The sequence below is a fragment of the Archocentrus centrarchus genome, chromosome 1, assembly GCF_007364275.1.
Source record: "Archocentrus centrarchus isolate MPI-CPG fArcCen1 chromosome 1, fArcCen1, whole genome shotgun sequence".
In the NCBI taxonomy this organism is placed as follows: Eukaryota; Metazoa; Chordata; class Actinopteri; order Cichliformes; family Cichlidae; genus Archocentrus; species Archocentrus centrarchus.
The window spans coordinates 1854790-1959774 of record NC_044346.1 but is presented as its reverse complement, the minus strand read 5'-3'; the positions used below and the strand labels follow the sequence as shown (position 1 = coordinate 1959774).

Sequence of the window (104985 nt, the reverse complement as noted above, 5' to 3'; positions counted from 1 at the left end):
TTTCCTTCTTTAATAATTACACACATCATACAGTGCGTTTGAATCACTGAGGAGGGAGTTTGGTGCATTCAGAATCAGACTATAAATGATCATCTTTCACTTTCACAACTGGAAATACTTAAAGAAATAAAGTTTGATTTTAAAACTATGACGGCATAGAGATCTGGATTAGGAATACTCGAGTACAAGCAGCCAAATGCAGTCTCTGAGTAGAAGTACTCTGATACTTTGCGTCTACCTGTTCCACCTGGAAGTTTGTGGAGCAGCAGGCAGCAGCGGTGCATGCTGGGTGATCGTGAGGCAGGGCAGCAGCAGCAGCAGCAGCCGCCGGCGGACTCCACCTTCAGCCCGGGCTTCAGTCTCAGCCGTCCCGTTCCGACCAACCCGGACAGCGCCGTGTGGATCCGAACCATGGACACCAGCGGGCAGCGTCTGACGGTGAGCCGGGCTGTTTGTGCCGCGGACGGGGCAGCCGCTGCTACACGGAGCCGGGATGCTAAGCTAAGCTAAGCGAAGTTAAGGCCATTTGTGGTGAAGCTAGCTACGCAGTTAGCCAGCTTCGCACCGACCGGGACCTGGAGCGGCACCGGTCACTGGTCCAGGTTTGTCTGTGTGCCGCCGCTGTTCAGCAGCAGGGCCGCTCAGGGTACCGCCAGCAGACAGATTAAACTGGCTTCAGCCTTCCACATAGGCTAAGCTAAGCTAGCCACCGTCCCGCCCAGTCCCAGCCGACCTCGGGGTTTCATTCGCCGCTTTTCCGCCCTACCGGCCGCGCTTTCGGACTCGGGCCGATCGCGGAGTCTCTTCTGGTCGGACAGACTCTCCGTTTCTTAGCCCGCTGAGCTACGACGGTGCGCACTGACTCTGCTACGCTAGCCCGTTAGCTGCACTAATAGCACGTCAGACAAGTGAGGTTGCAGGTGTACTGACAGTTTCAGGTGACGTTTGGGACTCGGACAGCTGTCTGGAGACTGACCTCCTACTCAAGGTGACGCGCTGTTTGCTGGCAAACTCACTTTAAACGTGTTTTTACTTCGGCTCACACGGCGTCACTGTTTCCGGGTGTTTAAGGGGTTAAACGGCTCGCTCTTGACCCACTGCATACCTGTAGCTCAGCTCTACCTGCTGCCAGGTGTTCTGGTAGATACAGCCAGCAAAGCAAACACAGGTAGGCTCCGCCCACCGCCGGGTCACAGTAAAAACACAGGTTCCTCACTCAGGGAGTTCGGGTGTCAAGAAGCTCCTGTTTCCTCCTCAGGTTCAGTTTTTCCAGAAGCTATCACGTAACCTCAGAGGGACTTCCCGTTTGTTAGAAACTCTGTCAGACTTTCAGGTGTCTCCCCAGGTGAGCAGCAGTCCAAAGCTCAGCTATGAAAGTGTGAAATGACTCTGAGGACGATGTTAGAGCTGTAATCTCAGGATTAAAAACTGATTTTCTCAAACTTTAAATGGAATTCAAACAAATAAACATGTAATAAAAAAATGGAGAGCACGGTCCTCCTGTTAGTCCGGATGAGCGTAATTTCTTTTTTTTTAACATGAAGTTCATCCTGTGGCCTAGCAGGAGGTCAAAGGTCACATACGAGAGCCCCACGGCCAGTGACTTCCTTTTATTTAGTAATTAACACACATTTTTCATAATTAAATTTTATTTATTATTACACTTTTTTTTCTTCTCCTTTGAGAGATGAAAGGAAAACAGCAGCTGCAAAATCCATGAATTATAATTTATATAATTATGTTTCTTTCCACGTTCTTTAGATTTTCGTTTTTCTTCTTCAGGACGTGTGTGTTTGGGCTGTAATGAAGCCGATGCTTTCAGTGAGTGGCGCCACCCCGAGAGCGAGGACAGCTCACTGATCATTACTGAAGCCTTCATCGCCAAACGAGGATATTCAATCATCAATAACAGGCACAGAATAAAGTACAGAGCTTCTTAGATGTGCTGATGTCAGCAGAATGAAATTCTATAGCATCTCATCAATAATTAATAAAACATAATTCATAATACAAATTATTCACATTAGATTATTAATGATAAGTCAGATTAGTAATATAATCTCATTATGTGCAAAATATTTAAAATGAACTAAAGTTTAATTATCAGCGAGCTCTGTTTACAGCTCGAGAGTGAACGTGAGCAGAGTGTGCTGGGAAATCGTGGCATACACCAGCTGTGCTTCTGTAACTATGGCAGGGGCGGTTTTGTGGGATGGGGACACAGATTTTTATTGAGGTGCATTATTTTGGGATTGTCAGTGAGCCATCTGATTGGGTCACGAACCTGTCAGGTGATTGATTTGGACGTCATACGTCACGTGATGGAAACGTCAGTGTGGCGCTGCCTTTGCGAGTCCCTGTAATAAACCCAAAGAGCTTTGATGAAGCTCAGAAGCCCACAGCTGATTACTCCCATCTCCAATCATAAAACATTGACTTCTTTCTTTAAAAAATGTATTTTAATATTCATGCAAACGATAAACAAACTACCAGGCACAAACACACAGAAGTCTTTTAGTGGACAAGCAGGAGCGCTGCAAGATCGTATTCACGTTTAGTTTTTTTAACATTGGAGTGCTGATCAGGTCTGAGTTTGCAGCTGTGACTTGTTTTAGGGTTTTTGTGATGCACAGTAAGTTTTAAGAGTTTGTTTTCCTAGCGTTGTTTCACTCGATGGTGTGATTGGATCACCGTGGTTTGTCCTCACTGCTCTTTATTTCCTGTCGCTTATTTTCATTATTGCTTTATTACTGTCAGTTTGACGCCTCTTTATCCTCTCAGTGCTCCACTAACTCAGTCTGCTTCGATTCGAGCCTCTCGTGGAGATAATTGGTGCCGGAGCGCTGCTGAGAGCCGTCTTCAGTTACTCTCTGCCCTGATGAAGCCAGACGCTTGTATTTTATTTTCTTAATGTGTCTGCTGTGATTAGTTTCTCATGGTATCCTCTCTCACCCTTTCAGGTATAGCCCGGAGGATTCTTCGATCACCAGAGTGTCATGGAGCCAGATGTGATCCGTATGTACTCCTCCTCTCCACCGCCCATGGAGGATGGCGCCGAGGAAGAGGATGATGAGTTCGGAGACTTCGGTACCTTCTCTGGAATCCCGAACAGCATCAGCTTGTCAGAGTTTGACACCCCAACCACTTTCAACCAGACCCAGGCTCTGACCGCCACCTCACCGCCTGAGCTGATCAACAACAGAGGAGTGGTGGGGTTCAGCTGCAGCTCCTCAAACGGTGCCCACGACCCTAATGATCAGCTCTCCAAGGCGAACGGCATCGTGCCAGCAAGCTCCTCAGAAAGAACTGAGATGAAAAAGGTCCTCTCCGGCTCCCTGGACCTCATTGCGAGTAACACAGCTGATTGCAACGGCGGCGGCACCGAGGTCCTCACGAACGGGTTTGACGTTCAGGGAAGTCCTTCCTTGCAGAATTCTGTCCACTCTCACATAAAAGGAACGTCCACTGAGGACACGGGCTGCGCCATTGTTGGCAGCCTGGAGGACGATTTTGCAGACTTTGCTGCTTTTTCCGATGCTGAAGGACGTCTCAGCCAGACGGCGAGCTCAGACTGTCCGGAGGGGGTCAGCTGGCTGGCTGAGCATTGTAACACGGAGCATGGAATGACTTCAGAGGATGATGTCAGGGACACAAACAGAACTAGAAACGACGCATCTGACTCTGAGTCCTTCTGCATTCCTGCTGAGACGCCGGACGGTCTAAGCGGCACAGACCGGGGCTCTCACACAGATGCTGACCCTCGACAAAGGGATGTGGCCTTCGCACAGGAGCACGGTGCCTCAGAGGCCGCTTGCACTAACAAACCGCCCCTTCTGAACGGGGTGGATGTAGCTGACAGGGATGGATCCAAAGAGGGTCGCAGTGAAAACAAACTCCTCCCGGATGCTGCCGCAGATGGCGAGGCAGGGCAGTCCGATGAGAAGGGCTCTGGGAATGAGACGGAGACAGAAACCGAGACGGAGACGTCGTTTGGCCGTCCGCTGTCCACTGACGCTCTGGAGGAGTACGGCGACATGAGCACCACGGGCTCCGTGCCCTCGCCGCCTCTCCAGGGGGAATCCGCCACCCCTGCTGATGGCAGCCAGATGGCCGAAGACGATGACGAGGACTTTGGGGACTTTGGAGATGCCAGCTCTTTCAGTGGTCAAGGCTTTGCAGACTTTGATCAGTTGGAGGTCCAGCAGGATCCAGTCAGGTCACAGAGTTCTGCTCCTGCACAGGAAGATGCGACTGCTGAGGAAGACGATGACTTTGGTGACTTCAACTCCCCCAAATTTCACTCTGGCAGAAATGAGGGGGAGGAGGGAAGAAAGTTTGCTGACTTCCCTGTGAGCGACAGTTTTGGGAATTTCAGCTCGGCTGACGGTGGCGAGGGGGGCGCCGGGTGGAGTGCCTTCGGGGAGCAGCAGCAGCACGAGGAGGAGGAGGGGGAATCATGGGCAGCATTCAGTGCGGAGCCGAGCGTTGCTGCTCCTGAAGACAGCAGAGGGCAGGAGGAAGAGGAGGAGGAGGAGGAATGGCAGGAGAGTACAGCAGCTACAGTCAGCGAAGAAACCAACAGGACGGACAGACAGCCGGTAAGAAAGTAGCTGGACTGAGAGGGACCGAAGCTGGTCTTCTCTGATTTTTATCCCAATGTGAGATTTCATTTTCCCACGTTTTAAAATGTACAGGAGAGATTTAAAATCACTGAAAAAAGTTTGAAATCATGTCCAGAACAAAGAGATATTTTAAAAGGAAGTGTTTTATCTGCTCCGCCTCCCTCATGTTGATCCCGTTTCCTGTCAGTCATAAAAGATAAGAAAAAGGTTTCTGCTGTCCTCAACCCAAAGAGGAAGTTATTATGAAAGATTTAAATCAGTTCCACTTCCTCTGCTGAGTCACATCTTTCACACCAACTTCCACTGTTTGTTTTTAACCGTGAGCGAGGCGTGAAGGTCAGAGGAGGCGGAGCAGCATCAGCTGGAACAGAATATGAGAGCTCCTGTTCCTCTGCCAGTGAAACCAGTAAAACCAGTGAGAGGTCAGGAGATGTGAGGGCCATCGGTCAGAACTATCCAAACTGTAATGACCGGGCTCCTGCACGCTGAGGCCAGTTCAACATATCTGGGATATCTTCATCCAGGATTTCTCTAACTGAGACGTTTCAGATTTGCCTGAAAAAATTCCTGGAGTTGTGTAAAATTTCCTTCAAAGAAAAATAAAATCCTTTAAGGGATGAAGGCCGGGCTCTTTTAGGTGTGTTTCTACCATCGTTCCACTCATTGAGCTCAGTCCTTAGGATGTGCTCTGTGAATACGGACTCAGACTGATGGGTGAGGATGGAGGTGTGATCTGTGACAGCAGCTTTGGAGCTCTGCAGAAACCCCAGTTTGCAGATGGGGGCTGAGATTTGACGTACGGGCTCAAAATGCTTTCACATGTGGCAGCTGTCTGTTGACCTCGCATCCAAAATTTGTGATGCTGTTGAATGATGACATTTTAAACCGGTCCCCCAAACAGCCCGACCTTTATCCCTCACACGATTGTTTTTCTAACGGCAGCAGGGAGCCGACATTTTGTGTAATTCCTGTTAAGAAGTGAATCTGTCTGCTGGAATCTTTCAGGTGAATCTGAGATGGTCAGGTGGGAACTTCTTTTCTTTCTTCCAACATCATCAATTACGTGAAAGTGACTCAATATGTTGATCCAGAGTCTGTCAGCCCGTCTGAGAGCGTGCAGCGTGTGACGTCAGAAAGCAGCAGCGCGACTCAGAGGAAGATAAAACTTTAATATTAATATGAAGACAGTGAGCAAAATACAGACTGAAAGCAGAGAGAATCTCTATGGTGTGCATGGGAGGCCCGGTTATTAGAGTTATATAACTGAGACAAATTCAGGTTCTAACAAAACACACTGAAATCAGTCAGTTTAGTTTTGCCGGCACAGGCAGGCCTGAGTGAGTGCTGTTCATTCACACTGTGTTCAGGGTTTTGTTTTATTGTCCATCTCTGAACTCCTTCAATCCACAGCACTCATTACATAACACACAAAACTACCAGCGAAAGAATAAAAATGTTAAAACCTACAAAACTAGAATGACTGATGGGAGTGCATTAGAGTAAAGCACTTGTCAGTAGCATGGCTGTGATATTTAAGACTGTAGAAGGTCGTTCTCTAATTACAGCTGTGTGTTCATCTAAATGAGCTCTCACTCATCCGACTTAGGCTGACATATAAAGTCAAAAACAGCATGTCACTGTTTTAGGATTCATACAACAATAAAAAGAAAGAAAATCAGGAATAAAGCTCCTATGAATCTGGTTTTCAGTGATTCCCATCAGAGAAAGGAGAACATTAAAACAACCATTCCCAAGCATTCCCTAAGTCTGCAGTTTTACTGTAGCAGAGTCACAGCGAGCATCAGTCAAAACAGACAGACCCCTCTGCAGCCTCGCCTGCTCTTTGGGTCGTGCACGGGAAAAAAAATCCTGGAAAAGCAGCACACGTGCAGTTAAACAGCTTGGAAAAGCCAGAGGAAAATATCTACATCTGAGGGTGAACTGCCACTTTAAATGCATCACAAATGCCCAAACTTTAGCTCATGTCAGCGATGCAGATCCACTCCTTCAGACTCAGGAGTCTGAAGGTGAACTCTTCTGCCGCAGCCTGTTTGTTTACGAGCCTGACAGGCCGTGCTAACCAATGAGCTGCCGTTCTCTCTGCAGGCGTCGCTGTTCAGCCGTCTGGAGAAGCTGTTCCAGATCAGCTTTCCTCAGACCGCCACACGGCCGCTGGAGGACGAGGTGTTGTCCCTGAAGGTCCTCCTGGAGCCTCCGGAGGACAAACAGCCAGGAGCTGAAGAGGAGAAGGAGGAAAAGAAGAGGTCACCATGCAACAGGTGAGTGAGCATTGTTCACCTGGTGATGGGTGACAGCAGGACTACAGCAGGAAGGGGAAAAAAAAATGCTCAGAGCCGTTTTCAGTTCAAATGTGTGAGAGTTTCCATCAGTCTGTCACAGGTAACAAATGCAGCTTTGTGTCTGTGAGCCTGACTGAGTTTGGGTTCTCTGCTTTCTTACAGCTCAAAGAAAACCCTTCAAAGTGATGTGTGTTCATGTATCCAGCATCTTACTTAGCAAATCAGTGTGTTCAGTGTGTATGAGTGTTGGACTGGTTTTATTGATAGTTTCTCTTACTGCTAAACCTCGTTTTTAACTCCACTGCATCTGATTGGCTGCTGCAGGTCCGTGCGTGGCGACGTGTGGCTGCAGCTTCAGGACATTCACGAGGCGTTCGGCCTCAGATACCAGTGGGGGGGCTCCCACTGCAACAAAGCACTTCTCTGCTGCCTCGGCATCGACACCAGAAACATTGTGAGTACCTGCTGCTCCCTTCTGTCCTCGCTGGAGATAGAAGCGACCACGTTTGGAGCAACATTGTAACGTTTTCTTTATTAAACTGAGCATAAAAGGTTTTTTTCCCTTGTTGACCTAAATAAAATTGGAAAATGAAAGATTTTTTTCCAGATAAGGTGAGAAAATGGTGTTAATGTTTAGACCTGGCTTGTGAATATCTCAGTGAATTTATGTTGTTAAGCTCTGCCTCCTGCCTTGAAATCGTCTCCACAGGTCGGGTTCTCCTGTGCCCGTGGTTCGTACCCGTCCCTGCGCCATAATAAATCTGATAGGTTTCATTTTTGTTTTCAGCTGTTCACAGGACAGAAGAAGCAGCCGGTCATCGTGCCCATGTACGCCGCCGGCCTGGTGAGTGGATAAAAACTTTATTTACAGAACAAACTACAAACCGCTTTGAAGGATGAAGCAGCACAAAAAATCCATTTCTTCATAAAGAACATTTAAGCAGAGCAGACAGTGACTAAAGTGCTGCACAGCAATCAGTAAAACAGGAAAAATGAAACCATAAGAGAAGATCGTTAAAAATGGAGCAAAATTCAAAGGAAAATTAAACCATAGTCATAGATAAAGATACAGTAACAGCCACAGAATGACGTTCATGATTAAAACTGAACTGAAAAGGTGACGAAGGCCAAAGCACTGACCTGTGGGTTAGATTAATGATGTTTTACTGAGATAGATATAATTATTTATTTATTTTGCATGGAGGACTCTGCAGCACCTCCATGTGGATAAGGATGGCATGAATCTACTAAGATTTGCTACTTTGTCAGGACACGCAGACTACACTATATACTACAAACTATACACTTCCACGGCCACGGGTGTATAAAATAAGCACCTCGGCATGCAGACTGCTGCTACAAACATCTGTGAAAGAATGGGTCGCTCTCAGGAGCTCAGTGAGTTCCAGCGTGGTATCCTGATAGGATGATACCTGTGCAACAAGTCCAGTCATGAAGTTTTCTCACTACTAAATATTCCACAGTCAGCTGTTAGTGGGATTATAACAAAGTGGAAGCGATTGGGAACCACAACAACGCAGCCATGAAATGGCATTAATCACAGAGTGGGTCAGCGGATGCTGAGGGTCATAGTGCACAGAGGTCACCAACTTTCTGCAGAGTCAGTCACTACAGAGCTCCAAACTTCATGTGGCCTTCAGATTAGTTCAAGAACAGTGTGTAGAGAGCTTCATGGAATGGGTTTTCCACGGCTGAGCAGCTGCATCCAAGCCTCACATCACCAAGTGCAATACAAAGTGTCGGATGGAAGAAAATTCCCATAAACACTCCTAAACCTTTTGGAAAACCTTCCACATGAGTTGAAGCTGTTATAGTTGCAAAGGTGGGCTGACATCATATTAAACCCTGTGGGTTAAGAATGTGATGTTACTAAGTTGATATGTGTGTGTGAAGAATACAGTGCATCAAGTGAATATTCATCTGTGAAGTTGGAACATAAACAACCATCCTACACTCTTCCTACATGTTGTTCTAGATATCTTCTGTTTCCCTGATCTGCAGTCACCTACAGCGTGTGTGTGTGTGTGTGTGTGTGTGTGTGTGTGTGTGTGTGTGTGTGTGTGTGTGTGTGTGTGTGTTTTCAGGGGATGCTGGAGCCGACCAAAGAGCCCGTGAAGCCTGTCTCTGCTGCAGAGATGATCGCCTCGATAGCCCAGGCACCTCCGCTGGCTCCTGAGAAAAGCTCCTGTCCCTCAGACTCTGTCCAGGTGAGAAGCCCAGAGGCAGGCCGGAGGTTCTCTGGACAGGATTCAAATGTAATTTGACTGGCTGATTGATAAGAAACAGCTGGTTGAAAGGAGAATGATGCCGCTTTGAGCTCTGATTCTGCAGTTTACTGCAACAGTTTGTACAGTTTCTTTCTTTCTTTTTTAACCTCAGTTTGAACAGCATTAAATACATGAATGCAGGAAATAATATTAATCTCCCAACATTCAGTAAGTGATCCTCTCTGCAGTTCGCCCCTTTCACATAAGCAGATGTACCATTTTTGTTGTAAAGGAAACTCGAGGTTTAAGCTTCAGCTTCTTTCTGCGTGCATCACTGACCTATTTTATAATTGATCAGTCAAAGATGTCAGGATAGGACAGTGATTATTGCTGATTTATTATCAGCTCACAAAGTATATAGTAATATGGTTCCCATCTTTCTAGCTCCGTGACTGCTGGCAGAGTCTGCTTCTGGTACATTACTGTAACAGTCACTGTTTAAACTGATCTGTATAAAGCAGAGACACGTAACGCACTGATCAGTGATCAGCCATTTATCATATTGTAGTTGGTCACGCTGATGGAAAATGTCTGAAATGTTTTGAAAGGTAAAGTCTGAGTTTAAACTCAACACATTTTTCACTGAAACACACCTAAATCCCTCACTGAGGTGTAAGAGGCTCCAGTCATCCGAGTCCACTTGTGCAGTGGGACGGATCCAAAGCAGATTTAGATCGGATCAGGCTCACATTCAATTGAAATTTCTTCATTTCCAGCTCACCCCGTCCGGATCTGTTTTGGATCTGTTCATAGTGGCTTAATTTGTGTATTCCTTCTTCAAAATGGCTCATCCCAAAAATTATACTCGGATGTCTAAAATCTACCTGACCAACACCATAAATACTGAGACATTTCTTCTAACTGTTGCCTTTACTGATTAAGCTTTACATTCTTCAAAGATTTGGAACGCTGCCCTGAAAACAGTTACTGTGACTGACCTCTGACCTTTAACTCAGTCAAACATCTGTGTCAGAGAGCCGTCATCCATCGGTGAAGCTGTGATTAAGAAAAGAAAGGTTGTTACAGCCCATCAGTACATTAAATATTTACTCAACAAATATCGAATGGGCGTCGGAGCTCCATTGAAGATGGCGACTCAGGTGCGAGAAAGAACGCCATCAGAGATGACTGAACTGATTCTGAGTTGCCGATCTCAGAGTTGATCAATTCAGATTTTATGCTTAATCTCAGTTTGTTGATCCTGCTTCCTGGAATAGGGTCCCTGTAGTTTAACTCAAGCTCACCTTAGATGTGAGGATGAATGATTCCGGCTCTGTGCTGACATCATTCGAGTCCCTAGTTTGTAACATTTTCCTGCAGTTTTTCTTATTTCAGTTTGATGTGTTTGTGAAAACATGTCAAAAATCCTGTTTTGTCCCCTCTGGCAGGGATAAAGTTTCCTCTCCGGAGCTTTTTGGGGTTAGGGTTTAGGGCAGAGGTTGGAGAGTGTCGTCTCCGGTAACGTACAGGTCTGAAAGTTTGGTGACTTCTCTTAAAAGTTGTTACGAGGATAAACGGATGCTGGTGGAATCGGCCTCGTTCCTACAGAGGATATTTAACTGAAAAACGACACAGGCGCCTCCATTTCCACATATGGGAGTGTGTTTGGCCTTAAATACACCTGATTCACACACACCTGCCACCTGTTACTGTTTTAGTGCGTGTGTGTCTCTGTCTGACCTCCTCTGTCTCCTCCAGCAGGAGGCACTCCCACCCATCCAGTTCGACTGGAGCAGCAGTGGCCTTACCAACCCCCTGGACGGTAGGTGACCCCATCCACTGCCGCTCTGACCCCCTGCCGTCCTCTCGCTGCTTTTCTTTCACTTTAACTCTCGTAGTGTTTCTTGTTAGCTGCTTCAGTCCAGACCGCACTTCCTCTGATTCACAGCCAATCACACGTTAGGAGGAGCTGCATGTATAAAACTGTCAGCCGCAGAAATATTCAGACTGTTTCATACGTCTCAGTCGCTGTGGCTCGATGGCCTCATTCCCCCTTCCACAGTCAGAAACGTCAGCAGATTTCTTTATTAGTGAACGATCCACTTGCTCTTATTTTGAAAGTTCAGTTGCTGCTCCATCTGTTTCCACACCATCAGCCCTCAGTGACACGCTCTAACTCCACCACAGTGGAGCTGATGTAGTTACAGGTGGTGTGTATGCTGAAGCATGAGGCCGGCTGATGTTTCCAGCTGTTTGTAGTGTGAGAGCTCCGGTTTTTACAAAACTCTAAAAACAGCAGCAGGCTGAAGAGTTGCTGTTCAGCTGAAATGCTGCCCTCCTCTTTCTGCTTTTAAGCCTAACCTTAAAAATAGAGAGGGTGTCTGTCTGCTGAATCCAAGCTGGGAGCTGCTTCCACAGAAGAGGGGCCTGAAAGCTGAAGGCTCTGCCTCCCATTCTACAGTCTGGCTGAAAACACTGTCAGACACATTATTCTGCTTTGTGTCCATTTCTGTGGAAGCAGTAAACCAGTGTTTGGTTCTGCTGTGATGGAGGAAGGGTGCAGCTGAGCGTGTGCAGACTGTGTGGGGAGTGAATGGGTGTAGACGTCAGTAGAAACTGTTTCTCTCTTCGGTCACTGACTCTGCTGCATGTCTCTCTGTCTCTCTGTCTGTCCGTTAACCTCGGCCGCCCGGCTCTGCAGCCAGCGGAGGCTCGTCTCTCTTAAACCTGGACTTCTTTGGTCCTGTGGAGGATTCAGGCTCCACCAGCTCACCCTCCATCCCAGGTCAGCTCCAACCTCCTCCTGCTCGTCGCCTTTAAATTAACCTCCATCTGCTCCTCTCAATCACCACTCTCTCATGCTTCCTGACTGGGTCACATGACCATCCTAAAGTTTGATCCTGGTGCTAATTTTAAAAAAAAAACACAGGCACATGATTTGATTTTTGCCAGCTCAACTTTTTTAAAACGATTAGTGATGTGCACCACAGGAAGCTTGGTATGAAGTCATGTGACTCTAAAATGACGCAGGTGTGTTTCCGGTCCTGCAGGCAGTCGGTCGCAGCATCGCCGCTGCCTGCAGGAAATGAGGCGCATCCACCGAAGCGTTTGCGTGCAGCTGCAAATGTCCAGCTGGGGGCGCTTTGGAATAAACACCGAGCGCCTCGTCAGTGTAAGAATTTAAAACCCACTCTGCTCTCGGGACAAATCACTTCAGTGGAAATGCCTCCAAACTCACACCTTCACACGAAGCTTCTGCTGCTTCAACTCCTGGTTTGTTTTTGATGTTGGTGCCGACCTCAGAGGAGGAAGCTCCGGAGTTTTTCACTGGAAGAGCCAAACTGCTGGATTGTTGTAGAAGTCTGAGAGTCCAGCGTTGCTCTGCCTCCGTGACATTTTGTCTTTGTTTCAGGCGTCGACCCCGAGCTGTTCGAGCTGACCACCGCCAAGCTGGACTCTGGCAGCTCCGGCAGTCGCATGGCAGACGCCTTCGCCCGCCTAATGTCCACTGTGGAGAAGACCAGCACCTCCACCAGGTCAGTGGTCGCAGAGCTGCTGGTTTTAGATGGTTCGTCTCTGCTCCTCATAAATGTATTTCCTGTAAAAAGTGTTAAAGGAGCGTCAGGAACTCCTGCAGGTTGAACTCGGCTTCTGTAAATGACACACGAGTCCTGTTAGCAGCTCTGACCCCACAGCCTACGCTCGACTTTGTCTGAACTGCTGAAGAATTCGTTTTCATCCTCATGCTGCCGTTTTCAGGGGCACAGATGCCGCGTTTCTACTCAGCCCGACTCAACTGGGCACAGTTTGTAGCGTTTTCAATCAGGTCCCGGTACCAGGTACTTTTTTTAGTACCCGCTCAGCCAGGGCTCCAAGCGATCTGAAAATGTGATGTTGAAGAACAGCATGTAGCTGATTGGCCGGGGAGTGTTGTCGCTAGCTGAGTCATGAGAGCAACTCCCTCACCAGGATCAAAGGCGCCATTTTTAAAACCCGACAGCGAGGGAAATGGAGACACGCAGACGAACACCGTGGTCGACGAGGTGCAGATGTTTCTGTGCTTGGTGGCAGACAAGAAATGAGTGTATCAGGAGGTCTCCGTGCTAATAGCCGTGTTTGAGTCGCATACAAATTACGTCAAGTGACTTCTGCCCATGTTGCTATATCAACTCCACCCACATTGAGGTGGTACGCAACTGTAATGGAAACAAAACCAAACCGAGTCGAGCTGAGTTAGGTACAAGTGGAAACGTGGCATAAGTGTAGGCGAAAAGCAGACCTTTCACCTGCTCTGACTCTTTTGGAGCGGCTAAATGTCCCACATGAAAGTTTACCCACAATGCACCTGGTGATCAATCAGCTGGTTCCTGCTGCTCAGTGTCATTACGCTGACACTCAACGGTGCTCAGAGAGCAGGGTAAGTCTTCACACTGTGACTCAGAGTGGGTGTAAAACTGATCTGGGTGCAGTTTCTGACAGAGCTTAAATGTGGACTCAAATATGTTGGAAATGTTCAAACCCCTTTAACTCAGAAACACAAAACTGTGTGTGTCCCGTTTATATCTAATGTTTCTTTAAACTCCTTCAGGTGTGTTTCTGAATGTGCGCGTATGAAAGTTTTCCTCGTCTGTTCCCGTTTGGCAGGAAGCCGAGGAAGGACGAGAATCTGAGCGAGGAGGCGGCCAAAGTGATCGCGGCGCTGCCCGATCTGACCTTCATGCAGGCTAAGGTGCTGATGTTTCCTGCCACGCTGACGCCGCTCGGCTCGCGGGCCACGCCAGACTGAAGCTCCGGCCACGCCTCCAGACATCACCCGCTCCCTCTGCTGGCCCCGCCCATTTTATCAAGCTCTTCTTTTTCTTTTTTTTTTTAAAATGAAATTAGCTTTTTGTTGATTTTCAGTTTATTTCTCAGACAAAAGCGAAGCATTTCTGATTGTTTTGGGGGGAGCGGGGGCGCAGCATGGGGAGGGACAGCGCACGGTAACCTGACAGGAAGTCACATTAATGAGTTGAGGGCATGTAGAAGTGTGTGTGCTGCTGTTGTGTGTGTAAATAATCAGGGATTCAATGTCTTTGTTTTTTAATGGACGCCATGATTTCTGATGATTTTATGAGTGTGGGTGCGGAGCCTGAAGGAAACGCTGGCTGAAGCTCTTTGAATCAAACTGAAGTGGAAATATATGTGAATTCATACATTTATATGCGTATATATATATAAAATCTAAATCTATTTATGGACTTGAAACCACACTGCCTGCAGAGTCCCGCCGAATGTTTCGTCCCCTCGTCTTCGGTTTTTCCTTCAGCGTCGATTTTAAAAAGTTTTCTTTCTCTTCTTCTTCGTGAGGCTTTTTAAAGAAATTCTGTCCATCGGTTGTTTTATTTCCTTTCTTCTCACCGAACAAACGCCGGCGCCTCTGCGAGCGGGAGCTCCAGCTGCGCTCTCCGTCTGTCGCTTTATTTTGGGGGGTAAAAAATGGGACGATCGGCTTCAAACCGCTGAGAGTTTGTGAGCCGTGAAGGTCGACTCGCATCAGAAGGGAACGAAGGGACCAAATTCCTGCATCCATGAGTTTGTTGTGTTCACTGTTCCTGTTTTGTTTTTTCTGTTTTTGCTCATACTACTGTCGGCCGTCTCCCGGAGGATTTTGCACATTGTAAAGATGAAATGGATGTAATCATAGTTCACTGTGGCTTTAGACTGTGTGCAGTTAAACTATGGACTGTAATATGTTGGGGGAAATTCCTATGGAAAAACTGAATCACTTGAAGAGCCTGTCGAAAGGTTATCGTGCATGCCCAGGTTCTTTTCAGACTGTGTAAATTTTACTTTTAGTGTACACAAGAAATTAAACTAATTTAAGAGAAAAGCCGCGGCCTCGTCTCGTTCCTGCTCTGCTCAGTTTCATACTTTTCATCAGTTTCTGTCTTTATTTGGTCTCTAGTCTCTGGTTTAAATAGAGTTTGGGGGCACAAACTACTTTGATTTTGCAGTCAAGTGGAAGCAGGCCGTTAACAAATGTGAGCAAACTACAATCATTTCCTCACTTCTTCTTTTACAAATGCTCAATTCAATTTTTTTTCCAGGAAGCAGGTTTAACTAAGAGTTTGTTAATCCTGAGTCCGACTTTTGTGTTCCAGAAACCTTAACTCTGAGGCAATCACCATGGTAACAGACTGAACTTAACCTGCTGGCTGACAGGTGTTCTCTCTGACTCCTCCCCTCTACCCCCACCTGAACCAGCTGACTGACACTTCGTTCATGAAGTCGCTGTGAGAGCGCAGAGAATCCATCTGAGCCCAAACGCTGAAATCCCAGTTAGACATGAGTTACATGAGAGCTTAAATAATCAGTCATCAATACATGAGGACAGCGAGCCCATCAGTGATCGATTATCAGGTCAGAATCAGATCTCTGAGACTCTGTGAGCAGTAATGCAGCTGATTGTAATCTGATTACATTTACTGTAGAATCACAGACAGATCAGCGGCCGATCGTCGGTCACACTGATGGAAATGTGTCACAGCTGAACTGTGGAGATGAGGTGACCTCAGAGCTCTGTTGCTGGTTTTTTTCTCTCAGGAGAACATCCTCAGTTTGTTGAAGGTTGTGTACTTGTGTCCTCCTTTTTGTTCCTCATGTTTTTCGTGCCTATTTTTGTGTAGTTTCTGTTTTTTATCTTCTGGACTTCTGCGCTTTACCGCCGAGGACATCCCAGAACAATCTGACAGGGAGCGGAAAAAACAGGAAGCAAAATTCAACAAATTATAAATAAAACCCCAGAAATATGACAAAAATATGTTTTTACACAGTTGAAGTCTTTGATGGAGTTTACCTTTATGTCATTTCAGTAGTTTCAGTCTTAATGATAGCTGAGGTATGGAGGTTTGAGAGTGCCACTGAAACCCAAAAGCTTTTATAGCTGCATTAAGCTTATATGGAAGCTTGTTTCCACGGCTGAAAAACATTTTCTTTTTGCTATCCATAACTCAAAATTTCAACTTATTAACTTGAAATTTCAAGAGAATAAGTCAAAATTTTGAGTTATGGATGCCATTTTTTTTTTTTTTTTTAGTGAGTGAAGCCTCATCCTGGTTTGAGAAAATGAGAAGAGCAGCTGAGTTTAGGAGGAACCTCTGACTGAGCTCACGTCTTTGTGCCGCCTCATCTCCTCTGACCCAGAAAGCAGACTGGAGGAGGATGCTGCGGCAGTCTTGTGATCCCTTCATGTTTGGGGAACATAGAAACACACAAATATTAATTACATACCAAAGTTTAGATGAATGACTTTTTATCATGATTAGATTTTACATTTGTGGGTCAGACATGCTGTCATGTTAACAGTCCCAGTGAACTGTGTGGACTGAAAGGCTGTACCACCAGAACCTGCAGGGACCGGGTTCAGGCCGCGGTCCCTGATGTCGGGGCGACACCTCCGCCCATCTCCTCCCGTGTGGAGCCCCTGCGGTGGTTATTGTGTCCATTTTCATGTCAAGCATTTTTAAACTGCTCCTGATGCGACTGTGAATGTAGGAAATGATCTTCTTGGTGCACAAAGCGGAGAGTCTGTGACACTTTATTTTGACAGGAATTTCTACAACTTCCTGGTTATAACCCATCAGCAATTCATCATGTGCATGTGGACCACCAGCAGCTGGCAGAGCTCTGTAACTGTAATCTCATTACTGCAGGTGGGAACAGGAGGAAGTGCTGGAATGGCAGGCTCATCTTCTGGTTGGGATTAATTCTGTGTCAAAATCAGATTTGGGGGGTTTTAGCTTCTATCCGTCGGTGCTTCCTCAGTGATCGTCACTGATGTCACAGTGAACATGAAGGCGTATAAAACAAATATCTTAACCTGCTCAATATTAACGCATTATCATGCTGTCTGGACACAGCAGATGTTCAGAGAACACTGAGGAGAGTGAACATTCAGAAAACAGCAGACCTCAACAACACACCAGGACGGTACTGAAGGAATGTGCTGATCAGCTGGCTGAGGTTCTCACGGGCATCTTTAACACCTCGCTGAAACAGGCTGTTGTACCATCATGTCTGGAGACGGCCACGATCATACCTGTGCCCAAAAAGCCCACAATCTCTTCCCTCAACCACTACCGGCCTGCAGCACTCAACCCAATCATAATGAAATGCTTTGAGAGGCTGGTAAAGGACCACATTACCTCCAAACTCCCTCCCACATTCGACCCACCCAAATCGCTCCACAGAGGATGCCACCTCCTCTGCAATCCACCTGAGCTTAGAACATCTGGAGAGAAAGAACACACATGTGAGAATGCTGCTATTCCTGGACTTCAGCCCAGCATTCAACGCCATCATCCCACAGTACCTGGTGAGCAACAGAACAGATTTAAAAACCGCTTCTTCTCAGATGCCATTAAGACTGTTGGACTCGAATTAAAATGCTGCTCCATCCTACCTGGTTGCTTCATTCCTCCAGTGCAACTTTTTTTTTTTTGTGCAATACATTTTATATATTTATTACTTACATACATATTTATACTATGTATATAAGAATATCTGTGCATATGTGTATACGTGTGTGTATATGTGTGTGTGTACATACACACTTTATTTTTATCTTATTTTCTTGTAGTCTTATTTGTACTCTGCACTTCACTGTATCACCACTGCTGTCCCTCTGAATCTACTCCGAGCCTATAGCAATGTAATTTTGTTCTAATGTGCGCTGTATGGTGTAATTTGATTGACAGTAAAGCCCGTCTCTATTACTGGACACTAAGCATCGAGAAATTCCACTGCTAGGTGGCTTCACTTCCATCCATCCATTCAAGGCCACAATCAATCAATCAATCAAGCTCGAGTTAATCAAAAATCTGTTTCATCGTTTCTTTAATATAGTTAATAAACTGTTCACTAAACATGAGCACAAAGAATTAAAAACTGATTTTAAATGATGTAATTTCCTTTCTAAAAACAGCTTTGAGCTTCACAGCTTCTTTTGGTGAAGACGTGGTTCCAAAAATTCCTCTACGCAAAGAAAACCCAGTTCTTCCTCTCAGACCTTTTTTGGTATCATCTCCATGTATCTGCACATCACCTGACCTTTTCCCGATTACAGCAGGTAATCTGGGCGTTACCTGCTGTATATGAGGGAAACCTGAGAGGTTTTTAACACTTCAGCGATCAATAAGCCCGATCAACACTCTGAACCATGAATGAACTCTGAGCTGCTGCGGAAACACTGCACTGCACCTTTGTCTCTTTTTAATGTAGCAACAAGTGGGGTCCACTTTATTAGGTACACCTGCAGTGTGCGGTTTCTTATGGACTTCAGAGCAGGACTGTCAGCCTCGCTCTGCTGATTTGGTCTCAGATGGACCGCAGCAGTAAAGCTGCTCTGTGGGCTCATCCTGAGAACTAAACGACTTCATTATCCTGGAATTAAAAATCAGAAATGATCTGTGAAACAATACAGCAGCATGTGGGTGCCATCTCTCAAACGGTATTAAAAAAAAAAAAAAGAGGTGAAATGTGGTTCTTTAACTCACATCTCCCAAAGACACCGAGTGGGTCAGCTGAGGCCCCCAGGCCACATGTTTCACACCTCTGCCTGCTCTGACAGGTCTTCAGGAATGATGTCATTTTTCAGACATCTGATTGGCCACAAGGTGGCAATGTCATACCTGCTGCCTCCTAACCAACTCCACAGCAGGTTAGGCGTGCAGCATCAGTTACCATGGTGATGTGGAAGCTGTTAAAGGTGATGTCTCAGTAAGGCCCTAATCCTCTTCCAGTTCCAGATTACACCTGCTTCTAATCATTGTTAGCCGTAATTTTATTGTTTTTAAACTCTGATGATGGTTTTTACTTTGTTTCTGATGGATTCTAACAGTTTAAACTTCCTCTGGTCTGTTGCGTTTATGACATCATGAGCTCATTGAGTCTCAGAGCTGTGCAGGCGTGCCTAATAAAGTGACCCAGGTCTGAGGTTCTGAACACTGAGAAGTAAAGAAAGACAGCAGGACAAGCAGTTATCAAAGATCTCCTTCATCGTTTAATATTTGAATTTGTGCCACAAAAATGTCACGTCCGCAGCCACAAATCACGTGCCGAGAATTCTACTTCCAGCTAGTCATCACTGCTGCTCTACACAATCTGCAAATCATACAGGTATGTATAAATATATACAGTTTGGAGCTTCTTCTTGAGCAGGGGTTCTTCTCCGGGCGTGGTTGTGCTGTTGGTGGAGAAACATGAGCGGAGAAATCAGTCTCCCAAATGCAGCACATGCTTACCGAACACAGGCGTGCACGGGAATGTTACAGCGAGGGAACGCCAACAACACGAGAGCGCCGAAGGCATGAATGTGACGGGGGGGGTCTGCTGCCTGAAGGCACGGCGTTTTCGGGGCGGCCCTGTGAAGTTGGAGCAGCGAGGGGCGGGGCATGCGCGATGCTGGTTTAAGCATGTGCTTCATTGGAAGGGCCGAATAACTCGTGCTGTGTGAGGAGATGGGGGGGGGGGCTCCAGAGGAAATGATTTCACTGTTAAAAATGGAACGCGTCGCTTTTCCAGGATGAGTTTTGGGAAATTAGAAGAAAGCCTGTTGTGTTCGGGGTTGGCGGGGGGGGGGGACTTTTGACAAGGGGGTGGGGCTTGGTGTTGTAGCTGCACACACAATTACAAACCACTCAGAGTCTTCCTTTCGCTCGCTCTCTCTCTCTCTCTTTCTGGTTGCCTTGGTTACATCGGAACTGGTTGTGGGCTCGGGGTGGGGGGAGGGGGAGGTTCAGCTTGTGGCGGTTTTCGGGTCTCAGCAGCAGCCCCCGGGTGAGGGGTTGACTGGCTTGCTCTGGATCTTGACGTTGGACTTCTCCGAGGCGCCGGCCGTGGCCCCGGGGCCCATCCTCTTCTTGATCTCTGCCGCCATGGTCATGAAGGCCTGCTCCACGTTGGTGGCGCTCTTGGCGCTGGTCTCCAAGAAGGGGATCCCCAAGTTGTCTGCAAACTCCTGGAGAGGGGAGGAGTTAAAAACAGAGGAAGACAGTGTGAGTGGACTGAAAGCTGCTGAAGACACCTCAAAGGTCAAGACCTTCAGTCCAACAAAAGAGTTAAAAATGTTCACAGACATTTTCTCACCTTCAGATTCAGGATTTCAAAAGTAGTAAAACTTCCTACAAGGCAACAATTAATATGTTCATGTTTAACCTGAAAATGGATAAACGCCTTCATCGATGGAGCCAGTGGCCTCTTTCTACCTGAACAAGGTGTACTGGCTTAAAGAGGAGCCCACACTGAAACTCCAAAAGCTGCAGTTCCTCTGACATCCAGCAGAGCGCAGCAGTGAGTCAGTCCCCATAAACTCCCATGTTAAAACTTTCCAGCAGAAATAAACATGTTTACAGCCTGAACAGCTGGAATAAAGGTTACAAATAACTTTTATGGGCCAAACTGATGTCGTCTTCTCAACTTTTTATATGTTTACATCCTTTTTAGGCTGGTACAAATTTGTCTTAGTGGTGCAAAATCACTACTGAAAGATTCAACCTTCATAAGTGGCCACACAACATCTGATTGACATCATTTTCATCCTCATCAAATCATTCAGCGAGCCGTCCGGAGGCTGGAGAAAGCACGCCCATCAGTGGTTAAATATTTCATGCCAGGGTAAAGCTGATCAGGGAGAATACTCGATGTCCGAGCGAGTGTAACCACATCAGCTCTGCGAGTGAGTCCCTGATCATCTGCTTCCTCTGCTGAGTCGGCGTCTGTTTCCAGTTACTCATCTGGATTTTTTTTCCTTTCATATTTTCTGCTTTCTCCGTGTTGGCCTGACACGTGGCGGCTGTGTAAACCTGCTGACAGGCTGATGACAGCTGACCCCAGAACAGTCACTTTTATCTGAAATGACCTATGGATGGGATTCCTTAGTGATGACTATTGAGCTGGTTTTGTCCCCCAGTGTTTGCCCATTCTTGGACGTGTTGGACTGTGACTGCTCTGTGCTCTTACTTTAGCTGTGGTGTAGTCCACGACCTTCTTCGTTGTGAGGTCACACTTGTTGCCTACTAGCAGCTTGTTGACATTCTCGCTGGCGTAGCGGTCGATCTCCTGCAGCCACTGTTTGACGTTGTTGAAAGACTCCTGAGGACAGGAAGAGAGACCATGAACACTGATAGATCACAGCAGAGGTTTTCATACTGAATCAGGAAAAACCACAAAGTCCTGAATCTTTACTCCAACACTGCATGCAGCCACATTTACCCTTAAACAACGAGCCATCGTCACCACCTGTTAACAGCCTTTCACACCGAGTGTACCAAAGCCGACAAGTTGCATTACCGTAACCACACGGCAGTTTGTCCTGTTGGAAAACTCCAAATGCTTTCTGAAAGCAGAGAGTGCACTTCCCAGCCAACATGTGGTTACTATGGCGGGACACTCGAAACACGTAGTGTCGATGTTAAACATGTGTGTGTGATCTCAATCAAATCAGAGCTGATCAACAAGCTTAAAGGTGAAGTATGTATTCGGTTGTTCCACCCAACATCCCCCTCCACAGAGACAGAGCAAACTGAAGCTCTCACAGCAGCAGAGCTACCTGCAGCCAGCAATATTTACTCCATTCACTTTACAGCTTTAGGCACCAATTACACCAAATATTTATCTAGCAGATTATGCCCCTCCCTTCCCTCCTTTGGTCTGTAGATCACGTTTTACATGACTATGAGGTCTTCTTTTATACATTAGACATGATTTCTCCCATTCGCTCATCGCTCCATTCACTGTGGGTCGTCTTGAGTGTAGAAGTTTATAAAGAGTAAATTAAGGAACACTTGATGTTGTATAAACTTTTAGAAGTTTGCACTGTGATCAACACATCCTCTTGGACTTTTACAGCACCAGTAAACAAACGCAGTTTTTAATTTCTGCTCACAGATCAGCTTCATACACACTCTTCATTAAACATTGTTATTTTCTGCACAGTGAACATATAATGTGTTAATATGAGACACACTTAATGCACAAAGGCCCTGCTTTATGGTTTCCTCTGGCATGTGTATGCAGTCTTAATGTTCCCATGTTGATGAAGCTGCAGTACAAACCCTACACACATCAACATCATCATCATCACTGCAGCAGACCTCTCTGAATCTGTGTGATATTAAACAGGAAGTTTAAGGTCTGTCCCTCCCACACTGTCCGAGACGTCCAACGGAACAATAACACGTCACATCTGCAGTTTTTTAGCCAAACTGCTGTTTGTTCTCATTAAAGCTGCTGCCAGGGCGTGTCCCTCTGCATGACCTGTACTGTGTGTCTAAACTTGTCTGTCTGGTTTCCTCACTGCTCTTCAGTCGCTGTGTTTGAACTGTGAGCCATCAGCAGAGAATCTGCTTCAGGCTAAATTCTGTCACTGTGATCAGATCAGGAAATTCAGCCTACAATTATTCACTCAGCCCATTCATTCATTTATTTTCTCATGGACTTAGCTTCCATTCGCTCCATTCCTCCGGGCAGACAAACACAAGACAGGAAGGGCCAAGACTGAACTTTCAAAATAAGAGTGAGCAGATTTCCCACTAGTGAAAAGATTAAAATAATAAAAATAATAAATGTTAAAATAGGTTAGACGGAAAAGAGATTTTGACCCAAAAAAAAAATCAGAGAAAATCAAGATCCAGGCAATCTGGGTTCGTTTCTGAACTAAAAGGCCTTTATTTTGGTGAGCCAGACCACTTGGCTCATAACTCCTTCAGAGACACAAAAGCCTCTTTCCCACCAACAGGGTTCCGGTGCATTTATTTGAACTGTTCAGCGGGTTTTCCACCGCGGAAGCACTCGGTGCTCGGCCGAAAAAACGGGTTCAACTCCGGCGCCGCAAACTAGCTGGTCTCGAACCAAGAACGCACGACGAAAGCGGCAGAAGGGCGTGACTCTGACTTCTCAACATCAAGTTTTCTACCATATTACATGTGTATTACATGAGAAAAGCGAAGCGATTTTCACGGCTGTGAATTAGGTTGGGCTCTAAGGCTGAACTTGCTGCTTTGTATCAGTTCATATCACAGATAAAAGGACACAAAGTGCGTACTTGTCGTCTTGCTCTAATCTCTGTGTTTCCCTCTGTGCTGCACACAGATGCTGCAGTAGTTTGGTTTGGACCATAAAACGTATTTGCAGCACAAGAAAGGGGAGCGTGTTCTTCCACGTTTGTGCACTTCAGCTTCCGTGTCCAAACGAGGACCCGCCCACACTCATACGTAAAGGAGCAGTTCACAGAAACACAGTGGAAACACGGGCCCATTCTTAAGTGGTTCGCTGGTTCATTGGCAACAGCACGAGCACTGGCACGTGAACCGGCTCCTCGGTGGTGGGAAAGCAGCAAAAGAGAGAAGACAGAGATGACCCCCCCCCCCAAAAAAAAAAAATCGTCATCACGTTCATCCTAAATGACTGTTTTCACCTGTTTGAGGAACTTTGTGTTCCCACAAGTATTTCTTTCTTTTTTAGGTTTGGAGCTGCTGTTGTTTATCATTTTTTCTGTGAATTTTAGCCTTCATTTTCTCCACTGCAAGGACAGTTAGTCCAATGGCTCACACACACACCGATTTATGATGTGATGGCGGGTGCTGTTGCTGTGGGAAAACTACAAACTATAGAAAGATCATCTTACATACTTCAGCACCTCGGTTCTTACTGCAGGCTGAAATGTTTTTTAACAAATACCTGTAAGGTGAAATGTTTCTCATACTATGTGCTGCACAGGTGATCCAGTGTAAGTCCTCCTTTATTCAGGCTGAAATCAGACTACTCATGATCATCCTGAAGGTCGCAACACAACAAACAGCTAATGCAAACAGAGTTATTATAATGAACCAGAAGTTAAACTTTAATTTTAAGTTTATACGTTAAACTCTAGATAATAATCAGATATGATCTGATAATGCTGAGCTGTGGATTTACGAACCGCTGAAGGTTCAAACACGGTGTGAAATGGAAAATGTGCTATTAATTTTTCCTGGATCTGAGTGACTGTCAGGCAGATTTTTACCTATTTTTTCTGCTCAGAATCTTTCTGTTTGACTTTTTCTTCCCCCCTTCATGAACACTACTGGTTAAGCACAAAACGTCCGACATAACATTTTCCCCACCAAGCCATTGGGCGTCTTCTGACCCCCCCGCAAAAAAGCTTATTACTACTAGCTTAATATATAAGAATATAGCATAATTATGAGCGCTGTCAGATGTCCGGAGCCTTCGGCACTGACCTGATCCGTCACATCATAAACCACTATGATGCCATGAGCTCCTCTGTAGTAACTGGACGTGATGGTGCGGAAGCGCTCCTGACCTGCCGTGTCCCACTGAGGAGGAAGAGCAGAGCGTCAGTCCAAACAGTGTAGTGACCGCATCACCGTGTGTGTGAGACCAATCGTATGCTTACAATCTGCAGCTTTATGGTCTTCCCGTCCAACTCGATGGTCCTGATCTTGAAGTCCACGCCGATGGTGCTGATGTAGCTCTCTGTGTATGTGTCATCCTGGGATCACACACACACACACACACACGCGCACACGCGCACACACACACACACACACACACACACACACACACACAGGTGAGTTAGTGTTACTGACACCTGCAGGTAACCACGACAGTGTCATGTAAGAAAAACTTACTGCAAACCGGAGCAGGAGACACGACTTCCCAACCCCAGAGTCCCCAATGAGGAGGAGTTTGAATAAATAGTCACTGTGAGGACAGAAAACATTATTATTATTATTACATCAGGACAGCCAATCAACACAGAGTTAGACCACCAACAGGAAAAAAACACAAGAAACTCTTTACAAGACAGGAGCCTCTGGACTGTTCAATAAACAACTAATAATGCTGCTAAACCTATCAATAACACAGATAATCAAAAGTTAGTATATTAGGTGCTTTATACGCATTTGTTTCTTCTGCACACTGCTTTAAAAAGAGAAGATGAAGGAGGAAAGGAAAAGAAGAAGACTAGCTGCACGGAGGAGAAAAAAGAAGTGAAAGGATGAGCAGCACAAGGGCTGAACAATAAGAAATAAAAGAAGGAGCACAAAGAACAAAAGATGAACAAACATCTGCTTCTGTTCTGGTCTTTCACTGTGGGCGGGGCTTCAGGCAGCCACGCACGCACGCACACACACACAGAGGGAAGCAGGTGCAACAAAGATAAGGCATTACTCAAAGCTAATAGGTCCCAACCTGGACACAGAATCATCACTGCCACAGATTCAAAGTTTGGTTCAAAGCCTTATAAACATGAATCTTTATGTACTCCTGTTGTTGTTATTGGTATTATTATTAGTATATTAGCTGCACTATTTCATATCTTTATTTGGGGATTTTAATATTGAATTGTTGTAAAACCCAAAGCAATAACTAATCTGCTTTAATTTATTTACATTTTTTTAATATTTCATGTTCTGACAAAAGAAGCCATCATAAGCCAGTATAAATACACATTTATGCATAAATAATAATGATAATAAAAATAATGATAATGTTGCAGTGATAAGATGCTGAAAGCTCACCTTATTGTTACAGGTTGTGTTTCATAAATAAATAATGAATAAAGTCTATCTTAGTGGGTGTTAAACACACTGTATGTGTGTGTGCGCACGTCCTGTACCTCACACACCACTTGAATGCAACAGTAACATTAAATCTCAAAAATATCAGCAAATGAAGTACTTTTTAAACTTTAAGTACTCCTGTGTACCAGTGTTTACTTTAGCAAGTAGCGTAGTACTCAGCAATACTTTTACATGAGTAAATAATCAGAGTATTGCAGTTTCTGGACTTAATGCCTGATCGGTTAATCAATATCTCCGATTGACCAGAGCTGTTCATTAGTCGCGGCGCTGCAGTGAAGTAACACGTATTACCCAATAATGCACCGACTTCCTGTTTGCGGCGGATACGTCACACCCAGCCCGGTTCGGTTCGGCTCGGCTCGGCTCAGGTTCACTCTCGGAGCTGCGATGCGAACCCCGGACCTGTCACTAGAGCCGAGCTTAACCGAACCGAGCCGAGCCCAGCCATGTATCAACAACAACACACCCTCAGAGTTAAGCTACGTAGCTGTTGTTAGCATGCTACCTGCTAGCTCCTACCCGGACAAACTGTTAGCAAAAAGCGAAACATCCGTCGGTTCAGCCGCACTGCGGCCAGAGAACCGTGCCAACAGACGGCAGCTTGGTGGCGAATGTGAGCGCTGTCACTCGGTCTACACTGAGCTCGCAGCTCACCAACGGAGAACGGAGACAAAGCAGCGTACAGTCATCCTCAGTCCGCCCGGCTAGCTACGTTTAGCTTAGCTTAGCTTCCCTGCTAATCTGCCAACTCCGCCAGAGCCGTCACAGCCCGCATCAAATTGCCACTTACTATTCGGGATTCATCGTCGACTACTGGTTCAGAACCGTCGCTGCTGTGGATTCAGCTGGAGGTCGTCACAGATTAATGTTTAGCTGGCCTCGTCGTTAAGAAAAAAGCCCCTTTCTTTTTTCTGGTGGAGTGGCTAAACTGCTCGTCTCAGCTACAACAGCATAACCGAATCAAATATGGCTGTCTCACTACCTACCCGGAAATGCCGCCGATTGGACTCATGGGTAGTGTAGTCTTGATGGGCGTTTACATGTCGTCAGGCACACAAACAAGCTGTTTACAGAAGTTTTTGACTTAAAAGTTGTAAATATATATATATATATATATATATATATATATATATATATATATATATATATATATATATATATATATATATATATATATATATATATATATATAAAAAATGCATGTTAATAGTGACAGATCTTTGGGGGGCCGTTATCAGCAGGTGGTTGCACTGAAGCTTTATGAAGCTTATATTGAAGTTTGACACCAAAATGGCAGTACTTTAGGATCTTCACATACACTGTAGGTATTAGAAATGCGTACCTTTCATGCACATTTCACCTGATTTCTTTGTACTTATCTGTATTTCTCACACATAAAGCCCGGTAGAGGACACTGTGGTCAGCCCATCCAAGGGGCATGTCAAACCATGACTGCCAGCTTCCTCCTTCCAAGAGAAAGATGGTCACTGGGGTCACTTGTACTTGAAAAAAATCTTCCTCCAATAGTGGAGTTTTGAATGGGCTGGTGACATGATAGCAGGAGTCTTTTCTGTGGCTAATTCCACTGCAATCCCCAGTGCAACTATTTGCTTGTGAAGATGGAAGATGGAGGACTTGCCCGGGGAAAACAAGTGAGATCTGTGATGGGAAGTGGAACAGGAGACCAGAGCAGACAGAGCACAGGATTAATGTCCAGTGACAACCATTAGAAAGTAAACATAAGGAGCCTAGTTAAACCCACATGGGTGAGGACAATCTGACAAAAATCTGCTGCCCTCCAGCCTTCAAGTACAGCCACTGAGATGAGATGAGGAACAGGTGCAAGAAATAACCCAAACCAAGGCGGAACCCAATGCTGAAAACTGGAGGAGTGAAAAACAACACAACAAACAGAAAATGTCCCAGCTAGGCAGCAGCATAGGCGTAGGAACCGGGGGGGGACCGGGGGGACATGTCCCCCCCAATATTGTAAACAAGCGCATTTGTCCTACCCAAAAATTACACTGCAGAGGAAAAAAAATACTAAATCCCCGCCCCCCTCTGAACAGTGTGTTTGGGAGCATTTGGGAGGTGGAGACAGCGGCAGGAGTCAGAAACTCTTTTGAATGAAGTAAAACGGTCTGTTGGGAATGTTGCCATGATTATGGTTGTTTATTGTGATGCCTTGTCACTTTACATTTTCATTTTTCATATATAGAAACCAAATCTTTTTCAGTCATCTTAATCCTGGGATGGTCACTCGTCCAATATTTAACTGCTAACTTTGTCTAGAAGTTAGCTAAACTAGCCAACATGTTTTGTTATCTCATTTCAGCACAATGCCACCACCAACAGAAAGAGTTACGTCAGTGTGAGTAACAGTCACACAACACAAGGGCAACACCTGATCATAATTTATCAACATGTAAGACAAGATATCATTACAAATATCTAATATCTTATCAGGAGAATGGTAGTACATAGAGTAATAACTCAGTTGAAGCAATGAAAGGTGGAGAGGAAGAAGCTCAGATGATGTCTTAAATTAGTTTAAGTATTAGCGTCTTGTTACTTTTAAATATAAAACTAAACAATTTGATCATGAGAAGAACTGGTTCAGGGAAGAGAGAGGAGAGCCAGGTGGAGCTTCAGGGTGTGAGGTCAGCTATAAAATCCATATTAATTATAATAGATCCAGAAAGAACAGGTGAGGACTTTTTTTTTTCCAAGATAAATTTTCAATAATGTTTTCATTATTTCCACAGTACTTATAAGAGTATGGGTTAGGTTATGTTTAGGTTGCCAGGTGCAGTATAACACCGCACTAGAGTTGGTGAAATGCTTCTCCATAGGGACCAATAAGTGGATTTTTTTCTCGTTTATTATAAAATGAGCCACCTTTAGGTTCATTTTGAATGTTTAGGAGCAGCAATGCAGCACAAAGAGGAAGGAAAAAGAGAAGGTGGTGCAGGGCTCGAGGTCGGGTTTTAAAATAAATGAAAACTTTTACTGTAAGGGTCAGGTGATGCTGTTAACACAGTTGACAGCGTATGAGATGTAATGTATACATCTTAGGACTGTGCAATAAATCAATACCAATATGTATTGCATAGACATGTGATCAATATAGCATTTTTTATGCTTTGCTCAGAGTATTTACAGATCTGTCGGGTTTCCAATATGTGTCCCCCCCAATAGTAAACTCATTCCTACGCCCTTGGGCAGCAGACAGGGGTTTCACACACATTCATGTGTTAATACTTTGATCCTTAGTATCAGGTAAGCAATCATGAAGCCAGAGAGTATTTGAGATCTCACCACTGTGGGGCAAGATGAGCCACGGTTGACTAGATACAACCTCAGTTCCAAAAATGTTGGGATGTTGTGTAAAAAGTAAATAAAAACAGCAGTACAATGCGCCAGGAGGTGCACGACTGGCTTGTGACGGTGGATGTGTCGTTTGCCAGGTGCCACATAGTGGGTGTAATGGGGCATGAAGTCCGCCCCCGATTCAGCAGCTTGTAGGACCTCCTTTAGCAGCAATAAGTTGCAGTGATGGTTTCCTGTGTGACTATTGGTCTGTCACATCACTATGGAGGAGTTCTGGTCCACTGTCCTTCACAGAGTTGCTTCAGCTCATTGAGGTTTGCAGCATCCATTTATGCACAGCTCTCTGAAGGTCCAACCACAGCTTTCAGTCAGGCTGAGGTCTGGACTCTGACTGGGCCGTTGCAGCACCTTCATTCTTGCTGCTGTGCTTGGATCTTTGTCCTGTTAATGACCCAGTTCGGACCAAGCTTCAAGCTGTGGGACAGACGGCCTCACCTGTGCCTCTAGAATACTTTGGTATACAGAGGAGTTCATGGTCACTCAGTGACTGCAGGGAGCCCAAATCCTCAGCCCTCCTCCACCGTGCTGCTCTGAGGTGTTTGTGCTGATGTGCTGAGTTTGGTTTCCTCCAAATGTGCTGCAGTGCATTATGGACAAACATCTGCACTTTGGTCTCGTTTGTTCCAGAAGTCTTGTGGTTTGTTCAGATGCAGCTTTGCAAACCTAAGCTGTGCTTCCATGTTCTTTCAGAGAGAAGAGGCTTTCTGCTGCAGCCCTTCCGAACCAGTCAAACTTGTTCAGTCCGTTTCTACTTTAACATGCTAACTGATGCCTTTAGCATCTGAGATGTCCGGTGCTGTAAAAAAAGTATCTGCACACTTCTTGATTTCTTAGTTTTTTGCATATTTGTCACACTTCCGTGGTTCCGATCATCAAACAAATTTTAATATTAGACAAAGATAACCTGAGTGAATACAAAATGCAGTTTTGTGTCAGAACCCACTATTTGATGCAACTTTGTTTAGCCTCAGACTGGATTCCACAAGCATCTGTATAGTTCTTGCCAGGAGGTCTATCGCTTCCTCAAGTGTGGAAACTGAGGTAAGGCCTTCATCCAAATAGAAGTGCCTCTCCACACACTGCCTTGCGTCAGAGCTGTATTCTTTTTCACCCTTCTCCGCAGCACGTCTCATGCAGTATGTGGCCACAGCAGGGGATGAAGTGTTTCCGAACATGTGCACATTCATCCTGTACCCTTCAACATTTTTTGTTGAGGTCATTTTCTTCATACCAGAGACAGTTTAATCTTTTTTAATCTGTATGGAAGTGGGCTGACCTTGATGTAGAAGAGATGGAAGAACTTTGTCTTTGCCAGTTATTTATTACTTGGCTCATCTAACACTGTATACATTATAACTGCTTTCTCTCTTCATCCTGCCAGATATACAGGTGCTGGTCGACTCCATGCCACAACGCATTGCTGCAGTAATCCAGGCAAAAGGAGCCCAACTAAGTATTGAGTGCTGTACATGCTCATACTTTTCATGTTCATACTTTTCAGTTGGCCAACATTTCTAAAAATTTGAAATATATCAGTCTGTGTGTAATGAATGAATGTAATATACAAGTTTCACTTTTTTGAATGGAATTACCGAAATAAATCAACTTTTTCATGAAATTCTAATTTTATTATCAGCACCTGTACATTATAACTGCTTTCTCTCTTCTTCCTGCCGGGTTATCCATATCACCACAAACCTCTGTACACTTAGATGTCAGGGTTCTAGCCAGTGGTTGATCACCTGGCGCTGCGCCATGCTGAGGCTGTCTTGCACCAGGCTGAGACTTTCACCAGTTCGGTATCAGAACTCTTCACTATCACTGCAATTAGCAAGCGGGCGCACACAGGCTTGATTTCACAGGGCTACAGAAAGCGAGGTGACCAGTGTGAAAGTGAGGGGAAAGAAGCATAGACATCTATGGGAAGGAATGGAAAAAGGGAGCACAAATGACAATTTCAAGCTTCCTATTAAACATTAATTCAAATCTTCTGACAACAAGATATTGAACAAGTTCCTATACACCGTGTGGCTCAGGTACAGACCCCCTATCAGGCAAGCTGAACAGCTGAGGCCTTTGGAGGTAAGTCGTGGATGGAGATGCCTTTTCTGGTTCTTCTTTCTTTACCTCAAAGTCTTCCAAACTTGGATGGGATATTTGCAGCTCTGGTGAGCAATTGGTTTACATTTTTCCACTGGTGTTTGTTTGGAGGGTGATTCTCTGCAGAAGAGCTCTGAGTGTTGTTGAAGCGTAGTCACTTGTGCGTTCAGCTGGGCTGAGAGGCTTTTCTGGAACATACGGTTCATAATGCTTCTCCCCGCCTTCAGTCTCCTAATCTTCATAAGCTGCAGCTTCAGCCTCTGCAGCAGCAACAATCTTTTGGCTGTGCAGAATGTGGAGACTGGCTTCAAGGTTGGCTTTTTGCTTCATTACACTGGCTTCTTTCTCAGCAAACACCAGCTGAGCCTGGGCAGCCTTTGCCTTGGCACGTGCTCTGGCGGCTGAAGCAGCGACGACTTAGAAAATTTCTTGGAAGGCTGTGATTTGGCATCACATGCTTGAGGAGGTTGACAGACATGTTATGTCTTTACATCTCGACTTGCTGCATGGTGGCCTGATTAGCCTCAGCTATGACTTGCTGGAGTGTAAACTCGTGGTGTCTGAGTGTTACCTTGTTGTGCTTGAGCTCGCTGCGTAGTTCTCTTTTTATTTTGCTGACAGTTATTTAACACTTTGATACTGAAATCAAACTGACATGTTTCTGACATTGATGGACCTCCATTATCATCATCCACACATTAATCACAAATGGATGAATGAATGAACCACAAAAAATCACATGACGCCTTGAGAAATGAACCTCTTGTTTTAACCAATTGGATGGAAACAGTCCAAAGACATGCAGTTACTGGGGTTAGGTTAATTGGTGATTCTAGGTGTGAATGTGAGTGTGAATCGTTGTCTCTCTGTGTTGGCCCTGCAACAGGCTGGCAACCTGTACACCCTGCCTCTCACCCAATGACAGCTGGGATAGGCTCCAGCCTCCCCATGACCCCGAACAGGATAAGCGGAAGAGAATGGATGGATAGATGGACAGATGGAAAGCTTCAAACCTTCATGGGGCTTCATCTCCCCATCACTAGTTTAATCACAGACAGAGCTTATATATATATATATATATATACTTAGAAAATTTTCGGTACAATAACCATGTGAGAACCTTATTGTAAATGTCTTAACACAGTTTGGATGAGCCAGTGGCCCTGATCGTACTGCCACAACTGTGGCCAACGGCCTCCAAAGCAAAACTATAAATCTGTCCCAGCAACAACAAAAAGGTCCACTAGGTGCCAGCATATACAAATCTGGACATATAATCAAGACTTTAAATTATATTTTTCATGAAAGACAGCACAGAATATGTCCTTAAATTTTCAATATTTTCAGAAGCAGTTGATAGATGTGATCACCATACGTGGAGACCATAATCACCCTTATTAGGACAAGGACCGAGGTATGGGTGGAGTTTCTGAGTGAAGGAGCAGCCAGTAAAGGAGTAGATCAGAGCTGCAGCATCTACATCATAAAAGGAGACCAGACCCTCCTCATAATCCACAAACACCCCCACCTTCTCAGGAGCAGACTGAAGAGAGAGACTGATGGATCATCAAGAGCTTCAGACTCATTTTCATTTCTCAGCCACACAGTCCAGAAACGAAGCTGAGGCTTCGGTCTGATTTTTCCGTTCTGTTGATCGACTCTGTGGCCACTCCTAAAGTCCAGTCAGTCTTTCTTTTAACCTGAACCTCAAAGTAAAATCTGCTGCAGTAAGAAAATCTCTCTGGACTGGCTGTAAGATTCCTCCATATGTCACTATGATTCACTTCACCTAATTATTGTATGGTCTTACAGTATGAAGCGCCTTGAGTCGACTGTTTGTTGAATTAAATGGAACTTTTCCATCATCAGACAGGATGAGTTCAGGATGTGCTGTATCAGGATCAAGAGTCACATCTACTGCATACTGCTGGACCTTCTTCAGCTCAGCCTCAAGCAGCTTCTTCTTCTCTTTCCTGAGTCTCTCCTTCAGCTGAGTCACAGCTCTCACCACAGTCCCCTCATGTGCTGGACAGATGCTGACCTCTGTCCAGTCCTTGGTGGGTGGAGCAGCTTTCAGAGATGAGAAGCTTTGGAGGAGGTGGAGGTGGTCTTCAGACTGTGAGAGCTGCTCCACCTCAGAGCTTCTCTTCATCAGCTCAGAGATTTCCTGTTCCAGATCTTTGATGAAACCTTCAGCCTGTTTCTCTGCTGTTTCCTGTTTGTCTTCGATCTCCTTTATGAGCTCCTTCAGGCCTCTCTCAGCAGACTCCATCAGAGCAGTGAAGACCTGAACACCTTCTGCTTTCTCTCTGTCTGCAGCATCTTTGCTCATCTTCACTGACTCTTTGATCTCCTCGATCTTCAGTCGTCTCTTCTGGATCATCTGCTGAATTCCAGCCTCTGTCTTCCTCAGCTCTGCCTTCTTTCCTTCAGATTCTTCTCTCAGAGGAACATGCTCATGGTTCTTGTGGTCTAAAACAGAGCAGAGCACGCAGACACATGTCTGGTCGGTCTTACAGAACAGCTCCAGAGGTTTATCGTGCTTCGTACACATCCTGCCTTCCAGGTTCTCCACAGGCTCCATCAGCTGATGTCTTTTCAGACCTTTCACTGTCAGATGAGGCTCCAGGTGAGTGTGACAGTAGGAGGTCAGACACACCAGGCAGGACTTCAGGGCCTTCAGTTTGGTTCCAGTGCAGACGTCACAGAGAACTTCTCCTGGTTTGAGAGCTTGTTGCTCTGAGCTGCTGGCAGAATAACTGTTTCCTGTTGATTGTCTCTAAAACCTTCTTGTTCACCTCCACAGACCCAGTTTTTGGTTTCAGTTATTTTGTCCAGTATAAAGTTAGATTTTAAAGTATTACTTATTTATTTTTAGCAACATATCAGGTTCATTGTTTTTGTTATTGTCATGGTTCTGGGTCTTTGATCCAGTGTTTTAGACAGATAGATACTTAACTGGAAAGTCATATGTTCATGACTATTTTCTGAACATTTTCATAAAAGTAGTATTAGTATTATCATTAGTATTAAAAAGCCTTTTGCTTCCCTTTAAACATAAGGGTAAAACATAAGAAATGGAGAAACAAATTTAGATCTTATAATTAGCAGCATGGATTTCTACAAAATTAGTGTTCCCTGGTGAGGAGAGAAGAATAATTTAGATAAGTAAGTAAAAGAGAACAAGGGACCAGTACCCAACATAGAGTTTACCGGGGACCTGTGGGGCTTCGTTTGGTACAGCCCAAAGAAGCAACATGGGTGGCCTTCCTGTGGGTCCATCACCCACAGGAGGTGCTGTAGGGGTTTGAGTTTGGTTTGCAGTCATGGGTGGAGGCCATGGCAGTCTGATCCCTGGTTCTGGAAACTAGTACTTGGGACATGGAACATCACCTCTCTGGGAAGTAAGGAGCCCATGCTAGTGCATGAGGTTGACCGATGCTGACTCTCTATTTTTAAGATTAGGCTTAAAACTTTCCTTTATGATCAAGCTTATAGTTAGGGCTGGATCAGGTGACCCTGAACCATCCCTTAGTTATGCTACTTTAGGCCTAGGCTGCTGGGGGGGTTCCCATAATGCACTGTTTCTTCTCATTCACCTTATTTACTTTGTTTATACTCCACTCTGCATTTAATCATTAATTGTTATTAATCTCTGGCTCTCTTCCACAGCATGTCTTTTCTCTCCCCTCAGCCCAACCGGTCACACACTGTAAAAATCCAGATTTTGATTCCGCTTAAAAATATTGAGTTCATATTACTTAAAATTACCTAGAATGTGAACATTACTTGTAATGCTGAGCCTGGTTCTGCTGGAAGTTTCTTCCTGTTAAAAGGGAGTTTTTCCTTCCCACTGTCACCAAGTGCTGCTCATAGGGGGTCGTTTTGACTGTTGGGTTTTCTCTGTATTATCGTAGGATCTTTACCCACAATACAAAGCGCCTTGAGGCAACTGTTTATTGTGATTTGGCGCTACATAAATAAAATTGAATTGAATTGAATAGAATAGATATAGTCAGGCTCACCTAGATGCACACCATGTGTCTCCTCAGTTTGCTGCCTATATGTTAGAGTTTTTCCTGGTGGGTGAGAAAGTTATGCCCTGACAGTGGCCTGGAGGGTGTGATTGGGAGGAACTGCCTGCCTGGTCTGAACCTGGGTGGTGTTCTGTTATTGTAATTCAGTGCCAATCACAGTTTGCCCATAACAAACACCATAAGGGTGTGCATAAGCACACGTGGCAGTAGGATAGCCTATATTAGAGGTTAATGTTCAATTTTGTACTTATATATTTAGACTTGGATTTGGATATTCGCACTTTTCAGTTTTTTATTTGTAAAAAATGTTTTGGATCGTGTATAATTTTCTTTCCACTTCACAATTGTGTACCACTTTGTGTTGGTCTTTCACATTAAATTCCAGTGAAATATATTTATGTTTGTGGTTGTAATATGACAAAATATGGAAAAGTTCAAGGGATATGAATACTTTTGCAAGCCACCGTAGATTCATCAAGGAGAACATATTTGTAGTAATGCCAGTAAACCACCAGAGGGTGGTATAGTCTTATTCAGCAGCTTCTCTCATTGAGGTGAAAATACCACCTGTGATTGCTCCTCTGTGGATTAAATATCTGAAATATGTAAACTAATGTGTGATACTCTATTTCCCACCAACACTGGTGATGAGTGGCAAAACAAAAAGAAGCTTCTTACTTTGATTAAAGTGTTCTGTAAAGACGTAAAAAGCAAATTTGTGTGTGTGTGTGTGTTATTAATTTAGTCAGATTGTGTTTTTCTGCATTCGGCATGGGCAGTGAATCTTCCCAGGAAGCCACATTAAACCTGGGACTGTGGTGGAGGGCCACACCAATGAGCTGAACTCAGTTCTGCTCAGTATTAATTTGATCTCTTTATAATCTGCTGCTGGTAAGAGTAGATGGTAGGTATGATGAAAGCACCAGACAGGATCTGTGTCTGGATTTGTTAAACTGCATCACTGAGTATGTTTGTTCACACATGAAGCAGATCCTGAGTGAATCTGAGCGAGTTTCCTTCTGTGTGGAAAGTTCTCTGCAGCTGTGAGACTGACTCAAAGTGCACCAGACTGTCAGTGATTCAGCGCTTTCGCTCTGATGAAGTTAATTATTTTAGTTACAACATCAGCATGTTTCAGTTTTAGTCAAGTCAAGTCAAGTCAAGTTTATTTATAAAGCACATTTAAAACAACGACGTTGACCAAAGTGCTGTACAAGATCTGTAACCCCAAGGACTATACTAAATAAAAATAAAAATATATAAATAAATAAATAAAATAATAAAATAAAAATAAATAAATAAAAACATTAAGAACAATAAATAACATAAGAAAATTAAAAATTAAAACGTTTAAAACAAGTACCATAAAATACCATAAAACAATCATCTAAAAGGAGGTAGCACTGCAGCCAAATGCCAAGGAAAAGAAATGTGTTTTTAATAGAGATTTAAATGTGTGTATCGTCTGAGCTGTGCGGATATGGAGAGGTAGATCGTTCCATAGCTTTGGTGCTGCTGCTGCAAAAGCTCGATCACCTCTCTGTTTTAGTCTAGTTTTAGCACTGACCTCCTGGGGTACACTGCGATGCAAAAGTAGTTTCAGTTGATTTCACTCTCTTCATCCTGCATCCGCTTCAACAGGCCAACATTTTTCCCTGTCAGATCTGGACAGCCATTGGCTGGAACATCTGCCTATCCGAGCATGCGCTTACCTCTGTGAACAAATCCCTCCCTGTCAGAGTCCCCTTCACTGAGTGCAGTACTGCCAGCTCCTCTGTAACCTCAAACCCTATCCCACGTACCAAGCTGAGTGACCGGGCTGTGTCGCAGACATCACAGCTGTCATCCAGAGGAGAATAAGTCAAAAGTGTCCACTTTGTTTTTCAACTGAAGCTTCACCAAACAGAGTTTGATGAACTTCCCGTCAGAGAAAGGCTCGCTGTGTTCGTGATTTTGTGCGAGATCACAAAGCTGGTCTTGACTCCATCCCTGGATGTGTAAAAAGTCTTTGTTGCTTTTGAAGCCTCAGATGTTCGTTCCCGCTCTGCATCGGTCAACTTTTGGTATTTCTGTGTGTTTAGTCTCATAATGTAGATTCAAGCACACAACTTTACATACTCAGAAGTCCAGCTTGTGTTAAAAACTCGACGTTCTGCATCAGTCTTTCTTTTTTAATGTGCACTGACTTCTTTCAGGGCCAGCAAACATCCAGCACATTTGGAGCTGCATTTCCTCACACACACGTATGTATGTAAATTAAAAAAAAAAAAAATTGCAGTTGCTTTCGAAATGAAAGCAACAAAGTTGTACTTGTGATTTCCCACAAAGTTGCAAAAACAGTCCACCATTCTGTGACAGGGAGTTAATCAGAGAGTGTTTGATGGCTGAAATGGGATAAATTGCATGGTGTGTAGTTATTTATGTTTGAATCCAAACTTCCCATTGACCTCACGTGGGTCTGTCAGGGACACCAGTGGCAGGTCTGGTGTATAGTCTGATCTGACGAGGGATGGATGTAGAAACTGAGCTCAGGTCACTGAGCATGTTTGTGAGGCCCTGCTGTTGTTTAGTCTCCTGCCAAATATTTTATTCATTTCATCACTGACAGTCACATGCAGCACCTCCAGTTGTCCACAGGCACTGTGGGAAACGGCCTCTCCCCGCAGCCACTGCAGGATGCAGATGCTCTCTGTCATGCAAGTAAAAAACATCCTGTTTCGCGTCCTGCGGCATTCCCAGCACTCAGGAAGCTGCGAAGTGGCCCCAGAGGCTCAAATTCAGGAGCTGAGAGTCAGACTGAAGCCTCTGAGGCATTAATGTCACCTTTAAAATCAGCTCTGTGTTTACAGCAGTATCCTCATATGTGTGGTGTTAATGTGACAGCATCAGAAGCTGCTGTATTCAATATGAGCAGATTTTTTTCTGTAACGAAAAACACACACACACACACACACACACACTGCTGAGCTCTGTGTGTGGAAAACTTTCAAATCGCAGCACCAGCTTCATCTTTGTGTCTGTGATGACGTCATCCATAAAGTTAAATGTATAAATGTGTGCAGATCTTTGATCTGTATTTGTTAGATTAACAAATTGTGTCTCATTTTGTCGTAGTCCCTGGTGTCCTGGTTTGTTTCTTTACATTTATATTCCTCAGTTCTGGTTCTGGTCTAGTTCTGTTCATGGGTGCTGTTATGTTTCCTGAGTTCCCGGTGTTCCCAGTGTTCCTGCCTCCATCTCTGTGTCTTTGTGGTTCTCTGGTTTTAGTCATCTTGTCTCCCATTCAGTTATGTCTCCTTTTGTTTCCCACCTGCTTGAGTTGAGATGTTGTTAAGCTCATTCATGTGTTCATTGTATTTCCTCTGTGTCCTGCATTGGGGTCCTATTCCTGCCTGCCGCACAGCCATCCATTTACACTTCTCAAACAAATCCTTCAGGAGTCAAATGAATGCTTTATTCAGCATTAAAGTAATCCACTGAAAGCTGTCAGTATTTCCATCACTGCACAGAAACAATAACTGCTGACAGTTAATTCAGCAACGTTTATTTTCCAAATTGTAAACAAACATGGTTTATATCGGCTCTCATGTTGCTGCCACTGTGGAACCTGAACTGTCCATCGAAGCGATCAATCACATTAGGCTCCGCCCAAACAATCAAAAGTCACTTGATTGGAGGAGCAGGATTCAGCTGCAACTGCAGACACTCGTGTGTGTGTGTGTGTGTGTGTGTGTGTGGCTGCTGATGTCTGCACATGCAGGTTGTTGAATTTACATGTGAGGAATGAATGCCTGTGCTCATGAAATGAAATTATTTGCTCACATTATGTTTTTCCTCGCGTGTGACTTTTGACATAAATATGCTTCCATAAAAGCCTTTCTGTGTCCGTAGTTCCTGTCATTGCCCTTCTCTGTGCACCGTCCCCAGCGTGCTCTCTGCTCGCCTCACAGTTTTTGTGCTCAGCGTGGGCTTTAGTTTTGGCCTTCTGTATAATTAGAGGTCTTTTTTTGTTTGTTTGTTTTGTTTTTTCTGGTTTAAGTCCCACATTGGGGTCCAACTCTGCACATTGTAACAATGATATGTGTCAACTTCAAATTAGTATAAATCTGCCGCTGCACAATCATAAAAAGACTTTTAGTGCCACTCAGTTTGTGTTGACGTGGTGGACATATGTCGTACATTGGTTGTAAATTGGTCTTCCCACTTGCACGGTTCTGTGATCGCTTCTAATGCCATTACACTGTCTAACATTGGGGTCATCAAATTATCAAACAAAAACTTCCCACTTGACCATCTCATCTGGAAACAAAAATTTCAGGTCCCTGCATGTCATTAGCATTCTCAAAAAAAAAAAAAGTTGAGGAGTTTTAAGATGATTTTTTCTAGCCTCTTAAATCTGACTATTTCAGAAATTCATAACAGGAAAATGAGAGAGAACATCACAAATTTGGGTCTACTATGAACAGAAATGTTTTCTTTCTAATAAAATTCACATGGATTTGTTCCGTGGTGTCGTACCAGCATCACACTGAAGCATTCAGCTGCCCCCCCAAAACCTGCTGTCACAGATCACATATCCAAATATTTCAGGGTCTTTAAGTCTCCGTCCTTCTGTTCACCTGAGCTCCACTCCTGAGAGTCTGCATTCACAGAGCCAAAGGTACCAGAAATTTACCCTGAACCATCTGAAGCACTGAGCTCAGCGAGTTACTGACCCTCAGAAGACAAAGAAAAGGAAAAACGTCTAACAGCCTAACTTTATCTGTTTTTTTTTTTTTTTAGAAAACTAATGACAGACGTTTTCTGTTCAATTCAATTCAGTTTTATTTATATAGCGACAAATCACAACAAGCTGTCACCTCAAGGTGCTTTATTTTGTAAGGTAAAAACCCTACAATAATACAGAGAAAATCCAACAGTCAAAACGACCCCCCGTGAGCAGCACTTGGTGACAGTGGGAAGGAAAAACTCCCTTTTAACAGGAAGAAACCTGCAGCAGAACCAGGCTCAGGGAGGGGGGGGGGGCATCTGCTGAGGGGAGAGAGACAGAGATTAATGTTCAGAAATTCAGAAGTGAATCATTCCTGTGGACTCAGATGGTCAGGTGGGAACTTTTTTTTATTAGGTCTGATCATATGAAATGGCCCGTTAATTTTCTGGGGACTTACCTTTAACCCTCAGAGATATCAGACATGTGACCCTGTGTTTTACTTTTTGATTTGTGTTGTTCAGAATGCTTTTGTTTTTGGTCTCATCCATCCATCCATTTTCTTCCACTTATCTGGGGCTGGGTCACGGGGGCAGCAGCCTAAGCAGAGAAGCTCAGACCTCCCTCTCCCCAGCCATCTCCTTCAGCTCATCCGGAGGGACCTCGTGGAATTCCCAGGCCAGCCGAGAGATATAGCGTGTCCTGGGTCTGTCCCGGGGCCTCCTCCCAGTAGGACATGCCTGGAACACCTCACCCAGGAGGCATCCTAGTCAGATGCCTGAACCACCTCAACTGACTCCTCTCAATGTGGAGGAGCAGCAGCTCTACTTTGAGCCCCTCCCGAACAGCTGCACTCCTCACCCTCTCTCCAAAGGAGAGGCCAGCCACCCTTCAGAGGAAGCTCATTTCTGCCACTTGTATCCACGATCTCGTTCTTTTGCTCACTACCCAAAGCTTGTGACCAAAGGTAGGGGTAGGGACGTTGGTCACCCAGCAAATCGACAGCTTCACATTTAAACTCAGCCTTCCCTTTTGTTGGTCCTCTAATCAGGGGACCAACAAAAGGGTGAAACAGTTTTTAAAAATCGAAATGATGTTCTCACGGTGAAAGTTCAGGGTTAGGATCATCACCGATGCTGGTGAGACCTCTTAAGTTCAACCCTAATTTTAATGATTTGTTTTATGGGGTTTATTTCCTCACATCATGGAAGCTTTAAACCTGATGGTGGCCTTCAGACTAAAATTTAATGACCTTTGTCCCCATAAGGAAGGTGAGTCCCCACCATGTGAGTAAGATGCATCCACACAGAGTAAACGTTGCCATCTGAGTGGTTTCCTTTAATTTCCAGATGATTGTATTTATTCATCTCACTGGCTCGCTTACATCCATCATAATAGAAACAATAAAAAAATAGAACTGAAAATGTACATCATACACCTGATACATATACATATATTTATATTCTGTTTGTTTTTACATTGGTACAAATGTGAATTATATATATAAAAAAAAGACAAACTTATGAATTCACCTTATATTTCTTTACACAGGTATTATCCAGTGAAATGCACATCAGGACATGATGAAGAGGAGGTTTCAGGCACTTTCCTTTAACAAACGAAGACACTGCTTTCAGTTCACCTTCCTCACCACAGACAGAGAAATACACAACGAGGGACACATTTTAACGCGGGACACGTCTCTGTGGCTGATGGCAGCAGCAGGGATGTCGGTCAGACGGGTGACCTGAGAGGCGTTTCCTCCTCTCTTCGGCCTCGTCTTGAATGGCGGCTGCTGTGTGGATCTTACAGGCTGATTGCATGTTTCACGTCACGGATGACAGCTACACGTCTTCTATAAAAATGGAGCTCATAATGAAATCAGACAGTTTATATTACAGGTAATTTCAGTTTTACAAAATATACTTTTTTACCATTTGACACCTGCATGTTCATATTTACTGTTGGGTTATATCACAAGACTGAATTTACTGCTCTCAGCCAGGAGGTGGCACAGCCCCAGTGTAGCTGCTGATGTTCGCATCATTCTGGGTAAACTGTTACTGAAACTGGTCCCGATGGACACCGACGGCACTGCAGCTGAAATGGAGCATGGGGGTGGAGCCAGCTGGTGAAACAAAAATGGCCAACTTGGCCAACTTGAAACTGTGCATTTTGGGTAAACTTTCTGGGCTCATACCATCATGTGGGATGGGTGGCTGCTCAGGTTCGAGCAAATGAAAGGCCTCCTTTTTACCTACATTTGATACCAGGCTCATCTTCCAGTGGGAATTTCTTATGTGTTTATTTATTTATTTTTTTTATACAGTCATATTTTAACAGTCGTGATAGCTTATGGCTGTGAAATGGACAAACAACCAGATGTTCTGTATAGCAGTTTGGACAGATCACATCCAAACTACTAAACAGAAGTTTAGGTCCTGAAGAAGCTCTTCAGAGTCCTCGACAGACCTGGATCACAGAGGGTCTCGGGGCCAGTGGGTGATCTTGTCATGTCCCTTTTACGCACTGTACTAAGCTTCAGACCAGCTGTTGTGTTCAATGCAGTGACGTGTTGCCTTTTTACTTTGCCAGAGTCCAACAGAACGAAACTACAGAGCTGGAACTGAGCAGACTGGATCCTCTTTAGATTTGTAGTGATGATGGGAACAAGCTTTCCTCTACTCTGTTGAAGCGACTGAAGCAGCCACCAACGAGAGCAAAGAAAACTGCTGATTGCTTTGTTGTGGCCTGGGAACCAACCCTTACCCGCTAACCTTTACCCGCTAACCCTTAGCGACTATGCTGACAGGGCTTTGCACAGAAAGGACTAAGCTGCTTTTATGTACGCACAGCTGTGTGGTTTCCCTAGCTGAGCATGCATGAAACTAAGAAACAGTTAGCACGGCTGTTTTTGAAGAGCCCGCTGATAAACATCAGCTTCAGCTAAGCTCGGCTAGCCACAGCGCGACTGAGCCACAGCTCAGTTTTCGGTCCTAACACGAATCAGGGTGGAACGTTTTCGCAGTGTCAGTGAGCTCTACAAACATGGCACCACAATGCAGAAAAACCCCACACATACAGCCTTTAAAACGCATGAGTGTAAAAATATAAATGTACCTGTCATCTATATAAAAGTATTAAACATGTACATATAATACTTTTATACAGAAATGAATATTCCTCATGAAGAGCATAAGCTTTGTGGACGTCGGGGAACTTTGTTATTTCCGGCCATCAACACGCAGTGTGAGTTCCTCTCCTCCTTCGGAAAATGAAGACCAACAACAACAACAAAACGACAACAACGTAGAAATCACAGCGGCCTCCGTTTCCCTGCTTCCCCTCGTGAGACCTAGCTGTCACTGTGGAGTGGGCGGGGCCTGCAACGCCTCAGCCTACAGCTTTGTGCTTCCCACCGCAGCAGTGGCAGGCCACGCCGCAGCGGTAGCACGCCCTGAGGGGGGCGTAGCAGCACATGCAGGGAGCCAGCAGCGACAGACCCACCAGCGCTGTCCAGCGCAGACAGAAACGCTCGTCTGTGGTGTCGCAAGAGCACGGGTCCGAGTAATCGCCCTCCGGATCGGACATGCAGTGGTACAGAAGGCTGTCTGCGCACCACATGAAGCTCACCCGCCGGATGCAGGTCTGAATAGGGTCGGGTGCTTCCTGGCAGCGGCCCCGCCCATTGTCATCGTGGTTGAACATGTCCTGACAGTAAACGCAGCGTGAACGCTCCCCGTCATCTTTCCGACGTTTGCCTTTGGGCTGCGGGGCTCGCGGCTGCACCGTCACCACCGCCCTGTGGCCACCACCCAGCTCGAGGCAGCTCGGTTTTCCGTCGCAGCCTCGCTGTGCCTCACAGCCTCGCTGCACATCACAGCTCAGAGGGTACGGGTAGGTGTAGTCATGTTTGGGCGGCTCGCTCTTGGTAAAGTGCACGCAGGCATCCGGGTTGTGGGGCTGGGTGAGTTTGTCACGTGTGGAGTTTGCGTGGCGGTAATCCTCGTAGCCTGTGAGCCAGGTCCGCTCACGGGGGTTGATGCGTACGACCTCCTCCTCCTCCAACTGGAAGCTGACGTGACGAGGAAACATGTGCACCGCCTGCAAGAGGGGATAGAAAGTGTTTAAAGACGGCGTGGGATAAAACCACACTTGGACATAGTCTGAACAAGTCTGCACCTGCTACTTTTCTGGTTAGTGCCACAGGGGCACAATCACGTCATTATTGACCAAATTAGAACTCATTTTAAAACAACAGAGAAAAATGTATCAATTTCTGATCAAAACTAAATTTTCTGAAGTTCTTAGCAGAGCCTCCTCCCCTTACCGTATTCACCTGGTCCAGGAAGTAGTGATCAGAGGGCCGATGCTGCTCGTACAAATGTCCCAGGATGCAGTGGTGCCGGCGGGGCTCACAAAAGTTGGGCGGAGTGAGCGCGCGCATCGGCGGCTCTCTCTTCTGGGACGAGTTGGATGAGCTGTCGGTGGCAGTCTGGAGGAGAAAGAGAGAAAGAGAAGGTTTTTCCACAGGGGTCAACTATGAAGCCAGATGAATGACTTAGAGTCGGCAAGTGGGCCTCGAGGTCAGAGTTTGTCACCAAAACTTACCTATTTTTACCTGCTAAATCACCATGGTAACTGATGCTGAACACCTCACCTGGTCCGGAGCAGGTGATGTACAGCGTGTCATTCTAAAATCAGCTGGAAGCGCCACGATTTCACTGAGTCTGCTGGGGCACACGTTTCTATGAGCAGCTCATTACTGAAACCTCTGAATGAAGCAGCTGTAAAGTTACAGCCGCTCAAACTGAATGTGCAGTGTTGCATTTTACTCTTATTGTTTATGTGATTTTTATCACCATTTTATCAGCATCACCCCTAAAATGTATGTTTTATGAATAGCGAATAGTTTTATTCATAAGACAAAGAACTGCAGCACTTTAAAAAGACGAGAGCCTCGTAAAACGCAGGAGACGCTCTGACATCTGACAGGTTAGCCTCACACCTCATAATGCGGCACAGAACTCCAACATTTCCACTCCGGCTGCTTGGGTACGTTCGACCCTTCCGACCAGTCCAGTTCCCAGGGGCGTCCACAGGAGAGGAAGCACTGTATCGTGACAGCTGATGTTGATCTACATCCCCATTGTCCTTCTCAGCGACTCAAAGTCTAACTCTTTCCAAAAACTATTTTCCTGAGAACACCCATCCTCCTCCTCCTCCTCCTCCCACTTCACTTTGTACAAACTGAAATGATCTGCAGCCACGCTCTTTCCTCTGACTGAGGTCAGCGATGTAAACAGGCAGCTCACTGACGGACTACTGACTTTTGTCTCCAGTGCTGGACATCCTGCAGAAACAATACACTGCTTTCTTTGAAGAAACTCAGCTGATCTGCTGTCAGCTACAGGAGACAAAGGATGCACACCTGAAACCTGTGTGTTACTTACAAAGCTTTCTGCGGGACGTGGTTAGCTCAAAGACTGGAAGGGAAATAGCTAGTCTGTCCAAAAATCCCAAAATGTACTTCTCATCTCACCCTCAGAATAAATGGTAGTTCTTAAAATTTTTAATCGTTTTCTTTTAAGCATATATCACTCTGGTTCTTTTATATCTGAACCTCATTTGGCTCTCATGGGGGGTTTAGGGGAAACTCAGCCTGTGAATGTTAATGGCTGACTGGCTGGCCCTATATTCCGGCTCAGAGACAGGAGATGGTGTGATCGAGAGCCTCACCCAATCTGAGCTGGACCCTGCAGAGAAAAGTCCATGAAATCAGCTTCATGTGTTGTTGAACTGAATATGTTTACATCTTCAGTTCTGAATGAATGCAAGTTCACATTTATGAGCTACAGCAAAGCAATCAGGAGCAGGTTGTGACGGAAGATGCTCGACTCTTCGCATCCAGACTCCCACGGGTGCTTCAGGCAACGTAAGTGCTTTGATTAAGGCCCAGGAGCGATGGTGGTTTTAATTCAATGTAAAATCAGCTTTAGACCAGTTTGCTGAACCCAGCGGCTTTTTCTCGTTGCTGGGTTCAGCAAACTGTTCGAGGGAGGTGCAGGGGACTGAGCAAAACTTCCAGCGGGATCTCTGTTTTCTGCACCTCTTTTCCTCGTTTCCACAACTCTAATGGATCTGAGCTTTTTAAACACAGCTGACATGTTTCCCTCTCATCCTCTCAATGCAAATTCAACAAACACTGTTGAATAATTCAGGGAATTCGTACACGATAACTTATTGTCCCGCTTACCTTCCTTGTCTGCTGCTAGCCTCGTTTCTAATGGTCGCACCCTGTCCTGGATGAAATCACCTTTACGCATCATCAGTTAGTAACCCGAAAACCAACCCCATGCTTTAGAGGAAAAAATAGTCTTTAAAAGAGCGTAAAGACTTTTTGATGCGTGTTGATTTGTTTGCGTCTCATGATTGCCAGGACTTTCTGAAAAAAATCACACATCCTGATAACAAAGGGTTAATTATAGTCTATTGCTGGGTTTCCATTAGTATCTACTCAGTGCGGGTCAACTGGACTCAGCATGACTCACCACGGTCTTGCTCTGTTTCCATTGCAGTTGGGTACCGGGCTTTAGTCTCTTGATGTAATTTGTATGCTGCTCAAAGCACAACACAACAATGGATGAGATAGAGGCAAGCTAACATAGCTAACATCAGTTTAATAATCATCACCATGCATGAGTCCCCCGTACAATATTTTAATGGATGAAGGTTATCATTGTTAAGTATAGCCCTATACCGCTGAACACGTCATAATCAACTCAATGTACTTCAAAAGTGCCGCCATTCGTGTATTTCTGGCAACAATTACCGTAATAACCCTATGTTGGTTGTGAAGTGCAGTTTCTCAGCTTTCAGAAAATGTTATTTTTTTGAAAACCGAATTTTTCTGATAGGACAAACGATTGTGGAATTACAATCAAAGTTCCTTTGATCGGCCGCCTCAGCGCTAACCAGCTGTTCACAGCTATTAGGGGCAGGTAATGGGTGCTTCAGCGGAAATCGCCCGGCAGTATAGGGTTAAAATCTGTATGCTGTGTGCACGTTTCAGGTGGCTTTCTTGTTGCAAAACTACTGCTGCAAACTGCCGGTCTGGGCATTCAACTGGTGCTTTGCGTGCCTCCAGTTTCTTGCTGTTGGGTTTTAAAAATGGCGCGGTTGATTCTGGTGAAGGAGTCGCTTTCATGACTCAACTAGTGACGACACTCCCTGGCCAATCAGTGGCATGCTGTTCTTCTGCGTCACATTTTCAGATCGCCTCAGATCGCCTCAGATCGCTTGATACCCCAGCTGAGTGAGTACTAAAAAAGTACCTGGTACCAGGTACTAATGGAAACACTTTCAAACCGCGCTGAGTCGAGTCAACCCGCGCTGAGTAGTTATTAATGGAAATGCGGCTTTAGAGATCACAGGCTTAAAGCAGACCAGACTACACTAACCTGAAGCACATGTGCTGGAGTCCAAACACAACTGCTGCTTGGTGCTGCTGCTGCTCTTTGTGGATTCTTCATGACTGCTTTCTAAACACCAGCCACTATGACCTTTGACCTAACAGTGAGCATGAGCACCGCAGCCTGTCGGTCCAACATACCCCATTACTGTAAACTCACAGCGTCTTCTGCCACCGAGCAGTCATAAAAACCAACAAAAGGACCTCCAAAAAGCTGCTTGAAGGTTCAGGTTAGCGTCAGGTGTGTGTGTGTGTGTGTGTGTGTGTGTGTGTGTGTGTGTGTGTGAAATTGTTTTATTGATATTGTGGGTACATGACTTTTAGAGTAACATTGTGGGGACTTGACTTCTTAGTACGGTCAAAAACAAAACAGGTAAAAAACATGTTCATTAAATTTTAATGACGGTCATTGTGACGTAACTGCATGCGTTTGTGTGTGTGTGTGTGCGTGCATGCTGCTGTATCTGTGACTAAACCAAACTTCAAACAGGACGGCGACATGTGTCTGGTCATAAACACCACAGGAAACCCGACCTGTCCCGTCCCTCATACTTCCTGTCTATCACCCTTCTAAAAACACATACGTTTCATATTTTTATCTTTGTGAGGACTGAACAACCAAAGTCAAACACTCATGTTCTCCCAAAGACAGACAAAAACAAAATCCAACAAAAACACCACCAACATATGAATCCTGAAATTAAACCCAGCTCCTCGCTGCTGCTCTGCTCTAGTTATTCCCACCCAGGACCCAAATCCTGCCACATCACACTACACAACGAAGGAATGGTGGGTCATGTGACCGAAGGACATTTCTCACCGTGAAGACGTCGTCATCGCCGAGCTCCGCTTCATTCTGCAGCGTCGATGAGGATGTTGTCGAGCCTGGAGTGCAGCAGCAGAGGAGCCGATAAATTACAACATTAATGCAGACGGAGTGAGAGTCAGAGCTCGAACCTCGAGGGTTTCCGCTGCGTACCTTCAGTTAAGTCCTCCAGGGCCTTCCTGACCCCGCGATCGAAAGCTCGGGCGTCGGCCGGGCTCTGGAAGGTCAGACCACACTTTTTGTTGTCCACCTTCCAGTGGTGAAAGGTGGGCGTGGCCTTCGTGTAAACCAGGTCCTTTTTTAAGAAGCACTCCAGAATCACCTGATTATTTCAAAAACATTGGACAAGGAAGAGGAGACGATGTTATCGAGGAAGACGATCTGAGAATGCCGTAGCAACAGAGAAGAGTCCTCTGACCGCAACGACTGAATCCAATAATGAACGCTTTTAAGATGCTATGGCAAAAAATCTTGGTTTAGTTCAATACGGCCTAAAATAAGAGTAACAAAGATGCCTACAACTTGCTAATATTTTCTCTGTCTATTAAACTATTACTACCTTAAAGCTCTCAAAAAATTCAAGAAGCTTTTCTAAGCAGTAAAAAATCAAATATACCAAACTAGTCTGAAAGGTGCTGAAATCTGAAAAAAATGAACAATTTCTCACATATTTCAGTTTGAAAGCAACCCAAAAACCTTCTGCTGTGACACACCAGCATGCTGTTGAATGTCTCATGGAGGTGTAGCTTAGTTTTTATCAAAATGCCCTTACTTACACAAGTAAGTAAGGAGCTTAAATTACACATACGGCCAATTTTTACCTGCTTTCCTCTTTTAAACGTAATCAAATGTGGTTTGAGATCCTCAGCAGCCATGTGAGCGACGTCGGGTGAAACAGGAAGTGGATCTCTGCAATCAGCTTGGAGTTTTATAATCCTGACGGGTTTCTGAACTGATGTCCACAGAGACTAAAAGCAGAGGCGTGCTCTGATACACATTTTCTACCATTTCTAAGGACCAACAGTGACAGTATCACATGTAATCGGGAGGGCACTGGACTCTGCTAGGACTGCCCTTTGTCACGAGTCCCTTTATTACCATACTGGACGGTAACTAAGATTGTTCTCAAAAGGGTGGTTTGTTTGCAGTGAGAGGATTAGTACTGTACTGGTCTGTCAGGTGTCTGTTCTCTTCATCACCTATGGCCACAAGCTGTGGGTAATGACTGAAAATAATAAGACTGTGGATTTAAGATTCAGCCCCAACGTTCCAGCCATCTGACTCCCAACAACAACTGACTACGAGTGAAAGGAGTTTTTAAAAATATCACAAACCCTATATCAGATTCAAATTGCTAATGTTCATATTAATATAATAAGCTACATTTGTCTTCATAGTTTGGGTTCCATGTGACGCTCTCCTCTACAGAAGCTGCTTTATCTGTCCCTGAATCCTGGTCCAGGCTCGGGGCTCACCTGCTTGTCTTTGAGACGTTCTCCGTGGATAAGGAAAGTGTTGCGTCCCAGCAGTTCATTCGGAAGCAGTCTGCACACGCCCACTCTGCTCAGGCAACCGTCCTGCGCCAACCACCCGCCGCTCGACTCGTCTCTGGTCATCACCACCGCTTTGACGCGCACTATGTAGCTATCACTGCAACAGAGAAAAAAAAAGCTTTGGTTAGCAGCTCTACAAAGACAGCTTCTGTTATGAACTGCACCACAGACACTGGGATTTGTGGGGGTGGATAAAAAGTGTCTGAAGTCCTCGAGTGACACCAGAACCCAGAGGTCACATCCAGACTTCCGGCTGAAGCTCCTACTTGTAGACCTGCCATGTGCACTATTGCTGCTATCGTGGGACTCGTGAACCTCAACATTAGGCAGTGTGGAAGAGGCCTTCAGCTACTTACAGCTTCTCCTGGGACTGATTCCTTTGGGACTTTCCAGACTATCACACGCTTTGCTCTTGGGCCAATCTTTGTCGGTCGAGCTCTACTGTGGAGGGACTGCACTGATGTGGAGCAGATATCAGTCCCATCTTTGTTTGAAAAAGGGGTGTTGGATATCAGTGACAAGGGGCCGATCAATTCAGATCAATGTTGATTACAACATCACGCATCAGCAGCGGCGTCAAAGGAAACCTGACCCTTCTCGTCCTCTGCTTTTATATTCTTGGATGCATTCATTTCTGCATTTTATTTTAATAAGTTAGGAAATCAAAGTTTAGGTTGAGGCTGATGTTTTCTTAAAGCTGTTCCTAGTTTCCTCCTCCTCACAGTGAGCATTCACAGCAGAATGGGATCGGGTTTGGTACATCCAACTGTTGAAACAGTCTAATTTTACCTTCATATTCAGAGTGTCATTAAGCTTCATTTAATTTTACATTTCCCTCTCACAGATGCGTGTTACTGTAGAGTTCAATATGTAAATGTCCAAGGCTGCTGTTTCCTGTTAAAGCAGGGATGGGAATGACAAATCAACTAGATGTTTAAAAGCTGCTGTCCTCACTAGTCAGTACCAGAAATACCAGCTGAGTCAGCTAATGATTCTAATTGTATTAACTGTTAGTGGTCAGTCACACAGCAGCGTCTCTCCTCCCTTCCTATAAAATGCAGGGGGAGTCACAGGTGGAGAGATTGTGAGAAACCATCTGATCAGACCGCGCGTGCTGATGTCAGGAGTGTTGTCCAATCAGAATGCGTAACACTGATAACACCGCGAGTGTGAGCAGCGGGGGGGGGGCGTCCTCCTTCCCTCTGCAGTGATTCAGCACGCTGTCCACCGAACGCAGCATCACTCAGCAGTGATCACACAGAAACCACAGCAACCAGAACCGAGCTGCCAGCACAGACCAGATCCCCGCGTTCAGAACAACAACGTGGAGCTGGAGCGTGAAGCACGGCGGCGGCGGCGAGACAGAAGGAAGGAAAAAAAATCTGACTCTCTCGGCTCGTCTTTGGTACTCCGACATATCTCCTACATCCTGTTTCCACGGTCACCGTGTCGCAGCGGTCTCTGTTGACGACAGGGTGTTGAGATGTGCTGCCACCGACACACACACACACACACACACACACACACACACACACACACACACACACACACACACACACACACACTCAGCTTCCCTCCGCCTTGTGATTCAGCCTGCCTGTCAAACAGATGGTGTTTGTGTGCGTGTCTGTGTGTGTAGCATGAGTCATCACTGCTTTGCCAGCAGTAACACACAGACACACACACACAGTCTACATGCTGGAGTTTGGCCCCACTAAGTGATTCTCCATTTTCAGACACCTTCACCTCCACAATGACTGATGGTAGCGCTCACAGACAGGGGGCGCTGTCTGCTGCGCCGTCCCTTTAAACGCATACTGTACATCAGACCAGTGAGGCCCCAGAGCAAACGTACTGGAACTTTTACGGGAACCGATGCAGTCTGCCTCCAGGAAACAGCCACATCCTCGCACTCTGACACGAGCTTCCTCTGCTTTCATATGTTACTTAAATAAGAACGAGTCGCACTAACGGCAGGAAACTTCCCCAGCTAAAAAGTCACCTCTGTGCACTGAAATGACACGTTTATCCTTCTGTTCATGTTAGACGGCAGCCCTGATGTCAGCAGCAGGATTACAGAGTGCTCTTCACAGACTGCAGCCACAGTGTCTTTGACAGTGAAATCAGGAGGTGAAAGTGGAACAAACTGGACATGGAAATTGAATCTAAGCATTGCTGCTCTGTTGTTTTAAATTTTGTAAATGGACCGATACATAAGGCACTGTCGAAGCGCTTTCTTACTACAAGCCTCATTCAGCCATGTTTCTATACCGAAGCTTTCTAACCTCGGGTTAACCTGTTTAACGGCTTTTTTAGGACGTTATGTAGCCACTTGCCACTAGATGGCAGCACCACTCTCTATGAGAGGAAGCTCTAAACTAACAACGTGAGATAGGTAACAGGTATGCTAACAGCGCAGGTCTGCAGTAGTTTGATGCAGAAACTGTCGGCTGACTTAAGGGACAGAAAACCACCCAGCCGCAGGGACATGCGACCACAGTCTGCACAGGAAGTGAGGACAGTGCTAGTAACCTGCAGCTACTAGCACTGCTAACATTAGCCACACAGTGCTAACTAATCCGATTCTGATGAACAGAGGGGCCAGTGAGCACAGAAAACAGAGATGGTGATTCATTTCTAATCCTGATCTGAATGAGTTTCTCTCTGGTGATTATGAGCAGGTGATATAAGTTTTTGTACGTTTACTTCTTTACTTTTTGCCACAAAACTTTTGGGAAGTCAGGTGAGACAGAGTCCACAATAAAGCGGTTGTGGCGGATTTGCGAGTCACAAACAGGACCGAGGTTTCTCTTGTTTTTCTTGCAGGTCTATTTTCAGTCACTTTTCGGTCACAAGGGGCAGGTTTTGCTCCACATGGAGTCTATAAATCTAAGAAAACAGAAGCTCAGGTATGAAACATGCAGAAGAAATATTTCAGATTCAAACTGAATCATGACAAGATGGCAGCGCGCAGCTGTGCAGCAGCTTCTTGAGCTCCATTTTTCCGACTGGTCCTGAGACTGACCTACCTGTCTCATGCATGTAACATATAGCCGAATCGATCTCATCACAATACTTTATATTTATCCATCTATCCATCCATCCATTCTCTTCCGCTTATCCAAGGCTGGGTCGCGGGAGGAGGAGCCTAAGTAAAGAAGCCCAGGCTTCCCTCTCCCCAGCTCATCCGGAGGGAACCCAAGGCGTTCCCAGGCCAGCCGAGATATATAATCTCCCCAGCATGTCCTGGGTCTACCACGGTTCCTCCTCTCGGTGGGACATGCCCGGAACACCTCACCCAAGAGGTGGCCAGGAGGCCCCCATGTGCCGTTCAATAGGAACCATTCTGGCCTTGACTGACAGCACTGACTCTGGGTGAGTTTTACAACTGCAGGTCTACCTTACACTGGCCAGAGTTCAGCTGTGCTGTAATCACCCAGTGGTAAAGTACGGTTCTTGACTTTTGGGCCTTAACTTGTCCACTCAACATTTGCCAGCCGAGCCATAAATGCGAAAAGTAGCTCAGATTAGACCCAAATCAGTTGGCTGGCTGTTGTTACACAGTCCTTATCAGTAAAGGTCCTGACAGAAGAAAGCTGTGTAGTCATGAGGAAGATAAGGAGGTCTTCAAATGCTTCCAGGGTTCTAGCCAGAAAAAAATTTCAGCCCATCGTGTGTGTGTGTGTGTGTGTGTGTGTTGGGGTGGGGGGCTAATTAGCATTAGCAAGCTAATACTAAATGCTAAATGCTGTGCCAGCTTGCTAATTCAGTGATGGTGAACAGTTGGATAATATATGTATGCAATGTGATTGTAATGGTTGGTTCTACGGGTCTTTGAAGGCACCTGAATCTGATTGGACCATGTGACTTGATGCCGACAGGGAGTGTGGATCCGTCTAGTCTGTGTTACAATGTTCTGAAAATAAGATGCATGTTTACCTGCAGCTATTGTTAATAAACATTCCTTAAGCAACGCGTCAGTGTGTGATCCTTGTGAGTCTATAAAGACAAGAAAGAAGACAACCTCCTGGGATTTTATGTTTAATAGGAAGCCCAAAATCGTCCTTTGTGCTCCCTTTTTCCTCTACTTCCCCCTCAGTTTCATGCTGATCACTATTTTGCCCCCCAAATCAAGCATGAACAGGACTGTTGCGAGATGGCGCGTGCACATTGTGAACGAAACTGGCTGTGCCCGGTGGAAGACTGCAAATTGTAAACGCAAGGACGCCAACAGGAGAGACCACAGTGGCTCAAACCCAGAGTGATGCATGGTGGTGGGGGGGGAGTGGACGCCAAAGAGTCTCTTGTCCACCGCAGGCCTGTAGCTGGTGATGGTTCCTCTGTGAGCTGGAGGGCGACTCTAACCAGAATCTGCAGCTGGTGGTAAAGCCTGAAGACCTCGAGCCATTTATCTGACCGTATGCAGTCATGTGACCCACGTGTTTACCTGCAGGGTGTGCACACAAGCCAGCTTGTTAACGCTTCTCTGCAAACTTTACTCTCTCTCTGCAGTAGCAGAACAAGAGCTTCTGGGCTTAACTGCTGACTGTCTGCATCTGATGACATGTGGATAAAGGCACACCTGAGGGTGGCTGTGGAGGGACGGCTCTTCTTGTAGACCTCTTCATGCTCTCCTGGCTGTTGTGTTTAGCTGAAAATATTCACTCATTTAAACCCATGTTTCTAAGAACTCTGGTGCCAGTCTCCGTTTTATGCTGCACTTTATGAGCTGAGTCATAACAAGCAGGCGGGCGAGAGGTCCCGGGTCCAAATCCCAGATGAGCCTTCAGTGGTAATGATGGGGTTGTAGGCCACAACAGACTTGCATCAACAACCCCACAAAGACCAACAAATGTCCACTAAACTCCACATCAAACATGACACACGTAACCCAGCATCAGTGTGCAAAGCAATGCATGAACGTGCCGGCAGATGCAAAGCGTGTACTGCACGTGCAAAACCAAACCAAAACACACAGAAACGAAACCAAGCGGGGCATGCAGCGTGGGGACGGAGCAGACACCACCACAGGAGGAAAGAGAGCAGCAGCGTACCCCAAATCCCTGCGTAACACCTGCCAGGTCACCTGTGCCACCCACAAAAACCCTCACAACATAAATCTCACACAGCAACACGCAAAAAGGCCTGAGCCCACAACACGGCTTCTTTGTGTCACCCCTGCAAGAACCTGAGGAAGTGCAGGCACCCTCACAGGGAGGTTCATTCAAACTCTGCAGCTTTTATTACACCAGAAGAAGAAAATTATACTCCACAAATCTGCACTTTGGCGGCACCTGCAGCTCAGGCGACAGAGCGGGTCAGCTACCAATCGGTTATCTGAGTCCAGATGAACACGAAACTTTCTCCAGAGTACCTGCAGGCTGAAGTTTCTATGGAAGCATTTTTCTGTCACTGAGAAACACATTCTTCGCCATCCATAGAGAACTTTAAATTTTGAGTTATTAAGTCAAAATTTTGAGATAATCTCGACTTATAGATGGCAATTTTTTTTTTTTCAGTGGCTGAAACAGCAAGCTTCCATAAGCTGTGAAATTCATCCCATCGCTCTGGGTGAGGCCGGGTGTCTCATTAACAGGATGTGACACGTACGCAGGGACATCAACTTTTGATTTCTTTGCTAGCTGCATTCTGTAAAGCATCCTCTGCTGTTGCCATGGAGGCACAGAGAACATTTACATAAGAACAGCCCTGTTTGTCTCTGCACAGTTGCTGCTGCTGCTGTTTGGCAATAAATCGCTCATACTGTGCAACCAGCTGAGCTTTGACAGAGTCTAAATTGTAAATGGAAATGATTTTAACTACCCTGGAATAATAAGGAATCACAATCAATCTAAAAAAGAAATCTCTGAGTGTGTGAATTAAACCTAGCTGAAGAAATGTTCCAAACAAAAAAAAACTCGCCTGAAACTGAGAGAGGAATAAATATTTAGCTAAATATTGAACAACTGGTCACCACACAGATTTATTGGTACTGCTTGTTTTGAACATATAAAGCAAAGCTTTGAGTGTTATTAGCTGATGCTTCTCATTAGGTTCTGTTGGCTGTTTTACACAAACAAAAGCAGCTTGAAGACAAAAAAAAAAACTTAAAAAACTGGAAAATGTTGTAATTTAGAATTACAACTCAGAATTACAATTACTCAAAATTCTCCATTTAGCAGGCATTTGTCTTTTATTTTATCCATCTGAGAGTGCAATGGGTTGCTGTTATTTTGAAATTTTCTCTGCAGCTACCCAGCTTGCGTCTTCCTCACCAGCCAGCGTGATGGCAGAATTCAGGCCCCGTTTACACAACACCGTTTTAGTGGAAACGCTCCGGCCTTCATCTCCGTGTGAACGGACGAATACGATGCTTTTTGGAAACGGGGGCACTTGCACATGCGCACTATGGTTGCGACCGCCACAGTTTTCCACACATGCGCTAATAGATGAACAACAATCGCAATGGTGGATTCACTAGTGCTTCTTGTGCTGCTCTGTCTTTTGAACTTAACTTAAATATCTGGGGAACTTCAAGTGGCACGATTCCCAGTCAATATTTTCCTGTGTTTTTGCAGTTGAGTGCAGCAGCAATCCAACCTCGTCATCAGTCCACACAAAGCTTCTCACATTGGTCATTTTGTAAATAATGAACAAATCTTTGCTGCGCATCCCACTGAGTCCCTCCACGCATGTGCGTGTTGCGTAAAAAAGCTTTGCAAAAAAACACCCAAAAAACACACCTGGCCTGGCAATGGGAACTACAACGTTTTCATCGTCTCTGCCGTCTCTGTGTAAACGCAGATTGTTTCTGAAATGTCTGAAATGTCACTCAGAGCTGTCACAGCATTACTTTCATGCTGCAGAAACCTTAAAAACCGAAGGATTCAAAGGCGAGTTCTGGAGGCTCTGCTGCTGTCCGTTAGCCAGCTGGATGCCAGTATCAAGGATCAGGAAGCCAGGAAGTGTGTATGAGGATCTCACAGTTATAACTGTGGGATTACAGCCAGAACAGAGACGGATATACGTGCCAACACAACGTTTCCTGGTCTGCAGCAAACATGTGGAACTGCACACTGTGACTGGATGGAGCGCTTCAAAAGCTGCCCTCAAATCCTCCACTTTTTTAAGATCTTTGAGTACCAAAGTGAAGCCACTATCAGTAACATCCACCGGCACTTGGCAGAGATGACAGTTAACGCTGCAAACAGTCAACAGATCGATTTCAGATTCATTCATAAAAAGATACGGCTTTAATTGGCCTATTTAGCAGGATTAGAGTAATATGAAATTTAAATCAACTAATAAATTAAGGCTACAGTAGATGAGCTCCAGCAGAAGTGCATCCAAGTGCTGCACACCTAAATGACTCAATAATTTTGCACTTTTACTTCAGTAAATGTTTTCTCTTCCCGCATGTACAAATACTGTAGTATTAATACTCTGACCTAAACATAGAAAGTCTCTTTATGAAATCTATTAATATTTGTAAAGAAACAAACTCATCAAACTAAAGTTCAAAACTGTTGAAGAAAACTGTACAATGGATATTTTAGCAGTAAGAACAGAGAGGTGCCTCCCTGTGGTCTGCAGCGGACATCAGCATCTGTTTATGGAGGGCTTTGCCTACAGCAAGGGGTTTGCAGTCTTCCAAAACCCCAACAGGTGTAGCTCGGCTGTGCAAAGGTCAAATGCTGATTTGGGGTTTCAGCCAGCGGTTCATCACCCTGTTTGCTATCAAAACTCTTCTATCACTGCAATTAGCAAGTGGGCACGCACCCCGCACACTCTGCCTGTCGCTGACACCAGACTGGTTTTCTCTCATCGCTGCACTATAATATTATTTCACCACAATTTACAATCTACCACCGGGGACGGCCAGTTTTGTTCACCATGTGCATGCGCGATCTCGAGACAGCCCTGTTCATATTTGAGTTCGCGTGGCTACAGAAACCAAAATGGCAACCAGTGAGAAAGCGAGGGGAAAGAAATGGAAGAGGGGAGCACAAATGACAATTTTGAGTTTCTTATTAAACATAAATTCTGAGGAGCTCAGTGTTGCCAACTTAGCAACTTTTTTTTTACCAAAAAGCGACAAGTAAGGAAATTTAGCAACTTTTTCCCGGTGACTTCGGCGACTTTTGGAGGTAGCCTGGAAAGCCCAAATCCTCCACCGACGCCGTGTTTTGTGTACACACAGCACTCATACCGCATCCCTTCATACGCTTTGGCATCACTCAGACCTTGCTTCAGATGACCTCTACCCTCCCACCCCAAATTAGCAAGCTAATTAGCATTATTCCCCCCCACACACGCACTGGGCTGAAATCTTTTTTCTGGCTAGAACCCTGCAATTGGTTGACAATTAGGTGGGAACAAGGAAGGGAGTGGCACGCTTTTCCCATTCCAGAGTTCACCAGGAACCGGAGACGCATGAAAAGCATTAAAAACAGGGCACGAGAAGCTCAGACCGGCTGCAGTGGTGTGACTGCAGCTCCTTGGATGTTAGTACTTTGCTCTTCTTTGGTTGAAGAGCCAACAGCAGCACCACAACAGCTGGACCTGCCCCCACCTGGCAGCAGGTGCTCTCTGCAGGCAGACAGGTATAGCTCCCTATGGTCTGCTGAGGAGAACCACGTTCAGCCCACAGCTTTAAGGCGATAAACTGAACCTGTTGATTACAGAGGCTGTGATGTCACTGTTTGGAAAGTGACCAATCACTGGGGCCCTTCTTCTTTTGGGCTCTGCCCTCCAAACTGTCAAAGGTCAGGCTGACTCAGAGCAGATTTACCTGCATGCGAATCTGCTCTGATGGCTTCTTTGGCTGCTGAGTTCTTTCATTTATGCGCATGAGTGGAAATGAATACCTGCAGCTGTGAAATCAAACTCGTGCACCAGTTCTGACACAAATATAATTCCATACCCCACCATCCCAATTCTCTGGGAAACTTTAGAAAACTGAAAAGAAAGCCAACATAAAATAAACTATGGATGTATCATAGAGCAAAACACAATAAAATCATAAATGGACTTTGAGCGGGATCCTGAGCCGTACCTTCATCCAGATCCTCATACTCTACAGAAGCCTCACAGGAAAAGATCCTGTGAACATTCCCGCTGATCCAAGCAGACTCTCCTCTTGGTTCTGAACTTGTTTAGATGAAATTCAGAGTTCCTCTCTACATGTTTCAGTGAAAATCAATAATAAATACTGAGGGCTTTCTGGTCCAGGGGCTCTGCTCTCCTAAACTTTGGAAAGATTCGGGAGTTTTGGGAGAAGCTCGGAATCTTTAAACCTTCTAAAGTGAAATCAAATGATCCTGAAAAGTGTTTGAAGCCTCAAACAGGCCCTGGCAGCAGCAGATAATCAGCCACTCTGTGACAGTAACGCGCCTGAAGTCAGCAGCCCCTCAGAATCACACTGAGCCACCCTCTGACTGCTGCGATGAAGAGGCTGAGCGGGAGCATGTGCAGCCTCTGAGGATGACTCATGTCATGATGGAGGAAGCTGCTGACCCTCCTGCACCTTTCTGTATGGAGCTCCTGCGGCTGCCTGCACCTCCTCTGTGTCTGCGGGAGGCTCATCAGGAGGCTCATCTTCATCCTCCTCCTCTGAGCAGGATGAAGATGATGAGGGCCTCCGCATGATGACACCCTGTCAGCAGCAGACCTCCATCCATCGTCTGATGTGTGGAGGTTCTTACGGGTACTCACTCGTCTGGGCGCGCGTCCTCGCTCATTTTTCCCATTTCACCTCCGGTAATAAGGTGCTCCCTCCGCGGCGGCGCGGTGCGCGGTCCTCATGTTTCCTCGCCTTTCAGCAGGAGCAGCGGCCCCGGTCCTCCCCCGCTCCCTCCCCGCGCCTCCTCCGCTCCTCGCTCGGCTCTTTAATCCGGTGTGTGTTATGTATTCTGCCCAAACACCTCCTCCTCCTCCTCCTTTCACTCCTCAGTCAGTGGAGCGCATCCGAAGAGGCGCATCAAGTCTCCTCCTCCACCTCCACCTCCGCCTTTATTGCCTCTCCTTCTCCTTCCTCCGCCTCCTCCTCCTCCTCCTCCCCCACCGGAGCGGGTTGGAATGCAGTGACCGAAAATGGTGCGCTGTTGTCGTTGCGGATGGCCCCGGACGAGCCCCATCTCCTCATTACTCCATGTTGGATTCAGAGTCAGATGGAGCGGGAGGGGGCGGGGGAGGGTGACGTCAGACCCGAAGGACCGCAGAATCACGTGGTACCACCGTATTACAATAATAATAATAATTATTACATGAGGATTTGGGGTTTCATTTTTGATGTTTCTAATACTGAAGCTCCGTTAACGTCAAAGTAAACACAAACATGAATCCATCAGAAATGTTTGGGTTTTGTTTTAAAAGTTGAGCTCCTCTTCAAAATAAAAACCCCAGTCTACGTCCATCATATCAGCCGCATTAATAAATGTCTGTCCTCTAGTTCCACCAGCTGGCTGAGCTGTGGTACTTCAGCTGTGTGTGTGTGTGTGTGTGTGTGTGTGTGTGTGTGTGTGTGTGTGTGTGTGTGTGTGAGTTAATCACATTTGTGGTCAGGATTAATCTGGAGCTGATAATGAAGCCAACGCTTAAACCTCCACACCTGCAGTTCCCCTGCAGTCCAGCAGAGGCGCCACAGTGAGTCAGTCTCCATAGACTCCCATGTTAAAACGCTCCCGCAGAAATAAACATGTTTACAGCTGATACAGAAACTGCTCTGGTCTCTGTAGATAATTTCCCCCTCATAACAGCTGTAAGGGGGGAGGATGTTATCATAACTCACCTGTGTAAATTGTATTAAGGCTTAAAGTTTGCATTATTAGGGGCGTGGCCTGACAGGTGAATGGCGATACAGGTGGCTGTAGCTGCTAGCTGTCTGTTATGCTAACTGGCGTCCCTGAACTGGACCTCTGGACCATGTTGGAGCTTTTTCTTGCAGTAACAGACCGTCCAAGAAGGCCGGGCTCCAGTTTAATGAGTGAAATTCGAGGATTGTGATTGGGTGTTAAGGATCAGCAGGTATATGTGTCTGTGTGACGCACACTGATAATCAATAATAACTGCTAAATATTAGCAAAATTCAAAATGTGAAGTCCGGCGAAGCTGGCGATGTCCATGTTTTATATGCGGTCTGTAGTCAGATGTGATGGACACTGCTGTCATCCTCCTGGATTCATCTCTTCGCCTGGTTTTTAAATCTGCTCTTAAGACTCGCCTTTTTTGCTCTGCGTTTTATTCTGTATGAGCTGCTTTTAATTTTATTTATTGTTTTATTATATTATTTTATTATTATATTATTATGACTTTATATTTATTGATGTTCTCATATTAAGTGTTAATTTTTTTTTATTGATTGTATTTTCTAGCTCCGGTGTGTTTGTTTTAAATTTTAATTTACTGCTGTGCTTCTTTGGATGTACAGCACTTTGTCAGTGGTTACTGTTTTTAAAGTGCTTTATAACTTGGCTTGGTCAAAGATTCAGGTGTCTGTGCGACCTGAGCGAACCTGTGTGGATGCTGTAGCTGCTGCTGGACAAACAGTGCAATACAAACCTGAAGAGGAGCTGTGCTCAGTTTACACGATTTGGAATTTTTTTCCAAGGCTTAGGTTCAAATTGTGATTGTGATTACTCACAGATGCCTTGATGATTTCCATGATGGAAATATGATCCCTGCAGGGCATTTTTGCGATAATAGCTTGGCACACTGTAATATAATAAAAAATGAATAAAATGAATTGAATATTACCCAGCATTGGTTATAGGTTTATCCCCATTATTATTATTATCAGTAAACCGCGGGTATAAACTTCGCTGTAATGACACTCAGCGAACACCAGAGGGCAGAGTGGACCAGCTAAACTCTCATTTTCATTTCATTTAAAACTTCTTTGGTTTTAAACTTGAGCTTTAATGTTATTGGTCCTTAAATAAAACAATTTTAGTGACGTCAGAACGTCACACAGCCACAGTCTGCAGACCTAAGAAGGAAACGACACACGCACACAGAGATGGAGCAGAAAAAGAGAAAGTCAGAAACTTCATTAAAATGAACATATTTAATTACTCTTTTAATTTCGATAAATCTCAACCTTTAGCATCTGAAATCCTTAGTTTTATTACGAAAATACACTTTACTCGGTTAAAGTCAGTAAAAAATATACATTTTAAAGATTTCTTGGGGGGGGGGGGGGGGGGTGTCCTTGATTAATCTGGCTTTCAGAGGTTCTTTCTAAAACACAAACCTTTCCAACCTGCCGCGGCGCGCATTCCCGCGTCCGTTTGACAGCCACGGGAACGCGCAGGGAGTCTGCTCCTTTAAGTGGGAAGAAACTGCCCCCCCTCCACCCCGCTCTCCCCCCGTCTCAGCCGGACGGCCTGCTCTCCCGGAGCCGTGATGGGGATTTGAACGCACCTCTTCCGCACAGCCCGGCTCAGAGCGCAGCGGGCGGGTCCGCGTCACTTCAGCGCCCCGCTTTGGATGTAACCGGATCGAATCGGACCTGCTCACTGACCCGCCACTCGGTCGCCTGGAGCTGGAGGCCGAGACCAGGACAGCGTGTGGCCGGGCTGCCGCTGCTGCTGTCGGCGGACTGTGGCCGCGAGCGGAGCCTGCAGGGACCCGCTACTCCCCCTGCTCCTCGCTCTGCTGCTGGACCCGGTCTGGGATACGCGCAGACGGGAATAAGTGGTTGGCGTTCCGGTACCGGGACTTGGATGTGTGTTTCGCCCCGCAGGGGTCAGCGGGAGTCCGGGAGGAGAGACGGGGCCGATGGCGCAACGGGTGCGTAAACATGAACTTGTGTGTGATGGAGAGAGAGGCACGCGCTGTTTTCAGGCTCGAGCCTGGCGTTGAGAGCAGGAACCGAGTCCAGAAAAGTGAATCCGGACCCGGGGAGAAACCCGCGCGGCACTTCTCAACAAACTCACCGAAAAGCAGGGGAAAATAAAAATCCGGAAACTTTCACTCACAGTCTGATTTTTTTCTCGTATTAATTTTAATTTTAATTTATTCAACTGAAAGAAACACGAAGTTTCTTCTGCGCGTAAAAATCGTCCGTGGCGTTTTCCGCCGCCTTAAAGGCGAGTTTATACTTCTTTAAAAAATTAAGCCTTTTAAAATGTGTGAAAATTTTTTATTTCTTCTCAGGACACAAAACATTTCCAGGAAGTTATTTTTAATTCAACGACATGCAGCAAAAAACTTTAATCTTTTTACTGAAAATACAACAAATGGCATCATTTATAAAATTAAACGGTTCATTTTTCAGCATAAAGTCAAAAATAATTTTTCTTTTGTTCGTTTTGATTTTTGGAAGTTTTGAAACTTTCCGTTATTTTATTTTATTTTATTTTAATTTTAAAATTTTTTTTTTTAGTTAAAGTTTGACATGAAAGCCGGTTTTTGTTTTTTCCTCTCTGGGTTTTTGGAACTTTTCAGACTTTTTTAGGCTCAGTTGAGACTTTGAGAGCGCGCTGAGGTCGAGCTGCCGGCACCGGAGAGGCGCTCACTTCAGTTTCTGCTGCGGGGAAAAGCGCAGAGAAACACGAAGGACCGCAGCTGCAAACACACTCAGGAATTACAGCTGCGCTCCGGAGTTAAAATAAGTTTCCATAAAACACGATTCATTTAAAGGTTTTAAATAAATCATAATTCTGCTGCTCTCAGATCAGACTCTGCACTCACACAAATATAATTCCATCACGTAAATCTGAATCAGTGCAAATCTGAGGTTTGTCTGAAAAATGAAATATTTTTTCATTATATTTCGTATTTATATTTTATATTTGAGTGTTTCATTTCTTTTTTTTTTGTCTTCTTTGTTTCTCAAACAGCAAACTAATAAACAGATATAATTTTTTAAAAAACAGCATTTTTTCTTTTTTAGTGTGTTTTTAGTATTCTTCTCTTTTTATGTTGACAACAACAGCAATAATAATAATAATAATGGTAATAATAATAATTCCTTAAATAAGCATAGCTGCCACCTTGCTGTGGTGTGTTTTATGAAATTATTTAAAGCTGAATCATGAACAGAAATCAGATAAGACTTCAGTGAATTTAATTCTTTTGCTCAGTTTTATTTGATCATAATAATTTTTTTTTGGTGGCAGCAATAATTTTAATATGACTTATGACTAATCTGATTATTTCTGCAAACAAGAAAATCTGCTTTTTTAAGTCAGATTCAGACTCAGAAAAACTTTCGAAGCTGAAACAAAAACCTTTTTCTTTTTTTTTTTTTACAAATGTTTGTGATCCTATTATTCTGTCTACAGCACACACAGTGTGTGTGTGTGTGTGTGTGTGTGTGTGTGTTAGAAGTTGCAGCAGTTTTGCTGTTAGAGCAAATGCAGAAGGGTGGACATAATAATAGGAACACCTGCTGAGTGAAACTGATTTTTGAAGCGTCTCCAACATCTGGGAGAAGCTCTGGATCATAACAGCAGGTGGACAAAAAAGCAGGAACATCTGGAGCTGCTGTTTTCACTCGTTATTTTTTCTGATTTTTCTTTTTGACTTGAAGCCAGGTCAAAGGTCACACCTCTCTTATCTCTGTTTCAGTATGAAGAGCTAGCCCACTACGGGCTGGAGGGGGTGGGTGGGGTGTACGGAGACCCTCCCCACCACCACCACCACCACCACCACCCCCACGCCGCCGCAGCTGCACGCTCCCTGCAGGCCGTTCACCTGGCTGCTGCAGCCGCCGCCGCCCCCTACCCTCCACACCAGTACGCCCAGTCCACCCACAGCAGCAGCAGCAGCAGTATGGCTGCCACAGCCGGGGACGCCGTCAAGAGGGACAAAGATGCCATTTACGGGTAGGGTCACGTTCACGGTTTAATCAAACAGGAGCACATTCAGCCATGAAGTTGTAAAATAAACGTCCTGTTCACGCACACGAACGTCTGCTGCCGCTTCAGACTTCATGCAGAACTTTGTCTGCAAATACAATCCGACATGAAACCTTTTTATATAGGAAACCAGCACAAAACACACAAAGTTATGATTATGATTAAGGTCAGCTTCAGCCTGTGTGGTGATCATACAAAATCAGAGTCACAGCAGCAAAGAAGCAAAATCATCTCTGAAGTTCAAGTCGTTTCTTTCTGTCAGCAACTCCGATAAACCACAAAGTCAGAATAATAAATGTTTATCATTTACTGACCACGAACCAAACAAAAGAATATTTCATCTCTGTGCGTCACACACGTCTCAGTCATCATTTTACTTTCTAAATGGACCAAACAGCTGTGTGTCGAGTGAGAGAAACACAACACAAAGATTCACCCTCGCCGCCCTTTACGACCCTGTGGCCGTGGCTCAGGAGGCAGATCGCGCCGTCCACCAATCAGGTCAGCGGTTCGATCCCTGACTCGCTCAGTCCACGTGTTCGGTGTCCTTGCACCGAACCCCCAACAATCCCACATTACCCCCAAAGCGAGTGTGTGTGTGTGTGTGGGTGTGTGTGTGTGTGTGTGTAATACAAAGAGCTTTGAGTGCTCAGAAACGGGTCCATTTACACAAGCTTTAAAAGTTCCACAAACATTATCGTGAACACTATTAATCATTATTTCATTGTTTGTTAACAGTAAATATATCAGTGAACTCACTGTAAATGTGTTATTAATGATAACTGTGACAAACAGCAGCTGTTTTCATTTGATTTCCCCCTCAGCCGAGGAGGCGCTCGGACCTTTAAACACAACTTCAAGATTTTTCCTGCTCAAAGTGTGTGTGTGTGTGTGTGTGTGTGTGTGTGTGTGTGTGTGTGTGTGTGTGTGTGTGTGTGTGTGTGTGTGTGTGTTTGCCAGTATGGAGTTAAAGACAGTGAGCCTGCACAGATGTCTCAGCATTTTCCTGATATTTATGAGCATTTGAATAATAAAAATGAATTTAAAGCTTCAGTAAATTAAACCCTACAAACACGTTCATCACAGATTTTCTTTCGGTGGACGTAAAAAGTTCAAATTACCAAAAACTCTTTTTTTTGGTAGCGTTCACAATTTTTTCAGCTGGAGTAAAAAAATCCACTTTTATTTAAGACTAAACCGAAGCAGCGAACTTCATATTTCTGAGCTGCATTTGTATTAAAGAACCCCCAAAGGAGCATCTGACCCGGGTCCTCTGTCTGTTTTATATATATATATATATATATATGTATATATATATATGGATGTTTAAGGATGTTTAATGTTAAATGTTTAAGTTTTTAAAATCTTAAACATCCTTCTAATTAATTTATTGTTTTTAATCGCTGTAATCTTGGTTCAAATATGAGAATCATTGTAAAACGATGTCTTTTCAGTTTTTTATAAAAACAACATATTTTTATAGTTTGATTCGGTCCTCAAACTATTAAAAATATTTTGTTAAAAATATGACTGTTTGTCTCTGTAAGATTAATCCTGTCAGAAGCTGTAAAACGTTTTCAAATCCAATAAGTTATTTAGAATTATACTCGTGATCACTTAATCTGACTCATATGTTGATTAATCTCTTGTCACAAAATAAAGGAAAAAAGGAAACATTTTAAGGTTGAATTTGAATAAATAATAAATCACAAATTAAATTTGGAAAATTATTAATTAGCTGTTTTACTGTTAACTGAAATAATGATGAAGTACAATGTTGTAATTTGTTTAAGTTATTGGTTTTTGTGATGTTTTGTGTGTGTGTGTGTGTGTGTGTGTGGGGCACTCCAACACGCTGATAGCAGCACATATACGATGCTCTGCATTAGCCAATGATTACTGAATGTTGCTGTTTTGTGAAGAATTATTGATCTGTGAGCCTGTTTCATTGCTGGGGTGTCAGCGAGTCACAGAGATAAACGTGTGGCTGTAATAATGAGACAGCTCCTCCTGTTTGAACCACAGACTGGATCTAAGCTGGGCAGAGCTTCCAGGTGTGAACAGTCAAGCCTTGAACCTGCATTCTTTCTACTGTACAGCAGGGGGCGACTCCTCTGGACCCCTCCTCTGTGGGTACAGTTGAATAGTCTATTAACTTGCCATGGAGCTCCTTCTCCTAATCACTTTTCTCTGAGGTTGATGGAAAACATCATCAGGTGAAGGAGAATTTAGAAGTTGTAATTAACTCTATTAATGATAATCCTGCATACTGACAACAACAGATACAGTTAATACAAATGGACCTCGAGCGAGCTTTAAACACACTTTGATCATTTTAACATCGCTCATAATCTGGATTTAGAGGGTTTAAACACAACCCCAGCTCCAAGAAGCTGTTACAGGCCCGTGTTTCCCGCTGTGCAGCATTCCCTCTGCATCTGGGAACTAAGGAGAGCAGCTGCTGGACTTTAGGAGAAGAATGTTGTCCCGTTCTGTCTGATAGAGGATTCTAGCTGCTCAGCAGTCCTGGGTCTGCTTTGTCCTGTTTTTGGTTCCTGATGCTCCAAATGTTCTCAGCTTGTCAAAGGTCTGGACTGCAGGTCAGTTCAGCACCCGGACTCTTCTACTATGAAGCCGTGCTGCTGGAATAGCTGCAGGATTCATTTTAGCATCATCCTGCTTAAATATGAAGACCTTCTCTGAAGAAGACGTCTGGATGGGAGCACATGCTGCTCTGAAACCTGGATTTACCTTTCAGCACTGATGGAGCCTTTCCAGATGTGCCAGCTGCCAGTTCCACTGACATACCATCAGAGAGGTGGGCTTTGAACTGAGCCCTGATAACAGCTGGATGGTCTCTCTGCTCTTTAGTGCAGAGAATGCAGCGTCCATGTTTGGATCTGTCTGACCTCAGAACAGTTCCCACTTTGCCTCAGTCCGTTTTAAAGAGCTTTGGCTCAGATACAGTACTGTTTCTGGATCATGTTCACAGATGGCTTCTTCTCTGACCTGCATCTGTGGATGGCACGCTGAGCTGTGATCAGTGATTTCCAGGACAGATTATTAACGTAGATAATATTATTATTATTATTATTATTACTGTGGTGCTAGCTAGTTGCTGAAGTACTGCAAACACAACTTTATGTTTGCACTTTGAATGCATCACACGGATGTTAAAGGTGCAAGCCGACCATGACTGACGAGCGCCTCTGTGCCCTCGACTGGAATCACATGAAAAACCAATTTAACAGTATGAATTAACTTGCCAATCAGATTTAACCGTTCATTAACTGAAGGTCCAGATCACCCCAGTGTGTCCTCTGCTAAAGGAGCTAATAAAAGAAGCGCTGAGCCACCTTTCCTTAGAATTTGAAAACCGGATCAGTTGTGGTTATGGCTGCCACTCAGATGCTTCCAGGTCACTTCACTTAGTTAGGAACCACTATAAGGAAAACTGATCATCAAACTTCACCCTATGATAAAACGAGCCTCCTGCTGACCTGATCTGTGACCTCAGTAAACACTTTCCCGATGAGTTCATCTGGACCCGAGGCTGCAAAACTGGCTCATGTGGAGTCAACAGCTCAGCTACGTAGCTACAGACCCAGATGTGCTTCAGACGGTGTCACTAAACTCTTAAAATCAATTCTTACAGATGGATTTAGCTGCTCTTGTTTGAGCGCCTGGTCTTATTCCTGTGGTGGTTTACAGTCATGCACAGATTCATGCCTCCTCGGCATGAAGGAGGCACGAGGCTGTACGTTCTACTAAAGAAGTCCTGGTGGGCCTGAGAGCTCAGCACGCTGCAGCTTAAGCAAACACAGACAGACAAAGACGAGCAAACAAAGTCTGAAGACAAATGAGTCCAGAAAAGCCGAGAGGATCCTGGAAGCAGCCTCTGTTTGTCTGTTTCCTTCAGCTGCAGTTTGAGTGAAAAATGCTCACACGCTTCCTGGAAAAAGTTGAGGATGATTTTCCAAAACGAGATTTAAAAAATTGCTGTGAACATGAAGACCAAAAAGAGAAAAATGGACTAAATTCACTGTACTGAGGAGGAGGCAGACATTTTTAAACTGAAACCATCTGCAGAGCTAAGTCAGCTGTTTGCTGGATCTTTTTCATTGAATTGAATGTCTAATGTATAGATCTGGTTTGTGCTGATAGAATTAAATATATTTCAGATCACTTTGAGGCAGCAGGAAACAAAATACAGCTTTGACTGACTTCATCCCTCCTCCTCTTCCTCCTCTTCCTCCCGCAGACACCCCTTATTCCCTCTGCTTGCACTGATCTTTGAGAAATGTGAATTGGCAACCTGCACGCCGAGGGAGAGCGGCGTGGCCGGGGGAGACGTCTGCTCCTCCGATTCCTTCAGCGAGGACATCGCCGTCTTCTCCAAACAGGTAAAACAGGAAGTCAGTCTGCTGTGTTCTCCATGCCGGATTAAACCGGCAGGGCGGAGGTTTCAGACTTCATCTGCTTCCAAGCTGCATATGGAAGAAGAAGAAGGTAAAGCTTCAGCAGCAGTGTTGGTGGAGCTTCAGCTTCTGATAGAAAACCTCATTTATCCCACTTGTTGTGCATTTTTAGTTTACAGAGGCAAAAAATAGTAAAGTACTGCTTAGAAATAATGTTTCTTAAAAAATGAATAACATACTTTACCATCCCTTACGAAACTCCGCTATGGTTAACTATGGTTTTTATGCAGTAACCACGGTGGTTACTGCATAAAAACCATAGTTAACCATAGCGGAGTTTCGTAAGGGATGATGTACTTGTGCGTCATGTGCGGGTTGCAGCTTAAAGACATTAAATATGTTCTTTACTGATGACATATTGCTAATCTCACTGAGAGGAGTTCTCATAATTTGTTTGTGTTTGCAGATCCGATCAGAGAAACCGTTATTTTCATCGAACCCAGAGCTGGATAACTTGGTGAGTCATTTTAAATGGACTGAAATCTGAAAGTTGAGTACCTGCAGGTAGCACGGTTCTAAAATAACGTGAAGTGCCTTTGAGGTTCTATGAAGCAAAGTGATGAAGACCAACACTTTCGGTAAAAGGCAGCACTGACACACAACTTCAGGAAAAGCCTCATGTTCAATTTGAACATTTGGCATTGTAATGTTATATATTTGACAGTAAAAGAAAGTAGAATTGGGGCCTGGGTGGCTTAGTGGTGAAGCCGGCAACCACATACATATACCGCGTTGTGGTGCTGGTTTGCGTCCCGGCCCGTCACCAATTTGCCCGCATTTCTTCCCCCCATTTCCTGTCTCTCTCTCTCTACTGTCAATAAAAGCTGCTGTGGCCAAAAATGCAAGAAGAAAAAAAACTTAAGAAAGCAGAATTATCCAATCCATATGTTATGCATGAATGTATTTATTAATTTGTATTTCTTGCAGATGATTCAGGCGATCCAGGTGCTGCGTTTCCACCTCCTGGAGCTGGAGAAGGTCGGTCTAATTAACCAACATCTGGTGCTTAATCTCAAGTAATGGGATTAGAGCCAAGATGTGCTGCTAATCCAGGCTTAATCCTGAACACAATCCTGAATAATCCCTCTACAGTAGTGCACTAATGTCACTGTTCCACTCCTATCATGTTTGATTGATATTTTGCATTTTTGTAGTGCTGATTATTGGGGTTCTTTCAGGGGTAAAAGTGTTTCCACATCAGGCCTGACTGCACATTTTATTTCTAGGTTCATGAGCTTTGTGATAACTTCTGCCATCGATACATCAGCTGTCTGAAGGGGAAAATGCCGATCGATCTGGTTATAGATGACAGAGACGGAAACAAATCAGACAGCGAGGAGTTCATCAGGTCATCGGGGAACAACGTGGATCAGGTGAGCTCGCTCGTGCTTTCTGGAACCGTTAAAGGGACAAAATATTTCTTCTGTCACATTTTTCACTGTCTTGATTTCCAGTCAAATATTATTGGTTACAGATGTTCAGAGTTTGGTTGAGAAAATGTCAGAAATTTTATGTTATTTGAAATAAATCATTGAATTTTTTCACTGGAAATTTGCATAATTTTAAGAATAAAATTCATGAATTCAAAGATTTTTTTTCTACCCAAAATTCCAGTTATACATCATTTCACCCCTTTCTAATTTGAAAGTTTGAAAACGTTCCTGCTGGAATATTTTCAATATCTCTATACCAAAATAAAGCTTTTGAAATCTTCTGTAAAATTAAACAGGTCCCAAAATCCTGCCGGTTCTGTCTACACCGCGCCGGATCGTTAACGCTCGGATCCATCCCGGCAACTTCGTTTTGGGCGTGTTTTGCGAACGTTGCATGTACGATTTGCAGTCGGTCAAAAACCGTTAGAGATATTGACCTGAAATTTTGTATGCTTCTTTTTGACAACACAGTGTAACAAAATAAATCCTAACATTGACTTTACAATTATTTTAAAAATGAGGCTGCTGGTACCCGGTTCTAACTGATTTAGTTCCCAACATAAAAAGATCATATCAGTCATTTGTTCCCACCTTTGCAGATGATCCATCTAAGCACTGAAATAACATGAAGGAGTGTTTTCAGTTTCAAAGTCCACATCACGAGGCTGCACGAATATGCAACTGTTGACCAGGTAGTTCAAGCTTGTGTGAGAATATTTAACAACGTTCACTCTTTGATTAGGAAGCTCCATTTTCTCAGACACAAGGGTGACGAGCTCAGCTGCTAAAGGTGACGACACTAATGCATATTTGACATTATTTACACCGATTCGAGAGGTCGCTAATCATAGTAATTATAATTTGTAAGCTCCTCGCAGATGACAGCAAGACTTAGGCAGCATTTAGATAAGTTCATATTGTCCCCAGCCAGATTTTAAAAGGGCAGCCTGCACATAACTCTAAACTCAAACCGAGTCTTTCTTTAACAGGTCTCCACAGGGTGACTGTATAAACAGGTCCCCTCACTGTCAGCAATACAAGAATACACACATAACCACATCTTAATCCTGAAAAACCATAGATGTGAAGGTGACACATAAAGTTAAAAAGAGGACAAAAACGTTCTGTAGGTCTGTCACAGAATGACTCTCAGGCTGTTGCCCATATGTTTCCAAAATGTCCCCACAAGGTATAAAGTGCACCCCAGTCCCCACAAAGACAGTATGAACAGCGCACATGCTGATCTTTTTTTTTTTTTTTGTCTTTCTTCTCAGCGTGACAGAAATAAAAGAAGTGAAAAGTCACTTTGTCTGTTTTAAATCAGCCGTGCAGCTCTCGGCAGCCTCTCGTCAAAACTTTAACCCTTCAAACGCCAACGTGTGCGAATTCGAGGAGACTGTTGTCAGAGCTCAAAAGCTCAGCTTTCCTTTTCAAGTGCCTCATTTCGGGCCATCGCACCATTAAAACCTGTTACTGAGCATGCTTCTGCACTGATCACCTGTCAATCAAATGATGTGGGCGGGACACTGACTTCCATTGTTCTCATTCTTTGGTGTGTAAAATATTTTATGCAGGTATTCGGAGAGATGAGCATCATATTTTGTTACAAGCAGATGAAATGTCATACTGCATGTGGTCCCTGATTTTGGTGTCTGGGTTTTGAGCTGCTTTGGAGTTTTTGGGTTCTTTGTGATTTTTCTGTTGTTCTAGTGCTCTAAGTTTTGGATTATTGTTAGGTTCAGGATCTGATTCCTTTTGATTTCATTATCATCCTACAGTAATCTTGACTGTTAGCTCTTGTGGTGTTTGAGTGTCCTGTCTGTACCTGAGTCTCATTCTCCTGGCTGTATATGATCCCTGATCAGCCCTCTGTGTGTATAAATAGTCCAGGCTTCCATGTGTCCTTTGCCAAGCTGTCTGGTACACTCTGCAGTTTGCACTCTGTGTCTGCTGGACTTTGTTTTTGTGTTTGTTAAGCTCAGAACTGGCCTCAGTAAAATCATCTTCTGTTGGTAAATCTGAGTCCTGAATTTGAGTCTTGACCACATAGCCTGACAGCATGAAATATTTAAATTATTTATTTTTGTGTGTGGAGCATTTTACGAGCTCCAATTTCTTCACCTTATTTCCTGGAAACTCCTCAAGTTTCCAAACAATGTCCAAAAAAAAGTTTCTCTTTTTGGCTGAGGTGAAGACGATTCTGTGAGGATCAAATGGAAACAGGTTTGATGAATATTTATTGTTCCTTGTTTTGTGCAGACTTCGTGGAGCAGAGATCACGATGACTCGGCGTCGGTCAGGTCGGCTGGGACGCCGGGACCGGCCAGCGGAGGACACGCATCTCACAGCGGCGACAACAGCAGCGAGCAAGGTACAGACAAAGAAAACCATCAGGCTGAGCGGCATTTAGATTTAAAACGGTTCCAGCCCTCCACCTGCCCGTGGTTAGAGTTCAAACAGCTGCCAGTCCACATCAGCTGCCACATCAGCTGACAGCTCAGCTGACACCCTTCTGTACATCCTGTTGGCTAAGCTCATACAGAAGGCCCCATTTAAGCTGCTCCAGCCTGCATCAAGCTGCTGTTGCCTCTGTAAGCCACTTTACAACCCACCTCCACTTCAGCTCCTCCTCCTCATGTTGTCATATTGGTTGTCAGTCAGTCCCACTGCTGCTGCTCGTCGCCCCTGGTTTCCACCTGCTCACAAAAGAAGAGTCATACTGCCAAATATGAATGACTGCAGATGGAAGAACAATTCATTTTTGATTAGAGTGGTCCTGACAGAACGATCTCGATTAACAAATAATAAAATACAAACCTCCTTATTTGCATTTGGAGGTTTTTTTTTTCTCATTTTTTAATGTCTTATACTAAAAAATATATGATCTTTGTGTCTGTTCAGAGTCTGATTTTTCAGCTGCTGTTTAATTCACTTAATGGACATTGATGATAAAATATTTTCTGGTAAGTGAAACATGCTCGGGTCCAGCAGCTCTGGCTTCAAGCTGCTGGTCTCGGTCCAGCTGGCTCTGTAAGCGAGCCAGCTGAAGCAGGTCCCGTGGTTTCCGTCTACGCCTACATTTACACGTTAACACGCTGAACGGGGACTGCCACAGTCTACCTGCGAGTCCGACCTCTTTGTTAGGGTGGGATTTTTAAAAAAATGTCTTAACTTCCTGTTCCTCGCGTCTCAGTCAGGACCCTCAGCTCCTCTCTCACGTCTCATTCTTGAAAACAAACTCATCTGTGACAGTTTGTAAATGTGCATAACATCATTTTCACCTGAGCAGAGACTGATGTGTTAATGGATTCAAGTGGGATTAATGTTTGATGGGAGTCAGTTTCATTACTCAATGGGAGGAGACAAACACTGTTTTCTTTATTTGAGAACGAATGTTTGGCGTTCTGCCGGCTTAAAGCTCTTTTTTATTCCACCCTGTCAGATCTGGTTGCTGATTGGTTGCAGCCTTATTTGCATGAGTTACAGTGGCAGAGCTTTCAGGAAACCTGGAACTCGTATGCTGTTTGTACGACATGTTAAACATTTCTGACTCTGGGAGGAGCTGCCTTCAGAGACACACCTGTGAAGCAGGTGGTGCTGGCTGTGAAATGGAGCTGAAAATCACCTCCTTTGCAAATCAAAATATTTGCATTTTTGCTTTTGCTCCTAAAGGAAAAACCCTGGGAACAGGATGGGGCAGCACTCATTCACCCCAAGATTGTAATAAGGCAGGAGAATTTATTTATTTAGTTTTTTCTTGTGGAAGAAAAAATCCTCTCTAATCTCACTGTTAGCCTGTAGCTCAGAGATTCAGAGCTGAATCAAACGTATCTTCAGTGCAAGTGCTCGAGAAGGAGGAAAACTGCCACTGCTGGTCTGTTACGTGTCTGTGGTGGGCGGAGCCGTTGCTGTGGAACCCCCACAAATCAACAAGCTCCAACTGCAACAAGTAAAATGTGCTGGATCTCTGATTTTCTTTGACTTCTGCATCTCAAAACACGCACTAAACATGAACTACACACATGGAAACCACAACCTGTATGTAAAAGATGGACATAATCACCATGATGCTACTCATTGGTTTCTGGACACCACATTTACTTGAATGTTGGCATTTTGGCAGCCACCATGTTGGGTTTTTGGAGCCAGAAGTGACACATCTGGATGAGAGCATGAAGTTATCAGCTAATGTTAGCTAACTAGCTTAGTTTGTAAGCTGCTGACATCTTGGACTTTCTGTTAATCCAATGAAGTGCACAGCAGCCATATTATTGGTCAGATTATTGCATTAAAAATGCACAAACACGGTCCAGAGGTTGAATGTAGGAGTCTACGGGGATTGATGCAGTTTTGGAGCCTCAAGTGGACATTAGAGGAACTGCTATTCTTGGTGTTTATTTTTCAAGCCCTGAAGGTTGCTCCTTGATGGAAACAGGCCTGTGGAATAATTTGACAGTAAGCAGCCGCGCCAGCAGCACTGCATTTTATGATACACACATCAACAGTGTTAATCTACTTCACAAAGATAAGTGAACTATAATGTTGGTGATTAAGCACAACGACCTCCATGCAGTGACTTTAACATCAATTATTGGTCGTCACATGTGATTGCATCATAACAGGAGATACAGCCAGACACGAGAATCTGCTGTTGTTCCTGCATGCAGGGTTATAGCTGTCAGTGCAGAGTGCAGTGTTAGCATGATCCATGGACACACAACAGACACATTAACAGTAAGACTCAAATTTAGTGAAACGATCCTTTAATGCTGCCACACTTCTAGCATAAATCTTCTGCCAGCTGGACTTTTTTCTCTGTCCTGTTTGCTTTTCCCAGTTTGAGGTGGAAGAACTTGACTTTAGCTGAGTTCAGCTGCTCTGAGCATCATCGCCAACATCTGGTGGAAATGCTGGCGGCAGCAGAGCGGAGGCGTCTTCAGCAGCTTTCTGCAGCCTTCCAGTGTCCACAGTCTTTGGGCCACTTACGGCCTGTTTTGTTTTTAAAATGTCTTAGCGTGATGTGCCCAGTTTTTGTGTGTTTTTAAATAATTAATTTTTTAATTATATTTTTTAATTTCTAAATATATATTGGATGTGTCTTGTTTAGTTATTTATTCATTCCTTAGTCCTTTAGTCCTGTTTGGTCTCCAGTGCTAACCTCAGCAGTGAGGTCACCTTTGTTAGAGCCTTGGATTGGATATTAGTGACCAGGCCCCGCCCATCAGTGCCAGCTGAGGAGAAATGGTCCATATAGTGGAAAATAAAGACTCTCTGCTTGGCTGTGTCTGCAGCGAGCACTCCTCCAACAGACCACGGCTAATAAAATGTTGGACAAACAGTTCTTAAACACACAGAGGAGGAGGAAGAGGAGGAAGAGGAGGAGGAGCAGGGCTGTTTGTTTTAAAATGAAATGTTTCTGTGATTTGTCTGATTTAATTGCTGCCCTGAATGAAGCACTTTGTACTGAGTTTTTGTTGCATTTTTGCAGACCAAAACTCCAGCAGAAACACCGAGAATGAAGGAAGAATGGAGCTGCTGGAGGACTTTAAAGATGTTTTAGTGGATTCGGTTTTTGTCTGTTTTTGTGATGCTAAAATAGCAGCTGCAGATTTTCTGAGGATCGCCCCCCCCCTCCCCTCCTTCACTCTGCAGGTTGTTGTGAAGCCAGTGTTGTCACAAGCCATTAGCAGGTTGGGTTGGACCTCTTTCTCCTCGGGGAGCTGAAGGGAGGGGGGGGGTGCAAATCAGCCTCAGGGAGCTCATGGTTTGGCCTAATGAGGCTGAGAGGTTGTTTATAGAGTTACGCATCATTTTTATGATTATTTCCACCTTTTCAGGCTCCGCCGCTCGTTCGCTCGACCCTGCCTCTGCTGGAGCGGGGCGAGGTGAGGCCCCTGCCCCACCGCTGGCTGCGGCGGGGACCGGCGCCCTAACCTCAGCCCGGTGCTGTTAAAAATGCTGAGGAGAAAATGGGACTCATTAAACAGGCAGAGAAAGTGCAGTAAAAAGTAAAAAGCTTTTAGCTCTTTCCAGCTGAAATGCTGCATTATGTCCTGCAAAACCTGCAGGAGGCTCAGAGAGGGTCAGAGGCCGGCTTGTGACCGAAGGGTCATCAGTTTGAATCCACTCATCAGTAGAGGGTTTGTTAGGCGCCTTTAATGGGCAGAGAGAGGGTGTCAGATGAGCGACTGTGAGGCAGTGAGTGAAGAGCACTTTAAAGGAGTCAGAGTGCAAACATTTAATAAATGCTTTCAGTGATGTCGCTGTAAGCAAAATGTTCATGCTCCATGTTTAACGTCTCCTATGAAGACATTTTATACGAGCGGCCTTTTCAATGGTGCATGAACAGCACGCCACTTTCCCTGAGTCTTTTCATGTCATACCATTGAGAGCCATCACAGCCACACCAAAAATGTGACAGATGTGGCAGCAGAGGGTTCATTTGAGCAATTACTGTGGTAAATAAAAGTAAACATGCTAGTGTGTGTACGTGTGTGGGTGTGAACATGACGGGAGTTGTGGTGCATTAACTCAACAGAACAGTGGTCCCTGTTTCAGCCAATCAGCATTCCCGGACACACGTGCCAAAGAAGTGAGCATCCTTTCTTATGTCCAGCAGGGGGCGACTTCTCTGATTTTCTAAAGCAGTCTGATTGGATAGAAGTCTTGCTCAGCTGATCTCTGAGCTCAGTAAACTCTTCCCTGATGAGTTTACGGTCTCAGCCGCTGGTTTTCGGTCTGACTGAAAAAACATGAAGTTCATGTTGGAAGTTCTGGTCGCGTCAGAGTCGGGGAGGGGCAGGGAGCGGAGGAACGTTCCCGCTGTGAGGGCATGAATCCAGCTGCCGATTTGCTCCTGTGTTTTTCTTTTTATAATTTTGGCTTTAACTGTCTGTGTGGTCTATATAATTTTGGTGTTAACGACACTTTGTTAGGTACACCCGTTCCACTGCTTGTTAGTGCAAATATGTAATCAGCCAATCACATGGCAGCATTTCTGCATTTTTGCTGTGTGCGTGTGTGTGTGTGTGTGCACATATTGCTGTCATTCAGTGCCCATAAACATGATTATAGGTGAATGGGAGCATGTTTGATTAAAGTCACCTGTTGGGACATGTCTGTGTTATCACCTAAACTGTGTTCATTTCTCCCTCCATGTGCTGATCAGGTGACTGCCTGGATAATGGCGTGGCGTCGCCCAGCACGGGCGATGACGACGACCCCGACAGGGACAAAGTGCACAACAAGAAGAGAGGAATCTTCCCCAAAGTGGCCACCAACATCCTGCGAGCCTGGCTGTTCCAGCACCTGACGGTGAGTCTGGTGAGACGTCCCGCCTCTGCAGGCTCGTCGTTGGATTGTCTCTTTATGTTTCCTCTGCTAAACCTCGCGGCCGTTTCTGAGCGTGGAACTCGTGACCTTCCCCTTCTGTCTCCGTCTACTCTGAGGTCATGTTGACCTTGTCACCCTCCATATCCCTGTCTCCCACCTGCTCCTAACCTGGAGCGGTGACCTCTGACCCCTGCAGCAGTCCAGGTGTTTCACCTTTGGGCTGCTTTTTTTCTGCACTGATTGACTCAAATTTTTCTTGCATTTCTGATGTAGTGAATCGGCCCTCATGTGACGCACTTACAGAGTTCTGTTGTTCGTTAGCAGGTTAAACAGGAGCTGTGGGATGGAGCTGCCTCACCTGTACTTTCAGGTGTGTCTGGGTTTAAACAGGGTGTGTTGGTTACATTTTTCCCACTGAGCTTTATGTTATATCCGTCTGTCCGTCATTGTAAGGCGGTTTGCGGTCATGCTGAACGCAGCAATGTTTTCAGTTTTATGAGGGCGAAGCTGAAATAAACCGACCGGTGAAAATGGGAGGAGGGCCGGCTTAGTGCTGAAAATCCCAGTCCTGACTGACTCATCGGTTTTGGCCGCGGCCTGCAGAAAAACCAAAAACCCTCACACCCCCACCTCCACCCCTTCCTCCCGCCTGCCTCCAAACATGGCCGGGCTAAATCAGTCCCTGCTCGGTGGGGGTCGGGGGGGTGCTGCCAGGACTCTGAGCTGAACCTGGAGGACAGCGAGTGCCACGGCAGATGGGAGGTGGGAAGAAAGATGGCAGGGTGGTACCTGAGAAAGGGAGGGGGGTGAAAAAGAGGCGTTGGCTGTTGGCGGTTAAGGTCGTGTGAAGGGCAACATTTCATTCAAAGCAGGAACCAAACCAAAGGGAGAGCGTGTCAAACAAAGCTGCAGATCACGCTGTGTCTGCACAGTGGATTGATTCTAACATTTCAACTCTTTTATGGCACTGAGAGGCTCACAAATCATCCTGAGGTCAGTGTGAGGAGATGCCTGCATGTGCAGACTCATACTGACCCGCAGCATTAATGCATTCACGTAGGTAAAACACATCCACCACAGCAGCGACGATTTCTGCTGTAATAGCACATTTTCATATAATATCCATACAGACATGCAGATGGATTAAAAACACGTCACCATATCTGTTTCTGTGTTTTATATTTTAATGCATGCAGATCAGCAAAAAAACAGGAAAACTGATGCCTGAAAAAGTGTCTGTTTGCTGGATTCATTCATCATGTTAATTCCAATGAAAGGTTGGGAATACTGGACACGCTGATGGCTTTGAGGAAAAGATCCAGTGATGGATCCATCGGTTCTCAGATGGATGCTCAGACTTGGGTACTTTAATCACTACTTTCAACACAAAACAACATTTAAAGGACCAAAACAAAACGCACTGGTTATGCAGAATCATATTTATGATGTGACTGGATGATAATTCTTGATTCATTTATGTTTATGTGACTTTAATGTTGCAGCTTTTCAGTCGTGGGCAGAAGTTTGTTCAGTGCCACAAACGTTTTTATGTGTTTCTGTGATTCTGAGTCAGAAGCATTTCAGAAGTTTCAAAGATTTTTATTGGCCATTAAATCAAATGTATGTGAAGACTCAGAGTCCAGAGTGCTCAACGTTTTGTTGGAAATGGGTTAATGATGGGTGGAGATCCATTCCTGCCTCATCAGAGCTCCAGGCTGATCACAGTTTGTGAGCCTCTGCCTTTTAAGGACTGACTGTAGATCCTGGATGGGATTAAGATGTGGGGAGTTTCCCGGTCAGGGATCTGAAGTGAATGAATTTGAGAGTCTCAGAGTCTCTTAGTTATCACTGGAAATAGTTTGGCGCGGCAGCTCAGGTGTCCGGTACTTCTATCAATTAAAACCAGAACAAAAGCAACTCTTTCACCCTCAGACCTGAAGAAGTCATTCATGCAGTTCTTTTTACGGGGCTGGACTGCTGCAGCTCCCTCTCTGCCACGAATGAAGAGTCACTCTCTGACCGCTGGTTCAGAATTCAGCAGCTCCGCTTCTTTATGGTTTTAGCAGATAGCATCTCATCACCCTGATCCGGGTTTCTCCTCTCTGCCTCCTGCACGTTTCAGAATAGGTTTTAGATTTCACTGATCACCTTTGTAGCTCTGGAAAATGTATATACAATATACAATGACAATAAAGCAACCTTGACCCTCGAGCTCGGGGCAGCGCAGTGGTTAGCACTGTTGCATCACAGCAAGAAGTCCCTGGGTTCAAATCCACCATCTGGCCTTTCTGTGTGGAGTTTGCGTGTTCTCCCCGTGTCTGTGTGGGGTCTATCCAGGTACTCCTCTCACAGACGTGCAGTTATTGGGATTAGGTGTGTAAGCCCTGTGACGGGCTGGCAACCTTTCACTCCAGCACCCCCATGACCCTGAATTGGATAAGTAGATGGATGGATCTACTTTTGGGTGTGGGTGTAGATCTGGGTGTGGCACCAAGCTCCACAGCAGAAATGTCGAGGCTTAAATCTAAAGGTGACCCTGGTCTGGCCATCAGGAGCCCTCAGGTTTGACCTGCCTGAGGAGATCAGGCTCACAGAATCACTGACCTCCTTTAATTCTAAGTTATTTCTATAGATTTTGTTTTAATTTTACGTGATTACATATGATGAGTTTTCAGTATCTGCATCACTGCCAAAGTTCTTCATTGACCTCCTCTTGCAGGCGTCTATGAGCTGATTTCTGAATGAGTCCTGCTGAAAGATCATTACAATATTCTGAGGGGAAATAAAAGCATGAATGAGTTTGAGTGTTTCTAAAACTCAGTATCAATCATATCTGAGCAATATTCCTTAGACTAGAGGACGCTGTTCGTTTCCTCACATTTGATTAAATACAAAGTGCTGACAGACCAAAGCAGGATAGGAGCCGTTTATAAGGACCGGTGATGGGTATCGCACTCTAATTTTAGACACTTTCTAAGAAACGTGTGTGTTGGAGGTTGTTGTTCTTCCCCTGAAGTGAAAGATGAAATCCTCTGAGCCAAACCTCATAAAAGCCAAACCACAGGCCGAGGAACTGTTTACACCACACACACAAACTCTTTTTTACAAGTAAAAGTGTAAAACTCAGCTGTTAATGAGTGTGTAATTCGCCTCCCTCCTGCTTTTTACAAACCCGAGTAGAAGCTTTGTGTACGGTCGCTTGTTTACAGTCGCCCAGCTCGTTAAAGAGCTGCTTTGACTTACAAATTACATGCGAGACTCCATCAGAGCAGCTGGAAAGACTTTCCAGGTCCAAGAGCTTCTCGGCACTGAGCTGCAGGAAAAAAAAGCCGTCCGAAGAGGAACAACTCTGAGACTTCAAAGCAGCACCACAATTACAGAGAAGAGCTTCACGGGCCTCCGTGATTTAGCAGGAAGCCCCAATGCTGACCTCACCCCCCCCTTTGCCTTCCGACCATCAGGGGTCAGAGGGCAGCGGGACACCTCCACCCATCCATCAGCAGCTGTTTACTGCCTCAGAGCTGCAGATGTGGGTTGATGGCGAGGCCACGCCAGTCCACAGTAACCAACACGTGTGCAGCTGCCCGCCACCTCCCAGAGATACCCTCCGCCCCCATCCCCCGACTGGAGAACAGGAAGTCTCTCTAATAACGCCATCAGACATCAAACGCCTGCAATGTGAAATCCGCCATCACCTCCATCTGGTCCCGGCGTCTCTGCGAGTCCGTCCATCATCGTGTCAGCAGACCCCCCCACCCCCACCCCATACAGTCTGAATGTTCGGCGCCACAGATTTAACAAATGGAGAGCATTAACAGTGAGAGTGATTGTGTTTACCCCCTCAGACCACAAACTCAGAGACCAAAAAAAGCCTCAGTGTGAAGCGTGCATGCGGCCTCTGGAACATCAGATTTATTGCAGGTTATTTTTATTAGCAGGTTTGGTTAATTATCAATATTTGACTAATCAGCCAACAGTGATTGAGAGCATCACCGTGGTTCCTGAGACAGAAAGATTTCTCTCTAGGTTTTTGGATTATTGCAGAAAATAAACTGTGCTCAACTTTTTGTAATGTCCTAAACACATTTTGCTGCTAATATGTGAGCAGGAAACAGGAAAACGTTCGTCAACATCAACGTTTGCAGGATTCATCCAAACTGGAGCTGATCTGGTAACTCAGCTTCGTCAGCTAGAACAGGCCATCACCAGATTCATACAGCGTAGCCTTATCCCGTTTACACCAAAGTAAACAGAATTAGCCCGGCTTGTGTTTCCCTATGAAGGTGGAGAAATCTACAGAAACAGACCTGGGATCAGTGTTCAGGCTGTATAGAACTCTTTGTGATTAGAAACTCCCCATCATCTGCGTGGCTCTCTGGGTTCGCTTAAAAATAAAGGCCTCTGTGATGAGACTGTGAGGAAGGCTGCTCTGTGGCCGCCTCACCCTGCAGTGAAAACACCATCCATTACCTCTGTGACAGTCCCCCTCCAGGGGCCCTGGGGCCCGGCCCTTTGTGAGGGTCACCTTTATTGACCTCCCGCCCCTCCAGGTCCCTGAGAACACCCAGAAAATGTCCAGCATGTGGTCACATACATCACATGCCGTCCTTTCTTCCCCGACAGCGTAAGATGATAAAGTGAAGATGTCAGGCTTAAGACAAAAAGCACCAAAGAGGCTAAGTTATCAGCGTATGCTAGCTAGCCTGGTTATCAGTGTGCATCCACACACACACACACACACACACACACACCTGAAGCTCCGCCTTCTTGGACCGTCTGTTAGTCCAGTGAAGCACAGCAACCATATTATTGGTCAGATAATTGCATTAAAAATGCTCCAACAGCACAAACACAGCAAAATAAAGTTGTGAAGACTCGAGTGAGACGCGAGACTGTGTGGACTGAATTTCTGTACTGTGATACCTTTGAAATATTGTACATCATATAATTAATATAATAGAAAAGTGTTGTGCCCTTAAAGCAAAAAGCTCTCATCAACAGCCTTAAAAATATTTTTTAAACCAGCTGGTATTTTCTGTGGTGATGAATCTTTTTATTTATTATTAATTCATCAGGTTGATAAGTGACTGGTCTGTATGGCTTTTCTTTAGACTCACAGCCTTTATATTGAATGTGTGACTGTCTTTATGAGCCTGTTGGACTGTATTTTTGCAGAGGCACTGGGATGCAAATAAACCTTCACCAATCACAGGCTGCAGAGCGATCAACACTTTGTTTTTGTCCCAGAAGCCCCACTGCATCAATAATTGATTTTATTTAGCACAAAATGAAGACTTCATCTGTCAAAATGTTGGACAGAATAAATAATTTATGGATCGAAGCGTCCGTCCACAGCACTGCTACGTTTTTGGGGTTTTATATAAGATATAAAACATCCACGAGACCTCTCACAGAACCTTTAACTGAACCCACAGCAAAGTGAACCCAAAGAAAAAAACATCTGAAGCAGATGTTAAACTTTACTGTTATCCATATCAGGGACAGCTGTAAACCCTCAGCTGACGATTAAGACTCTGACAAATCCAGATTATTTAGCCCGCTCAAGGCCCAGATGAAAAATGAAAGGACCAAAAAATATGTGATACATTATCTATCAATCACATTTATATCCACTATATTGCAAGAGGTATTCACTCACCCATCAAAATCATTGAATTCAGGTGTTCTAATCACTTCCATGGCCACAGGTGTATAAACCAAGCACCTCGGCATGCAGACTGCTTCTACAAACATTAGTGACTGAATGGGTCGCTCTGAGGAGCTCAGTGAATTCCAGCGTGGTACCGTGATAGGATGCCATCTGTGCAAAGGTATTCACCATCTGCCTTCATATGAACTTGAGTACCATCCCATTCTTAATCTATTGGCTTTAATATGATGTCGGCCCACCCTTTGCAGCTATAAAAGCTTCAATTTCTCTGGGAAGGCTTTCCACAAGATTGAGGAGTGTTTCTGGGAATTTTTGACCATTCTTCCAGAAGCACATTTGTGAGGTCAGACAGTTTGGAGGAAACAACTATTGAAGTTAACTCAGAAAGATCAGTCAGAGTCTAAACGAATACCAGCAGTACTGAAAGTAACTGTACACAAAGATATGTCTGTGAGGTGGTTATGAATAATTTTTTCTCTAATGTCTAAAATTTTATTTGTGAATGAAATTCATGAAGTCACTACTAGTTAAAGTGAAAGGAATACAGAGCTCTGACTCTTTGTCAGCCTGGCTACAGTGCTGAAAACAAACCTGGGCTTGTTCTTATTTTCTTCAATTAATAATGAATAGTAAGATGTCCTAGCTTTACGGAGGGATTTTTTATAGAGCAACAAACTCTTTTTTTTCCAGGCTAAATGAGCATCTTCTAATTTAGTGAGACGCCATTCCCTCTCCAGCTTACGGGTTATCTGCTTTAAGCTGTGCGTTTGTGAATTATACCACGGAGTCAGGCACTTCTGATTTGAAGCTTTCCTTTTCAGAGGAGCCACAGTATCCAAAGTCATACGCAGTGCTGATTTATTTTATTATTTATATATATTTTAAGGCTTTATAAACCCTTCCCACACTCTATAAACCTTTATCACGCTCTTACTACAAATTGAATGATGAAGATGATGAATAATCTAGCTGTGCAGTACTGATGGCGATGAAGGTGGTGCAGCATCTTCACCCTCGGATCAGTCACAGCCAGAACTTCCATTTCCGCTAAAGGCGTAGGCGTGACTTATCACTTCGTCCGAGTGATGAACGTAGTTATGGGGTGTTACAGAAATACCTATATGCCGCAAAATCCTGCAATATAGTGAAAGCTCCGCGAAACAGAGTTATTAATATATTTTTTTTAAAATCCGCGATACAGTGAAGCCGCAATAAATGAACCGTGATATAGCGGGGGACGACTTTATATCCTTGAACTTAGTTACAGCACTTTGAGAAAGACTTCTGCTGTAATAAAACTTCTCCCCCACTGCTGTGTAATTAAAGTAAATGTAAATGTTATTAAGAAATGTTCAGCCAGGAGGGGGCTTTCAGGGAATACTGTTAAGTCTTCAGTTTCTATGCCATATGTTTTACTGTTTTACTCATTGGTGCAGTTGAGGGTGCTATATTGGTATTTCTAAGTGGATTTTTATGTTTAAATAGTTTTCTGCTGATTTTACTTTTCTTTTTTTTTGTTGTTGTTGTTCTTTGGTGGTCTGGGAGCAGGGACCGACTCTATGGGGATGGGGTTTTGGGGGGGATGGCAGGAGGAGAGAAGCTGCAGAGAGGCGTGTAAGACTGCAGCTCTGCTTCCTGGTCTCAACCCTGGGTAGTCAGGTTTTAGGAGGGTTAATAAATTTGGCCAGATTTCTCCATCCAAAGTGGGATGGATGCAATTTCTCCTAACAAGACCAGGTTTTCCACAGAAATTTTCCCAGTTATCTATAAAGCCCACATCATTTTCTGGACACCACTCAGACAACATTTTAAGGAGAACACGTGGCTAAACATGTCGCTCCTGGCCTGATTGGAGAGGGTCCAGAGAAAACTACAGAGTCCGACATTGTTTTGGTAAAGTTACAGACCAATTCAATATTAACTTTAGTGACCTCCGATTGGCATAACCGGGTGTCATTACTGCCAACTTGAATTATTATTTTAACAAATCGTTGTTTATCCTTAGCCAGCAGCCTCAGATTTCCTTTTATGTCACCGGCTCTGGCCCCTGGAATGCAAACAACTATGGTTGCTGCTGTCGCTAGCTGAGCAGCAGAAGTCCATTTTCAGAGGAGTGGGTTTTAAAGCCAGTTTTAAAGGATGCAGATTAATGAGGAAATACAGATGGATGGATCTTAGTTTTTATGCACACTTCTTTTAAATAATACTCAGCTTTCACAGTTAGAGAGAACCCAGACCTGTCTGGTTCTGGTCCAGACTTTGATTATGATGTTATTAAGAGCAGGGCTCGACGTATCCAGATGTTTGCTCCACCATCTGATGGAAGGGTGACTCTGTGGTTTCAGACCTTCTATTTCTTCCCGGATGTGACGGCTGTGATGGGCTGCGTTCCCTCTTCTTCTTCATCTGTAAAACAGCCTGAAGGCTCCCACTCGCTGCTTTCCTTTATCTCATCATGTTTCTGACAAAACCTTCCCCGGAGACACGTTAGGAGCTTTCCGCTGGAGAATGCAGCTCACATGTGACAAAACAACATGGTGATTGTGGTGAATTAGATGCTGTTTAGGACAATTACCTGCTATCAGATCACAGAGAGCTTTGGCAGAAGGACGGGACACAGAGAAGAAGACATTAAAGGCCCTCCTCGCCACATGGAGGGATGTGGTAGTGAAACCTTAAACCAAGTTTTTAGTAAAACCAGCAGGTGGTGAAAGACACTTGCCAGCTTCTGTTTTTCTGTCTTTCACAGGAGGAGGTTTAAGAAAAGTTCACATGAAGTGACTTATGGGCGCTCACAGCTCTGCTGTCCGTGTATTATTCCTCCAGTTATTCAGACAGGACATTTTTAATGTAAATGTATCCACTTTTAAACAAAAATTTGAATTAGAGTCAAAAGTGATGGCCCATCTCAGAGGGAAGGTAAAGTGTTTTTGTCATGTTTTATTTGCTTCTTTAAGTTTTATTTTGAAGGTTGGCTCCTCTTGTCACATCCTTTTTTTCTCTCTCGCTGCTTTGTCTCACCTGTGCCTCCTCAGCCCTCTCCCTGCTGTGTGTATTCAGTCTTCGCTGGTCTTCCTCACGTTCTTGACTTCGGTTCTCCTTTAGGCTCACTGCACTTTGGATTTTATCAATGTTTTGGATTCTCCTACATCATCTCCTACAGAGCAGCGCTTTTTGTTGCAGTGGATAAACCTGAATGTAGCACACAATGACAGCCTCTCCTTCTGTCTTCTCAGCCTCTGGATGAAAGTCAACCTTTAGAAGTGTTCACTGGTGAAAGTGAATCGAATTCCAATCAAAGTGTGGGACCCTGTCTCAATATGTGGGATAGAAATGCTGTGCAATAATGTCTCACCTGAAAGTAAGCATATTGTCCAAGTTGGTGTGCGTGTTCTGGTCTCTGCAGAGTAAAATGAATGTGATTGTTAGCGTGTTAGCTCAGTGTGAAAGTAGCTGGTGAAAGCGCTGCTATGTGGGTCAGGGACGGGCAGGGTTAGGGTCGTGGAGGACCGGCAGCAGCTGGTTTCAGTCAGCACATGAACAAACTCTCACCATCAGCTGTTGAGACATTATTTATTGTTCGTGGCACTGCTTAACATGAACTTTACATGAACTCTTCCACCCCCCGAGCCCCCAGACAGTTTATTTAAAGTACCTGATGTTTTTTTAGAAACGCTGCTTTGACACGTTTAATACAGACTGAGCTCCAGAAATGATGAGACACTGCAAAATAATAACAAAATACAATTATTTGCAAATCTCATAAACCCATATTTTATAGAACATAGAAAACACATCAGGTGTTCAAAGCTCAAAGAAAAAGTATTATTTTAAGAAAAATATATTAATATGACCCATGTTTCCTGCCACCATTCATTAAATATTAAATCAATATAGAAGTCAGGGTAACGTTACAGCCCCATTTCATAACAGAAACCCTTCAGCAGACGTCTGATTACCTTCAGCAACACTATTTTGCCCTAATTTGGAGGCCTTGCCCCAAACTTTGATCCAAATACTTTTCGTCCCCCCTGTGTTAGTAATGATATAATACATATTCCAACAAAATATGTGTTCAGTATTAACAATACTCATTAAATCAAAGGCATGCTGTAAGAGATTGATATTCTGTGATTATCTTTAATATTCCTACAAATACATTTTGGTAATCACATCCTAAACAAAAACATTTCCATGGTAAACAAATTAGAGAAAGTACACACTGCACTCTGGTACAAGGATGTATACTGCATAATGTCTATTTATATAATCTATAACAATAAGCCAGATGTAATGCATGCTTACAAGGTATTCACATCATATTATACTCGTGTGTTTGAAGGAATATTACTACATAATGCACACATACTTCATAATCTGCTGATATCAATGCATTATGTATAACATCACTATAATCATAAGGTAACAATGTACAAAACATAATGCAACCGTGTTGTTGCTGAGCAGTAGGTATGGCTTTAATATTGCTCAATGATGAGTCATAGCCTGTACTATTTATGGCCATGAGCCATCCCTGAAAGACGATGCTCAGCCAATCAGAAGTTGGCATCACAGGCTAATCAATAAGGCTGCAGCCAAGAACTGATGTTAATATAAACCAACTCTTTAGCTCTTTAGGAGAAATTTGGGATTCTTTAGTTTCTCACTATCAGCTACTGCCAGCTGTTCAGTGACCGAGGTCAGCTGCTAGATATGGGGAATCCCCACTTTCTCCATTTCAGTCAATAATGTTTAGGTAGGCATAGCCAATCACACAGGACAATATGATCACATGATTAGGCTAAGCCACTCAGGCATGAGAAATAGACTGCATGTCAATAGCATATATTATATTATAGCATTAGCAGCCTGAAATCCTCCAGCTTGTTTATTCTCCACTTCAGATAAATACAGCCAAACTCTACAAAGGGGACTAAACATCCAGGAATATGAATATCATGTTCCACATCTTTGAAGAGTAAAGAACCATATGCCAAATTTCATGGCTCAGCTCCTTGTGGTTTTGGAGTCTGGAAAAGTAAAACCTCACAGGCAGATGCCCAGACGGATAATATGACAACAAATTCCTCCCACTTTATTTTGCACAGGAGGATAAAAATTGTGGAACAATTTCAGAATAATGTTCCAAAATGAAAAATTGTGAAGACTTTGAATATCTTATCATCCATAATATCACCAAACGTGCAAATATTTCAGAGCTGAGTTTACCTGCTTTCCAGGGATCTATAAAAATGCTTGTATTAAAATGTTTTACTTTTCAATTTTTAACATACATAATATACATAACATATATTATGTAGTATAACATTATTACAGTATGATGCCTCTGATGTACTAATTAGCATGAGTCAGGATACTCAAATTGCATATAGAAAGAAAGCTGTATACAAATACGAGTTTCTATCGCAGAATATGTTTCTGTAAAGTAAAAATCATGTTAAACAGCCAAATACAGGTGCAGCTGTGGCTCACAGGTAGTCTACCAATCAGGAGGTTGCTGCAGTCTGTATGCCAAAGTATCCATGAGCAAGATACTGATGCTCCTGATGCATCCATCAAAGTGTTGGTGTGAATGTTAGACAAATGCTTTGTGTGTGTGTGTGTGTGTGTGTGTGTGTGTGTGTGTGCGTGCGTGTGTGTGTGTGTGTGTGTGTGTGTGTGTGTGTGTGTGTGTGTGTGTGTGTGTGTGTGTGTGTGAGAGTACCAGTCCATCCAACTCACTGCATTCTGACCTCAGGACAGATTTATAATCATTTATTCATTCAGATGTTTACAATAGTGATGGGTATGTATGTGTTCTCAATCAGCACACACACACACACACACACACACACACACACACACACACACACACACACACACACACACACACACAGTCTAATTAACAGGACTCTCTCCACTAGGTTTCCTTCTGTAATTGGCTCACCACTTCCTCTGTTAATTATGCTCCATTCCATGGTTCCTTAATGAGACTGCCCCCCACTTTAACGCTAATTAGCGGCAGCTTTAAGAGCAACAGCAGCAACATCCAACCTGTGATGTTTTAACACAGCGTGTTGACATCTCTGTGTTTTGTCCCCCTGCAGCACCCGTACCCGTCGGAGGAGCAGAAGAAGCAGCTGGCTCAGGACACCGGCCTCACCATCCTGCAGGTCAACAACTGGTGAGTCACGATGCCGTGGCAATTATTTAGGGGAAGGCTGACCCTCTGCCCCCCCACCCCCACCCCAAAGCCACCCTGAGGCTGATGACTGAGATGATGATGAATTCCTGCGGGGTTTCCTCATTTCCACTCTCAGAAGGAAGGAGGTGCTTAATTGGAGAGTTAATTGGAGCTCTGAGGTGGAGACCTGAGGGATCCCTCTCGTTTACTGTTGGGGATCTAACTGTGTGCTAGCACACTGTTTGTCTCACCTACATTTTGCCTGTTTGTCCACCCTGTCTGTCTGTCTGTCCTGCAGCCGAGTGTGGATGCAAAGACAAGAATATATGAAAACAACATCAGGGTTGCTAGTAAAGTGTGAATAAATGCACATTTTAGTCTTTATTTCTCCAAAATGGACTCCTCTATGAACCTGTGCTGTGCAGAAGTTTGTAAAAACTGTTCATGATTGACATTAACAGCAAAAATCTCCACGCTGGCTCGAAGCAGCAAAGGCATGAGTTTAACTTGAAAAAAGAAGATAAGAGGACACAAGAGGTTTGGAGAGTGAAGATGAGACAGAGAAGGAGGCAAGGAGAGGAGAAACAAGTCAAAATGAATCACCTGGAAACACCTGAATACACACACAGGTGCAGCGGTGGGGGTTAAACTGCCTCCTGTCTGCTTGATTTACAGCCGGTGCTCAGTTCTCTCAATCTGCAGAAATGCTCCACGAGGCAACTACAGAAACATTATCATGGCAGCAGTCAAATGTTCGGCGGGAGAAAGATTCATTAATGAGTTCAGAGGAACGCCGGGAAATCACAGGGCGTCAAAACCTGCCACATATCACCTTTCCACGGAGAACCAGAACGTCTGTGTGAAAAATTCAAACACTCGAGCAGGAAGTTTAATCCTGATAGATGACGATGAGGGGAAAAAAAAGAAAAGCAGCAACTTTACCAGAAGCCGTCGCTTTACTGGGCTTCAACATTCCTCAAGTCAAAAACATGATCTCAAAAAATATCTGCATAAACAGGAAACCAGCAGCACAAACTCGGTCCAGAGGTCCAGTTCAGGGACTCCAGTTAGCTGAGGGGAAGCCTAGCGGACAGCCTCCTGTCAGTCAAAGAGGCCACACCCCTAATAATGCAACTTTAATCCAATTTGAACAGGTGAGTTATGAAAACATTCTCCTCCCATACAGCTGTTATGAAGGGGAAATTAGCTGTAAACATGTTTATTTCTGCTGGTAAGTTTTAATATGGGAGTCGATGGGAATGGACTCATTGCTGGCGCCTCTGCTGGACTGCAGGGGAACTGCAGCTTTGACGCTTCCTTTTTCAGCCATTCCTGCAGAGTTGAGTTGGCGTGTTTATTCGTGCTTTATGAAACAAAGACTAAAAATGGTCCCCTCTCTCTCTGCTCTCCCTCTCGTTATTCACTCTTTAGGTCGCTCTCAGTCTGTGAAATTCACCCAGACGAAACTTCGTGGATCTCCAACATTTATTATTTAAAAATCACATTTTTCTGGTGACCTTTTTTTTCGCTTCTGCTCGGTTTCTGGGTTTCCAGCTCCAGAGTAGTAACCTCGTACCTCCTCATCCCCTGAAAGTGACCCTGAGAGAAGACCACAGGGTGATGTTCCCACACATAAAGGTGTGGTCCATCCATCTTAAAAACAACCTGAACGTTTCGACATGCACAGACTGGTCACTTCTGTTTTATGTATTTTTGTGTTTTGGAATTTGTTGCCTAGCTTCCCGTGTTGTCGTTTGTCTGGACGTGATAAAAAAGAAAAACCTGACTAACTCTTCAACACGTGAGACCAACACTGGACGAATGTGAACTCTCCGATTGGACGGACTTCCAGCCTGTTTTGCATGTGTTTGTTATGAAAAGCCTTTGAATGATGACTGGGATTAAGGGTGACGCTTCCTCGCCCTCTGCGATTGGACGGTTCGTAAAATCGTCCAACATCAAACTTACTTCACTCGTTTGTTTGAGTCGTGTGGATGAGAGGAGGAAGTTTATTCAGACATGAGACGACACGCTCAACAGAGAAGTCCTAAAGCTGACTGTGTGTGTGTGTGTGTGTGTGTGTGTGTGTGTGTGTGTGTGGAGGGGGGTACAGTTGGTGTAAATGGCATTTTCATGGCAAACAGCTGGACTGGTTTATTTAAACACACCCGTTGGGGTGGGGGTGGAGGGGTACTGACCTGAGAATGACTCCTCTGGTGGGCGGAGCTTCGTGACTGTTTTACAAGCAGACGGTTGGTGTGTGTGTGTGTGTGTGTGTGTGTGTGCGTGTGTGTGGTGATTAATCTGCTTTGTTTAAAGCTCGCTGACTGTACAGAGAGGCCCGCCGCCCTTCCTGTCCCCATCAGGCCTTTGGGGGGTCAGAAGGAGATTTATCATGTTTTGAAGTTAAATTTGAAGTAAAGTTTTCCTTGTTTCAGATGCATTTCGGAAAAATCCAGGTGTGCGCGTCGTGTCGGTCTGACATAAAGTTTTCTTGTGCTGAGCCCACATCAAGATCCTTCCCTCTTCCTTTTCAATGTGTTGTTGGCAAGCAACAAAATGACGACCTACCCCTGGAGAGGAGTGCAGTTCAGTGCATGACTCCGGCCCTGCGCACACTCCCAAATATAGGTACAAAAATTTGTACCTACTTATTCCTCCGGCTGCCTCGGAGCTCTCATTCCAGCCTCTCGGCTGTAGAACTGGAGAAGTCTGCACTGACATACGTCCTTATTCTGGTGAATATTTGTGGATTTCCCTGTAAGGACGTTTCCTTTTGCTAGCTGGTTTCCATCCTCGGGCTAATGCTGTTCATACTGAACATGGAGGACTGGCTCCTCCCACAGTTTTTCCACTGTAGACCACTGTGGTCTTCTTTGTTTTTTATTTGTAATTATTGTTGTTGTGTTTCTCTCATAATTGGTTGTGCATACTGTTTATGTTTATATATATATATATATATATATATATATATATATATATATATATATATATATATGACATGTTTAAATGTCTCTTTGTAGTCCTTAGCTGAGTATTGCTCATTATGTCACTTCCTGTATGTGTAGAAACCATCAGTGCCAAAAATCACAACCTCAGTTCAGCGTTAAACTCTCCTCATACAGCTTTCAGCGTCACACACTCGGTCATTTTCAAATATCACGTGCACTAATGCAAAGCAGGGAAGCTCGGCTTATTATCAGAAATGATTTTTTTAATAGTGAAGTGTTATAAATGTTCTCTGCCTGCAGCTTCTGACATCTGTTTGAATTTTATAACACGGTGTTTTAAACTCTGCACAGTTATGATGGGACTTTTTTAAAAAACATTTTTAAGACCAGATTAATAAATAATTTTAAAGAATTTTTGCATGAAAAAGGAATTTAGTTCATATTAATTTAAAACGTATTTACTTAATAAAACACGTTTTGCTCTAATTGATGTAGTGATATCAGATTCGAGCCTGTGTAGACTCGAGCTGAGGTGACGCAGTTATTTGTATCACAGCGACGGCTGTGCAGACAGCTGACCCTGGATCAGTGCGACTGCACGTTTCTGAGCGGGCTTTTTTCTCGGCCGGTTTATCCCCATTTATTTGCTGGTTTTTGTTTTTCCTCATGAATATCCACTCCTGTAAAACCCCCTCTGAACAATAAAAACAGGAACCTCCTCCTCCTGTGACGTTAACCCCGTCCTAACAGCAGATTTTTACTGGAAGGATTTCTGTGCAGCTCTCGTCTGACTCACCTCTGAAAATTCTCCTCTGCATCTTACCCTTCCTCCTCCTCCTCCTCCTCCTCCCCTACCTTTTTTCAGTCCCTCAAAGAACTGCTGTGGCCTTTGTTTTTTTTTTGAAAAGAACACACACACACACACACACACACACACACACACACACACACACACACACACACACCACAGTTGAAATGGACCTACCCCACCCGGGGCTCAGGGTGTAGGAGGACATAAATCAAGTGGGAAACCACAGAGCTTTCACTCAGGGCGGGTCAGGAGGGGTCGGCGGGCGGCTTCAGAGGCCTTTAAGCTGAGGAAGACCAGAGCGCTGCTCTGCTGAGGGGAGGCAGGGAGGGCGAGCACAGGGGAGTAATGGGAGGAGTTGAGGAGGTCACAGGAGGTGCTGGGTCAGAGGTCACGCATACCAGGATGATGGCTTTAGGATTGCATTTAGAAGGAGATGCGTATGAGTCCAGTGCAGTTAACGCTTCCAGTTAACCGGCAGCATTTAACCCCCGAGTTACCTGAGAAACAAAGACTCCGGTGTGCACACACTGGCGGCTTTCCATTGGTTAAGCTCCAGGAAGTGTTTTGATTTATTTGTATTGATCACATTAATCTGACCTTGGACCAAACTGAGCTGTTAATTCAGCCCCTTTGCTAACCAACATAAATCCATCCATCCTCTTATCCTTGTCAGGGTTACGGAGCCTATCCTAGCTCTCATAGGGTGAAGGATAGGTTACACCCTGTACAGGTCGCCAGCCTGTCGCAGGGCTAAAACAGAGAGGCAGACAACCATTCACACCTATGGGCAATTTAGAATCACCAATTAACCTAACCCCATGTGTTTGGACTGTGGGCAGGAAACCAGAATAAACCTGCACAGACACGGGGAGAACATGCAAACTCCACACAGAAAGGCCCGCGCCAAGGTGGAGTCAAACCCAGACCTTCTAGCTGTGAGGCAACAGTGCTAACCACTATGCTGCCGTGTTGCCCCAACATATAGCCCTCACTTCTAAGTAGCTAATCTGACCTCAGCTCACCTTTCAGCTTCTAAACTTGACTTTTACATAAAGAAAATTAAATCTGCTGCACCAAATCACTGGAAAATCAAAAATCGGCCTCAGCTCCAATTAGCACCCCTTTTAATACTGAACTATCTTTATATTAACATTTCATGTTTTCTGTTTGTGTCACCATGATTAAAAACACTAAAGACAGAACAGATAGCTCAGATCTGGACCTGAACTCTGATAAACTGATTCTTAACCATAACTGTGCATCAGTTCACTCTTCTACATTGAGCCCTTGACCTTGACTTCTCAGTCACATAATGAAAGTGATAATTTAAGCCTGAATGACTGGCTCATGAAACTAGTTTGAGCTGCTCGATGTTTAAACTGAATCTGAAACAAAATGAGAGCTACAGTAAAAAAGCTAACCTGCACCGAGCTGTTTGAACTTCACTGATCTTAAACGTCACTAAGCTCCTAAATATTACATTTTTTCTTTTGAAGGGGGGGTGGGGGTGGTGGGGGCAACAATCAAAGTTTAATATGACTGCCTTAACCTTAAAAATGCATTTTAAGCTAACCTGAGCCACACGTTACAGGAAATTCCACACATGCAGTTTTTGTAACCAATGAAATCAAATTCCATTGAAATAATGTTTCAGAATAGCTGCGAATGCTGTTGGTGACCTGAGACCTCACAAACCAAAGAGCCAAACTGTGCCTAATGAACTGATCCACAGCAGCTGAACCAACCTGTCGACTGACACAACGACAGGTGCAAAGAGAGTCGAGCAATACAAATCTGAAGTCTCGTTCTGCCCTGATGCACAGTGGGAAATTTTAACCTGTTTTTAATCTCATTTAAAGATTAGACAGAAAACATCTCATATCTCAGAAACCTGAGTGTTTTTGTGCATGACCTCATTTATAAATTTCTTGTCTTTGATTTTCAGGTTCATCAATGCGAGGCGGCGGATTGTTCAGCCAATGATCGATCAGTCCAACAGAGCAGGTGAGGTTCCACAGATTCACACCGTCCACAGAGGGAAGTTCAGTCTGTCCTTCAAACTTAGCTGACACATATTCCCTGTTTTATTCCATGAAACCAAACTGTGCAGGTGGAGTTAGTTCTGTGCTTTAATGCTGAACAGCCGATTTAAAGGAACTGATCTGGAAAGTTTCTGTAAAATCAGCTGCAACAAACTGAAAATAACCCTCATTTTTTTCCTTTTTAATTCCTTAAAAGTGATTCTTCCAGCTGCCGTATCCGTGCTCCTCCATGGTGTCTGCACGTGGTTTCCAGAGCATTGATGTTCATGTGAACTCGGGTAGAGGAGAAGCAGGGTGTAAAACGGGCTGAAAAAGCAGCTTCCCGCTCGGTTCCTCAGTGAGCTGAGAGGCTTAAACCCTCAGGGACTGAATGGCTTCTAAACCCCAGCAGGATTAGCTCCAGACAAAGATGCTAATCGCTCTGACTGACCACTCCATTCAACATTTTAACCCGGATTAAAACAAATAGGAGCCCCCGCTAAAGCGGGGCTAAAGTCCCGTTAGCCTTTTGGCTCTTGAGCTTTGTTAGCATTAACCCCGCGGCTGACTTCCTCACAGAGATTTGGAAACGCTGCTGAAAGAGAAACTGAACTGAAGACTTCTGGGAATGAAGCTGAAAATGTTCCTCACTTCCCTTTAACGTGATATGTGAGGCTGATTCCGCCACAAGCACCAAAATGTTCCAGTTAATGTCTGATTAATGGCTCCCACACCTCAAAAACATCACCCGCAAGGCAGAAAAAAATCCTAACTGCTTTAGAAATAAGTGAAGTTGTTACAAAGGTATTTGAACACATAATGTAATAATGTAATATAATTCCTATATTTTTATACATTTTGCTTCTTTGCCTGCAGCATTTTCATAAAACACAAAAGAAAACACTGGCAGCTCGATATTTTGAAGCAGTCATTTTCTATTGATTATTTCTGTCTTTATTTACCCCCTCAGCAGAATTAAAGAGGCTTTCATGTGAAGCCAGATTTTATTAGAAGCAGGCCTTCACTTCTAATTCCCTGTGTGATCAGAATAATTGCTCGTGTTGGCCTGCTTTCAGCTGCACAGAGGCTCGTTTTAGGATCTGCTTCCATTTTGCACCGTTAGGAGATCCAGCGTGAGCCCGGTGATGCAGGCCCAGCCCTTCCTGCCGTACAGGGGGAGGAGCTAAAGCAGCTCATTTCCAACTGGATGAACTGAGGGGCTGTGCTGAGGATCAGATAAAGAAGGATGATTTTGGACTGTAAGCCATGCAAAGTTACTCTAGGTGAATCGCAGAATAGAAATATAAAGCTAGATATGAGCAGAATAGATCCACTTTAATATTTCTGACTGTAACTGGAAAAAATAGCAACAAAAAAAAAGTTTGACTGAAGCAGAAAACTGTAACTGAGCATATTAAAACTGGTCCCTGAACTGAAGCTTTATGAAAAGAAAAAATGATCCAACATGAAAGATCAAAGTTTAAAAATCGCACCTAAATTTTTTTTGACTGTTTTCAGATGAATTTCTGTCTTTAAAACGTTCACATGAGCTGAACTGGAACCTGTAGGGTTTGGGAGTGCCAGCTGGTCGGCCTCCAGGTTTGAAATGTGGAGGCTGTGACGGTTTATCTGCATCTCAGCGTCCTCCACCTCGGTGTGAGATAATTAAAACGAGTCGTCGTGTCCGTCTCTGTCCGCAGTGAGCCAAGCAGCACCATACGGCCCAGATGGTCAGCCAATGGGAGGCTTCGTTGTGGATGGACAGACACATGTGGGAATCAGACCACCCGGTAAACACACACACACACAGGCAGAGCAGTCCAAGCTCACACCTTATGTTCCTATGGGCTCGATTATGTTCCGTTATTACAGATTTAGTGCTGATTCTGCACAATGAATCAAATCAAAGTTTATATTTAACATGGAAAGAAGAAGAAAGGCTTTTCTGAACCGAATATCACATAAAGCTACTCTGCTACAGTCCAGGAACGAAACCTGGATCTGGAAATGAGCTGATGGGTCCACTTCAAAGAACAGCAGGCTGAATGTACAGCTTTGCACAGCATCACAAATGTGCACTGGAGGTGAACATGACAGTGATGATGGAGAAAAGGAGCTCACATTTTAATCTGAACCTCTGCACAGCCATGACGTGGCCTATGTAAATGCAGTGTTGCCAGACTTTATACCTGTGCATGGTGTGTCTACGTTCTCAATCTCACCGCCAAAATGCCAGCTGGCAGTGTAAATCCTTATTCTAGTTGATCTATTCTCTTCCAGTCAATTTGAAAAACAACGGCAGAAAAAGTTGGACATGTGTAGCAGGAAATGACGGTAATGAAGGGGCCGGTCTCTGTGGGTTGTGTCAACACCACGTGACGTTACATGTCTACTGAGGTGCACATCGGTTTACAGGGTCGATTACGGGACAGGGTTTCAGAAGGGTTTGTGGCTACAACATGTAGACAGAGTGGCTGTAACACTGAAGCATAAACACCACTTCAGCTTCCTGTGCTAAAGGACAGTTTTTGAGGGCTTCCAGAGCTGAGAGCAGATATGTGATGCAAGACTTCCTTTCTACCCTCACCTATGAGCTAAAAGTGGTGGAAATGAGCTTCCTCTGAAGGTGTCTGTCTCTGGCTTAGAGATAGGGTGAGAGGCTTGGTTATTCAGGAGGAGCTCAGAGTAGAGCTGCTACTACTCCACATTGAAAGGAGCCAGTTGAGGTGGTTGACCGGGTCTGACCAGGATGCCTCCTGGACCATCCTAGGTGAGGAGTTGTGTGTCACACTGTGAGGAGTCCCAGGAAAGTTTTGGCAGTTTATTTTTCATGCACTTTCATGCCACTTCAGCTTTTTACTTAGATTTTTTTTTTTTTTTACATGTTTCTGTGACATAGTGAAGAATAATCCCAAAGATTTCATAATTTCAAAGACTTATTGGCAGACTAATAAAAATGTAGTTTTGGAAGTGATGAGAATGTCTTCAGAAGAGCTGTTGGAGGGGGCTGTACTTGCCCAGCTCTGCTTGCCCCCTCCTCCAGACCCAAATAAGTGGTAGTAAACTTATTTTCCTCTAATCACAGATTTTTTTTAGAAAGCTAATAAAAATTGTCAAGGCAGAACCAGAAAGCTACAGCAAGCTGATCAGATATCAGCAATAAAAAACAATCTTTTAAGATCTATGTTGTTCCGGCTTTCCTTCAGCACCCATCAGCAGCAGGAGAGCTGACAGCAAAGCTTTCACTCTACTACACCAACAGCTTGTCCTGGTATGTTTGAAATAGTAATAAACTGAGAGCAAAGCGAGTAGACACAACAGAAAAGCTCCAGTGACAGGGCTCTTTCTCTCTCGTTATGTTCGCTGTAACGTAACGTGCTGATGTCACCTCGGTTAGTATTATTTCCTTTTTCCTGTCTCTGTCTGCTTCACTGAGTGTGTGAGCAGGTGCAGCCACAGTTAGAGCTGCGTCCAAGTCTTTAAAGAAGGTAGATTAGAGCACAGGTGAGAGGCTGACCCTTAGAGGCATACATTAATGACACGATGAAATAAAGTGGAAGGATCCTTTATTTGTGTGTCTGTTTGTCCCACAGGCCCGATAGGTGGTGTAGGGATGGGGATGGGTGTGGAGGGACAGTGGCACTACATGTAGCACCACCACCTCCACCCTGCAGCCAGAGGAGCCGCCCAGCATCTCAGGAAACCACCGTGAGTAAAGAGCCCTCAGCTCGTTCACCTGCTTCAGGTGAACCCTGCACTTCCTGTAGTCACATCACATGAAAAGCTTTCAGTGGTCCTTGCTTAAAAGGACTTTTAATTTGAAAACAATTTATTTTTATTTTTTTATTTTAATGTTTGAGTGGAATCTGCTTCTATAAAGATGTGAGAGTAACACCTGGAGCCACTGTGCTGCCGCTTAAATGAACCTGGGTGATGTCAGATGATGTTAGTAGGAACCTGAAAATGAGAACTTATTGCTCACTTTGACGTGTAAGATTTATTCTGAAAAGCTCCAACTGACTGAGATTCAGCTCTGCTGCATCCTCTCAGCTCCTCCTCACTAATTAAAGACAGCTCCCTCTGATTTAAAGGTCAATTAATCCTCTGAGATCCGCTCCACGTTCTGTCTAATGAACTGATCGTTAGTGAGAGACGCTCTCATCTCTTTATTTGATTACTCAGAGTCCAATTACTCCGTAAGCAGTTTTTGTTATTAAGCAGGAGGAGGAGGAGGAGGAGGAACGAAGTGTAGAGACGGCAGATGAGGTCGACATTTAGTTTAAAGGAGTGAGTCTTTCTTCTCTGTCCTTACTGAGCACTGAGGAAATGATGCATCATTTAGCTGATGCAGCCACACACACACACACACACACACACACACACACACACACACACACACACACACACACACACACACACACTCCTGATGCTAGCCTGAGCCCTCACACAGTTGTTCGAGGCTTCGTCCTAAAGGGTAAGGCTAGAGGACTTCCATGTGATCTGAGCAGCCTCTTTGTTTCCTCTGCAGGACTCTGATCAGCTGGTCTGCAGACCTCCATGGCTGGCGTGGAGCTGGACCCCACGCCTCTTCACCCATCCTCCCCCTCAGCTCTCCACCCCTCTGGGCACCTATGTGGCCCGATGAGGAAACACCTGAGCTTGCCTTCTTTCTCAGCGGTGCTCTGGGGCTGCTCTGCAAACTAAAACTCAAAGAGAATGTGAGGACAGACAGCGATCCTGAAGGGAAAGACAAACAGCTGTTCACCATGTGTCATTTCCTGTGATGTCATTTCCCAGAATGAACAGATCTGAAGTTTGGTTTCCTCTCTGGACATTTAGACACCAGCAGAAGCTCCAGCTGATGAACTCATGAAGCTGATGTCTGCTCTTTGCAAACAGACTGAAGCTCTGCAGGACGGCGTCCGCTCTGTAATGACTGTTTCAGAGGAGTGCGGCGCTCTCGCTCTCACACCGTGTGTGTTTGCCAGTTTTCGTAGACTTCTATCTTTCCTCAAACCCCACAGACCTCCGACTTCTAAAATAAAATTTATTCTCTTGATTTCTGAGTCTTATTTTTGACTCCTGCTGCTTTCTGTACTTTTGTACAAATAAAAACTAAAGAGATTTTGTAATCAAACTAAAAAAAAAAGGGAGCTGCTTCAGTTTTGTTTTTTTCACAGTTTTCAGCACAACCAGCCTGCAGACTGTAACTGTACCTCTGACACATATCCTCCATATTATTGTTTAAGCTTTAAAACAATATAAAAATCCACTCTGGGAAAAAAAAAATAGCTGAAATAAAAACAAAACATAATCATAATAATAAAAACACAATGATTCCCAATGTGTCAGCTGCGTCCCCTGGTGGGCTTTAAAGGTACTGCAGGTGGGTTGCACAATATTTACTTAATAATTAAATGATTTAAATTAAAGTAACTGGAATTCTTAATTCTCAGTCACAAAAGTTAAAAAGCAAGAAATGTATAATTTTATTCTTCTGGATAAAACCTTTGTTTCCAGTTTTAAATATATTAAACTTTCCTTTTGTAATCCTAAAATATTTTTGACTTGGGTTTACAATTCAGGTTTACAGTTTTTTATGTTTTAAGAAGACTTAGTTAAACAAAGCCACGAGGTTTAAAAAAAATCACCGACTACTTGTCTTCATTTCTGACTCGGTTCCTGATGCTGAACTCATCCAGTTTCTCCCTGTTAGCTAGAAAGTTCATTTGGAAAATAAAGCTGCTGAAAACATCAGATGATCAAATTAAATGAATGATAATACAAAGAAAAGTCAGGTCTGTGTCCCCCCCCCCCCCCCGACTCTAACACATCATTTCAGTCTGGTTTTTATTTAATGTCTTAAAAAGTGTCGATTTTTGAAGTAGTATTTGTGCAGAAACTGAATTGAAAGTTAAAAATGCATCATATTTACAGCTGCAATATTTTAAAGATTAGGTGTGAATGTGAGGATGAATGGAGGTCTGTCTCTCTGTGTTATCCCTGTGGTGGACTGATGACCTGTCAGGGTGGACCCCACCCTTCACCCTGTTACTGCTGAGACAGACTACACCCCTCTGTAACCCTCAGCTGGAGAAGTGGAAGAAATGGATGGATGTTCTGTTTCTGACCTTTATTAATCTCATCAGTTCTGTTGTTTAGGTGTTGTGGAGGGTTAAAGTGCTCAAGGTTATGAGAGCTTATTTTACTTTCTTCATTATTTCTTCCATTTTTTTGTTTTTGTTTTTTCTTCACTTTTCATTTCCCAGAGTGTTTCTCTCCCTTTCTTTGCAGGAAGCTGGTGAAGGGTTAAAGTGCAGAGCTTCTGCAGTCACAGTGTGAAGCTCTGAGTCTTGTTAAACTTGTTCCTTCCCTTCGTGTCTTGTTTGTGAATGCCTGAAGGGGAACTCAGCTCGAGTCATTTTAATTCAAATGAACACTCTGATGGATTCTGAGGGGAGCCAGCCAAGCAGCCTTCGGCAGGCCTGATGGGAAACATGAATTACAGCCGAGATTTCGTAAATTCAGACCTGCCAGCAGCAGCTGGCACGGCCCGTTCACAGTGACGGCCCGTCATTGGGTCTTCGGTGTGGCCGGGACTCTCAGATGCAGCTCTTCTCCTGGAGTTTGACTCATGGGGAGGGAAAACGGGGCAGAAATCAGCTCCAAACTCTTAAATGGAGAGATTAGTTCCCCCTCACGCTCCAGTTGGCCCCCTCAAAGGATCTGCTCTCTCAGTCCTCTGGGAGTTTCCTAGATACACCTCATTTCAAAGCAGGCGGACACAAAAAGAAAATCATTTATCTTCACATCAGCGACTAATTTGGAGCAGAGCAGATACTCAGCTGAGGTTTGTGACGCTGCAGGAAACTCGGCTTCAGATGACTTCTGCAGCACAAACACTCGGCGCTTCCCTCAGAGCTGACTGACAGGCGGCAGCTTCAACCCCCATGTTTGACTGCCCTCTTTAGGGGATTGTGGAAACTGCCTTCATCTCTGTTTTTAAAGATAAATGAGTGATTAGTTGGCGGCTGCTAAGCGTCCCTCAGAGAATCAAATGTGCTCACTTTAAAATGCAAAAAGAGCAGCAAGGACCCAACGTGAGAGAGACGAGCTGAGAGGGTCTCTGCTGGACCGGAGCCGGTGAAAACAGCAAGAGTCCGTCTGAGGAAGATTTGTTGCGTATTAGTGAAATTTCCCACAGATAAAGCAGGCATTGAATGGAGCATGCCAATGCAAGTTAAGATTTGTGACAGAAACAACTGAAGTTCAGAGTTCATAGTGACAGCATCCAGTTTGAGTCTCAGCTGGTGGAGGAACAGACCATCAGAGTCTGAGCCCTGACAACAGGAGAAGCTCCACAACTGCAGCTCCTCTGACATCTCACAGGGCGCCAGCAGTGAGTCAGTCCCCACAGACTCCCATGTTAAAACTTTCCAAATAAACATGTTTACAGCTGATACAGAAACTGCTTTGGTCTCTGTAGCTAATTTCGCCTTCATAACAGCTTTACAGGGGAGGATGTTTTCATTACTCACCTGTTTAAATAAAGTTTTCATTATTAGGGGTGTGGCCTGTCTGACTGACAGGTGGATGGCGACACAGGCGGCTGTAGCTGCTAGCTGTCTGCTAGGCTTCACCTCAGCTAACTGGACCTCTGGACTGTGTTTGTGCTGTTGGAGCCTTTTGGAACATTTTTAATGCAATTATCTGACCAATAATATGGCTGCTGTGTGTTTCTTTGGACTAACAGACTGTACATGAAGGCTGGGTGTGTGTGTGTGTGTGTGTGTGTGTGTGAGAGAGAGAGAGAGAGAGAGAGAGAGAGAGAGATGCTGCTGTACAGTCTGTGGATGCAACCGACTGATAACTTTGTACTCCACCCTTTGGTCCAAATATAGACTCCAGAAACCAGTGACTGACATTATGGTGGCTATCACCATCTTTTATTTACAGTCCATGGTCCTGTCATGGATCCATTTTGAGAAAATAAAGTGACCTACCTCAGAGCATCCTCATGATGACTGAGAACACCTGAGTTCTCTGATTGAGAAAAAGCTAATCATGAGCTAAAAGTAACAAATCATGGAGCTGAAGCCTTTAACAAAGCGGACACATGCAGCACGCTCTCCCTGCAAGGTCTCGATCAACCAAAGCACATCTCTGTGCAGTGTTTCTGGACTCGTCAGGGAGACTTCATCCCCAGATTCCTCTGCAGTGCTGCATCTCCACTGAATGGAACCTTAACTAAAGAACATTCAAAGCACTAAAACACCCTTTTTTAGTGAAGGAGAAGAAGAAGAAGAAGAAGAAGAAGCACTCTTTCCAGAAGTCATCACCTGGTTAGTCAAAACAGGCTTCTTTCTGCACCCACTGTGTGCGCACCCTGTGGATAATAAAGACATTCAAAATAAAGACTTCTTTATCTTTAAATATTTCATTAAACAAAAAAAAAATCTTTCCCAGCTGCTGCAGATGCCTACTGAGAGCGCAACCACTGCACACAAACAGGATACATCTGTGTGTCAGCAGGACCGTGTTCAGATGGGGATAAATTGGAACTTATTCCCAGAGGATGAACCGGAGCACTAACGAGGTTTCTCCAAACAGAGTGACTCCTATTCAGACTCCTGCGACCAGTGCTCGCCTGAGCAGAGCTGATGTCCAGGGAGACATTAATCTGCCTCCTCCAGGTCACCAGCAGCCACCCCCACCCTGCTCCGAGCGATCCGACCTGAGCACAAAGTTGGATAATTTATTGCCTTTAATTAAGCGGCTGCTTCACGAGGGATTGAATGTGTTTCTCCGTGTGCGGGCAAAAAGGGGGAAGGTATTCAGTGTCGTGCAGAGGAACTAGAAACTCATGGATCACAGTTACCTTCAGGGAGGAAGTGGGGAGGGAGGGGGTCAGACATTGACCTGGTGGACAGGAAGTCGTTTATTAGAGACAATCGACTGTTCACCTGAGAGCATGCTCAGAGTTAGAAAGCACACATCCCGGAGTCTGATAGTTATTACTTAGTTCAGATGTCATTAGCACCACTGAAAAAACTCTCATTAGCATAAAAAAGATGCTGATGAACTCATTAGAAAATGCAAAAAATTACAAGAGAGATTCTGACAGGAGTATATAGCAGAAAAATTATGTTTCTGATGAATGTGGAGGAATATAGTTTCCATAATTATCTGTGTGTGATCACCTGGAGATACAGACCAGCCTGTTTTCATTACTGTAGACTGAAAACAGGATGTTCTTCCTCCACATTACACGACAGGCCCAACATGCCTCTGTGCAGCTCCCTCAGCAGCCATCATGGGGGGAGGTGCTTAACCTGTACCTGTACCTGTACCTGTAGATTATGAGTGTTTGCACCTTTGAT

At 44.5% G+C, this 104985-nt stretch overlaps 4 protein-coding genes across 7 annotated transcripts; 2 read left to right on the top strand and 2 right to left on the bottom strand.

Annotated features, from left to right (window-relative positions):
* Positions 1 to 288: 288 nt before the first annotated feature.
* On the top strand, positions 289 to 15013 carry aftpha (aftiphilin a). 4 transcript variants are annotated; one of them, XM_030731879.1, is made up of 10 exons: positions 289 to 438; positions 2961 to 4598; positions 6729 to 6901; positions 7247 to 7376; positions 7710 to 7766; positions 9028 to 9150; positions 10912 to 10972; positions 11852 to 11935; positions 12563 to 12686; positions 13795 to 15013. In XM_030731879.1, the coding sequence occupies exons 2-10, from the start codon at positions 2997 to 2999 to the stop codon at positions 13934 to 13936; spliced, it is 2496 nt and encodes an 831-aa protein (XP_030587739.1). In that variant the 5' UTR covers positions 289 to 438; positions 2961 to 2996; the 3' UTR covers positions 13937 to 15013. The 4 variants fall into 4 exon arrangements, with proteins under 4 accessions (XP_030587739.1, XP_030587732.1, XP_030587756.1 ...); XM_030731872.1 differs by having other exon boundaries at positions 10909 to 10972; XM_030731896.1 differs by lacking the exon at positions 11852 to 11935.
* Positions 15014 to 19169: 4156 nt separating this feature from the next.
* Positions 19170 to 26765, bottom strand: LOC115782107 (ras-related protein ORAB-1). Its single transcript, XM_030732128.1, has 6 exons — positions 26569 to 26765; positions 24822 to 24894; positions 24587 to 24682; positions 24411 to 24506; positions 21151 to 21282; positions 19170 to 20149 (listed from the first exon to the last, which is right to left on the bottom strand). The coding sequence occupies exons 1-6, from the start codon at positions 26580 to 26582 to the stop codon at positions 19952 to 19954; spliced, it is 609 nt and encodes a 202-aa protein (XP_030587988.1). The 5' UTR covers positions 26583 to 26765; the 3' UTR covers positions 19170 to 19951.
* Positions 26766 to 42262: 15497 nt separating this feature from the next.
* On the bottom strand, positions 42263 to 59714 carry spred2a (sprouty related EVH1 domain containing 2a). The gene is made up of 6 exons (XM_030732037.1): positions 59578 to 59714; positions 49786 to 49960; positions 48464 to 48632; positions 48305 to 48369; positions 44344 to 44508; positions 42263 to 44117 (listed from the first exon to the last, which is right to left on the bottom strand). Exons 1-6 carry the CDS (start codon positions 59610 to 59612, stop codon positions 43407 to 43409), a joined length of 1320 nt encoding a protein of 439 aa, XP_030587897.1. The 5' UTR covers positions 59613 to 59714; the 3' UTR covers positions 42263 to 43406.
* A 2518-nt stretch (positions 59715 to 62232) lies between these two features.
* meis1a (Meis homeobox 1 a) lies at positions 62233 to 100632 on the top strand. Its single transcript, XM_030732061.1, has 13 exons — positions 62233 to 62652; positions 64435 to 64691; positions 68986 to 69127; positions 69609 to 69659; positions 70130 to 70180; positions 70429 to 70575; positions 72895 to 73006; positions 77804 to 77949; positions 89746 to 89822; positions 95530 to 95588; positions 97306 to 97395; positions 99199 to 99313; positions 100134 to 100632. Exons 1-12 carry the CDS (start codon positions 62641 to 62643, stop codon positions 99255 to 99257), a joined length of 1203 nt encoding a protein of 400 aa, XP_030587921.1. The 5' UTR covers positions 62233 to 62640; the 3' UTR covers positions 99258 to 99313; positions 100134 to 100632.
* The last annotated feature ends 4353 nt before the right edge of the window (positions 100633 to 104985 follow it).

Bases quoted from the DNA above. Each gene is read 5' to 3' on its own strand.
- aftpha (XM_030731872.1), top strand. From the start codon at position 2,997: ATGGAGCCAGATGTGATCCGTATGTACTCCTCCTCTCCACCGCCCATG. The intron at 7,377-7,709 runs GTGAGTACCTGC...TTTTGTTTTCAG, and splicing joins GCATCGACACCAGAAACATT to CTGTTCACAGGACAGAAGAA. The intron at 10,973-11,851 runs GTAGGTGACCCC...CCGGCTCTGCAG, and splicing joins CCTTACCAACCCCCTGGACG to CCAGCGGAGGCTCGTCTCTC.
- LOC115782107 (XM_030732128.1), bottom strand. The intron at 24,507-24,586 runs GTAAGCATACGA...CTTCCTCCTCAG, and splicing joins AGACCATAAAGCTGCAGATT to TGGGACACGGCAGGTCAGGA. The intron at 21,283-24,410 runs GTCAGTGCCGAA...TCCTGTCCTCAG, and splicing joins TTTATGATGTGACGGATCAG to GAGTCTTTCAACAACGTCAA.
- spred2a (XM_030732037.1), bottom strand. From the start codon at position 59,612: ATGGGAAAAATGAGCGAGGACGCGCGCCCAGACGA. The intron at 49,961-59,577 runs GTGAGTACCCGT...TCTCTGTTGCAG, and splicing joins GAGGACGCGCGCCCAGACGA to TGATAGCTACATAGTGCGCG. The intron at 44,118-44,343 runs GTAAGGGGAGGA...CCCCTCTTGCAG, and splicing joins TCCTGGACCAGGTGAATACG to GCGGTGCACATGTTTCCTCG.
- meis1a (XM_030732061.1), top strand. The intron at 69,660-70,129 runs GTGAGTCATTTT...TATTTCTTGCAG, and splicing joins ACCCAGAGCTGGATAACTTG to ATGATTCAGGCGATCCAGGT. The intron at 73,007-77,803 runs GTACAGACAAAG...TGTGCTGATCAG, and splicing joins CGACAACAGCAGCGAGCAAG to GTGACTGCCTGGATAATGGC.